The sequence below is a fragment of the Canis lupus genome, chromosome 1, assembly GCF_003254725.2.
Source record: "Canis lupus dingo isolate Sandy chromosome 1, ASM325472v2, whole genome shotgun sequence".
NCBI classification, from domain to species: Eukaryota; Metazoa; Chordata; class Mammalia; order Carnivora; family Canidae; genus Canis; species Canis lupus.
Genome location: NC_064243.1, coordinates 65,859,756 through 65,995,926, shown reverse-complemented (window position 1 = coordinate 65,995,926; position 136,171 = coordinate 65,859,756). Strand labels below are relative to the sequence as shown.

The 136,171-nt window shown below is 40.7% G+C and overlaps 1 protein-coding gene and 1 long non-coding RNA gene across 4 annotated transcripts; one reads left to right on the top strand and one right to left on the bottom strand.

The window, feature by feature from the left end:
* Nucleotides 1-15,858: 15,858 nt before the first annotated feature.
* On the bottom strand, nt 15,859-99,878 carry RSPO3 (R-spondin 3). 3 transcript variants are annotated; one of them, XM_025422960.3, is made up of 6 exons: nt 99,644-99,878; nt 67,320-67,511; nt 65,518-65,664; nt 59,496-59,693; nt 17,648-17,817; nt 15,859-16,217 (listed from the first exon to the last, which is right to left on the bottom strand). In XM_025422960.3, exons 1-6 carry the CDS (start codon nt 99,738-99,740, stop codon nt 16,182-16,184), a joined length of 840 nt encoding a protein of 279 aa, XP_025278745.1. In that variant the 5' UTR covers nt 99,741-99,878; the 3' UTR covers nt 15,859-16,181. The 3 variants fall into 3 exon arrangements, with proteins under 3 accessions (XP_025278745.1, XP_035563160.1, XP_025278747.1); XM_035707267.2 differs by lacking the exon at nt 99,644-99,878 and adding an exon at nt 93,140-93,253; XM_025422962.3 differs by lacking the exon at nt 15,859-16,217 and having other exon boundaries at nt 16,597-17,817; nt 99,644-99,876.
* Nucleotides 99,879-101,685: 1,807 nt separating this feature from the next.
* Nucleotides 101,686-116,253, top strand: LOC125755917 (uncharacterized). Its single transcript, XR_007413472.1, has 5 exons — nt 101,686-101,870; nt 105,397-105,471; nt 106,357-106,385; nt 109,444-109,496; nt 116,150-116,253. It is a non-coding gene; the product is annotated as an uncharacterized LOC125755917 (long non-coding RNA).
* The last annotated feature ends 19,918 nt before the right edge of the window (nt 116,254-136,171 follow it).

Below are 136,171 nucleotides of genomic sequence, written 5' to 3'. Positions count from 1 at the left end.
TGGTTGTGGCATTTGTTTTCAGTAGTGCTTGGCAGCCAGATACAACAGTGGAAGGGGAGTAACTGGTCGACCTAGGACCAGAGTGTTGCTAAATAGACGCAGAAGAAGAATAAAGGACAAGGATACTGACATTAAGGCAAGAGGGTTTCTCAAGTACTAAATCCTAAACTGCAGGTGGACCAGCATTGATAGTGGTCATTGGGTGCTTGCTCTTAGCAAGGAGAAATGCTGTGTGTTTTCCCTAATTTATTTCTTTATTCTTTTTTTTTTTTAAATTTTTATTTATTTATGATAGTTACAGAGAGAGAGAGAGAGAGAGGCAGAGACACAGGCAGAGGGAGAAGCAGGCTCCATGCACCGGGAGCCCGACGTGGGATTCGATCCCGGGTCTCCAGGATCGCGCCCTGGGCCAAAGGCAGGCGCCAAACCGCTGCGCCACCCAGGGATCCCTATTTCTTTATTCTTATATTGACTACGTGACATGAGTATGACTACTGTCATTTATGAATGAGGAAAACGAAGCCGAACTGGATAATTGGATGAAATCAGGAGAAGGATGAGAAATTAAGCTAAATTAAAGGACCAAGGATGGTAGTCCTTAATGAGATTGAGGAGGATCGCCTGTGGACCAACTTGTTGAGGGAGAAGAAATTTTTGGATATGGTGGAAGAGAGTGGCAATCCAGAAGAGGTACATCCAAAGCTGGAAGAATTTTGAATGTGCTTTGGTCCGGGGTGTCCGTCTAGAGGTATACGGACAACGAGGTTGAGGTGTTGGAGACATTATCCACACAGAAGACACGGTCATCCAAGACGCAGCAGAAATAGGGCTGAGGCGCTGAGCTGATGACTGGTCTGCTCCAGGCTTTGGTCAATCCTCAGTCTGAGGACTGGGGGGCACGGTGGGGGGGGGGGTCAGGAGCAGCAGCCGCCCGTGAGAGGGAAGCAGGATCCTACTAGATGTTCTGAGTTTCAACGAGAAGTTAAGCTTTAAAAACAGTAACAGAAACTTTAATTCTTCGGGCTCTTCTTCCTCCACCCACACCCGTCCCCCATCCCCGGATCCCCACCAGAATTTGTCCCTCCTGCTCTTTGATCTGTGTTACTTCAAGTCTGAGTGGAGCTTCCTGCAGTCCTCCCTTCCATCTCTCCCAGCCCCATACCCAGAATCCAACGCATTACCACACTCTCTGTAAACTGAGGCCTGCATTTCCCTGCTCTAGCTGCAGTTTGGATGCTTCTTTCAAGAGAAGGGTGGACAGGAGAGGGGGACTGGAGTTTAGGCAAACCTGTATCTTCTCCTCTCCCGGGAAAAGCCCCACCTCCTGTGCTGGGGTTCCCTGGCCTCACATTTCCCAGTAATGCTCGGGGCTGAACCTGAGCAGACTGTGGCTTGAGGGTACAGGTGAACTGTCACTTTTCAAGATTCCGAACTAAATGTTAAAGGGATTTTATTATGAACCTCTGAGAAAATGCCCACTCAGATTAGCTGGGTGCCAGGACCTGACCGTGAGGTACAAGCGACCCGCTCTTTCCACAGCCCCAAGACCCCACCGGCTCCTTGAGGCGCCTCATCAGACGCTCAGCTCCTTTTCAGCTCATCATCAAGTGAAACCTTTAGGACTTGATTCCCCCCCCACACTCCCACCGCCCCCCTCCCCAGGCCAATAGCCATTACTTCCCTTGTTCCTGTGTAGTTCCTGAAACTTTAATCTAGACAGATGCTTGCTTTTTCTTATTGATTCTATCATTTTGGTCCCAGTCTATCATCCTAGACTGTTTGGCTGTTTTCCATTTTTAATTTTTCTCATCTAAAATATCAGTTATTTCTCTCAGCACTGTCTTATTTTTTTTCTTAAAGATTTTATTTATTCATTTGAGACAGAGAGCGAGAGATTGAGCACGAGCAGGGAGGGAGTGAGCAGAAGGAGAGGGGGAGCAGAGCCCCCGCTGAGCCAGAGCCTGACAAAGGTTGCTCTGGGGCTTAAGGGGGGCTCGATCCAGGCCCCGGAGATCATGACCTGAACCAAAGGCAGGCACTTGACCAGCTGAACCACCCAGGTGCCCCATCACTGTCTTATTTTTTTTTCAAATTTAGGTAAGCGTGCTTTCTTTAGCTTCATCTAAGTCCTTGAGATGGAGTAACAGTAAAGAATCAAGGACCCCCACCTTGGTGCACCATCGGAGGACCCGCAGGCTGACTGGATAATCTGATTACTACTCCTTACGCAGAGTTGCTCAGCCAGATACACAGCCATCCCACTCTAGCTGCTTTTGTAAATTTTGTTCATAAAAAAATTCACAGAAATCCCTTATTAAATTCAAGAGATGGTCTATGAAATTTCCCTAATTTATTACTTTAAAAACTCTGAGAAAACAAAAAACCTCCTAAACCACCGCCTAAGCTGCCTCCCACCTCTTGCAACCAACCAACCAACCAACCGAATGAATAAACATGACAGGAAAGTGCAATTTTTAAAAAAGATTTTATTTATTTATTCAAGAGAGACACAGAGAGGCAGAGACACAGACAGAGGGAGAAGCAGGCTCCCTGTGGGGAGTCCGATGCGGGACTCGATCTCAGGACCCTGAGGTCAGGCTCTGAGCCCAAGGGAGATGCTCTACCGCTGAGCCCCCCAGAGACCCCGGAAAAGTGCAGTTTTTCAGGCATAGCCAGGTGTCTGAGCCTGGGGGAGATTCCAAGTGGCCTGTACAGTCTCCTTTGACAGGGACATCTAGCCTTGCTACTTTATCAATAGCTTGATACTAGTTTTAGAATTTTGTCAGATATAAATACACAAGTTTAGTGCAGTCTTCAGAATTTACCTTTGTTTCCCAGGGTAGGCCCTGTTATTTAAGAAAAGAAAAGTTTTGAAAATAAAGGAATTAAAAAAAATGAGCAGTTTGGAGTCGGTGATAAAAGGTAAATCATTGTTTAAAACAATGTACAATAGATATGAGAAAATTGCTTGATTTTCTGATCCTGTGACCAGAAGTGATTTTATGATTTAGGGTCTGATTGAAAGCAAGCATTTCTCTCTTTTATATTTAGGAGGAACTGTGAAGTTAGGAGATTTTTACTGGCTTTCTGAGTTTCTATTGGGCAGAAAACAACTTCTATATTTATCATTGGGTCTATACTATTCATATTACATTAGGTTTCTGTTTTTAGACTCAAATGAGGATGACGTCAATGACAGAGACAATTTAGCCCTATTTTTGCTGAATATGCTAAGCACAAGATGCTTCCTATCAGCAACTACATGCATTAATAAAACATCTAATTTTTAAAAGCAGAGCTGAATGTGTGCCAATACGTGAAAGATGGAGCTACAAAATATAAGAGTATAACTGTTTTCATTAAATAGGACTGCATATGGGGGGCTGCCACTACATGTATTCGTAAAAAGAAAAACAAACATAAAAAAAGAAAAAATATGCTTAATACAAAATAATATTTAGTAGACCTGAATTATTTATTGGTAAATTTTTTCTACTAGGTTGTCGTAAGTAGTTTTCTTTCTTGTCGATGATTTATCTTCATGATTCAAACACTGGCTCACAAGGTGTTTGAGGAGGAGATAGGGCATCCTTAAACTGGTGTTAGTAATATGATTATACTTCATATTTTAAACTATATTAAATATGTATTTTATGGGAGCACCTGGGTGGCTCAGTGGTTGAGCGCAGGCCTTCGGCTCAGGGCCTGATCCTGGGATTCAGAATCGAGTCCCACACTAGATCACACTTACTTTCACACTCTGTATTTTACATTTTTAAAAGGACTGTTGCACCCATTTTTCATTTTACCTGTGATTTATTTCCAGAGTAACCTATACAAAAGGGGAAATTCATAAATTGCATGTCAGTTTTGGGCAAAAAGTAGGCAATACTGCCTATTGAATAGGCAGTACTGCCTAAAAGTTGAGACGCTTAACCCCAGGGGTTAGGGAGGGAGCGATCTAGGTTGGTCCCAGCTAGAAAGGCCGGTTAGGGTGAGCCAGCCTTACTGAATGTGTTTTCATAGAGAAGGAGACAGGGGCATAAATAAAGGAGAAAGTAAAAAAAAAAAAAAAAAAAAAATTAAAAAAAAATAAATAAAAAATTGTCTTGTTGAGAATTAGGGAGCCATGCGGGCATTTGAGAGAGACCTGAAGGAGGTGTTGGGAGAGGCTGAGAGGGCGACTGCGTGGTGCGCGTCCACCCGCTTCTCGCAGCGGTTAGCGGGCCCTGGAGTTGACGGCGGGTGGCGGGGCGCAGGCTGCCCTCCTTGTCCCGCAGGCCGGGAAGTGCCTGTCCTTGGCTGCAAGGGGTTACATGCCGCAGCCCAAGGCGCCCCCCCGCAACGTGACACCCGCCCCGGGTGCCCCCCTGCGCCCCGGGCCGCGCAACTGCAGCCCCCGGCTGGCTCCCGGGCCGCGCACCTGCAGCCCCCGGCTGGCTCCCCGGGCCGCGCACCTGCAGCCCCCGTCTGGCTCCCCGGGCCGCGCACCTGCAGCCCCCGGCTGGATCCCCGGGCCGCGCATCTGCAGCCGCCGCCTCCCACCCTCTTGCCAAGGCCCGGGCCTCAAAGCTGCCCTGAACGCAGGGGACCGAGGCCGTGGCCTTGGTCGCGCAGTGGTCCCATCGCACCTGTGCCTCCCAGCGCCAGCGCCTGTGTGTCGGCGCCTCCTCGAGGCTGCGTACCTCTGTGTGTCTGTCTGTCCCGGGTCCCGCATCGCTGGTTAAACGTGGCCAGCGGGGTTCGGCCTCCGTAGCGGCCTCGTCCCTGAGCCCCCCCGGGCCCCCCCGGCCTCAGGCGGTTTGCTGGCGGGTCAGCCTTGGGTGGGAGCCCCGCGGTTCGTCCACTGTAATCAGGACCCGGCCTGGCTCTGCTCCGGGCTCGGGCTCGTCTCCACCGCCTCAGGACAGGACCCCGAGGGCGGCTGCCTCCGGGATTCCCTGGGCGGTGGCCTGGTCCCCCACACCCGCCGGAGGACACCCACCGTGGGCCGCGCCCCGGGTGACCCTCCGCGCCCTCCACGCTCCGGCGGCCCCGCGGCCCTGCGGGCTCCGGTACCTTGAGCAGAGGCTGATTTCACACCAGAAACCTGGGCCCCTGCTCGGCGGAGCTTCTCCGCATCCTCGGCCAAAGGCCACCGTCCGCGGCCCCCAGGAGGGTCCCCGAGGAGGGAGGGTCCCCGAGGAGGGAGGGTCCCCGAGGAGGGTCCCGTGGAGGATCCCCGTGGAGGGTCCCGGAGGAGGGTCCCCGAGGAGGGAGGGTCCCCGAGGAAGACCCCGAGGAGGGTCCCCGGGGGCGCCCCGCTGCCCACCCTGCAACCTTCCCGGACGCATCCCTTGTCCTCAAGATGAAGCGCAAGGCCCGTGCCCCGCAGAGGAGGCCGCTTGTCACCCGGGCTCAGCCCACACGTCTCCCAGGTGTCGCCCGGGGACGCGAAGCTGCTTGGGATCCCCCGGCAGCAGGTGCCTTGTCACCCCAGGGGTGGGGTGACACCCCAGGGGGGCCCTCCTGCGCTCCCTGAGGCCGCAAACCCCCCGCTCACCTCGTTTTCCTGGCAAAGAACTACTGGCGCGGGATCCCTGGGTGGCGCAGCGGTTTGGCGCCTGCCTTTGGCCCAGGGCGCGATCCTGGAGACCCGGGATCGAATCCCACGTCGGGCTCCCGGTGCATGGAGCCTGCTTCTCCCTCTGCCTGTGTCTCTGCCTCTCTCTCTCTCTCTGTGACTATCATAAATAAATAAATAAATAAATAAATAAATAAATAAATTAATTAATTAAAAAAAAAAAAGAACTACTGGCGCTTGAGCGTTTGGGTCACCTAGTGGGGGTGATGCATTCATTCTGTGTAGATGGTGCCACGGTTCAAAGAGCTTAGAGGACTTTTTTGAAGATTTTATTTATTTTCTTGACAGAGAGAGAGAGAGAGAGGAGAGCGCACCGGTAGGCAGAGGGCGGGGGGAGAAGCAGCCCCCCCAGCAGGGAGCCCACCTGGGGCTCGATCCCAGGACCCAGGGATCAGGACCCAAGCAGAGGGCACAGGCTTGCCCCCAGCCCCGGGCGCCCCGTACATTATGTTCCCAAGGCTGCACACTTACTCTAGGCTGGAACGAAATACTTATTGTTACTTTTATTTTGGGGCGTCTGGCGGTCCTTGGGTCTCCACCTCTACATGCCTGGAATTTTCTGAAATAACATTTCTCTTTTCAAAGCCTCCCCCCACCGTGACCCCCGGCTGCCAGACTGTGTGGGACCCATGGGCAGAATGGAAGCGGGGCCCCCTGAACCTCGGGCCAGGCGTAGGGGCCAGCACACACCCCCTCCTTGGAGGAGCCCGACAGCTGGGCTTCTCTGGTTTGGAAGATGAGAAGGACACCCCCACCGTGACCCCAGCAGGTGCCCAAGCCCAGGGAACCAAGGCGGGGTGCACGGGCCAGGTCGGGGGGCCGGGCAGCCAAGCGTGGCCGGGGCTGCCTCTTCAGCCGCAAGTCTAAGCCTCAACCTTCCCGTCTGGAAAGCGGGGGTACTCGGTGGGGTGCAGGGAGGGGATGACGGTGAGCTCCCGCTGTGTACAGCACACACCAAAGGGGCCATGGCTTCCTGTCATCACTTTGGGGGTCCCCAGGGCGGACCACTGGCGGGGGTTGCCTTAGTCACCCCATTTCATAGAATGACATCCCCCCTGGTGTGGTCACTGTGAGGAGCCAGAGAGGGGGAAAGGAGCAGCGGGAGCCAAGCCCCAGGGATCCCACTCGGCCCCCAGAAGCGCGGTGTGGCCGGCCCTCTGTGGCTCGCCCTGGGGGGCTGACAGCTGAGCTCTTTCTGTGCCTTGGGCCCACCCAGGGCCCCATCTTGAGCCAAGAGCCTGGGGGGGTGCAGCTGGCCCTGGGGCCCTCCTGACCATCCTGCTGGGTGGGCCTCCAGCACACCCTGCCGCTGACCTGCTAGCCCCCCATGGGTGCCAGGAGGAGGTAAATGCAAGCCCAGCCTCAGTCCGGCGACCCCAGCCTGCTTCCTAGCGCTCTCTCCCACTCGCTTTATCCAGCCTGTTGCAGCTTGGAGCCTGGTGCCTTTGACCTGTCTCCAACCTTTGCAAAACTGTGTCTGATAAAGACTAGAACTTAGAACATCCCTTAGCAACCGGCATCTGAGTTAATCAGAAAAAGAAAGTAAAAGAATATGTAATGAAATGTGTGTTATTTTCTTTCTTTGTTTTTTTAAAGATTTTATTTCTGTATCCATGAGAGACCCAGAGAGAGAGGCAGAGACATGGGCAGAGGGAGAAGCAGGCTCCCTGCAGGAGGGGCCCATGTGGACTTGATCCCGGAACCCTGGGATCACTCCCTGAGCTCACCCACAGAACCACCCAGGAGTTCCAGGCATAATGATTTTTTTTAGGAAGCATTACAATTTGCTCACAAATTACTCAAGTTTATCATGCTTTTGTTTCTTTGGCATTGGACGTGCAACGCTTATTGCGTCACCTACAAAAATTTTATCAGAGCCTTACAGGAAATAAGCAAAGTGACTTCTAGACAAGTGCCTAACAATCCTTAAATTTATTAGGAGAAACTCAAGGATTCATGAAATTACGTGGCACAGGAAGAGAGCCTGACCGGTTGCTATGGGGTCTCTATAAACAGCTGAACGGGGCCACCCCCCCGCCACTTGTTGGAATCATATGAGACACACACGAAGCATGATCTTTTTGCGTGTCATTGCAATGAATAACAATTAACTGTAATAATTACTATAATATTCTCTTACAATAGAAGTGTTTCATTTTCTCACTGAATTACATTGGAGGTTTGGGGTTCCCAAGGCAAAAAGATGGTAGTTTTCTTGTTTAGCAGGCCCAATTAGAGCTAAAAATAAACCATTTTCATCTTTAAATGTACTGGCTTAGTAAGTGAACACTTACTCTCTTAGTTTCAAATAGAAAACAAAAGAATCGAAGTATCACTAAGATTGGCCCAGCCTGTGAAACGATGCTATGGACAGATGGTACCACATTCTTTGGGATTTCAAATTAAAATCAGTATGTCCTTGGTTTGTGTTTGGTTAATAATGGAAAGCACTTCCTAAATAATAATTAAAAAAAAAAGAAATCCATACTTTATTATCAGAACTAAGAAAAAGTTAGCACTCTGTCTCATGTCCCCCACCCCAATCCATCCAAAGCTTTGGGTCCAGATGTTATTTTGTATTTATTTTGCAATGTTTATTATGACCGTCCAAGCCCTTTATGCTTTAAAGATACATTGGTCAGTGTATTTATAGACAGCTTCTTGAAGTGAAGAAAATTTACTGTGGGTGCGGGCGAAGCTATGCACAAGTGTGTGCGGCTGGGTTTCTCTAGCGTATTCTGTTATTTCTTTATACTTCCTGTCCTTGTGAGGACTCTTTTTGTTTCCTTTTCTTTCTTTTTCTTTTTTTTAAACTTAGAGGGTTTGACGTGATTTACCTACCCCGTGAGAAAGCTGGAGTTCCTGGAGTTATTATCTAACACAGGAAATGAAAGTCTCATGAGGTAGAATGGGTGGCGGGGCCTCCTTCCATTTGCTTACAAATCTGGCTCCTGTCAGCGGGGAGGCTGGAGACTGTACCAGGGCCTCCAGGATCCAGAAGTTGGTTGAGTTTTGGTAGAACCACTGGTGTGTTTTTAGCCAGGGTTGGTGCGGGTCTTTGGGCAAGGGGAGGGAGGGCCCCTAGGGTTTGTGCAGCCACGCTCCTTCAAGGTTGTACAGGCCCCGCGCTGGGAGACTAGAGGGTCCTCTTCCTTTTTTATTTTATTTTATTTTATTTTATTTTATTTTATTTTATTTTATTTTATTGTATTTTATTGTATTTTATTGTATTTTATTGTATTTTATTTATTTATTTTTAAAGATTTTATTTATTTATTCATGAGAGACACAGAGAGAGAGAGAGAGGCAGAGACACAGGTGGAGGGAGAAGCAGGCTCCATGCAGGGAGCTCGATGTAGGACTCGATCCTGGGTCTCCAGGATCACTCCCTGGGCCAAAGGCAGGCGCTAAACCGCTGAGCCACCCAGGGATCCCCAGTCTTCTTCCTTTATGTGTTGCAGAATAATATTAACCTGTAGCCCCAGCATGAGGAAGTTCAACGGAGTTCTCATCTTTCCCGTTGTGACTATTTCAGTACCACTTTGGTAATATTGAACAGCACTTTTTCTTCCCCCCAAATTATCCTGTAATATAAAACAGCAATTTTTTTCCCCAAAGATTGTTTTCCCTACCTCTGCTGGCAGAGTCCCTCAGAGTGTGCTCAGTCTTCCTCTGGGGAAGGCCAGGGCTGAGTGTGTGGTGGGGAGGCCGGGGCCTTGAAAAACAGGAGCTGGGAAGGCGGTAGCCAGTGAGGGCTTAGGAGGCACGGAGGACAGTTGTGCGTGAGGGCTGGTGTGGCATCTTCAGAGCCACAAGTGCAGCCCTTTGCAGTAAGATTGAAGCCTCATCGTGAAAATTAAAACGTGGGTGGAGGCGCCTGGGTGGCTCAGTAGGTTAAGTCAGGGTCTCAGGGTCCTGAGATCCAGCCCTGCTCAGAGGGGGTCGGCTTCTCAGCGTCTCTCAAATAAATAAGTAAAATCATAAATAAATAAATAAATAAATAAATAAATAAATAAATAAATAAATAAAATGGGATTCCACTTTTAATTATTTTCTTCTACGTTAGTAATGTTTTTGTTTTTGCATCTTAAGAAGGAATTTGGGAATGAATTTGTTTCCTGAAGCATTATTCCCAATTCACTTTTAACTTAGTGACTGAGTTTTGTATAGTTCTGCTGGCTAGTTCAGTGGTTCAGTCACGATTGCCTTTACAGATTAAAGATGTTTGCCTTCAAACTGATAATTTAATCACTCAATCTCTGCAAAGGGATACGTCTGTATTTTCACATTTTCTGATTCTGTTTTGGTCTCAAAACTAACACAGTTACGTAACTACAAAAGCAACCCTATGTCTTGTAATTTGTACAGACTTGAGAACATTAATATTTATTATGGACGCAAGGGTTGGTAAGGCAATTATTAGAAAACAACACAAGGCCTTTCACCTCTAAAGGCCTGATATAAAATTTTAGGAAAATATTTATGGAGCCCATACCTACGAAAATACTAAGTGTAATAATTGGGTAGCTCTTCTGGCCCCTTGAGGCACCGTCGTTGCTAATTTGCTATACAGTAAGGATGGCTGAATCTGTATTTTGATTATCTATTTATTTGATGACACCTCATTAACGGATGTTGAGACCCCAACGCCCATGGAGGTGTATTAGGAGGTGGTGTCTTTGGAAGGTGTTTAGGTCATGAAGTTGGAGCTGTCATGGATGGGATTGGTGCCCTTATAAACGAGGTTCCGGAAAGATCCCTAGCCTCTTGCACTGCGCAAGGACACAGAGAGAAGATGCCATCTATGAACCAGAAAGTGGGCCCTCACTAGGTACCAGATATGCCTGCACTTGATCTTGGACTTGCAGCCTCCAGAAGTGGTACCTATAAACTAGCCAGGCTCTGGTATTACATGGTAGGAGCCCGAACAGACAAAGGGAGGGAGTAGATCTACTGACTGGTTTTATATTCATTTCCCAAAGTGGCTTAGTTCCCAAAGTATTCAACCTGAAACAGATGATGCCTTTCCATAGCAATTTCTAAGTTTATTAATTTTTAATTATTCTTTGTCAATTTGGTCTTTATTTATGATCCAATTGACTGGTTGCTTTGGAGAATGGGACGGGTAGAGGCAAGGAAGCTCCTACTGGCCCGGAATTTCAAATTGCTTAGGATTGCAGAATGTCCATGATCCAACAATCTATTTTGAAGATTGCAGAAAGGATAATTTTCATAATAAATTTGGAAATCTGGAGACCTGGAACAGCACATTCCAATGATCTCTTCTATAAATAATACCTTTGCGAATTCGATTGGATCATATGGATATACAGATTAAGCTTTATTCTCTTGGCCCTTTCACATGTTGTATATTAAGCTATGCTTTAAATATTCCATAATCAACAAGGGGAAATCTTGGTTTACCCCAATAATTCATTTCCTCCCCTCCCTTCCTAAAACCTCCAACATTCAAAAGGAGACTAGGATGGCAATCGAGAAAACTAGAATTCACTTGCGTGAAAGTGACTCCCTTTCCTAAGTGGATTCTGCTTGTCTATGTCTTTTTGGAATCATAAAGTATTCTCACTGCTGGTTTGGATCAAGCTAAAATCTATTTTCCTGTAGTATTCGGTGTGTCCTAAAGTGAGTTGTAACCATTTTTTTTTTTTATCACAGGGAAAAAGATCAGTAGGAGCAAACTTAGTGATAGATGGGACCTGTTCTAAAAAGTCACCACATGAAGACATTTCCTTGGATGTTAAATATCAAGGGTTTTTAATTTTTTTGTTTTCCTAGTTTCCTTTTGTTTTGTTTTTATTAAAATACTGCTTTAAGAAGTGTATATAATATTCTTTCCCTTAGTTTCATATTAAGAGTAGAGGAACTTACTAAATGATTTCTTTTCCAACCTGTTCTTAGATTTATTTTTAAATCATTAGGTCATATTTTTTGTTCTCAAACCAGTCAACCAAAAAACATACATATGAAAAGTACAGGACCAAAGTAGGGAAAGAGGCCAAAGGCTAGGACAATTGACATTGCCACCAGGGAGAGCCAGTGCCTGAAGGCTAGGAGTGTGGCCTTTTTTTTTTTTTTTTTCTTCTTTTTTTCTCTTGGCTTAGCACTCTAGGGGAGAAGCAGTGAATGGTTATCACAGAGTAGCCATAGGGATGAAAGTAAGGGCCCTCATTCTTTTCACGATTAGAAATTTTTCTTTTCTTTCTTTCAAATCTTGAGACTGTCATGGCCAGACGGTTGATGGTTGACTGAGCTGTTACAGAGCGTCCTACCTCTTGGGAGGTTGGGACCAACCAAGAGTATACATGATCTGGGGGAAAGAGAGCGCCCAGAGTACCATTAAATGACTCAAAAATGTCCCTAGTCTGGGCACCACAAAACTTACAAAGTGAGGTGGTGTCTCCTGCCCCATTTTTGACGTAGCTCAGCAGTTAAAGAAAAATATACCAGAAGGAAAGGCTGCATGCCGCATTCTTATCCATGGTCACCTCAAGCATTAATGCTGTCATTAACTCCTTCTTAGGAAATATATGGATAATTTCCTCTAGGAATACAGTTTCCAGTGAAGTCCACAGTGGGAGGGATGAGGAAAAGCAATCCGTTGCTGCAGCTAGTGACTGGCTAAAGACCATAGTAGCTTATATATTTATTGTGTTTACAATTTCAAAGGACTTATACATGTATTATATTATTTTGATTTATTATAGAGGTAGATGCTTCTGTAAACTTTTTAAATGAGTTATTAAACTGGTTGAAAAAATCTATCTTCTTGCTTAAAATCTATTTGCGATGGGAATTTGATAGATCACTAGAATAGTAATTGATGTCAATAGTGTAGCTCATCAGTTGAACCTTGATTAGCAAGAAACCTTTGGTAATTACACTTATTATTCAGCTTAGCTTAATTTTTTTCTAATCCGTATTTGCCAATTCTTTATTTTTAAAAGTAAAATATCACCTCTAGTAGATGATTTAGTAGATGACATATGGGATTGCCTCAACGTGGTTTTCAGCAGCATCTTTCACTGCCTACAGCTGTAGACACAGAAGCGTAAGATAATTTCTCAAACTGTTGATATGTCAGATTCTTTTACGGTCATGTCATTCTGTCTTCTGAAATCATGTCGCCAGTTTTCCGGCCAATGAAATATTTTTACTAGTTGAGGTACTCTTACAACTATATTTTCATGACTATGAATTAAAGTTGTTACTGTTTCTTGCTGTTTTCCTTCCTTCCCTCCCTTTTTTCCTTCCTTCCTTCTTTTTTTTTTTTTTAAAACCTGTTTATATGATGGGTATGTGGATCTCTGAAATGCTTAAGAGACAGGATGGACAAGAAAAGGCGTGTAACAATTAAAATATTGATCCTGAATATGGAAGAAAGTGAGGCATTATCTGAAGGAAGCTGTTTTGGTGGCTCCAACAAGTGAGAGAAACTTGATGGTTCTTCCTGTATCATTTTAATCCTGAACAAGGACCCCAGGAAAAGGTGGTGGTGTTGGCAAACATGTTGCTTACACTGAGAGAGAGCCAAGCTGGGGCTCAGTCCACAGTCCCAAAGGGCTCTAGCACCCCAAAACGGTCCCAGGGAGCCATACCTGCTGCTCCCTTTCTGGTTAAACTTTGGTCTTTTTCTGATGCACATAATTCTCGGTTCTCCTTTATAAACATGCTTGCCTCCCCCCATCCACTCTCCCACCAGCCAGTCCGCAGGCCGTCTGGAGCTCACACACAGCTGTGTAGACACAGATGTAGGCGCGCACACACACACACACACACACACACACACACACACACACACATTCAGCTTTGAGACTTACCCTGGGTGAGGGCCTCTAGGATTTGATATCTTAGGTACTTTTTCATGAGGTACTAATTCAGATCACAGGAAAATACTTTCATACTGTGTATCACAGACATTCTTGGAATTAATAATAAATCCGATGTAAGAAAAAGGAGCATGGGCTTTGGACTCAGGCAGAGCTGAGAGGGGCCTCAAGGCTCACTGGTTGCTACTTGTGTGACTTCGGGCACTTGCCAGTGCCCCAATTTCCTCATTTTTAAAACAAAGAGATCAGTGACTCTGTTAGACTGCTTTTGGGACAATTACATGATATAACTTAGTCAAAGGGTGAGTGGCTAGCACAAAGGAGGTACAGTTTTCTTTTGTCTTGTTTCTTGTTTTCCTGATAAATTTAGAAATATAATAAAAAAGAATACATCTCGCTTGATGAGACGAAGTGCTATGCTAACAATGGGAAGTGTCTCAACTGATCTGACCACCAGCTTTATTTAATTTTATTCTTTCAGTGGAGGATAGGTTTGGCTTCCAGATGAACTCTGTATTATAAGAAGTAACAAATCAGTCTCAAAACGAGGACTCTTCTCTCCGAGTTTGCAGAGCAATGGTTGCCGTTGTTTTGAGATAGCTCCTCTGCTATTAAAATATATCAATGGGAAAGCAGGTGTGTATGTTCACTGATACAATTCATATGTGTACTTTAAAGACTGAGTAACTTCTCAGTTTTAAGTGGGTTCAAGCCAAAATTGGTGTTGGCATTTTAGTTACTTATTATTGATTTCATGTCTGTGATTCTTACCCATATACCTTGAAATTATTACATGTGTACATTTATAAGGATAGTATCATTCATCATTACTTAAGAAATAAAGTTGGTTTATATGTGTGACTTGTGAAGTTAATCACTACTTTTCAGTGATAGTTATTTGTATAGAGAATAGTTACTATTATATTGAGTGATGGGACTTTTAATTCTCCTAACAACTTTCCCAGGTAGGTGTTGCCATTTCCATTTTTGCAGATGCGGAATGAAGACCGCGCAACTGGCTCAAGGTCACACAGGGAATGACAGTTAAGTAGCAGACTGAGATGTTGACACAGACTGCCTGACTTCAGCTCTCTATAGAGAACCTCTCGCTTTCTTTGGGCTCTCCCTTTGTGAGGATATCTTGAAACCTTCCTTGCATTACTTGTATTGACATATTCCTTGTTTTCCTTCTCAGTGTTACTCGTTTCAATAGTTTAATAACCTCTCACGTGAACAGTTCGTAATTCAATGACATCAGAGTGCAATCTGTACCCTTTATGAGCCTATACATTTTCACTTTGGGGAAAGAGCAGAGTTGAGGAACCTGGAGGACACTGTCACTGGTGATGACTCATGAGGGCATCACCCCGAACTAAGAGAGGGATCCCATGCTCCCCGCCAGCGATCACCTCCAGCCCACCTCTCTCACACTGCACTTAGGAAAATGGGAGCCCAGAGCACTCAGGTGATTTGCCAGTGGTTAACATTTGGGGCTGAAACCTCACTTTGACGATGGAAGACGGACCTCCCCTCAGTCATAGAGTGGACTTTGGAGGCCAGGAGTGTGGATCAGACACAGATTGACAGTCGCTGCACTCTTGCGATTCTCTTTGAACCAAGAATTTACCAGCCATCCATTACCACCAACAGGTCACCAGATCCCAGGAACATAATCAGAGCAGAAAGTTAATGCCTTCGGTGACTGGTGGGGGAAATGTACAGAAGTTGATCGTGAGTTTCTGCTCGGGGTTGAGTAGGCTGCCAGTTTGAAGATCATACTGTTTCCATGTGCCTCAAGATCTATTACAGGTACATTTAAAATTGATGTTATCTTTGTCTTCATTTATATTTCACCCAAACTAGGAATATTAATGCTAATTTTCATTTTTTCCCCTTTGTAATAATTCTACCTTTATTTAAGTGCTACCTCAAGGGTTTAGATTATCTGCTGTTTTCTGGAGGACCTCAGGGTAAAAGTCTTGAGTCAAAACACACAGGAAGACTGATAGTCATTGCCACCACCCTTAGGTCCTGGTTAACTTGACTTTTTTTCCAGCACTGCGTTAACAGGCACAGACCTTCCTGGTAATTGCTTTTTGAAAGAATGGAGACAATGATTGACATAGAAAGAGATGAATAATTTGGCCACTTATGCTTGACTAGATAAGACTGAGGACAAAGATGAAGTCTGAAACCATCCAAAAGTTCTAGAACATGGGAATCTACTTCCACTTAATATAGTTTTGTAGAAAAAGGTTTATTTCTCCTTGGCGATATAAGTTGTGGTTGAAAATAGAATCATTTTTGTACATTGGGACTAGATCTAGTTAGTTGAAACACTCGTCTCATGCAGACTAGGAAAGAAAACACCAAAGTAAGAAACAGAAATGCATCATTCAAAAATTTTATATCTTGGAAGACAACAAGAGAAGTGGAAAACGAATTAAGCCAAGCAGTTCATGTGAACAGTACAGTTGGTGGAAAAAGAGTGACCAGAGATAGGCAGCCAGAAGCCAGACTGAGTTGCCAATTCTTCAGGAATCATCGATCGTTAGGGGGCTAGGAAGTGTAGTGGGCAGAGCAGCTGTGCGTCCTTCCATTACAACAGGAAGGCCAAGGTGTGCCACGAGATGCTGTGCCGCTTGCTCAGAGATGCCTCGTCCTGCCCCGGGCTGGCTGTGTCCTCTGTGAAACACTGGCGAGGCCTTCAGCTAGGATGACTTCAATCCCCAAAAGAGATCCACAGACTGAGAAAATATGGAGAAGAAAAGGCCAAATGTTCAAGATGCAGAGGAACTGACATACAAGGAAAGAGGATCATTTCTAAGCAAAGAAGGAGGTGCGGGGAGGGGGGGGTTGGTGGGGGGGGCAGTGAAATCATTTCGGGAGGCCTACGCATCTATAATTAGAGTTTTGTTGATTAAGAGAAAAGTTGAATAAATATCTCCTAATGTCCTCTAAGTAAATCTCTACCTACTTCCATAAAGGTGGATTCCAAAAAGCAAACACTGAGAAAGGGTAATATGTTCAGATTACACAGGCTACAGAATCCTGTTTCCTAGTTCACGAGTCTGTAAGAGTGACAATTTGCCAAAAGAACAAGCAATGAAACAAAAGGAACAAAGCTTTAAAAACTATCAACAAATATATTTATTGTGGTGGCTTTCCCCCCTACTAGATACACCTTGTTAGAAAGTAGTATCCCTTTTAGTTCCAGGTGGACCATGAAGCAGGTAATTAAAATCGTCTTTCCCTCCGAAAACACACGACCTTGCAAACATGTTCTAGTCTCCTTTGCTCTAGTTCTCGTTTTCTATGAGATCAGAATTTTCTTCTAGTAAGTATGATTTTTGCTTTTGGAAGTTATAGGTACATGTTTACAGACTTCTAGAACCCAGGGGGTAGCAGAGGCTGAACGGCACAGTGCTGACATCGACTGGAGACCTGTTCCAGGTAATCCCAACCCTTCACAGCTCTGTGAGGCCCAGAAGTCATCTCCAGCGCTACGGTGTCTTCCACACTGTGCCCTTCTCCACTCCCGGACAGGATGCTTAGCTCTGGTGTACGCCCTCACGTTTCCTGCGGAAGGACAGGGTGAGGGCGATAGAACCAATCTGAAAGCAGGTGTTCCTGCGGTGATCACTCCTAGGATTCCCAAGGCCAGGCCCTAATATCTGAGCACTCTCTAGATCTCCTGGACACAACGACACTGTTCTTTGAAAGGTGTTCCTCTTCCCTGATCTCTTATTTGCGCTGAAGGGATACTGCGTCTCTGAGTTTGCACAACTATCTTTCGCTTCTTAAAGCAGTAACTTGGAAACTTATTTTTATAGGGAAAAGATGTTGCTTCTCCAGATGTCATCGTGACGCTGTACATCTTACAGCCTATCGGTCATTATGTACAAAACTTCTCGTCTCTTAGAAATGCACAGAAGCACGTAAGAGAACCATTTGAAAACATCCCTTCTTTGAACTTTTGGCTCTTTGTTGTGAACTATGCTTGTATGAAGAGTATAGCGACTATTTGGAATGTTGTTTAGACTGAGCAGTAACTGACACGTTGTCCATTTGTGGTCCTAACGGCTAGAGCACCTGTCCTGGGCATCTGGCTGAGATAGCAGCATCTGAGTTTACAACGCTCTCATGGGACCCTCTAGTGTCCAGTGCTGACTGATACCGATTTCTGTTGTTTATCTTGGACCTTTCGCTTCTTCTGCTGCTGTTTGTCTTTGTTTTCTCGTGGTTCCGGGGTTTCTCTGCTGGGTTCCAGACCTTTGTTGTCAGGTACTGCGTCCTTACTCTCTTCCTTATTGGGTTTTTTCCTTTTCCTCTCCCTTCCTTTTTTTCCTGAAATGAAAGAAGACACCTTTTAAAAATACATTCAATCATGTTCTATTTGGTTATTCTAAGTCGTAAAAAAAAAAAAGAAAGAAAAAAAAACCGAATTAAATTTCTCTTAGGTTGCCTATCATACCCATAGGTACCAAGTACCTACTATTTAAATGGTTCACTCAGCTACTTTTCATTAAATCTGTATTACATTTCCAGAAATGTGAACGTGGAGCACAAAATATAATGAAGCAATTAATAATACAGTAGTTTTGAACAGTAGAGAGTTCTATACTTAACGTTTGGTGATTATTTTACATAATAGTTAGCCTATGAGTATTTTACATAAAGTTTTGATAAGATTTCTTGCCATGTAAGGGATTTTTGACCTGTATATTATGTTATCTGGCTCCTGTTTAAGACATGACTTCGTATTCAAAATTTCCAAGGAGCAGTTACAGATTTGCAATCTGCTGATATAACCGCATGCCATCTACAAAAAGGCAGTTGCTTTACATAACAAATATGTGAATACCAGGATAACTGTACTTTCTTTTTTTAAATTTAAAAAAAATAAAAAAAAATAGATTTTATTTATTCCTGAGACACACACACACACAGAGGCAGAGACTCAGGCAGAGGGAGAAGCAGGCTCCCTGTGGGGAGCCCGATGCGGGACTGATCACACCCTGAGCTGAAGGCAAAGGCTCAACCACTGAGCCACCCAGGCGTCCCTAACTGTACTTTATTTCAGCACAAATGTTTATATGGTGAAATTGATTTCCTCTGCAATCACATGCCGGAGCGGTGGTAACTATAACTTATCAATAACCCTACGCCGTCAGCTGTGAGGGCAGGAACATTGCATCTCTGTTACTCAAGTGCGTGAGTATTTATCGGATATATACTGGGTTCCGTGGACAACCCTCATCTTGAACTGGGTTTGAGGCATGGATTCACGTCAGGTTCACAGTACGGGGTTATTTTAAAAAGTGGAATCCACACGACTTTAAAGGATCTGATGTGGGAAGGCATACCGCAAAGTAGACTGGAGCCGGGGTGAAGAACTGAGATTCATTCTGTTGGCATCAGGAAAGTGCTAAGAGTTTTAGGGGAAGAGAGTAATTTGAGCAGAGTGCACCAGACTTGCACCAAATTGGATGGATTGTTTTCATTTACTTTTTTATTTTTCTTGTCTTGCTTCTTGTTTTCATTTATTTATAGACAGCAAATCACCTAGGTATTTTATTCTCATGTAAACATTATAACTATATAGTCAACAGTGCAAAATAATTTCTGAGGGCCTGGTTTTTGTAACATCCACCGCTATATATATATATATATATATTCCCAATGAGGAATTACTGGATTGAATCAATATCTTTAGGAAATGAAAACTAGGAACCGACTACTCCTTGATGTGGGACCAATTCTGATAATGTGCATCCCTCCCTACAGGCTGAGCCATGTAAAGTTTGAAATTAGTATCTGTCTACAAAAAATCATTTTGGACAAAGCATTTTGGAGAATTTATTTGTATGCGAGAACTGAAATATTTTCATGTCCTGAAATAGGCTGCAAATATTGAACTCAGTGGTTTGGCTTTCTGCTTCTTGAGCTCAGGTTACAGAATCGTAGGGAGCAATATTATTAATACTGCACATGTATCTCGGGCCAACAAAATCTCCTTGGATTAATGATTTTATGCCACAACTAGCTTTGTCTGAGACTATATTTATAAAACCTTCCAACTACTTTATGAAAACTTGCCTTGTTGGGCCCAACATAATGCACCTCCATATTCTGGACTCTAAAAAAGGCAGCTAACAAAAATGAGACTTCGTATCACTGTCACACAAGTATCAGTCGAATTGTTTTTGGTATGTAGAGATGAACAAAAAAATGTCAGAGCTGGCTATGATGGCTGGAGCTGAACTATTTGTACACTGGTTGACCAATTCCATTATTCTTTTCACTTGAAAGAATTTGCTGGATTGATAAAATTTCTGTGGAAGGAATCCTTTTTTTTTTTTTTTGGTTGTTGTTGTTGCTTGTTTCTTTTCTCATCCTGGCTTTAATTACAACACATTTAAAGTGTTGACTTGAACTTGATAACTGAACAGAGAAAACCGAAGGGTAAATTTACCTTCCCGAATATGCAGCGTAATTTAATTTTCATGAAACCATACAAGGTGAGAGAAAAATGCTGGTTTTCATGATATGTGCCTGGTTTTCAGAAGGACATGGCTGCAAAGGTTAGATTACATGATATTTCCATTTCAAGAAGCTTTTGGAGGTGTTCAAGTTCAACTCTAAAAAAATTGTCAGTGAAAATTATTCCAAAGTTCCATAAAAAACTACTGACCCCAAACAACATGTTATTTTTGTGGAAATTATCCAAAAGTTCAGTGTTTGACATTGTTCTCTTGATGATGGTCCAACATCTTACAGCTGTGATCTTAACCATAATATTCTGAACACATAAGGAATATATTGTTTCTTTCTTGGCCACAGATTGATTTATACGTTTTTTAGCCACACGTGACAATATACTTCAGCTTACAGTGCATTTCTGCTTATTAGCAAACTGATATGATTATTTCTTAAGACAGGCAGAAACATTTTTGGAAGTAGCATGAAACTTAGTATTATAGTTTTATTATCCAAGGAATAACTATTTGGTCTGGGCGGTGAGTGTAAGGGGAGCTCTAGTAAAGGAACAGGAAACTAGCACATTGTACATTATTGTTGCCCAACAGAGGGCTATTGCACAATAGAAAAATGGGATTATTATTTTTTACACACCATGTGTTAGTGGTTGGAAGCACTAACTACCCTTTTGCATAAATAATCTATTTTCCTCTCGTCCAAGAAATAAAATAGAAATGCAGGAGAGTGGCTGAAGCCCACTAAAAATCACGTGCGATTTGGGAAATTTTGTAAGGTTTTCATTAAAGGGGACTTCTCTCTCTATTCTGATGACTTTTTATTGCAGTGGTCAATGGTTGTTTACGCTTCTTTTGGGGAGTTTGCAAACCAAGCAAACATTACAATCTCACATACGTGTTTGTGTTTCGTCATTTGCGGGTTATGCACGCGTCCACAGGCGCACATGCACCAGAATTGGGCTGTAGAGTGTCCTCGGGATTAAAAGAATGTTCATCATCCCCCCCCCCCCATGTTCTAGGTAGGAGGGCGATGTTGGATAGAGACCATCCACGAGGAATCAAGTACGACCTGAGCCTTTCTGGTGCAATGTTTGTTGAAGATTGTTGTTTTTAGAGCCGGAAAAGCACAGTGCTCAGATTCTGGGTCTGCCACCAACCGGCTGGGTGACTCTTGGCAATTCCTTAGTATCTTGCAGGATCAGCTCCCTGATATTTTAAAATTTTAAAAACTCATTACTACTTGCTAAATGTGACGATTACATGAGATGCTTGTGAAGCACTTAGCGTGGTGCCTGGCACACATTAATCACAGGAGAAATGAAAATTAATGTTTTTAACTCATTACACAAACATGGATTAAGCTTCTACTCCATGCCAAAAAGTGTGTTACAACTTGGGGATGTAGATGAGACATGGAGACACGAGCAATAATTATAGTTACAAGCTAAGGGTGAAATGCAGAGAGGCATGTACAAGCTCCTAGTGGGAGCACAGCAAGGAAGGCATTAGCCTCTAGCAAGGCAGACTGAAAAAGGCTCCCCGGATGGGGTGATGTCTTGGAGCCTTAAAAAAACGAGTGAGCGTTTGCCAGGCCTGCGAGGGCAAAAGGGCATGTCGGGCAGGGAACAGCATGTCAGCGAAGGCACGCAAGGGTATGGTGAATCTGGGGAACTGAGAAAGTAGACTTCCTTGGTTGGATCACAGTCTAAATATAGGACATTACTCAGGGAAGCTGGAATGATATGCAGGACTCAATTGCCATGTTGGGAGTTTGTCCCGATGCTCAGTGATACTGAAAACCAGAAAAGAGCAAGTATCAGAGTCTGAGAGCAGGGCAGAGCTTGGGTGTTTCTGTGACTACTTCAGAAAAGGCCAATATGATACACCGACCTGTGACCTTATTTCCAGTTTCAGGAACACTTTTGTAGGTAATTAGAACCCATAGAGGGAGCATAGGCAGTGACAGGTATTTATTGCTGAGCCTGAACTTAAAAAAAAAAAAAAAGCTAAAATCTCCGTGCAGACCAGCCTAGCCACATACTATTTAAGATTTCACTGCAAACCAGTATCACATAATTGGACAAGTGATTGATATTTTTGAGATGCTGAAATTATTTCCTATTAATACAGAAATACATGGGCATTTATCTAAGCACCTCCTCGGGCCTTCTGCAGGCCAGGTTCCCAGGCATGGATGGCTTTGAGGAATACACATTCCTAGGCCCCACCTCCAGAGATTATGATTCAGTAGGTTACGATGGGACCAGGAACCTGTAGTCAATAAGTTCACCCCGAGTTTATTCCGATGTGCAGCCACAATTAGAAGTGATAGCTATAGACCAATAGGAGATCCAATTTCCTTAAATGTATACTCTCAACATTTATTTCAGATCACATGGTTTCTCAATAATTTCCATATATATGGAAATTAATATATCAATATACTAATTAATACATAAATAACATATAATTAATGTATCAACATGGAAATTAATATATTAATATAAAATATTAATAATATGGAAATTAATATATAAATGATATAAAATTAATATATATTAATAATATGGAAATTAGTATATTTATATATATGGTATTTTGTTGACATACTGTAGCTACTAATTTTTAAGGCAAGTTTTCTGATCAGGTGCCTGTGAAACAGACACCTAAATACGAAATGAAAATTAGTGGCAGGTTGTCTTTTTAAAATGTGTTCAAATAGAAATATTAACTAAAAGGAATAAACACGTAGAGAAGAACAAAGAGAGAAGGAAACAGTCCTGAATTATTTTTCCTAAATTATGTCTTACTTATTTAAGCTCTAAGAGAAAAATGAAAACTATAGAAAATGCTAAGTTACCTTTGAAAATGTGATAGGCTTAGAAATGAAAAAGTTGCTTCCCTAGCTAGAATCAGAGAGAGACCTTATTTGTTAGGAATTACTCAAAATGTGAATATCAGTTCTCTGAATGTTTAGGGATGTCTGCGCACGTCTTTATTTCTTGCTGAATTTCTTGCAGGACACCACTAAGGGGAGCCATTGAGCTTTCAGTAGCTCCACTTCCAAGGCCAGCTGTTATAATTTTTCTCAAAAAGCTGAAAATGAATCCCACACTCTAGACAGAGGACTACATATCACTGAATCTATAACTAAAACCAATTAAATAAATATGCCGCTAAAATATAAGATGTATTGCTAGGTCTCTTCACTGGATGTGGAATGCAGTTCAACTGGAAATGCATGGATTTATATCTTCAAAAAAGCACAAATGGTGTGAAAATGGGGTTAATTTTATGATTCATAAATCTAGAATTGACCTGATTTTTATGTATAGAGGATGAAAATTCCTATTTTTATTTCTTTTAGTTAACATATCACTGGAGAAAGTTTGCAGAGGAGGGGAAATTGCTACAGTGTAACTTCTTTAGCAGTTAGATCCCTCAGGTATGTGGATACACCTGTGATGCTTCGGAATGGGGGCCGCACTAACACAGAAAGACCCAAAGGGAAAGAGCACAGCTGGAAGTCAGAAAGGCCAAAGTCCTTTTCAGGTCTCCGACTGCCACGAAGATTTAACTTGAGAAATGCATTCAGACCTTTGGTCTTTTTTAAAAAATAAAATAGAAATACTTATCTCCTTGATATTACTCTAACCTAGGAATTTATAACAAATATAGCAAAAATATATGAAACAATGGATTTGTAAGCAGTTTTCTGTTTTCTCCAAATTGAAGTTTAAAGCTACCCAAATTATTGACCCTATAGTTTTTAATACCTGAATTAATTTAATTGCATTTCTATTTACCTTCCAAGATGCTTCTGGTTAATTATTGCTCGAAAAATAATTGGGCACAGAAGCAGTACTCTACCGAACGCTGTTAATTTGGGAAATGACCTTGAACCATTTTTGCAAAGATAGATAGTTCTGATCATCACAATATATTAGGATCGAAGCAGCATTTTCCCACCAGTTGAAGAGGACTCATGTAAGAGATGCAATGTATTTGTGTCACCTTCTTTGGGGAATTCCGAAATGAAACCGTCCTGATTGTAAGACACTGAGTGTGAATTTTAGGAGGTGACGGTGGACAAACCCATGTGTCTTAGCCTGGCACTCGGGGTCCTGGTCCCCTGTCCTGGCTCCCGCTCACTTTGTCATTCACTTCCATGGCTTCCTACTCTGCTTCCTCGCCCCCCTAGCACTCTACTCACCACCACCCACTATGCTTACTGATCCCTCAGGTCCGAGGCATTCACTACAGTGGATTCTCTAGCGTCCCTTGCTCTAACTCAGACTATGTGTTGAACTCTCTGCCCTGTGTCCCTTCTTCAGGGGCACTTTCGTCACTCTCTCCCCTTTTCCTGGATTAGATGACTTCTATTTCTAACCTCTTTGCCCAGTAAGCTCCCAACTAGTAGCCTGTTGCAGTAATCCTGGTGAGGATGACTAGGGTGGTCTGTTTCTAAAAAGAGTAAGAGTCATGGGAATTAAAGTTCAATGGACACTTGTAGGTTCCAGGCATCCTCCTCCTCCTCCTTCTCCTTCTCCTTCTCCTTCTCCTTCTCCTTCTCCTTCTCCTTCTCTTCTCCTTCTCCTTCTCCTTCTCCTTCTCCTTCTCCTCCTCCTCCTCCTCCTCCTCCTCCTCCTCCTCCTCCTCCTCCTCCTCCTTCTTCTTCTTCTTCTTCTTCTTCTTCTTCTTCTTCTTCTTCTTCTTCTTCTTCTTCTTCTCTTCCTCTTCTCCTCTTCCTTCTTCTCCTTCTCCTTCTTCTTCTTCTCCTTCTTCTTCTTCTTCTTCTTCTTCTTCTTCTTCTTTCTTCTTCTTCTTCTTCTTCTTCCTTCTTCTTCTTCTTCTTCTTCTTCTTCTTCTTCTTCTTCTTCTTCTTTTCTTCTCTTCTTCTTCCTGTTCTCCTCCTCCTTCACTCTTCCTCTTCTCCTCCTCCTCCTCCTTCTCCTTCTCCTAAGGTTTATTTGAGAGAGGGCGAGCGAGCGAGTGTGGGGAGGGGCAGGAGCACAGGAGAGGGAAAGAACGTCAAGCAGACCCAGAATGGGATGGCGGGGTTGGGGGGGGGGGGGGGGGGCCGCCCAGAAGGGGGGATGCCGGGTGGGGGGTGGGCTGGATCTCACAGCCCTGAGATGCAATCACGACCTGCACTTAAACTTGAGTCCGCAGCTCAGTGACCACAGCACCCAGGTGGCCCTGCAGCAGGTGCACTCCTAGGCGAGAGTGAGAGCCCCAGGTCTACAGGCTTCACTATAACCTTCCTCTGACCCTGGGGAAAGGGAGGCCCTTCACCCCTGTGCCCTTTGGCCCTGTCCCACCCCCAGGAGCACACCAAGAAACACGGCCTCGCTCTACTTCACCAGAAGCTACTGAGGAAAAAGAATGGGGCGAGGACAGCATGTGGGCTAACCTGACACGACCCGGAGTTTTGTAGAAATTATGGTTTAGAATAGACTTCCTTAACCTCGACATTTGGACCCATCTGGGAAGAGATGCTCTGTGTCTGCACCAGCCAGCACCTCATTCTCTCCCCTCTACTTTCCTATCGCTACTGTCTACTTAGTTTGCAATATTTCCATCCCCTTTCCAGGATATAGTATATGTGAATTTTGGACACTATTTACCTATTATCTCATTTACATGTAACTTAGAGATGTTATTTTTGCCTTTAAACTATCCCTGCTACGTTTCTGAAATCCTCATAAAAAGATCAGAGATTTTTACATTTTGTGACACGATTTTGTTACACTTTTGTTATCGAGAGAAAGAGAGAAACTGTACTGGTTTACATGTAAAAATCCCAGTGAGGCACAAAGGTATTCTTATTGTAAATCATTTCATTTTATAGCAAACATCATAGATATCAACAATGATGAATTTTTAGAACTTCTGTTTTCATAATCTGCTTCCGCATAAGAAACTCTTTTGTCAAGTCAACGACTTTCCTCACAAATTGATTATTTTCAATTTGCCTTCACAGATTTTCTTTTCCCCTCTGTTGTTTAGATCATTTCATTACACACTGAAGATTCAGTATCTGGAATTTTGAATTTTAGTTCTGTGCTGACAGAAATTTCCATGGCCCTTTCACCCGAGGTAACTCTTTTCCATCTCATTGCTTTTGCTGCCTAGACCCCAGCCTGGACTCCTTGCACTGAAGAGGGACGTTAGCTAGAATACAAAAGAAACTGTTAGAGAGGCTGGATATTGCATACCGGGCATATGAGCAGGTCTTCCTGTTGTAAATAAATCAGGGTTAAAACAATAGTTAAAAGCACGAAGGAGAAAGCACCCAAAGTTATTATTATTTTTTTACTATTTGCATTATTTACAATCTACTCATTATAAATGTAAAGAGTATCCCGTATCTTATTTTATGATATTTTAAAAACATAGCAGGGCATTACAACTGATAGAACCATTTTATTTAGGTAACTATTTTAAGTTTCGTATTCTTTTATGTAAGCTTCTTTCTCTTGAATCCACTACCTTTTGGTTAAAAGTTCATTGGACATGCATAATTTCTGTGTTTGTTTTTTCTCAGTGCAAAAATCCTTGACTTTGAAATTCTATCCACCACATTAGGTCAGATTACAAGATTCTTGGAAGCTAAATCGCACACATTAATTTATATGTTGAAAATTTTGTGGTCTAAGTATGTTTGCATAATGTGCTTTGAACTAGATCTTGGGTCTTATATAAGTGTATCTACTGGATAAGCAAGTAAACTTATTCTGATTTTCACTTGTTGTCAGTGAGTGTCCTGATAAACTTCACCTATTAAATCCAGTCAAATCGAGTACTTTTGCCATGAATTTCATGGCCAGTTTGTGAAATGAGTATCAGCTGGTCTCTCATGGAAAAAATGACTCTGCATATGATATTCTGATTGTTTTATATACTGTTTATGAACTTAAAATAGGGGGATTAATGTGTATACTGCTTTCCTTCAGAAATTTAGATAATGGTGTGGCTGGATCCACTATTTCAAACAGCACTGAAGCCTGCCTGGTTGCCCTGATGAATGTCCTCCCCGAAATTTTCGGCTTAGACCCGTCTTCTCAAACTATTAGTGACAATTTAAAAGATGAATTGATGTATTTCTCTTTTTAGTAACCACATACTCTCCTCATTGCCCATCCCAGGCTCATGCTGGCGGCTGCTATAGACCAGCAGCTTGTAACTCGAGGTACAAAATGTGTGTGTGTGTGAGTCTGTGGAATGTTTATGTCAAATATTTCTTTCACATCATCTTTAAAAAAAAATCTATTGCATTCCACCATAGCCAGAATATGGAAAGAGCCCAGATGTCCACAGATGGATGAATGGATGAAGATGTGGTGTGTGTGTATATATATTCAATGGAATATTATTCAGCCATCCAAAAGAATGAAATCTTTTTGCTATTTGCAATGATGTTGATAGAACTAGAGGATATAATGCTAAGTGAAATAAATCAGGCTGAGAAGACAAATACCGTATGATTTCACTAATATGTGGAATTGAAGAAAACAGGTGAACATAGGGGAAGGGAAGGAAAAATACAATTAAGATGAAAACAGAGAGGGAGGCAAACGTAAGAGACTCTTAACTATAGTAAACAAACTGGGGGTTGCTGGAGAGGAGGGGGGTGGAGGGATAGTGGAATGAGGTGATGGGCAGTAAGGAGGGCACGTGATGTAATGAGCACTGGGTGTTATTTGCAGCTGATGAATCATTAAATTCTACCCCTGAAACTAATAGTACATGATATGTTAATTACATTGGATTTAAATAAAAAGTTAAAGAAAAATCTATTGCAGCAATTCAAATATTTTAGAAGGCCAGTAAAATAGCCTCTTTGACAAAAAAATTTCCTATCGCACACATATTGCCAGACCTAAAGTATATAAATAGCATCATAAATAGGTCTTCTTATTAAATTATTTTAAAGCAGAGTACATAATTGTCATTCAGACTACTTCTAGAGTTATTCCTTTAAGAAGTCTGGAAACATTATTTCTTTATTTTTTTTTATTTATTTATTTTTTTACATTATTTCTTTAGTATTACATTATAATTAATTCTTTTTTCAAACTTTCATGCTCTTTGTGATAAATCAGTTTGCCTGATTGTGTCAATTTGCATTTTAAATGTGTATTCAACATATCACTAATCGACAATTAAGTTGAAACTGCTAGGTTTGAAAAATCTGGGTCCTAAATATTTTTTCCCTCGTTAATTTTATTTTCTTGCTCTAAATCTTTCTGAGTTGATAGTTCATGTTACCCCCATCTTTAAAACACATATTAAAGTAACACAATAAAGAATGCTTAAATTTGTGACTTACCCCATTCATTTACCTTAGAAAACCATAAACCTCAGTTGTATCAATATTTGATTCTGAAAGTTAATGTTTTTAAAATTTTTTTTCTGTCCTTACATATTCCTCTCAGGAGGGAGCACTGTATAATAGCAAGTTTTCATGCAGAGCTTGGAATAACATTGGTATTTGAATTTTCCCCATTTTTCTTTAGTTAGGTATATAGGTTCACAGTTCAGTCCTTCACACTTGAAATACATGCTCTGGAATTTGTTTAGTGTAAATATCCACCAAATGCCTTCCCCCCCTTCCCTTTTTTAAAGAGAATCACTAAGCCAAGAGAGCACTGTCTTCATCTTTGATGAAATATAGCTTTCCAATTAACAGGAAAGTCCTTCATTTCAAAAGCCTGAACAAAATGCTACTTGAAAATTCATTCCAGCTGGTTAAGTCGAAGAACTGAAAGAATTCCAAAGAAAGAATATTCTCTTGGCATTTATCATTTGATTTTCATTTGGATAAATTTCTGTTTGTTCCAAGAACTTGCCTCAGAATTTTGTTCTTCTGAGACAGAAAGAGAAGTGTTGATAGCCATGTTTGACTGCGCTCTACTTCTTCCCTTACTCAAATTGTCTACTTGGTTGTATTGACAGAAGGGGATGGCCTCACACTTGCTGACACATTTGCAGTGATTGATTATCCCAGAAATGTTGATATTATTCTAATCTCTTTCATCATTTTATGCACTAGTTGATTCTGATGTTGAATTCTCATTCACAGCCCACTTTTTCTTTTCTTTGAAGCTTTTTTATTGTTCTATGGGGGGAAGAAATGAAACTGTAATATGGAATCACAGAAGGAAAAACAACTACCAAGTCTCCTATTTAGCATGTGTGACTCCAGGATGTTTTTAGTAGAGATGTCACACATACTTATTTATAGCTATAATTTAATATTTTCAGCCATTTATTGATTACCTATGTAAAGTTCACTTTTTTTCAGTACATTCTCAATGTTTTCACCTTGCATCAGGTTTTAAAAAAATGCTTTTTAGTTACCGACTCTATCTCAAACTATTGATTTCTGAAATCAGTTTGGAAAACGGAAAAATCTCATTTAGCTCCTACTGTATTAAAATTTGTAATAAATAAATCTTATTCATAATGTAAATAAGATCACAAGCAGGATTTTTCACCTATGGCAGATGATGCAAACTTTAGGTACTTTTTATCCTGCTCTCTTGGTGCAAATATCTGCTCCTAATTAGAAATACTTTCCACATGCATTTTCCAAAACTAGTGAGATAGCTCCTTATAATTATGTCATCAATACTGGTTACATATACTTGAGTGGAATACACTGGTTTAATTTCTTGAAAACATTTTGGCAACTGAATGCTTGCTAACCTAGAAATATTTGGCCCTATAATTAAGCCAGATTAGTAAGATTTTACTGTATCTCATTTTATAGCTTTCACTGTACTCCTTTTATCACTGCACTGATGTGCTTTAGGGTGAGAGAAGGCACTTAGAAGGGTAGGCACATGTGCAGCAAATATGTGTGCATGTTTGTGTGTATATATAACTATATATGCACATATTTATTTTTAGGTTCCTTCCCACTGTAAATGAAAAAAGTTCCATTTTTTTCTGGTGGATTTAAAATATCAATCAAAGACTGAAAGCTTGTTTTACCATTTAATTTTCAACAAGTCTAAAAAGGAGATTCATCCTATGATGACTGTTCTTCAGAAGATTGATCCTTTAAAATTAACAGACTCTGCTAGGCTCTATGACTTTTAATATTTTCTTATCAAATGTTGTTTCCCATATGTCAAATTAACACTTACATCCTCCTTTTTTCTTCAAGAACTTTCAAAATGTTGTGAGGAAAACAGAATATGGTCCTCTAAAAAGCATCTGATTAATGCAGAAGAAGTTAAAGAATTACTTTTATTCTTTGGACACACAACCTTCTGTATGTGGACTTTCTCTCCCAACACTGACGTGATCATTGGAAGCCCAATTTCCTACTAGTTCATTTCCTAATTAGTTCATTTCCTTCCATTGTTTTGACTGGGTCCTTAAATGTACCATAATAGATTATCTACTGAATTTTTATCTATATTCTCAGGCATTTTTGTCATATGTCAAGGTGATATTGAACTATATTATTTTTTGTAATATTAGGAATATGTAGTAATAATTGCAAAAATGATGAACTTATTCTTGTAGAAATGCAACCTTAATTTTGATTCTCTGTAAAAATATTTCAAGGAAACACAATTCACAGAACAGGTTATTTTGGTGGTAAGTAGATAATATTGGGGCTTTTAGCAGTGGGTTTCTGATTCATTCATTGCATAATTTTGTACACAGAGAACCTTGAATGTATGAGACCCGCCTAACAGGTACACAGGTAAGCACTGTTACCATTGCTCCAAAGAGTGTAGTGGTTGCTCTGCCTTTTTTTTTTTTTTTAACGAGATCCTGTATGCAGTAGCTACTCAATAAATATTTGTTGAAAAACTTAAATGAAAGATAAATAATATTCTCTTTTTCCTGATTTCATGCCTATCATTTTATTTGAAGGAAAGTTGGGGAAGGACGGGTATATAGAAAGATGCTTTTGATGTTATTCTTATATCATGGCAAGCATGCCATGATTATTCAGTATTTCAATCAAACAACTTGTCTTTTTTTTTCCTTAGAGATAGAGATGGGGGTTGGTGGTGGGGAGAGGTGCAGAGGGAGAGGGAGAGAGAGAGAATCCCGAGCAGGCCCCAAGCCCAGTGCAAAGCCTCATGCGGAGCTCAATCTCTTGACCCTGAAATTATGAATCAAGTCAAAATCAAGAGTTGGATGCGAAGCCAACCGAGCCAACTAAGCACCCCTCAAACAACTTGTATTAATGAGTGCCATTTATTATTATAGAGCCAGCCAGTAAGCCACTTCTGTTTCAATATCGGCTTCTAGGGGCAACAGCCCACTCCAGAGAGCTACATTATGGTAGCAAGGAAATAATTTTGACTTATCATGTTTTAGATCATCTTTAGAACCAAATCAATGATGAATAATGAGAATATCCCTAAGGCTGCTTCAAGAAGAGACCTTAGAAGTCCAGATTGCAAAGGAGATGTAGCCTACTCTTCTACTTTGAAAAGAAATTCAAATTCTAGGACAGTTTCAGGGATTTGAGGGCCCTAAAGTTTCACTGAGGTGGGGAATGTGGGCCATCTCCCAGTCCCAAACTGGGTAGCAGTGGCCTAACAATAACTTTCTGAGAATGGAGAATAACAAGTAGTCAAGCAGAGGGAGTCAGAGGGAGGCAAAGGGGAAATGAAGGAAGTGTGGAAGGGACTTTGGATGATTGTGAAAAGTTGAAAGATGGCAAAATAGCCTTTTCTTCCTTAAATTATCTTCTATAGCAGGCTTTATTTGCTTTATTTGGTGGCATTGGGAATGTAGTCTCCTTTTAAAATAATGAAATATGATCCTGGCTCATCTTGACCCAATCTTGGGGCTTTTGAAGTGGCACTACAGTCGCAGAAGCCTGATTTTCCCCTTGATTTTGAATGACTGTGGCTTTTGTTGTAATCTATTGAATTTTGCTTTCAGTGTAATTCTACTCAAATAAAGGGCCATTGGGTAGTATGATGAAACTCCCAATTTAAGAGGGTGTAGCGAGGACAGCAAATGGTATGTGTAATGCAATTAATGGAGAGAGAAAGTCCTAGGAAAGACTTAAACAAATGAGCTAAAAATTAGAGAAACTGTGACAACTCCTGAAGGAATGAACTGTGTCTTACTCAACCTCCCTGAAAATGAGGATTTGTTTGAATATTTAAGAATTGAGTAAGATGATTTGTGAAAAAAAAAAAGGCCAACTGAAATTTTAAAAAAGTTTTAGAGAGATAAATACTTTTTGATAACCCATGTTTTTTGTATTTATTTTCTGAGCAACGTGAACCGTCTTCCTGTGTGCCAGAAGACCATATTGAGGTAGACGGGGGAACGTGTGATCGATTGTATATAAATCCCTTCTTTATCTTCAGATAGTTTTTAAGAAAAGGAGCAGTAGTCAAGAGGTGATTAAAAATACCGAGGAGCGAAAATACTTAAGGAAGACAGAAGTAGGATTGGCTGGTTTGTCTTTCTGCTATTCTGGGGGTTAGGAAGGTGGTGAATAAGAAGGAAAATTTTCTCCAATACTTTTGGGTCACCTTTAATCAAATGCACTTTAGAGCTCTGCAAACTCTGTTGGTACTTTTTAGCCGTAGCAGCCTTCCTTGAGGAGTTAAGCGCGAAGTATCTTCTGGACAGTCTTCCTTAAGTATGAATGTGTCTAGGTATGGGTGTGTGATTATGTCCAAATGGAAAGTGATACCTGTGATTTCTAAAAATCATCAAATATTTCGGGGATCATTTAGATCGTAGATGATTTTCACCATCACTTACAACACATGTTAAGTGAGCAGTTGTATTCTTTATGCGCATTTATTTGACATTTTTGGTTCATACGTGGATGTGCTTGTTAAGCATTTTGAAAATCACTCCTTGCCTACATACATCTTTCAAGACACATTTTGGAGGCTGCTTTCTCCAAGAAGTCTTCTCTAATAATTCTCTAGCAGGTACGTAGGGAAGCAGTCAAGTATGGCTTCTGTGACCTTGGACTTTGAAATTAGATCTGAGTCTGATTCTCTGTCAAACCATTTAGCAGCCATTGTCTTTTCTTGACTGATGCTACTTAAACTCTCAAGACCTTATTTTTTTAATGTATGCTTAAAAATAGGTGTGGCATTAAATTAAATTAAAAAAATCTGAAACGGATATCAGAAAATGTGCATTTTAGACTTGACTATATTACTTATCACCTATGTGACCTTAAGTGAAGTACTTTCTGTGGCTTCTTAGAAGTCAGAGTGGTCAGTCCTGTTATTCTCACTATTTGGGGTGAGTACGAGGAACAAATGATATGTAAGTACTTAGAAAGTGGAAAGAATTATGAAATTATAGCTCATAAAATAATGATGGTGATGACGGTGATTTCTGTGAAAATATGAAATAGTTGAGTGAATCAAGTCACTTTTTTGGGAAAAAAAGTCTTAATTTGACTAGGGTAAAACCTCAAGGGAATTTAATGCTTTTAAGACTTTTGGTGGAAGTCCTTAACCCACTCAAATCCAAATTGCTTTGGTAAAATTGTGAAAATCTTCCCTCTCACATCTCTCTCAAATGTGTTATTCTCTCTTTGCTCTCATTTAGTTCTAGCTTCTTATCTTCTCTAGAATATATTTTTGCAAAACTAGGGACATTGCTTTTTTTTTTCTTCCAGATGTTTTCCACCTTGCTGACAAGCTATCTTCTTATACCACAGTTTGCTGGTCTGTTTTCTCTCTCTCTCTCTCTCTTAAGCTCTCCCTAGTGCCTATACTCCCAAATTTTTTCGAGCATTTTTTCTTCCTCTAATTTGCCTCTGCTTCTACCTATCTCATGATTAGTTGGTCACATCATGCTCTTTCTTGTTTTTGTGCCTTGGATACCACTCCTCAATGAAAAGCTTCTTTTGTTAGAAAAATTCTAATTGTTCTATAAGAGCCAATAATCATTCACCTCCTTTGTTTCCAGAACATCATACCTATCTATCTATTTTGCCATTGTTTGTTTACAATCAACTATCCCATTAAATTATGAACTCTCAAATGAGTCTCATACATGTTTGTATATCTTCCTTATCATTTTCACTTCTGGCATCTAGCATGGGTCCTGGCATATAGCCGTCACTTAATACATAAAATCAATCGTAAGGATGAGTAGACAGGTTGTTCAGAGTCAGAATCATGCAGAGCAAAATGAGTGGGAGTGGTGATACTACAAGGCTTAAACTGAAGAGTTTAATGACCATTTTATTCATAAACAGTAATTTTCTAGTAGGACAAAGTGTTTTATTAGACTTACTTTTCTTTTGTCACAGTCTCTTTATGCTATTTTCAGTAAAGAAAACTTTTCTTTCTGGTGATGATGTGATCTAATAAATAAAACTGTCCTATATGAGGCAGGGCGTCATTGCATCACCCCAGCTGGGAGCAGTGAGGATACAAGACTTACTCACGGTACCACTGCATGCAGCTTTCAAATTCTGGGCTCCAGTTTGTCTTCTGATTAATATGCACAACACATGTATGCTGAGTGAGGGGTGATAGAGTTAGTCATATTTTTCTACAGTCTGTTTATGAGAAGGATTAGCTTTCCTCTTTAAATCAGTGAAAGATAGTCAGAGGGGACACATAGACAGAATAATGAAAGAACTGGGCAGACTTAGCTGAATCTGTTAACAATTTCTCATGAAGGAAATCATCACGGTTGAGTGTTCACTTCATAAAAATGAGCAATGCCAGTTAATGTTTGTCCTTGGCTTGGTGACCACTTACCAACGGTCCATTAAGAGAGTATTATGTAAATTGGGGGCCCTTCAGATTTCCAAGAAGCATGACCTATTTTACTGGAACAGCCTTGTGGTAGGCAGAATAATAGCTTTGCAAAGATGTCCGTGTCCTAATCCCGGAACCTGTGAATATGTTACTCTACATGGCAAGAGAGACTTAGGGTTGCAGATGGAATTAAGGTTGCTAATCAGCTGACTTTGAGACGGAGAGATGATCTGGGGCCACCCAGGTGGGTGCAGTCTAATTATGAGTCCTTAAAAGTGAAAGAAGAGGCAAAAGGGGGGGTCAGAGAGATGCTCTGCGAGGACTTCACCTGTCATTTTTAACTTTGAATAAGGGGTGGGGGGTGTTGACCCAAGAAATGTGGGCAGCTTTTACAAACTGGCAAAGGCAGGAAAATGGATTCTCACTTGGAGGCTCCAGAAAGAAACTGTCTTGTGGTCACCTGATTTAGCTTGATTAAGCCTGTATTGGACCTATAGTTCTGATCTATACAACTGTAAGATGATAAATTTGTGTAGTTTAAAACTCCAAATATTTGGTAAGTAACAGCAGCAATAGAAAACTATTATAGGCCCAAACTTTGTAATGGTTTTCTTATATTTAGTTCATAAATATATGCCAGGGACATTTTTGAAGACCATGATCCTACTATTCAAATGTTCTAGGTTACCTAAATGGATCATCTTGGTTATGAATAGCACCTAACTTGTCCACACAGACCATTAGAGAGCATATGTACCTTAAATTCCTCTCTGGAAACTCTGGAAAATTTGGAGAAATTGAATTTATTGATGAAAGATACAAAATAATACATTGATCAAAGGCAGTCGTGTCAAAAAGAAACATATACTGTTTTTTTTAAAATTAATACCTTCTATCCAAACCTTCTTAGAACCAAAAATGCGCTTCTCCTAAAAATTATCTGATAAATTATAAGCCAAATTGTGAAATGAGATAGGTCCTCGCCATTTTATTTTTTACGTATATGGTGAATGCACTTTCAGTGTCAATTTGTGAACAAGAGTTCCTATTAAGCAGAAATTCATCTGGACTATATCATCTGCAAGATCAGCTTTAACAGAAATGAAAGAATGTGAAAACAGGGAGATTCTTTAAGAATGAAATTATGCCTTCCTCCGTGCGCCCACACCAATGTGGTTACAGAACTTTGGGGAATTTATTCCAAAGTTTTCTGTACTTTTGCTGTTCATTGCTTCAGTTCTTCCTATCAGAACCTCCTGAGGTCAGAAAGTTTTGCCCTTTTCAGAGACTTTTTTCAGCTGGTGAAGGCTTCTGAGCTCACCAGAAATCAAAATGGGATGCTGCACTATGTCAGAACTGCATGTTTAGTCTGCCTTCCTAGAAAATAATCAAGAAAAGTTATATGTGAAAAGACACAGATGCTCCTTTCTCAGCAATATTTTCATACTTTTGAAGTATAACATGAAAAAAAATCTAGTTGAAATCTAGAAATCTAGAACAATATGCATTTTGTTTATCCACATATTTTATTGATTTCATTGATAAAATTCACAAAATATGAACATCCTTTGGAAATGAGTAAAATTATATATAATGCATGTATGTATGTATTGTTATATATAATATCTAATAGAAAGCAATAAATGTCATATCATGTGGATGATATCAGCCCAGCATGTTTTTCTTTTTTTGAAAATTTGTAAGAAACCTATATTTTACTATTAATTCTGACTTATAACTGAACATAGTTATAACATGCTTTTATTTATCAGGCTTTTAGGGAACTCTCTGAAGATCATACTTAAAACTAAGTGGCCCCTAATTTAATCATATTATTTATCTTTTATTTTTGAAATTATGTGTCAAAGTAAGACTGCTTTAAGACATACATTTTGTTAGGAGTTTAGTAATTAAGAAGGTTGTGTGTCTATCTCAGGGAAACTCAAGGAGTTGCCTGTAACATTTATAATCGTTGTTCAGCCCAAATTCTACAAAATGTCTCCACTTGTCAACTATAATATATAATCTATTGTTTAAAAATCTGTATAGTGAAATACAATCAATTAACATTTTGAAATGTGGATTTAAGGTAACTACAAAGATTCTCTCATAGTCCTGGAGGAACAGCTAAGTAGATAATTATTAATATTAAATGGATACCAGGTTCATGTCCCACTTCACGGCTATTTCAGAAATGAGTCAAAGAAAGACTGTATCCCACAGATTGTGAGATTGATACTAGTGTAATAAAATTCATTATTTTATTCTATTGTTGAAAAAACAAACAACAACAAAACCCCAATAACAAAAACAAAAAAACCACTGTTTGGCTCTCTCTGACTCCTTCCCCTGGACAGCCATTAAATAACTGGCTTTTGAGGAAAAAACAAAACACATTTGTAACAAGTCTGGCTTCTTGTGAGTCTGTTCTCCCTTAGTTTTTAAATTTCTCTTAAGTTATAAAAAGAGAGAAAATAGACACAAATCTTTTCAATTTACAATTTTAAGACTTTTTGTGTTCGTTTCAGCGTTTCAGTTTTCCACCCAGCTTTTATTACTTATTCCTAATGTTATGTGCTATAAGCCACACCTTATCAATAATTCTAATGGAACACAGAGTTAAGTTCTTGGGACAAGCACTTATTACTGCCATAGAACATTTGGGGTCAACCTCAAATCAATTCTAGATCACATTTCCATCCATATCCTCTTTTTGACAGGGTACTACTCTCTGCGGTCTTGGGACAAATATGTGGCTCCTGCCTGCATAGCCAGCTGGGTTTAAGAAAGCGGGAGAACCTCATAGCTGACAGCTACCAGCTGAGTGTGCTCCTTCTATATAGCTGAGATACAGAATTACCATTGGTGAGCATTTAGTACAATTTGATAGCTGGAAGGCTGAGAATCCACATTTGTGATATTTAAGAAGATTCTAGTCTCGTTGGCTTAGTCCCAAGAATTGGGTAACATGTTATAGTTTTTGATGATTTGTTGGTTATTTGTTATTCTTTTAAATTCCCAAGAAATGAGCAAAATATCCAGTGGGAACACTGACGTGAGCAACAGACTTAGCAGTCGCTCTTCATGAGCCTTGTCAGCCATTGCACATCCCATCAACCCCCCCCCCCCACCAAAGGCAGGCCAGTTGTGGGTCATGATTCCCCCCAGTTGGAGTAAGCTTCTACCATTTAGGAAGGACCACGTTGTAAAGAAGCCTTGACTTATAATGGAAGATTTGAGAATAGTAGTGGTTTGGTTGTGGGGGCAAGTAGTGTTTATTGAAAATAAAAATTTGCTGCCGCAGGGAATCATAGGGATTATCAAAAGTATAGTAATTTAGCTACAAGGAATTCATATTTCACAACAGGTGTCATCTTGAACTAATTCAAGATGACCTTTTACTTTTATGTGAAATCAAATAAATAATATAAACCTTGGAGTAGAATATTTCTTCTTTGAATTGTGTCTTGAGCTTTCTCATTGTCCAAAGCCTGGATTATCATAAATTTATCCTAAAATACATTCTGGTGACTCCTGAGATAAAGTGCTTTTTTTTTCCCCTTAGACAGTAAAAGACATTTTGCTCTCTTAAAAGCTTGTTTTTTTCTACCTGTGTGAGCATGTCTTGAATGGTCACGCAGGATTTTAGGACCCAAAGAAGCTGATAGGAAGAAGTAAGTATTTTAGTTCTATCCACAAAAAAGGAAATAAGTTTCTTGATACTGAGCTCCTACCCCTTTTGTTACAGGCTTGTACCTCAGCTTCCTTTTCTGCTTAGTCATTGCTTTAACTCCCACTCTGAGATTAATTGCATGACCCTTAGAGATGAATGATCTTCTACTTAATCTTAGCCCATGCAATCTGGACAACCTCAGGGTTGGTAAAGCTCCTCTTGGGTGGTTTTCATTTGTTTTCAGAACATTAAAGTATCTCATAAATCTATATTTATTATATTGGTGAGTAATCTACTATAATTAAATATGAAATGCTCAAGACAATGTTAAGGTAATACTGGGGTCACAACCCTTTTTTTCATGGCTGCAAAAATACTCTGGAATTTGCTTTTGTCTTTATGTCTGCATCTGTTTAACATTATGAAGTATCCAAGAGCATATCGTCTTCAGATGGGCACTTTATAAGTGTTTTAAAATAATAATGATGATTTTTGAGGATAAATACACAATATTTATAAGGAAACAATTTAAGATGAATTTTGGAGAGAATATGGTTAAAAATACCCTCATTCAATGTAATGTGTCCTCACTTGCCAGTATTAGACAATTTGGTGAGCTAGTCTTAAAGAATACAGTCTTTAAGGATATCTAGATTTTATGCTAGATCTACTATTAGTATTTTCAGACTGAGACTAATATGGAGCTGTAGAAATCATGCTAAGTAATAAAAACATCAGCTTAAGTTCATAAATTTGGAGTCTATGATTTAGAATAGATTGTGATGTGTGCTAAAGTTAACTTTGCAATACTGTCAGGGAGAAGAAGAGTTTGTTAGGCAATTCAATATTGAAAGTGGGGCTAGGTGGTTGAGCATCTGCTTTTGCCTCAGGTAGTGACCCCAGGGTCCTGGGATTGAGTCCCGCATCGGGCTCCCCGCACGGAGCCTGCTTCTCCTTCTGCCTGTGTTTCTGCCTCTCTGTGTCTCTCATGAATAAATAAATAAAATCTTAAAAAAATAAGTTATCAGAAAATATAAAATCTTCCAGCACTTTGTACTCATTTACAAAAATAATCAGTGTTATCAGGAAGTATTATTTGAAAACTAATTTCTAATTGCCAGCTCCAGACTAGCCATATGCAATATAAGAAAGTAATGCAGCTGAATGTATTTCAAACATATTCTTTAATTCCCATGAGCAAAGCTCTTACTTCTTCGGGTTTCTGGGATTTTCAGTATTCACCAAGATACATATCTTCCCTTGCCCTGAAAAAACTAAATAATGTGCTTTGGGACTTTGATAAAGGTCCTTCAATAAAGGGCCTTTATTTTCTAAGTTAGACAAATAAACAAAACAAAACAAATGAGGCATAGTTGAAGATAAGAAACACAGATATAGGGGTAGGACCACAAATCAATAAAGGACCACAAATCAATAATTAGTTCGTATACTTGGAAGATGTGTATATTATAAGATAAATAAATTATAGACAAAAAGACAGTGAGGTGAGCATTGATTGGTTTCAGTAAGCTGGGAAAATAACTTCATGTTGAAATGTGCTGCAAAATCTGGAGTACTAAAACATTTTAAGATTGAATAAATTTTCATGCATCCTTGATTAAAGTCAGGAATATAAATGAATGAAGCCTAAGAGTTCCTTACTCATATGATGTCATGGCCAGTTTAAAGAGTAAGATAAAGCTGCCCAAAGTTAGAAAGCTCCTCCTCAAGTCTAAACACAATTTCTGTCATATTTTTTTGCAAACTGGCCTAAGACAATTTTACTGAGCACTTCAAATGGAAACCTATAATATGCCTGAGAATAAACTAGATTGTCCAACAGGCTTTGTTAAAGAAATGTGTTGGTGATGATGCTTCCAGTTCTCTGACTCCATACCTATTATTTTAAATTACTGTGCAGCACACATATATTTAAATTTTGAGGAAAATGAAGACGAATCCCATTCTAATGGTTTTAGAGAATATGGTGGCAGTGGGGTCAACCTGAAAAGCCACAGGACATCTTCCCATAAGGACAACAGCAACAAAACAAAATCCAGCAAAGAAAAGGTTTCATGTGTATCTGTTTACCCTCATTTCTTAACATTCCACGTTTCTTTTGCTCTCTACACACCTCTTGGTCTCTTCCTGATGGAAGCATATCCACTATTCCAACACTAGGCTAAATGAAGTGTTTGTAAAAATACACAAGCAATGCCAAAATGGCAACCACCAATTTGTTCTTATTTCCATTAGGACATCCCTGAATCTGAAAATCTCTAATTATGTTTCCAGTGCTTTAGATGGCTTAATAGACCACTAGTAGGCTTTACCACATCTTAATTCTGAAAATCTGTATATAATTTAAAGGAAATATGTCCATGTGTTTCTGACTAACTTGCCATTAAGCTTGTTTTGTGAGTTCAATTTCATGTCTAAGGAATATTTAAAAGCCTCTTTAAATTTTTAAGCCTTTGCCAAGAGCAAGGTATCGCAAACACTCGCACCGTTAGAAATGAGCTGTTCTTTGACAGCCCAAAGTAAAGGCTGTAAATAGGTATTAATACTACTATTGGAGGAAAAAAGGGCTCCCATCTTTTTACAAATAGCGTACTGTGCTGTTTGCCTGCACGTGTGAGCATGCTGTACATTCATAATGCAAGAATGAAATTCTCCTTCTATTAACAGCCAGTTTCCAAAACTAAGTTACTATATTCTAGAAACAATCTTGTACCATTCCCCACGCCTCAATCTCACGTGCTTCCAGCAGATGTCTACTGCAGTTGAGAGCAGCCTGTGATTTTTCCATATAGTCATGAGGTCTCAAAGAACAAACCAAAAGTCATGCTGCATCTCCTTTATTCAAACATGCACATCATGTTCTATCTTGGAACTCTATCCACTTAGATCTTGCTTCAGGCTTGGAAGCCTCCTGGGGTGGGAACTTTGCTCCATTTCTGGCATATCCACTGATTCACACAACACTTGGGAGACCATACAGACTTTGTAAATTGAGTAAAAAATCTGAACCTTTGAAATACATTTTTTTAGTGAATTTTGTTTTATGTTTTCAATGCTATTTTAGTGTATTTGGATGGAGTATTGATTTTCATAACTTTTTAAAAAGCTAAATGAGGATCTCTATTAGAAGCCATATTTAAACATAACCCTATGAAAACTGCACAAAGCTCTTAGAGACTGAATGTTACTGACTCTATTGACTGACAGTGTCTTTGTTTAGACAACATGATGCTGCTAACATAACCATTTACTGCATTTGAATATGATGTTGACAATTTGTGAAAACCATTTGGCTTCAAAACATTAGTGTGATTTGAAGCAAAAGGGGAATCATTGGCCAATTTCCTCATTAAGTTCAAGCTTGTTCTTTGAACAACAGAATGTTTGTAAAACAGAAAGGCTTAGCAAATTTGGTAGTAGAAACAGAACATTCTTAATTTTATCAGCAACAAAATGACAAGAATAAGAAATAATAGCTAATGTCAACCACATGTGTGGTGGGTATAATTAGATAAGATCAAATAGAAATAAATGATCATATTGAACATGTGGCAGGAGTGCCGGAAAGAGACAGCATGGAACAAAGGTTGGATTAATAGACCAAAGATCCATGTCCTAATCCCGATTCACTTCTTTACTAGCTAACACTCTTCAGGTGGGTATCAACAGCTTTCACTTCAGTAACTTCTCAAGTCTGGGTTTCAGTCTTGTTGTGTCTGTCACCTACTATTTGTAATTTTAAGTCAACTACTCCTCAGGGCCTTAACTTCTTTGTTTTAAAAATGGAGTTGATAACATCAATGCAGAGACACCTGGATTATTTAAGGGATTACATAAGCTAATTATGCAAAACTGCCAAGATTTAGACAAAAAAGCAATACTAAATTGTATTGTTTCCCAATTGCTAACTGCATTGCTAAGTACAGCCCAATTGGAACGAATCTAGGTCATTGGGTTTGGTTATTGGATTTGAATAAGAACTACAATTCAAGCAAATTATTTTCCTGTCTTTTGCCTTTTTGTAACATGATTTTTTTGGTCCATTTTAATTCCCCTGGAAAGCGATTTTTACTTCTTCAAACTAGAAGTCTCATCTCTATTTTAATCATCTTATTAGGTTCCCAGAATAAGATAACTAGATATATGAACTACTGTGTCCTACTTCGTTAGCATCCAGTGAATAAATTCTCTTCCGGTTGTTATATTATTTAATAAGGCTCCATGGAATATAAGGATTTAAACTAACTCAGAATTTTGATATTACTTTTTTACAACTTCTGATTTTAAGAGCTCTACTTGTTAGACAATTTGGCTTTAGGTTGTGAGATTGATAGTTAAGAATACATTAATGATTCATAAGCCTCCTTTCCAGAGAAATGCATTTTAATTTAAAGGAATAGAGTTTCATGGCAATCCAGTGCTTAATATGCTGAATCAAAAATATTTTTGTTTCCTATGGAAATTTAGGTGTGTGCAGTTAGAAGATTCTGGATCACATGATGGTAGTTTTATTCTTTTCATTATTCTGAATATATATATATATATATATGTATATATATATATATTCAATTCCTTTGGGTCTTAAACTAACTTATTTTTTTAAGGTTTAGTATTGCACACACAATTTTAGTTAAGCAATAAACATCTGTCATCTGCCATTTATTAATATTAATTATAAATGGTCAGTGGCTCATGGGATCCAAGTACAGCAGCTGAGATTTTTCTAAATTTGACCTCCTTAGAGTTTATATAAAAAGTGTTCCTAAGCTCCTAAACTCCTAGCCAAGTTTAGGCTGATTTGCAACCTAGTATTTTAGATTATGCACTTAGCAATCAAAAAGGAGAGATAAATGACAGAAATCCTGAAAAAAAGCATTGTGCCAGGGGATTAGGTGGGACTAATAATAAGGAAAGATGTTCGAAATGATTCAAGGTCATACATTTGTTACAAGTTAAAGGTTATGTGTATCAGTGTATGTGTTAGGAATGTCTCTTTTTCCATAGTTTTGCTGTTTCTGATGACAAACATAGAAGCTGTACTTCTATAAATTAATAAAAGTGAATATAGACTTGAGGAAAAACCAAGACACAAGCAACTACAAAGCCCATCATGTTAGTACTTCCTGAAAGAGCTAGTGTTCACAGCTACTTATTTCTTGTCACCCTACAACATCCTACAGCTACAGCGCAATACACATTAAGATATGCGACATAACCCTGCATGATGCCCATTGGGAGGCACACTGACATACTTTTTCCCTTCTGATATTTAAGCAATTTTCCTAAAAAAATTCTATTTTACTCTAGTAAAGTGTCCACAACAATGTCAAGTTCAGATTTTACTTAATCCAACTGAAAAACATAAGATTTTACAAACCATCTTGTGCACTGACTTCCCGTAGAGCACTCTTGCACATGGCTATGGGTTATTAGCCTTACATCAAAATAAGCACTTTTGTGTTTTTAAATTATATTATGTTGCAGTGAAGTGCACATAAATGGATTATTTTTAACTTTCTTTTTTGATAGCTCATTGTTGGTGTATAGAGATGCAACCAAATTTTGTATAGTGATTTTGTACTCTGCTACTTTACTGAATTCATTTACTAGCTCTAATAGGTTATTATTTTTTTTTTGGTGTAGTCATTAAAATTTTCCATATATAAAATCATTTTATCCACAAATAGTGACAATTATATTTCTTCCTTTCCAATTTAGAGGCTTTTTATTTCTTTTTATTGTCTACCTGCTTTGGCAAGGACTTCCAATACTATGACAAATAAAAGTGGGGAGAGTGAGCATTTTTGTCTTATTCCTGATCTTAAAGAAAGAGTTTTCAGCTTTTCACTGTTGAGTTTAATTTTAGCCCTGGGATTGTCATAAATGGCCTTAATTATGTTGAAGTATACCCTCTATACCCACTTTGTTGAGAGGTTTTATCATAAATGGGTGTTGAATTTGTCAAATGCTTTTTCTGCATCTACTAAGATGATCATATGATTTTTATCCTTCATCTCGTTAATGCTGTTTATCACATTAATTAATTTGCAGATTTTGAACCATCCTTCATTCCCTGGGGAATTTCCTTCCTTTTAAAGGCTGAATAATAATCTATTGTAGGTGTATACACCACATTTTGTTTATCCATTCACCTGTTGATGGACAGGTGCTTCTGTCCATCAACAGGTGGACAGAAGGTTGCTTCTACCTTTTGGCTATTGTGAATAATGCTGCTATAAACATGATATATCTTTGAGATCCTATTTTCGATTATTTTGGGTATATACTTAGATGTGGAATTGGTGGATCATATGGTAATTCTATTCTTGATTTTCATGGAACCACCATGCTGTTTTCCACACTGGCTCTACCATTTTACATTTTTATCAACAGTGCACAAAGGTTCCAATTTCTCCATATCTTCATCAACAACAAGCACTTGTATTTTTATCTATTTTATATATTGGAATGTGCATAATATTTCATTAAGACAGAGGGCTTTGTTACTAAAACCCATTTTAAAACTCCTTTTTTAATCCAATCTTTTCATCTTGCAATTATCTATAAATAGCTCAGCAATCTATTACCAGGAGCAAACCAAGACTCAGTAAAATGTCCATCAAAAAGGCCATTCTTTTCCCTATGAAGTCCCTATTAGAAGCCTTTTCATTATTTTTTTTTTTGGGGGGGGGTCCCATTTGATGACCCTTCCTAGACCACATTTCCAAGAAGAACTATTAGTACAAGTTCAAGTTTAATTTCCAGAATATTTAGCTCTAAGTCACCTCAGGTAATGAAAGCAAATTCACTGAGAAAAATCTATTTCACTGAAGAGAGATTCTCTTTCCAGTTTAGCAACTAAGTAGGTGGCTTCCTTTGTTGTTTAAAAAAAAAAGGCTGATAAGAAGTGATTCAAACAAAGAGAAAGCAGGTAAAGTTAGTGCAGTGATACATTATTAAATATCTATATAGTACCATAAATTGAGTTAATAACATCAACTCAATAAGGTCACTTGGGCAAAGCCACTTACTCTCTTTAGGTCTGGATGTCATTTATTGCAAAGAGGACTGATGAACCATCCATCTCTAAAGTCTCTTGACTCTCTCATTCTGATGTTTCATATGGTACTACTACTATCCAAGAGGAATAAGATTAGTTCTAATACACATATCCTTTTAGTGACATTGCCAGGCCAAGTAAGTTTATCAGGGACATAGGGCAAGAGAGCTTATATATACGGATCACCATATGTATGCCCAAATACATGACACTAGTGTTTCTAGCACTCTGTCTCACACACAATTGCTGCCCAACAAATGTTTATTGGATAAATGCCCACACATTTAAGATTACAGTATCTAACAATTTTTTTAGAAATCAGCAACCCAGAAGGAAAAGTTGTAATTATTTAAAAGACAAGATAACAATTATAGACAGTGAAATAAATAGAATAGAAAAATACTTGCTATACACATGACAAAAGGTTAATATCCCTGCCATACAAAGAGTTCCCACAACCAATTCAGAAATTATGCAACAGAAGAATAGGCAAAGCCCATAAATAGGGGCCCTACAGAAATCCAAATAATTAATAACCATGTGATTAGCCTTACTAGTAGCCAGAAACATGGCTACAATAGAACAATAGGCTATCACTGCAAGAGTTTGAAGGACTAACAACATCCAGTTCTGGCAAAGATAATAAAAACAGGCATTTCTGATGTACTGCAAATGTGAACTGTTAAAACCTTTTTGAAAAATAATCGGGGAGGGTAAATTAATACTTAAAATGTGCACATCCTTTGATTAGCTACCCAATGTTTGGGATCCTTCATGTCAGATCTCACAATTACTGCGTGTTTACCATGCAGCAGATACAAGTCTCAGAGTTTTTTACACACCCATTAACTCCTCACTATCACACTCTCACTATAACTTTGTGATCTGGTGACTGTCATCATCCCCATTTTCCAGATGAGGGAAAGGGGGGTATACAAAGGCTAAAAAATTACCTTAAAGTTATGGAATTGGTTAAAAACACAACTGAGATTCAAAAACAGATACTGTGGTTCCAGAGCCTGTATTTTAAATACTATCATGTATCTCACCTCTTTCACCTTTGATGGAAAGTGACATTAACATTATAGAGATTTTTATTATAGTAGTAGAGCAAAAGGGAACAAACTTTACTATCTATTACACCATTATGGTAAATTCATATATATGCCATTATTTTATCTATACATAATGTAGCATGTACACCATTATTGATATAAAAAAAAACAATGCTTTTGTGAAAACTAAAAAAATCCCCCAATACACAGCAAATCCAGAATTGAACCGAGATAGGTCTGCCTTCCCGACTATTTCAATATTTTTTTACTTTGCCAAGCTGACACTGCAAATATTCAATATGATATTTTGAATTCAGTGAACATGAAAAGAAACCGTGATTCCATGAGCAGATAATTCTTGGAAAACTGAGGAAGTCTGCAGGGATGGGAGGAAAGGGTGATAAGGCAGGAGGAGGGAGACCGAAAGGCATCACACATGGTAGGAAGCCAAAGGGCTGCGGGAGAGAAATTAAATATAAGAACTCCCTTTTTCTGCCGCATTCAAAACAAAATTTGACAAATGGGACAAGTGTGAATTCACCAGAGGTTTGCCCAAGAAATAATTTAGTAAACTGTGTTTTAGCTATCGAAACAAAATTTGAAAGAAAACAAATCCCTTTATGATTTTGGAGTTAGTTGGACATGACATACATCATATCAGACGTTTGAGGTGTGTATTTCTTATTCTGAGGGGTATTTCATGACCATATATACATATTTCATATAAGTAATAGGCTATATAATTAGCATTCTACTAATTACATTATGGAAAACTAGGTTACTATTTCTGACAGGATAATAAGATTGCAATTAATTAGATATTAACTGTTGATCTTAAAAGTAAGACATATACTTTATGTCTTATTTTTGGAATTACCGATTATTCATATTTCTCAAGTGTGGGTTTAGTATGACACAATATTTTCTTGCCCCAAAATGTGGTATTATTCAAAATATCGGTGAAAAATAAGGAGCATTATGCTTCTAGACAATACATTTCATGTAATGCAAAAATAAAAGGACTCTCTTATTTAGAAGTGCACATGTCTTGCATGAAGATATAAAATGTAACTGGAGTCTGTTCAGAAACTCTTTCCTAAGTCTGATCCTTTGCAAAAATAAGAAATGCAGGCTTTTCCAGAAGAAACAACAAATAAACAAAACAACCATTTACAAGGCATATTTCTCAATTACGGCAGTCTGGGCTCACAGAGGCTAGAGTTATGACCGAGTGGTGTATACACAGTGTAAACACAAGAGTTCAGTAATTAGGTTTCAGTTAATTTTAAAGTGCCAGTGACCTGGTGCATAATCAAGCAAAGGTCATTACCCACCCTGGTATATTTCACACAGAACACCCAGCAGCTAGAAATGGAAAAGGACACATCTTTACTTAAACTTGCACAAGTCAGCCCCAGAAACCACTCATTTAAGTTGTAGCTTTTTTTTCTGTTCATTTCAGAACCACCCTACTCACATGAAACTAGAGAAATGGTTTCCAGCAAACCAGAGAAATCAGAAAAAAAAGATTAGTTAGATTAAAATTTTATTAGTATTATGCTGGACATGCCTCCCTAGTTTAAAATAGAGGGAGAAGATCTTTGGTTTTTCTTCCTTACTTAAATTCCATCCCCCCCCCCCCCATGACTAATATTGGACAGGGATTAATTACCCTGGAGAATGATATAAACTTCTCAATTTTTAAAATTTTGAATTTATTTTGCGGAAGGAGGTTTGTATCTGTTTTTTTTTTTTTTTTTTTTTTTGTCAGTCTATGTAGAACTATCACTTAAAATGGCCCACATGTCCCTTGGCTTCAAGGACGATCATGCAATTTGGGCCACTGTGGGACTCCAGTTCTCCTGCCAGTGATTGGCTCAAAAAGGTGGAATTGTGACCCAAGCAGGGTCAATTTGAGTCCTTCAGTGAGAATGGGTGAATGAACACTAAAAGGGGGAGCACACCACCCTTTTGGATTGAGAGCAGTGTGGATGTAGAATTAGGGCTGCACAGAGCCAGCTTTCCCCCTGGGTACAGAGAAGTGCTGTAGCAAGGCCAGTGAAGAGAGAGAAACAGAAGCAGGATGGGTTGAAATGATGAGAAAGAGCCGAATGATACTGTTTGAGCACTTACAGCAGGCTGTGCCTAAAGCCAGTCGTTTTCTTTTTTGCTTAAAGTAATTTGAAATCTGTCATTTTTAACCAAAATGTCCTGATAAATACAGATGGGGTAACAGTAAGCTCGGTGAAAGAAGATTTATCAATTGGGGATATATACTGATATATTGATTTTCTGTTAGAGAAATAACCACCTTTATTAGCAAATGTTTTTTGAAGAAATTGAAAGAAAGAAAAAGCATGAGGAATGGGGTACTTTACAAAAAAAAAGTAAAGGAACTGAACTGCAGATTAAATGGAAAAAGAGGGGCACCTCGGTGGCTCAATGGTTGAACATCTGCCTTTGGCTCAGGGCGTGATCCTGGATTCCGGGGATCGAGCCCCACATCGGGCTCCCTGCAGGGAGCCTACTTGTCGCTCTGCCTGTGTCTCTGCTTCTCTCTGTGTCTCTCAAGAATAAATAAATAAAATTAAAAAAAATAAGTGGAAAGAGAAATACACATGGAAGGGAGTAGAAACACAGTGGGTTAAGAGATTTTGATGACTTTGCCATTTACACCCATTTTGTACACGTTAATGATAATAGCCCACCGGTGGCAGACACTGTGCTAGATACTTCATGCTTAGATTTGTCCATCTTTAGAAATTACACCTCATCCTACCTGGGGTCTGGTTTGACAGCAATGTATAAAGATCAAACCATTTGAGTGGTGCATTTCCATTCATGATGCAATGAATCCATTCAGGATACGATATGGTTCTAATGTAAACAAGTGTGAGCATGTTTCTGTTTCAGTGATATCACAGAATTTAGTTGTGATCTGGTTGTATTTGCCGGCTCCCGAGAGGCCTGCGTCCTTTCTGCCAGGCTACAACGATCTACAAAGTAAGTCTGTAACGCTTCCACGAAAAAGTTGCTGGAGTAGAGAGAAAGAGGACAAGATAATGATCTACAGAAAGAATAATTCTTTTGTGCCTTCAACTGTTGGGAGTCTTCTCTGCCAAAGAGGTTTCAGCAACACCAGCAGTTTCAAGGAGTGGCTGTATTGGGGAGGTGGGAAGGAGGACAGAGGCATGAAAGGAGGAAGTGTGTTTTTGCTGGAGAAATGTTTATTTTGTAATTAGCAAAGGACAAGAAAACTCTTTTGGAAACTATATTTGGGGGCCCAGAATTTAAATTTATGCTGATGCTCTGTGAGTCTCTCTCCAGGGAACCCTCCTAATTGGCAGGGATCTTAGTTGGCTAAAACAGCCTGCAAATGAAGCCAAGGTCTTGGGGTCATTTCTCCAAAGGGCCCGTTAAGTCAGCTCTGTTCCATAGTCACAAGCTGTATCTTTAACCCTACTTAGCCATCTTACAAACACATATTAGCACATAAACATGGTGGTCACAGAAGAAAGACTTATACTCGCCTTGAGACCAACACAAACGTACGCAGGGATATTTCATTTTTGCCAGCACCAACGGACATCTTTGTGACTGTGTTGGCGAGCTCCAATCAAGACTGCCGCTACTGATGGAGCAAATTGCAAAGATGAAAACTCAACACAATTAAATGCGACCAATAAGCTGATCATTGGGGGTTACTACCCTTGTGGAATGAGACATCATGATGCCAACGTCTGCAGTAAGGGATCTGTGATGGGAGGGGCCTTTGCCTTTCTTGTTCAATGCTATATCCTTAGCCTAGCACACAGCTGGTGCTTCAGTAAATATTTGTTGAGTGTATGAAGGTACCTTGGCCTGGACTTCTATTTATTCTTCCTATTATTCCCATTACGAATCGGAAAGCACAACAGAATATTGTATATATAGAAACAGAAATACAACATCTCCCATATTAACCATTGTGTGTGTTTTTACAAGGGAAGAGATAATAACTTAATAAAAACAATGTTGAGTGAATGAGCCATGATACTCATGTAAGCGCAACCACGAGAAAGACCACACGGGTAGATGGCAAAAACAGTTATGGCTCTCAATCATCCCTGTGTAGGCACACCACCTTGCAAAGTAACTTTGTAGCTTCTCCCACCAAAAGGTGGAATCTGTCTTCAACTCTTGAATCAGGACTGGACTTAAGACTTGCACAGGCTAACAGCATGTGGTCAAAGTGAAACTGTGCCAGTGCTGAGCCTCATCTCGAAAAGAGTTCCTTCTACCACCCCCCCCACCGCCCGCCCACCGAACCCTGTAGATCCCCTAGCCACCTTTCGATGACAGAAACCTAGTATCATTTTCTCAGTCCTCTAACCAGCCAACCGCATGAGGGAGCCTGGCCTGAACGCACAGTGGATCTCAGCCAGAACCACCTACTCACATTTGTTGTTCAATCAACAGCTATTGTTTTAAGCCAATATGTGTTGGGGTTATTTGTTATGTGGCCAAAGCTAACTCAAACAACTTCCCCTTGTGCACAGGATCTAAACAATGGCCAGATCACTGTTTGCTTAGGGACTGAAGAATGCTTTGTATGGTACAGCTACTACTCTGTTCAATTAACTGACCAGTATGTGCTATGTTACTCATACCAATGGGTTGAAAAGCATTCGTTATTTATAAACTTCACAACAAAGAAATCCCAGAAAATAAGGCAATTGCAAGGATAATTTATTATAAAGGCTTTTCTTAGACTAGGGATGCTGAGGTATCCCTCAGCAACACAGCAGAGAAGCCTAAAAATCAATGGATCACCGTAGCAAGGAGGGGACTGCACAGATAATGCTAACATGTAAGTATTTCCCCACATGGATTCGACCAACATGGAAAAGGTCTCAAATATCTTAGCGACAAAAATAGAATGATATAAACATGGCATTCATTATAAAGAGATCATAACTTCTGGCTGAATGATAGAAATGGTATAGTGCCCAGGATTGCAAGGCATGAAATAAAAGGCTTCTCATTTTCTACAGAGATTTTCCGTTAACACCAAGAAGTTTATCAAACATGTCAGAGGCATGAAACAGAATTGTCATTTCCTTTTTTCAACATCTATCTAGGTGCTGACTACCATCCTTTTGCTTCATCAGTACAGAAGGGAGTAAACTGCATATAAAGGATCATGGCATGGTCTGCAAATCACAAACCTGGGCAGCTGAGAATCCTCACAAAGATCCTGCCATTGTAATGCCAATGTCAGAAGAAACAGTGAAAAGGGCTGGGGCATACAACAGCAGCTGTGACTTTCTTTTATCTGGTTGGATAACAAATTCTGACACTTATCCATTGACTTTACAAGCAGATTTGATGCTTCAAGGGTTCAATGGGAGTTGGTAGGAAAGAAAAAGGAATAATAAAAGTTAAGTAGTATAGCTAAGAAGCAGAAAACATAGTCAAATAAAATAAGGGAAGACGCCATGAGTGACCATGATCGAAAGGATCTGAAGATGATCTACGAATTTATGGGGGTCTTGAGAGATCAATAGTGGTGCCTCCATCCTTCAAAAACAGTAGTGCACCTGTACTAGTTTTAAGAATCTAATATTTAAATTAGGTTGAGGTATATGCAAACTGTAATCTTTCAATCAAGTAACAACCACGCTCTAGGTCTGGTTCTATACTGAACAAAATTAAGAAAGAATTTTGAAGTATTAGGTTAAACCATATAAAACTACTAATATTTGGGTCCATTTATGACCTTGAAAAGTGGCAATTTTATATGGTTCAACCTAAGAGATAGGAGAGTGTTTAGAACAAGAGATGGGTATCACCACCTAATTTGTTTCCATGAAGAGCACGGTTAGTAGTGATTAAACAACTGCAGGCTTCTCCACTGAGGACACTAAATGAAAAATGTGGCTTAGCTTTTAAGAGGAGTATGGACATTTACATTAAGAAACGTCTCTCTGAGACTGAAGGGTGTTATTTACTGTAATATACTACCTTTCTTGGAGGTTTTAAATATACTTGAATATTTTTTGTGCTGGACTATTTTAAATTAAACAATATTAATTTTTAATAAAGTTGGTTATTCCCGTTACACTGGGGAAGAAGATTTCCCCCCTCTGTTCCACCATCTTGTCCTTCTTACCAAAGATTCATACCTTTTGAGGGTTTTCATTGGTGGCAATGGTCTGCTCCAGAATTTGAACAAACAATCTATCTCAGTAGGGGCTGGGTAGGCCCCAAGAAGGGATAACAGAGAGATACAGTTGAGTTTATGGCAGGGTTTCTCATGCTTGTACTATTAGCAGATAGTTTTCTTTGTTTTTTGTGTTTGTTTGTTTGTTTTTTAAGCCGATAGTTTTTGTTGTATGCAGCTGTCCTGTGCAATGTAGTATGTTTAGCAGCATTCCTCCTGTATCTAAATGCCTGTAGTATTTTCCTTCCCCAAGTTGTGATATTCAGAAATTACCCTTGGGGAGCAAAATCACACCTGGTTGAGAACAACCCTCTCTAATGCCCTTATTATTTCTCCCCTGTATTTTCTTGAGTTTTCTCTGACCTATCTCAGAGGGCTAGTCTCTTAACTGGGTGTAGGGAAAGAGCAGAAAGCTCCCATCCTCCAGTGCTTACACAGGATGAGCGTCTGTAGGCCAGCTGGTCTTCCTCCACGAGGTGAAGGTGGGGAGAGGACATCATTTAAATACTCCAGCCAACTGGCATACTACAAATTTGAGCTAATGAATCCATCTATTTGGATTTTGATGAACTGTTCTGGGAATCTTTGCTAAATGTCTTGTTTTGAATTTGAATGAATATTTAATAGAAATCCTTCCTGTAGAAAACTGGACTTTTCTTTCCTGGAAAAGTTGTTATAAAGATTTTAGGAAGCAAACGAAAAGAGAAGCAAGCCTAGGAACAAAGCAGACTCAACATTTTTTATTTGCTTGATTTTGAAATACTGCTGTTGCTGTAACTTTAGATAGAGCGCTCATGATAAACATGATGCGTATTTATAATACTGGTATTTGAGGAAATCATTAATAACAATTATAAATTAACGTATAACACTTTTCCTTAATGGGAAACCAAGATGACTTTTACAACTTTGCTTTTAATTTGGAGAAGGCATATAAGGTGACTTATATTTAAATAATGCAATAAATCCCACACATTTCTTCCCTGGAAGTGTCTCTGGACATTTTATCTACGAGCATACCTCACTTTATTGCACCTTGCCTTATTGTGCTTCACAGATACTGTGGGGTTTTGTTTGTTTGTTTGTTTGTTTTGTTTTGTTTTATTTTTACAAATTGAACGTTTATGGGAACCCTGCATTCAGCAAGTCAACTGGCTCCATTTTCCCAACAGCAGCTGCTCACTTTGTGCCCCTGTGTCATATTTATCCCTGCAATATTTCAAACTTTTTTATTATTATTGTGTTTGTTACAGTGATGGTTGATCAGTGACCTCTGATGTTAGTATTGTAATTGTTTTGGGGCACCACATACCACGCCCACACAAGACAGCAAACTTAATCGATTTATGTGTGTGCTCAGACTGCTCCATTGGCAGGTTGTTCCCCTATCTCTTTCTCTCTTCTTGGGCCTCCTTATACCCTGAGATACAATGGTATTGAAACTAAACCAATAAATAACCCTACGATGGTCTCTAAGCTTTCAGGTGAAAGGAAGAGTCACATGTCTCTCACTTTAAATCAAAAGCCAGGTATGATTAAGCTTAGTGAGAAAAGCATTTTGAAAGATGAGATACACCGAAAGCTGGGCTTAGTGTGCCCTTTAGCCAAATTGTGCATGCAAATAAAAAGTTCTTGAAGGAAATTAAAAGTACTACTCCACTGAACAAATGAATATCAAGAGAAGCAAAACAGACTTATTGCTGACATAGAGAAAGTTTTATTGCTCTGGATGGGAAAATCAAACCAGCCACCACATCTCCGTAAGCCACAGCCTAACCTAGAGCTAGGCCCTACCTTTACTTGATTCTGTGAAGGCTGAGAGAGGGGAAGAAGCTGCAGAAGAACATTTTGAAGCCACCAGAAGTTGCTTCCTGAGGTCGACAGAAAGTAGTCTCCATAACATAAAAGTGCAAGGTGAGCAGCAGGTGCTGATGCTAAGCTGCAGCAAGTTATCCAGATGACCTAGCTAACATCATTAATGAAGGTAACTACACTAAACAAGGGATTATCAACACAGACCAAACAGCCTTATATTGGAGGACGACGGCATAGAGCTTTCCTAGTTAGAGAAGAGAAGTGAAGCCTGAACATGTGACTGAATTGTTGCAAGCTCATGATCAAACTTGGATGGATGAGGAGTTGCTTCTCACGGATGAGCAAAGAAAAGGGGTGTTTCGAGATGGAATCTACTCTTGGTAAAGGTGTTTGAAGATCGTTGACATGACAGTAAAGGATTTAGCATATGACGTAAACTTAATTGATAAAGCGGCAGCAGGGTTTGAGAGGATTGACTCCAATTCTGAAGGAATTCTATTTGTGGGTAAAATGCTATCAAACAGCATCGCAAGCTACAGAGAAATCATTTGTGAAAAGAAGAGTCAATCAATGTGGCAAACTTCATTTTTGTCTGATTTTAAGAAATTGCCACCGCCACCCCAACCTTCAGCAGCCACCACCCTGCTCAGTCAGCGGTCATCAACATCAAGGCAAGACCCTCCACCAGCAAAAAGATTACGACTCACTCATGATGATCGTTAGCATTTTTTTTTTTAGCAATAAAGTATTTTAAAATGAAGGTATGTACTTTTTTCAGACATACTATTGCACATTTAACAGTCGACAGTGTAGAGTAAACATGACTTTTTATATGCCCTGAGAAACAAAAAAATTTGACTCATTTTATTGCAATATTTGCTTTAGTATGGAGACCTAGAACCAAACCCACACAGTACCTCTGAGGTATCCCTGTATTTATATTCTAATGGTTCCCTTTCTCTTTCTGCTTGGAGGGATGCTATTTCTTCTTTAATTAAGAAAGTAGTCCCTGACCTATTTCTTCTGTGACTTTGCTCTTCTTTCTCCTTTCTATCCCAAGATCATGCACATAATTAATCGGTATCTTCTTCATGCAATTAGCTAAAGCAGTTCTTTCATTCTTTGTGAATTTCCCCAAAACCCAATATCTAGAGGAAATTCCCTTCAGTTAACCAAATGTACAAATGAGTGAGGAGCACGTTTCGAGGTCCTCCTTCCTCTGACCCCTCCCTGTACTCTGACACACATAATATCACCCTTTTGCATCAAATACAGGCATATTTCCTTGTCCTGTTTCACTTCATCTACGATGGTGTTGCCCAGTATCAAAAAGAGTCAATATAAGTTGACAACAATTGAACATGCATCTTCTCCTTGTTTACTTCCATTTCAATATTCTGTTTTAATGCACATGTCAGACTAGTCTATATGTCAGCCTTTATACTCTCTTAATTTATATGGTATATATATCTGACATTTGAGATAGATTGTTCTGCTGAGATAGGTTCAAGTTAGAAAATATTGCAAAGGTACTAATTTCTTATTAAAACTGGTAATTGAAGGAGAGGTTAAAACTGATTCGAAGGTAAGGGAAAAATTCTAGAAGATGCAAACAAATAGTACATCAGACAAAAATTTAGGGGGCTATAAAATTACATTTATATCCTCATATTCATTTACTATATTCTAAATGTGAGAAGAATGTTAGTAAAAAAAAGTGTGTGTGTATAAGATTTTGCAACCATTTTTTTTCCAGCATATATATTAAAATACATCTCACAACTTGAAGAATTCATTCTGTTCCTAAAAACTACTTCCTCTGATTCAGTTTCTTTGTGTACATTTTGGAAAGTCATTTCTGGATCTTATCATTTTTCCCTGGAGACCTTGCCTTTGGCAACTGCAACACAGCAGAAAAAAAATCCTGAACACATGCTCCATACCTTTTCCAAATATGAGTTATCTACCTCTGTCTATTGTGAGCCTCTTAGACAGGGATGATATACTTAAGTTTAAATTCAAGATTTTCAGGCTAGATTTTATTTTAAAAACCTAATCTTTTAGCTTACTCATCTAGAAATACTGAAACCATGAACCTAAAAGATCTTATTTCATGAGTCTATAAGCAGTCAGGAGCAACTTGGGTTAACAGCTATTTTAGTGGTAGAAGAAATCAAGCCTTTATCACTTCATAGTATTTATCTCCATATGTCTTCATACATATTTATAATATATATCTCAGAAACTAAATGAGAAGACTGCAGGTAACATTATTATTTTGATATGATGTTTGATATAGTGTCTTGTCCAGAGTTCATTATTACTGTTCTATTATTGGTTTCTTCGTGTTCACAAAGAATGTTTGGTTAAGTTATCATCAAGAGAAGTGAAGAAAACTATTAAGTTAGAGAAGCAAGAAATCAGGGGAGGAGTGGTTTCCTTCCTATGTTAAATTTCTGAGCCACTTGAGAAAAATTTTTGAGACGTATATAAAGATGAATAAAGATTAAATAAAAGTGCAACTAAATCGGGAATTTAATTATAAATGTGAACCACCTAAGTTTTTCTAGTTGTACGAAGTTCTCTTTGTGAATGTAAAATGTCACTGTTTCGAAGGTCGAAGAGGAGGAAAAAAGACCAAAAGAAACTTTTAGGCCAAGCTAATGTCACGGGTTATTATTTTAAACTTCTTGTGGCATTATTTATCTTATCTGTAGCCGGTTTAAAAAACTGACATTTTTATTGTTAACATTTAAGTCAGGTCCTAGAAAAATATATTAGAAGATCACATTCTCAAACGAAAAACTAGCATCATAATTTAATTTTTCTACTGGGCAAGGTTTTCTTCACTTATATTTTAAAAGTTAAATATACTGAATACTGGTTAGTAATGTAGAAACTTTGTGAAAGAATAATATGAGCAAGGACCACCTGTAAGTCATTAAATATCGAGAAAATTTAGCAAACATAAGTAAATGTACGGCTATGGGAGTCTACCAACAAGCCGAGTGATGAAATATTTGATTTCCAAATCCAACTTTTAAAATTTAAGATGTTTTAAATTAATTGGTAACAAATGCCAGAAAGACCTTTTTCACCAGCCAACTTTCATTCCTTAAACCTAATTTTAATCAAAACCTCCTACAAATTTACAAAAGCTTGAAGTTCCCTTTAAAATCATCCTTGTCTTCAAGAATTTTATCACATTAACTACTTGATTACTAATAGCAACAGCAGGCTGAATACATTCTGATAATGGCCAATTATTCTGGTAGAGGGAAAGACATTTTGCAAAGTAGCAGTGATCCAAGTTCTTTCTTAAATGAATAGTGTTCAAGTTTGCACAACACTCACCTCTCTGTTCCCACTGAATTTTGTTCGTGTATCTATAATCTCCCTTTCATATATGATGTTGTGATTATCTATTTAGACATCTCAACCATCCACTGGAACCTCATTATACCTTAAGGATAAGGATGGTACCCCTATTCAGTTGTGAATCCCCAAGATTTAGCACGGTGTGTGGCCACAGAGTAAAAATTCAATAAAAACCATGTTGAATGAATGAATAAAGCAAAGGGAGTTCAACTCCAGAGGTAGCCAAACTCCTTTCAAGCTGCAATTCATTGAGAAGATCATTTATTGGTTCAGTAAAACTACCAATAGGTTTATCCAGCTACATGCCATCTTTGTAGGTAGTGGAGTGGAGGACATTAGTGAGAAAGGTGGAAAAATTATATTTTAAAAGCCAACAACTGCAGATCTTCTAAATGGAAGCTAAATTACCCTAAAAACATCATATGGCATGGCCTATTTCTTCTTGGCAATCATAAGACTTTAGAACAGGCTCTAACACAGAGTTATTTATTATCGATCTAATAGATTATATAATCTGATAAAGTTAATGTAACATAAAACATATCTGGGGATCAAATGTCATTAATGCTTATATTATAAAATATGCCCTGGTCATCTACTTCAAATGTAAAATCAGTATTAGAAACTTCTATTAGGGCCCCTGGCTGGCTCAGTCAGTTAAGCATGCAACTCTTGGTTTCTTTTTTATTTATTTATTTATTTATTTATTTATTTATTTATTTATTTATTTATGATAGTCACTGAGAGAGAGAGAGAGAGGCAGAGACACAGGCAGAGGGAGAAGCAGGCTCCACGCACCGGGAGCCCGATGTGGGATTCGATCCCGGGACTCCAGCATCACACCCTGGGCCAAAGGCAGGCGCCAAACTGCTGCACCACCCAGGGGTCCCCAACTCTTGGTTTCAGCTCAGGTCATGATCTCACGGTCATGGGATCAAGCCTCACATCAGGCTCTGTACTCAGTACGGAGTCGGCTTCAGATTCTCTCCCCCTCCCGCTCCTGCTAACTCTCTCTCAAATAAATAAATAAATAAATAAATAAATAAATAAATAAAATCTTTAAAAAAACACTGTAGAAACACATATACATTTAAATATTTTTAGAAATACTATGTAACCCTTAAAATAAGTTTACTACAAAAGCTTACAGTCTAATTGTACTACTTTGATTTGTAGGCAACGGAAAAGAGTAAGTTTACGGCTGGTGTCTCTTCACTATGGATTTGTAGCAAATGGCATTAGACCTTGTGTTTATGAGGCTTCTCAAAAGTTTTCTAGGTACTTGAAGGGATGATAGGAAAGATAATGACCCAAAAGAAAAATATAAGCCTAAATATCTATAATTCATCCTTTTTCATCAAGATCCAATTAACACACTTCTATAGTAGTTTATAGCTTTGATATTAGACTCCGTTGTTTAAAATTGCACATTTAATATTCTGTAATTTACAACCAACATAGGCTTTGGCTGGTATACATTTTGGGGTTTTAGACATGAGCGATACTAAATGTTTCCTAAGAAATAAGTGAAATTTGCATCAAATTATGAGGATTCAAATAAGCACATTTTTCTAGTATGATTGTACCTCGTTCTCCCTTCTGACACTTCTTTCTTTGCACTGTACACTTTCTTGTCTCACTGGTGGGGGGACACAGGTTACCCTTTGCTGATGGATGCTGTGTTATTTCTCGGACCCGTGTTTCAGTCCCTCTTTTGAAACCACATGTTTTCCCCTTCTTCATGCATGGACTCCACGGACTCCATTCACTGGCCTCACAGTGCACTGAAACAGAAGAGCAGAAACAGGCTCAGCTGGCTCACAGATATATTCACGATTGCTCAATAAACAAAAAGGTTTGCTTCTATCAATATTTGCTCTAATTCCGGGAAATCCTGTAGAACAAACTTGGACAAGATGACTTCAAAAAAACAATGAGAAAGAGAAATACAGGGACATAATGTTTTCCCATTTTTAGTGTTCATCATGTCAGGTAAACTTATCCTTGCATTCAGTCTACTTTTCACTCTAGATTTATAAACCCAGGCACTAATATAATTGTAATTGGCCAGTGCTTTATAATTTCTACAAGTATTGATTGATCCTGACCATAATTTGATCTAGAATTATGCTAGAGATCAGCTTTTCAAACTAGAGCGTGCAACAGCATCACCTGGAGGGCTTGTTGAAGCACAGACCACTGGACTCCACCCTCAGAGTTTCCAATTCAGTTGTCTGGGATGGGGCCTGAGAATTTGCATTTCCAACAATACACTTTGAGAATTTCTGTGCTCGAGAATGGTTAAGCAAAAGAGGCATCCTGGTCATAGGCCTGGATTCACGGCCTTTTCCACTTCATATGCAGGTGAGGACTTAAATTTTATCATTGATTAACAGAGATGGTTCAGGCAGGGAAGTATCTATTTTAAGTGGATTCCGATTCAATTTCAGCTGATAAATTGGTTCTAGCATTAACTAGAAGGAGTGATTTCTAAGATGAACAGATGTAATTTTTCTACAGCTTCTTTTGTAGCTCTTCCCCTTTTTCTGTATGTATTAATCTCCTTTTCAACCACAGCTTTCCAAAGTCTTGTAACAGATTTCTGCACTTCTAACAAAAATAAGTATCTGCAGGATGCTATCATTCTATTCATGTTCCTGCAAACTTCCTAGTTTACACTAACTGAAACAGTTTGCAGCAATAATTCTTTAGATGATATAAGATTCTTTCCACAAAACACGTTTCCATTAACTTTTCTCTTTGCCTTCTGATTTAAAAGATTCTTATTTTATTTTATTTTTTTAAAAGGTTTTATTTATTTATTCATGAGAGACACAGAGGGAGAGAGGCAGAGACATAACACAGGCAGAGGGAGAAGCAGGCTCCAGGCAGGGAGCCTGATGTGGGACTCAATCCCAGGTCTCCAGGATCAGGCCCTGGGCTGAAGGCAGTGCTAAACCGCTGAGCCCCCCGGGCTGCCCAAGGATTCTTATTTCAGAGCAGAATGCTATCTTTTATGTAAGCTCAAAAAATAGAATCTAAGTGTTTTAGAAACCTAAATCCTTTTGCCATACATCTTTTCACATGCTTTTTACAGTTACCAACAGGTACCTGAATGCAACAGAATTAAAAACAAATGGCTGGGTAAGTGAATTTAAGTTTCTGTGAACTTAAATGAACTTTATGGAGCCACTCTTTAACCAGTTTTCATGTTCAGTTATGACACAACATTTTTAGTTAAAGAATAGAGCAATGAAGTCACTTAATGATATCAAATCTTTTGCTAGTTAAGAACAAATCTCCCATTCTGATACTAATGATACAAAAGCAATGGATCTTTAGCACAAATAAATAAAACCACCTCCAAAAAAAGCAAATGGAAAAGTAAAAATCAAAGTTTGTGAGCTACCACTTTGTCTAGTATTTGGTTAATGCCAGAACCAAGAGTTCTAAATTAGAAAAAAAAATTACATGATGTGAAAATGACCAGAACTTTGGTGCTTTTTTCACACTTGCAAAGGTGGTCTAGGCAAATGCATATTTAGACTTAAGAAAAAAAGATTTTATTTTTTAATTTATTTTAAAAATTATTTATTTATTCATGAGAGACAGAGAGAGAGAGAGGCAGAGGCAGAGGGAGAAGCAGGCTCCATGCGGGGAGCCTAATGTGGGATCACGCCCTGAGCTGAAGGCAGATGCTCAACCCCTGAGCCACCCAGGTGTCCCAGAAAAAAAGATTTTTAAGATTACAGCTATGAGTTCTTAGATGATAAATGGTTCTAAAAATATGTGTGTGTTTTTTTTTTTTGTTTTTTGTTTTTTTTTTTTTGTTTGTTTTTTTAAGAGTAGTCTCCACAACCAGTGTGGAGCCCAACGTGCGGCTTGGACTCACAACCCTGAGATCAAGATCTGGGCTAAGATCAAGAGTTGGATACTTAACTGACTGAGTCACCCAGGTGCTCCTAAAAATGAAATTCTAATGACAATCTTAGATAATTCCATTGAGGAAGAAGGAGGAAAAACATTTAAAACTGATGAGTTCAGATAGTAAAAACGCTCTAATAAGAGCAAACAGTTAAAAAGCCTTGAGGGGAAAGAATTTCTCCCAGAGAAATACTGTAGAATGAATCTAGTGTCTAAAAATATTTACGGAAAACTGGTATCTTTGGAAAACCTGAAAAGGTAACAAAATAGATGATTTAAGTTATATTCAGGCTGCTGCTGAATGATGCAGAACTGGGGCGTCATTTGGGCAAGAAGCAACTAAGAAGAAACAAAATTGCTCACTTTCTCTATTTCTTCTATTTTTTGCATGGAGGACAATATTAACACTGGAAATATTTAACTAGTCACTAATGAAGCAAGGATCTCAAAAAAGTAATTAGCTTCCTGTCCCCGGAAGTGGTCACGCTGTGGTCGGTTATCAGTCTGGAATACTATAAAGGGGGTCCTTGAATTGGGAGAGAAGCTGAACTGAATGTTCCACCAGTAATGGCCTCACAACACCATTACTCGTTAGCTCTCATTCTTGTTGATCAACTGCGCGGGTCCACTGAGAGCGTAGTGAGGGCATGTTCCTTGCTACTCCCTATTTAAAGTTTTAAAGTTGGATGCCTCCCTCTGTGGATACTTGAGTAAGACCCACTCCCCAAGAGGAGATGACATGATGATGGTGCGGGAAGGAAGCAAATATCTAGAGCATGAAGTAGAAGAACTATATTCTTCTATAAAATTGGGTTTAATGGGATGCCTGGGTGGCTCAATGGTTGAGCGTCTGCCTTTAGCTCAGGGCCTGATCCCAGATTCCCAGGATCGAGTCCCACATCGGGCTCCCTGCATGGAGCCTGCTTCTCTTCCCTCTGCCTATGACTCTGCTTCTCTCTGTGTGTCTCTCATGAATAAATAAATTTTAAAAAAATCTTTAAAAAATATTGGGTTCAATGGGCATTCATGCCAACTTTAACAGCAAACCATGAGGAGTGGATGGATATGTTGCAACGTTAAGGCTTTCACCCTCGCTCTCTATCAGGGTGGTATTTTCTCTGTTTATGACTTTTCCTCTTAATAATAATCTGAGTAAGAAACGAGTCTCACAATGCAGATTTCAGCTATAGGAGGGACACATTCTTCAGTATCTTCTGTGAGCACCAGAGAGCCAGAGTCAAGGCACTAATTATAGCACTGACAGTAAGTCACACCGTGTCCTTGGAATCATTATTTCAAGCCCTCGGTCCTAGTTTCATATCTGTTAAGGGACAAGGCTTTAATGTCCCTTTGCGATAAGCAAGCAGGTCACCATTTCTCACGACAATTCTGGGGCAAGTACCAGTCATAGCCCACTGCTTGTTGGATAGACAGCACACGATGCGAGGCATCCCTCAGGCCAAGCTACAGGGGCCAGCCCTGGACCAAAGTTGCAGGTTTGCACTATTGCTGTGTCCTAGGTCGTTGATACCTAACTGTTCAAAGAGCCACATTCGCTAAAATGGCTTTTAGGTTGCTAACCCCTACTCTAAAACATATGCATTTCTTCCCCCCCCCCCATTTTTTTTAACATACGTATTTCTTAAATTTAATTGTATTAAGAAATAGTTTTTGTTGGGACGCCTGGGGGCTCAGTGGTTGAGCATCTGCCTTCAGCTCAGGATGTGATCCCAGGAGTCCCACATCGGGGTCCCTGTGAGGAGTTTGCTTCTCCCTCTGCCTGGGTCTCTGCCTCCCTGTGTCTCTCATGGATAAATCAATAAAATCTTAAAAAAAAAATAGAAATAGTTTTTGTCTAAATAGTAGCATAACTTACCAGTAAGCTTTACTAGTTAATCTAACAGTGCCAGGTACTAAAGGGTCTCCATGAGAGAAAAGCATTAATACACTTAGGGTAAACAGCTTTTCAAGGACTGAATGCTACACTTTCAACAACTAAGGAAGTCTAAACAAGCACCCCTTTTCCTTGGTAGAGAAATACCACAAACTTTCTGCAACTCAGCCTGGATTTTTGTCCTTTAACACTCCACAGAACTGTTTCCTATTTCTTCCACAGTTTGGAACTTATTACCTTTAATCATCAGCCCTCAGGACTTATAAAGAGATGAACGTGAAGTGCTTTCTCATGTATGTTTTACCCTATTTCTAAGTTGTTTCTCTGTGTCTTTATTGACTAGAGGGAAAAAAAAGACTAAACCAAAATGAGCCATGAACTGTTTCATGCTTGCTGTTTTCCAGATGCTTCTGAAATTATCTTAAAATATCATCTATTTGATTTATTCTCCTACAGACTTTGTTTAGAAATAAGTACTTCCCGTGGACCTGAAACAGTTAAACCACCACTTTATTACTCTAGCACTTTTGATTCTAATGGACCTATCTGGGGGGACCCCAGGGGAGTCCTGGAGACTATCTTGTACTGAATCAGGAGGACATTTGTGTGCATATGCCAGTATCAGTGCAGCATCAAAGGTTCTTGTAACTCTTGCCTAGGGGATTTCGAGATTTAGTATGCTGTTTTCCCATTTGGTTCAGCATCTGCTCCCCAACTGTTCATCAAACTTGTAGCTGTAGTAGCTGCGCAACATTTAAAAGATGGAAAATAGAGCCTGACAGTGATCCGTTATTTAGACAAACAACTGGTCTCAGGGACCTCCCCTCCAGGAAATACAGCCTGCATTTAATCAGACTCTGTGACTGTGTCCTTCTGTCAGTTTGAGTGAGTCCAAAAATCCTCTCCTTGTTTCTCAATACCTGTGCAAGCAGGACGTTTCAGCAAAGGAGCGCAGGAGGAAAAAAAAAGTCAGATTTTTAACTATATCAGTTCCCGTTCTGTAGATCTGTGGCTCATCTACTGAGTGTCAAAGGGTTATATTCAGAGAATGTTTTCTCCCCTTGGAAAAACAACATTGCTCACTGCTGGACATTAGACCTAGGTGCTTTGTGAAACTCCTGTTCTAAAGTGGACATTTCGTTCAAGACCAAATATGTATTTGTGTATATGTATAGTCCCGTAGATATGTTTATAACACATAATACATATGCACATATCTGTAATGAGTCACTGCAAATAGAACTTCATTGTCTCATAAGGCTACAAACTAAATCTGCCAGGATCAGAAGAGCTGAAGCAGTTACCAAGAGTCTATAAGAAATAATGGAGCAAAAATGAGTGGGAAATATCAGAAAGGGAGACAGAACATGAGAGATTCCTAACTCTGGGAAACGAACTAGGGGTGGTGGAAGGGGATGAGGGCGGGGAGTGGGGGTGACTGGGAGATGGGCACTGAGGGGAGCACTTGACGGGATGAGCACTGGGTGTTATTCTATATGTTGGCAAATTGAACACCAATAAAAAATAAATTTATAAAAAAATTTAAAAAAATAATAAAAAAAGAAATAATGGAGCTCCTATAGGGTATTAAATTATACTGTGACACATGCTGTGTCAGGCTGTGGAAACTCCGCTAAGATGGTATCTTTGTAAGGACGGATGAAGACAGCCCCTTGGAAATAGTCCCTCACATCCTTGTGAAATGGGACTTTGAGCAGCACTTCCACGGAGACTGACATTATCGTCTGAGGTGTTTCTCCTCCCCGGTAAATTTTAGAGTTCCTTCTCACCAATACTGACGCACTCCATGGTATGGTTGTTGGCTTCCAACCCTTCTGGGCAATTGTCAAGGCACTTTCCAAGGTGTAAGTAAAATCCACTTTTACACTTTGTGCAGAAATTTTTGTTGAAACAGGTATCACAGTCAGCTTTGCATTCTGAAAGAGAAAAAAAAGAAAAGAAACACTCTTTCATTATCTTCACTTACCTGTTGCTGGTCCCAGGTCTGGATGCTTACAACGCAGGCACATGGGACTTCTGTGTCAAACACACTTAGGATTCAAAATTATTGTGCCAAGCTGGATTATGGATTCGTCCACGGTCATTTAAGTGATATACATCAGTCATTGACTTCAAAATTATCGTACTGATAGACCTATGAAAAGTTTCTTGGCCAATACATTTTCTGCCAAGAAAGTTTATAAGACCAAGTATCTATTTATATTAAATGACAGTAAAAAGTGTTTTATCGGAGCTTTAATGAAATATACCAGCTACTGCTTTTGGGTCGTTTTGGAAGTCTGTTCATTTGTCCAACAAATATTTGATTGCCCACTATATGCGTAGCACTATTCTAGACATTGATTGACAACAGTGCATAAATCCCTTTTATGGACTTCACAAAGCTTACATTTTAGGAGGGGAGACACAATAAATAATAACAACAGTGACTCTTATATGATGATTACTGTAAGTCAGGTACTTATTTTATATATTGTCACTTAAACTTTTATATATTATATATTATATTATATATTATATTATATATTTTTGATTATTTTATGATATTAAGTCACTTAAACCTCACAATAACTCAGTGAGTTAGCTCCTGCTCCTGCTCATTATAATTCCCATTTTAAAGAAACCGAGTCTCAGAAGGATTATGTAAGTAGCCTGGGACCAGAGAGTACAGTGGTTTTGGAAACCAGGCAGTCTCGTTCCAGACTGATAAGTGCTCTGGAAAGAGTAACGGTAACAACCAAAGCTGGGAGAGAGATATGGCAAATGATAGATACTGGGGAAAAGGTTGATTATGGTGAGTAAGCTGGTCACGAAATGCCTCTCTGGGAATGTGACCTATGAGCAGAATCTTAGATAAAAGAAGAGAGTCAGCCACGCACAGATGTGGGCAAAGAGCTTTCTGAATGGCCAGAACAGTCAGTGTAGAACAGTAACTGCAAAAGCCTCGAGGTGGGAGGATCTCACAAGAAGGCCAGGAGGTCAGTGCAAAGGGGCTGAGGTGCAGCCGCAGGAGAGGAGTCTGCGAGGGAGGTGGGGCCCCGGCCCATGACAGAGAAATGGTATTTCCAAATTTACGTAGTGACAGGGTACTGGGTCTCCAGTGGGGAGAGTAGACTTTCTGAGTCCAAAGGAGAGGGGCTATGTTAGTGTTTTCACACTTATTTCCAACAGATAGGTAAATGTTTCTTTTGCTGTACTAGAATCCTTCTTGAAGCAAAAATAGCTGAATTTATTCTTTAAGTCATTAAATACTTGGATCAGCTGTGATAGTAATGGGAAGTTCGGTGGCATTAACGCTTACAGTACCTTTCTATAGGTTCCATGAGTAATAACCAGGTTCTCAGTTTCCCCTTTTACAGGGAAAAACAGCAACAACACAAAAGTTGAGTGTTTTTTGTGAGAGGTGAAAATTTTCCCACTCTAAGGGCTAAGTCCAAGTATGGTTTAGCCTAATCATCAGGTAAATATCATTATTTACTTAACACTGAAAATCACAAATATGCTAGAGGCCAGGTCAAATCTGGAAAGCCCCCAAGGATGAGATAAAAACATAATTCTGTGTAGCACTTACTTGTACACTTATTTATATCTGGATATCGAGTTCCATAATATCCACTTGGACATGAAGAGAGACACACTCCAATCTGCTTCATGCCAATTCTTTCCAGAACAAAAAATAGTCTGGGCTTACATGACAAACATCCATTGTAATCTGAACACGTGGCACAGCCTCCTTGGCAGCCTTGACTGACGTTAGGATGCACTAAAGGGACAAATGTCAGAAAGGCAAAAACAAGCGTTAAATCATAAATACAGAGGTTCGAGGACATTCTCCAGGCAGGAGATATACTTTGTGTCGTTAGCTTTCAATTGGTGGTAATGGGTGAATGAGTTGGGATTTCCCCCTCTCTTTTCTATGATCTGGTATTTCCCTTTAATACAAACACATATTGTTTCTAATCTAAACGTTCTTAAAAATTTGAGACTTTGGAAACTAAGAATATACTGCCTCAAACCATTTATAGATTACATGCGTGCACGTGCACACACATATGCGTAGAGAAAATATTCTCATCACACCAGCACCGTGGAAGATTAGAGACCTGGTAACTTGTACTTATTCACTGAAATCAATGCATATTAGTTTGCTTGTCATTTAGGTGGTGGATGCTAAGCATGCATCTAATTTTTTCAAGCAAGGGTGACAACATAGAGGAAGGGTTGACTTGAGTAAGGGCACTTCCTTCTAGGAGACATTTTTTCAACTACAATCTATTAGAGAACACAAATTTACTCTTGGATCTAATGCAAATTGATTCTGAAACTATCCAGCTCCTTAGAACCTCCCCTCCCATCCTTTCTTAAAATATTTCCTCTTTCATGAGTTTTATTTTTGTCAGTCCAAATTGATTCAATGATGGAAATGTGATATTTGTCTTACCAGCGTTTCCACATGATAGTATATAGTCATTTATGATTATAATATTTATAATGTTCAATGTTTTACCTTTGGGGAGAGTTTCTTACAGTTCTTTTGTCCTCATCTTCCATTTGTTCAAGTAAAATATTTATCTGGTGAGGACATGGCACTAAAGATCCTTGCTACATATATTCCTAAGAATTCTAAGGTTTCCAAGGGTCACCAGTGTGTGTGGTGAGACTGTTCATTAACAAGTCTGAACAAATATAAACGAACACGTGGAAGATTCAAGTTTACTTAAGATCTTGACAACTTATGACTATTAACTGGTCATCAACACCTGCATATGAGCTGAGGGAAAACCATGGACTCAAGTACATCTCTCAGGTAGCTGGTGTTTGGGATATTTCTTCTCCCCATGTGTTCTGTGTCCAAATACAATATAAGTAGCTTTATTGTCCTTCTAGGAATCCAGAAAGGAAAACCTGTGACCTTTATGAGAAACAAATGTTGATGTACAGGGGTGCGAAGGCATCCCGGTGTATTTCTGACTTCTTTTGTTGATGGTGGTGGGGTTAGGCTCTGATGGGCCTTGCCATTATCAGGTCTGACTTCAGAGCACTGTTTGGGTCTTGCTAAGTTCTTTACCACAAAAACAAATCCCACCAGGCTTAGTTAAAGGGGGGTACCCATAAGCCCAATCAGCCTTACCGCAGGGGTGCAAGGGTTAGCTACAGAGAGGTCATTTGGTTGACCAGCATCCTCTGTCTAGAGGAAACCATCCCTGAATCAGCCACAGGAACCACAAGCAGCTCATTCTCATTCCAAGACGTTTTGTAAATAAACTGAGGAAATGTGTGGGGGAAGGGAGGTCTGCTTTTCCTGTACATGCTCCTCTGTGGGGTGGGGCGGACATATAAAGTGGCACAGGAGGTTTAGACATTATAGGACCTGGGAGACTTGTAAGTGAAAAACTTTCCCAAGTAACAGGGTCATTTTTCATGCCAGTAATTCAACATTAGAGACTTACGGAAAATATGTACATATTTTAAGTAGGGAAAGACCCTAAAAAGGAAAAGGATGAAGAGAGCTTCCTGTGTCCAGCATCTAGTTGGGTCCATTTTAAGAAGTGTGAGATATAGGTAAAAACCTGTGAAACCTTCTCATATAGACCTCATTTTGAAAGAAAATCACTTCGGGCCCAGGGCTGTAAGTCACTCTGAGTTTGAATAAAGATGAGTTAGACTGGACAACAACCTACCTCTATCTCTGAAATGTAGCTGCTCAAAGGAAACACAATTGTAATTTCAAGGACCTTGAAGCTTTTGTCAATTATATCTTTAAATCAGTTATGAAAATAAACAGGATTTGCATGGGTAGAGCCTCAAAAACTGATATATATTAAAATAAATTTCATTTAAAAAATGGGTTTTGAATGATTAGAAGCATCTCCAGGAAAGAGCCCCGTAAAAAGTCCCATGATTGGTAATAGTTCCTACCAAATTTATGAGATGTCCCAAAGTACCTTGCTCGATTCTTTCTCAAAAACTTGCACTGATGAAATCTAGCACAGTCAGCTTATGCCATTGTGCTACATTCTTCTTGCTTGCTTTTTTTTTTTTTTTCGTATTTTTCCTTTTTAGACACAAGTTTTTGGCAAAGTAGATTTTTGAAAAAGTAAAGAAGACATAAATGTCCTAATTGAGAATGAAAATGCCTGTTTGTTTTTAATCAAACAAAATTTTGAATGTGGGCAGGCACAAATGATGGCAAACTTTATTTTTTCAGGAAGGTTTCAGTGTTATGCTGTGAGAAGTAGGGAAAATTGCGACTATGAAGCTCAGATTCTATGATTCTAAATTTTCTTTTACAGTTGAGTAGTGATTGTTTCTTGAATGCTGTATAAGGGTCACTCAAATTATACAGTCAGTATTACACAACTAGATACAAATTTCCCAAACTTCATCTTAAGGCAAATTTTTACTTTTATATGAAAACCACAGAAAACTTTGGTCTGGATTGACTGTAACAACTCTTTCAGCCTTAGAGTCTTATGATTCTAAAGAAAGAAAATTGAATTCTACTTTTTCATGCTTCTTCTTTTCCATTCCAAAAATAGCTTCATTTTGCATTTCTAAATCACCTTCCCCCCCCAAACAATGCTTTTGGAGTATTATTTCATATGAGCAATGGAGGTGTTAGTGGTGCTGAGGTTTCATAGAATATCTAAGGTTTAAACTTAATCTTTGAAAACGAGTTGAACAAAACTAAAAGGAAACTTATGGAATGGGAGAAGATATTTGCAAGACGTATCAGCTAAAGAGCTTGTATACAAGATCTATAAAGAACTTATCAAACTCAACACCCAAAAAACAAAAAATCCAGTCAAGAAATGGGCAGAAGACATGAACGGACATTTCTCCAAAGAAGACCCACAAGTGGCCAACAGACACATGAAAAAATGATCCACATCACTCGGCATCAGGGAAATACAAATCAAAACCACAATGAGATCCCACTTCACACCAGTCAGAATGGTTAAAATTAACAAGTCAGGAAATGTTAGATGTTGGCGAGGATGCGGAGAAAGGGGAGCCCTCTTGACACTGCTGATGGGAATGCAGCCACTCTGGAATAAATACTGGGTATTTACTCCAAAGATACAAATGTATTGATCTGAAGGAGCACCTGCACCCCGATGTTCATAGCAGCAATGTCCACAATAGCCAAACTGTGGAGAGAGCCCAGATGTTCATCGACAGATGGACGGATAAAGATGTGAGATACATACATACATATATATGTGAATATTACTCAGCCACCAGAAAGGATGAATACTTACCATTTACATTGATGTGGATGGAACTGGAGGGTATTATGCTGAGCGAAATAAGTCAAGCAGAGAAAGACAACTATCATATGGTTTCACACATATGTGGAATATAAGAAACAGCACAGAGGGTCATAGGGGAAGGGAGGGAAAACTGAATGGGAAGTCATCAGAGAGGGAGGAAAACCACGAGAGACTCTTAACTATAGGAAACAAACTGAGGATCACTGGAGGGGAGATGCGTAGGGGGATGGGGTACCTGGGTGATGGGCACTAAGTAAGGCATGTGATGTGACGAGCACTGGGTGTTATGTGCAACTGATGAATTACTGAACTCTACATCTGAAACTAATGATGTACTGTATGTTAGCTAATTGAAGTTAAATTAAAAAAAAGAAAACTAGTTGAAGTAATCACTATGTAAGTAGCCATGGTGGGGCTAGAGGAGGGAACACCCCAATTATCCACAACAAGGAGACTGGCATGAGTTCAGTGCAACTGATACATAAATAGTGGTTAATGGAGATATGATGGACATAAACTGAGTGGAAGCACAGGATAGATCTAGATTATGGAACCCTTTGTGGGGTGTGCCAAGGAAATTATTCTGTAGATATAGGAGATTTTAATCTAGTGAGTGATGTGATCACATTTGTATTAGAAAGGTAATTTCTCCGGTAGTATGTAAGACACAGAAACTAGAAGACTAATCTAGTGATCAAGGTAAAGACTGATGATACCTTAAAATGTAACAAAGGCAGTGGTGAGAATGGTGGGAGTATTCCAAGGATATTAAGAGGTGGAATCAATCAAATATGGTAAGTAACAAAATGTGGACTGAACAAAAAAGAGGATGTGAATGAGATACCGCCTCACACCAGTGAGAAGGGCTAAATTAACAGGACAGGGAACAACAAATGTTGGTGAGGATGTGGAGAAGGGGAACCCTCTTGCACTGTTGGTGGGAATGTGAACTGGGGCAGCTGCTCTGGAAAACAGTGTGGAGGGTCCTCAAGAAGTTAAAAATAGAGCTACCCTACCACCCAGCAATTGGATTACTGGGTATTTATCCCAAAGATACTGATGTAGTGAAATGACTGGACACCTGCACCCCAATGTTCATAGCAGCAACATCCACAATAGCCAAACTGTGGAAGGAGCCTCCACAGTTTGGCTATGGATAGGAATGGATAAGGAAGATGTGGTCTATATATACAATGGAATATTCCTCAGCCATCAGAAAGCATGAATACCCACCATTTGCTTCAACGTGGATGGAACTAGAGGGTATTACACTGAGTGAAGTAAGTCAATTGGAGGACAATCATATGGTCTCACTCATTGGGGGAAATATAAGAAATAATGAAAGGAACTATAAGGAAAAGGAGGGGAGCTGAGTGGGAAAAATCAGAGAGGGAGACAAACCATGAGAGACTCCTAACTCTGGGAGACAAACAAAGGGTTGTGGAAGGTGGGGTGGGCGGGGGGATAGAGTGACTAGGTGACGGGCATTAAGGAGGGCATGTGATAAGATGAGCCCTAGGTGTTATACTATATGTTGGCAAATTGAATTTAAAGAAAATAAAATAAATGTAAAAAAAAAGGGATGTGAGAAAGTGTGTTTTAAGTTTCAGTCAGTGAATAAAAACGATGAGGGACTGCTAGAGGAGTAAAAGCCTTCAGTTGGAGTGCTAGGGCAAGTCCATTGAATAAAATAGTCTAAATATACAAACGTGGCTTGGGATCATTTGATTTTGCAGATTTTATGAAATATCCAGAACGTGATGCTTAATAGATGGACCTTAATATTGTAATGGTTGCCAGAGACATAAATGAGAGTCTGGCTGTAGTGCCTTAATTAGAGAAGACATCTTGAAGGGAGGAGGGGCTGAAGAACACCAGAAGAAAGAAATGCAGTCCAAAATAAGGGACATTTGGTAAGAGAAAAAGACATATTTTCCGTGATTTTTAACCATACTTTGTATTTCTACATCACTTTTGCTCTCAAAGCATGCATCTCACAGAAAGCCAAATGGACTATGGTAACTATTGTTAGTAAGGACAGAAACCTTCACAGTTACTTATTTTGGAACCTCAAACTAGGACTCAAAGAAATGCTGCTGAAACTATAAGGTAAATAGCAAATTCATGCCAAAGGTTAAAACCTAGATCTTTGATATCTAGTAACAGTCTCTTTATATAGAAGTAAGTTTTAGATGTGTAACAAGGGTAAATAGGAGTGGGAAAATGGACAGAATTCATAGGAACGTTAAATTGGGACTTTCCTTTTACAAATCTGTCAAACACATGGTAAAATTAGTGTTATCTTTCCCTAAAATTGGGAAATAAGAAAATGCCTTTTCTTAACTGGTAGGCAAAGGTGAAGTATGACGAGAGCGTATGTCCATGCACAACCGAAACCAACTTGTGGGAACTGTCGATATTCCCTGAGTAAGTGACTTCAATTTCTGTAGCTGTTGAGCCTTCCTTCTACTTCTCTATTTGCTAATCTTGGGATGCATAGCTGATGCAACCGTATATAAAGGCTATTGTCATGAGAGTTAATCCAACATTTTTTAAAAGATCTACTTCTTTATTTTAGAGAGAGCGAGTGAGCTTTGGGGGGAAGGGTAGAGAGAGAATCTCAGGCAGATCCCCTGCTTAGTGCAGAGCTGGGGGGTCGGTGCTCAACATGGGGCTCCACCCGGGGCTCAATCCCAGAACCCTGAGATTATGACCTGAGCTGAAATCAAGGGTTGGATGTTTAACCAATGGAGCCACCTTGACGCCTCTCCATTATTCTTGCTGAAACATCCAGAATATAGAGTCTTAAACGGTGGAGCACTTGGTAAATACACAATCTTTGGCTAGTTATGTTCAATGTTTACGATATAGCAAACCAACTGCAGTAGTAAAATCTAAACCCTATTACTGTAACAATTTAAGTGTAAGCTTCAAGGATTTGCCTTAGTTTAATCCCCTTCTAAAACCCAGCTGCAAATATACTCACATCTACTGTAAATTGCTGTGTGGAAGAAATCTAATATTGCACGCTGCCAACTGCCTCTGATGGTCATTTATTTGTGGGTAGAGAATTTTCAGAAGTACAAAATTCAGTAGACTTTAGGTTTATCCAAGGTTTGACTGAAGTCAAACTTACAGCATTCACAGTAAGTGCTAGCTATATGAAAGCAATGAAGTGATTTTATAATTCAGAGAACAAAAGGTAAATAAATTAACAAATTTGATAAAAGTTATTTTTAATAATAATCATTTAAACACCGGATTCTTCCTAATGCATTCTTATCTTCACAATATTCCACTGCCTGCTTTTCTCCCTGTAGTGACCTTAGGAGACAGGGTAGGAATAAGAGGCCAGTAGAATTCTATAACCAAAGCTATTTTTACATCTGTCCTTTCTTCCATGTCCTCTCCTTTTATGATGATGTTCACATTGACTGGAAGCTTCTCGAACAGGAGTTTGGTTGGTCTTCACAACATCTTTATAATTTTCTTGCTGATTCCCACCTTCTACAACAGGGCAGCTACTTATTAAATGGGTTTCGAGGAAGAGTTTTTGATTATTGAACAGTAGATATGAAAGATAAGCCATTTATTTGTGTTTTTTAAAAATAATAAAGATGCCAGGGAGGTAAATACTTAATAGAAAATATATATAATAAACTGGTTTTAAGTGGGTAGTGCCTATAAATATCTGATAAAGGAATAAAGTTTCAAATCATTTACACTGTGAAGATCTTAATTATGAAATAAAATCATTTGAAATAGTACAAGTTTTTCTAGGTGCCATTTACTTCAGTTATCCATTCACCTAAAGGAAATGTAGATTTATTTCTTGCCCAAGTAAGGACAGCACATTTCTATCACACCTTGGGTCTGTCTTGTTATGGATTCACTTTTAAGTTGAATATAGTTATCGTCTTGGAAAGAGATGCTTCACGGGTCCTCTGGAATGTTTAGCATTGTTCACTTTAAAAATCTAATGTTAAAAATTTGAATCACTTGGCAGTGTCTCTCAAATTCTATTGAATCAACCCCAGAAATATTGAGAGTCCATGTTTCTTACTTATTCATTAGTTAAAGCAGCCAAGGCGGAGGAGACAATGACTAGATCTCCACAATCGCTTGTTAGGGATAAACAGCAAAATATCAAAAGCTGTTTGAATGAATAAGACTATTAATTGGTGTACAATACTCCTTTCCATTCTCAAATGATGATATCTGGACGAGCAGGGTTCTATTGTTATCCTCCACTGGTATTTCTTTTTTTTTTTCTTTATTTTTTCCCACTGGTATTTCTGACCAATAATTTGTCTGACCAGTGACATGTTTATATACACAAACATATACAGATTTTTGGAATGCAGTATAGCCTCTGATGGTGCATACATATGTGTATATGTTGTGCATGTGTCTACGTATATGTATATATATGTAATTAGCCACGTGATGCACATACTCCATGTGGTCTTTTACTAAAATTAACGGCACAGACATGGACTGGCCCGAAGCAGTTAGGATAATACAGCCTGCCACATCTCTGCCCCAGTGAATCAACCTTGAATACTTTGAACGTTTGTGCCCCAACCAACGGGTTCACCAAATTCCTAAAGTCTCAGAAAGGAATGTATTCACCAGCTGCTGAATACAGCCCCGTTAGGGCTCCACCATTATTATGTGGGGAAACATACTGTTTTTAATGGAAACTATTTCTTTGAGAACTTGGAAAATCTTTCTCTTTCTCTTACTGAATAATAATTTCCTGAAGGGACTCTAATATTTATATTCTATAAATACTTTAAAATAAAACCACAGCAATAAAACAGGCCTAACATTAAATAGCAATTAGCTAGACTTTCCACTAAAATCAAGCCAGCTCAAAATATTATGAAAATGGCTAGCAAATGATGGCAGATATAGAATTCCTGAAATCCAAGCAATGATGAATATTTCATAGCTGGATGCCAACGTGGTGGCCAATGGCCGTGCTCTGTCTCTCCGCAGGCTGCAGAAGGAGGACTAGAAATGAAAGGCAGATGAGAGGGGGCTGAATCGGACACACGTCGTGAAGACTATGGTTAAGGTTCTCAACGCAGATTTCTGCTATCTCACTAGGTACCTAACATGATGTAGGAAATGTAGGGGGTGGACAAGACATCTAGCTCCTGATCCGATGATGTGCATCAGTTAGTAAGCAAGTAAACAATTAAATGCTTATATTCTGGGGGAGGGGGGTTGGTGTGAGTGAATAAGCAGGTAGACAAGGCAGGGAACAACTGTGGGGAGCTACTTCAAATGCAGTGGTTGGGGAAAACATCTTTTAGAATGTCAGCCTTTAGCTGAGAGCTGGAGAGTGGTTAGGAGGCAACCAAGAAAACCAAACCGAAGGGAGGAAGAGACTCCAAGGTGGAGATTTTGGGGCTACGGGAAAGACCAGGCATAAGGAGAAGCCACGGGGAATCAATGGGGCTGCAGCGCCCCGGGGAGTAAGAGGCAACTTTGGAGAAAGAGGGTAGAGCCAGAGCCTACAGAACCTTCCGGAATGCGGTAAACAGCTGGGATTATATACCAAGTGTATTTAAAGTCTGCATTGCTGAGCGTGTATCAGAATGAAAGGAAAGAACATCCTTTGCCTGACATCGTTATCCATGTCAATTTTTGTTAACTTTATGAATCGTGAAGCAGAACTAGCATCCTGTATGCCTTGAAAAGATGTTGTCTTATCAATTTTTATATTATAGGAGAATGTTCTAAGTAGCCACAAGATAGAGGTTTACATTCAGATTCTAATCTGCAAAAAGACTGTGCATCAATCTACGTGGGTTTTTTTTTTTGTTGTTGTTGTTTTTGGTTTTTGCTCTTAGAAACATTTAATTTTTCCTTTGTTTTCTTCTATCTTTTGTGATCAGTTATTTTAGTTTGCTTCAGTTTTACATTTTTGTTCTCTTTTCCTGGAGTGTGTGCGTGTGTGTGGGATAGTGGTGGTGGTAAAGAGAAACAGGAAAATTATGAAACACATAAGAGGTCATACGAACAAATAAAGAGAATAAAAATAAAACATTTTGCAATCTTGCATATAATCTTTTCTGTATTTCTCTGAATTCTTGCCATTAGTGATGCACATGGACAAAGCCTAGGTAATTTAGAGTAATTTAGAGCAACAACATTATGGTCTTTCACTTCTAATCTTCCTTTTAGGATCTCTATGCTATGTTCTTTTTTTTCCATGAAATAAATTAATAACTTGTGGGCTAATTCCAAAGTTGATTCTTCAAAAGTAGTGAAAACCATATTAGTTTTCCTGTGACCTACCAAACAGCTATAATTGATTCTGCTGTTGACACTGCAACAGAAAGCATTTGTACAACCAAAAATAGTGGTTTTTTTTTTTTTTTCCTAACCACAAGTAGAAAATCTATCATAAGGTTAATGCACCCTGCTACGGGTATAAAATGTAAGGTACTGAATCAGCATCTCCAACTGTCGCTAAGGAAGGGAAAGCTTCCCCTTTTCCAAGTGGCCATGTTCCCAAATGGAGGTGAATAGAGGACAAGAAGGAGCGGATAGGAGTAATGGAGACCCAGATTCCGTAGAGAGCCAGGACCTGTTGATGAGTTAGTGGGTGGTAATAACAGCATTTTTCATGAGACAGATCCAACAGTGTTCATCCAACAGTGGGAATCATTATGTGCTCTGGTCTGGCTGAGAACTCCATTCCCTTTTTTTTTTTTTTTTTTTAAGGAGAGAATTAATTAGAAATCAACATAAACAGAAAATGTGATAGTTTAAGGGTAATGAATCTGCATGGGTGTGATTCCATAACTACCAAGTTTGCATTCTTGAACGAAACAAACTTCAGTGTGTGCTAAAAACAAACTCTACTTTGTTATATTATGAATAAACTTGGATCTTCTTGCCACATAGCATGCTAAAGTAGCATATCTGATGGCTGAAGTCTTAGCATAAGCAAACAGCAGGCAAAAGGCTTGTGGTATTTTAACAGGCACAAGAAGATGTGCAAATAGTGGGTATACCATTAAATAAATCCAGCTTTATGTGTTCCATCTAAAATCCTGAGCAGAGAAAATAAGTGGATTTTTCTCCCAGATTCACATAATTGCTGACAGAGCAGAAGGTGCTGACATGTACCTTCATGAATTGCATGCATTTTTGTACTTAATGTGCATGGGCCACTGCATCACCATCTCATTCAGACATGGGCCCTGCACACTTCCCAGGGGAGCACAGGGACTGGGAGGTGGAAAACTGGCTTTGGATTCATATGGACTTCTGACTTTTACGAGCTGAATAACCTAAATTTATCTCTTTATCCAGCTACTCAAACTACCCAACATTCACACACTGCTAATGAGTGAGCATCTAAAGATGGATAAAACTAATAATCTGTATCAAGGAGTTTGTAACCTGGGTATTTAGATACAAGTTGCTCAACCTCTTTGAACCCAGGCTTTCTCATCTTTAACAAGGGAATATCTACTTGATCGATCCTGAGGGGGATTACAGGAGATCACATGGAAGCACCCGGCACCCTTACAGGCACTCATTACAAGTCCGTATGGGTAAGGCATTTCATTTTACCCAAGAAGTACTAACTATATAACCTTGTGCTATTTCGACTCTTATTTAAGGCAGCTGCAAAGCTTTAGTCAATAATGGCTCAAAAACCCCCATGCAAGCAAGGAGGCTGGAGAGAGTGCAGATGTTGATGCTTCTTCTACCATAGGAGATCTTGGGAAAACTGGGGAGCCAGGGACTCGCTAACGGTCATAGAAGGAGGCAGCTTTTACTATCAGATAAGAACATTCTAAGCAAGAAGTCCGCGGGGACTCCAGCCCCCCTCTGAAGACGAGGACCTGCTCAAACAGACTGCAAGAGGTAAGGCATGCCTAGAAATGATACCCAGATGGTACAGAGAACCTGGAAGTGTATGCCAGTAAGGTTCTAAACCTGTGCTCCATAGGATGCAGCTGGAGTGCTTTTTTAATAATGCGAATGCCTGGGTTTCATTCCAAAAGATTCTGACTCAGGAATGAAGAGGTGGGCCCAGGCAGTTGCATCTGTAAGGACGACTCCAGGTGAATGGGACACGGGTGACATCCATGCTCTACTTTAATATCACATCATTGCGATGTTCACAATAAGTATTTATCCCTCTTCTAGGGACTGAGAGACAAAACCTGGTCTCTGACTCTAGAAGCCTACGATGCAGTTAGTAAAAGTCTTTTTATATCTGGAGGCCCATAAATATTTAGACTAGAAATTTAGCACAAGAGAAACTACAAGGCAGGGGCAATTGCTGATGGCTGAGGTCACCTGAGGATGCCATAGAACAGTCAGGAACAGTTATGGGACTTGAATGAAAAGAAGACTTTAGACAAATAGAAAGGGAGGAAGACAATGCTAGGGACAAGAACGTTATGTATGAATACATCAAGAAGATTTGGGAGAATGGTGACTATTACCGTGGAATTTACAGGATTTTAGAGCTCTTCTTTCTCTCTTTAGTTTCAGATGAGAACACTGTGGTCCACCCAGTTAATTAGCTTCCAGCTGATAGGATCATAAACCTTTGGAAGTTTAGAGGGATTGAGTTCAAACAGCCTCCCCAGAGCAGCCCATTTAATCATGCTTAGTAAAACAAATCTTACATTTTGGGGGCAGCCAATATAATTATTTTATAACATCTCTACATACTGAACATCTTAAAACATCTCCCCATATTGAACATAAACCTGCCTGTCTTCCAGGAAGCTCTAGGACCAGAGAGCACACCCAATACATTGTCTCCTTTTTCCTCAAGATAGTTTGTTAAACAGTGCTTGGCGCTTTGGATGCGAAGACGGATAAGACCTAGAAGTTTGAAGTATGGTGAGAGACCATAAACAAAGAAAAGCCAGTGAGGTAAATATTATGTGCAAGGCCTTGGCAGAAAGGAGACAGCTAACCATCTGGAACCACCTACTTGGAAATCCTGACATCCGAGCGGGATTGTGAGAAGTATGGAGAAACTGGGTCGGGGTTTGAATTTAATCTTTTATATAACTGGAAGGAACTGTTTAGAGAGAAATCAGTGACATGATTTAATTTGGTTTTGAGCAAACACTCTGAAAACAAAAAGAAGAATTTCTGAGAAGGAGAAACTAGACGTTGAGTTAATAGAACGGTATGTTGTTCCATACCTGGCACGGCTGTTAGCTGAATTAGAAGCGCATTAATGGGAGTAAGGAAAAAAGAGGACATGGATTTTTAAGTTATTTCCGAAGAAGAATGGGCAAGGTTGACAGGATTTGACAATTTTAAATGGGTAAATGAAAAAAAAAACCAAAAAAGTGGTAAATGAAGGAATAATATATGTTGATTTGGGGGTTTCTAACTGGGGAGACCGGGAACAAAATGATATAATTAATTGAGATATAGAGATCCAGAAATATCCAAGTAGAAAGACAGGTGACTGAGGGAGGGAGAAAAGCAGGTAAAAAATGATTTTATTGAGGTCCTGGGGGCTTGGGCTGGTCTTATTCTTCCTTTGTATCCCAAACAGATAGCCCAGGTCTAGGCATATTGATGAGTTCATGATAAATCATAAAGAACAAACAAATCCCATTTTACATATATATATATAAAAAACCCTCCAAAATCAAGAACTGAGACTGATGGAATGTTGATGCCTTCCCAAGGAAGGATCACCCAGCCTTAGTGGCACTCTTCAGAGGTTTTTTGATTTCACTAAAACATGAAATTTAGGAGAGAAATAAAGGGGAGCAAAAGTTAAGACCGAACACGAGGAGCGTGTGCAGCAGGCTACACGGCTTTACCGTGGAGATGAGAAGGCAGCATTGCGGTTCTGAAAGGGGATGGAATTCTAGGAAACGCTCATGCGTTATGGGAGTTCAGGAAGCAAAGCTGGGGGATCCTAACCTAGCATCTCAACCATCACACCTGAGCATGCACGAACTCAGGTGTGGAATCTGAGAGCCTTCCAAGGCCAGAGAGAGCCAGGATGCCGGAGCTAAGCTTGGCTTCTTACAGCATCATTACCCGATTACATTTTCCAGAGCTTGAGATCCTTCTCTGATGTTCAGTTCTGGTGGTAGTTGCTGTGGGGGCAGAACTCGGAAAGGGAGTCCTGAATGCTGCCCCGAGTAGGAGCAAAGACACCTGCCAGTTTTTCCTCTGGTTTTCTGCCTTCCTCACTGGCTAAAACACATTCTCCTTTGCCGCATGCTTCATTGTAAATAATCATTCTACGTGGAGACTCCAGAGCCAAAGAGAGACCTAACACGGCTCACCTTGCATCAGACCCCCAAGAGCTTTGGACCCTGGCTCCCCAGAAGGTGCACTCATCAATATTTATTAGGGAGCTGATTCCAGAGTTCTGATTCATTACCTCTGTATCTAACAAAAATACTAATTATAGACAGTGAAACAGCAAAATGGGAAAGGTCTTTTCTCATAATCATTCACAGGACATTATGGTGATGGTACCCCCCCTCCCTGGCCTCCCCCACCGCCTTATCCGCGGTTTTGCTTTCCACTGTTTCGGTTACCTGCGGAAACCAGGCTTGGGGAGCAGATGGCCCTTCCTCTGACAGTGTCCAAGGTCAATAGTACCCTAATGCTTATGTCACTTGCCTCATTTCATCTCATCACGTGGCATTTTGTCATCTCACATCGTCACAAGAAGGGGAGTGTGGTACAGTGAGACATTCTGAGTGAGCGAGCGAGCACATTTACATACCTTTTATTACAGTACGTCGTTATAAAGGTTCTACTTTATTATTAGTGATTATTAACTTCTTACTGTGCCTGATGCATAAACTGAACTTTATCATAAGTGTGTATGTGTAGAAAAGAAACAGTGTATATAGGGTTTGGTGCTATCTCCGGATTCAGGCATCTTCTCGGGGGTCCTTGGAATGTGTCCCCTGCAGATGAGGAGGGACGACGGCCTAGCACTACGAATCACTATTTTTAGTTTCTTTTAGTTTATAAAGACTATTAGGGGAGCCATGGGCTTAGAATTTTATTCTTAGATTTGAAAGTAGTTTTGTTCAGTCTTTAAAATGGCTTATTGAGCAGTCTTTTTTACTCAGCATCCCTTATTGCCCCCTGAATGGGGCTCACAGACGGGTATTTAGAGGGAAAGACCTTAATGATCCACCAATTCACCTTGTCAGCCAGGAAGAACAATCTAATCCATAATAGAGATTCCCCCTAATTTATATGCCTTTATTGTCAAACCCAAAGAAATTATACTAGAAGTATAAATAAAATCTAAAAAAATGAAAAAATAAAATAACAAACCAATTACACATACTCTCATCAAGTACACTTGTCAGTTTTCTCATCAAATGTATTTTTTTAAAGCTTTTATTTATTTATTTATTCACGAGAGAGCCAGAGAGAGAGGCAGAGACACAGGCAGAGGGAGAAGCAGGCTCCCTGCAGGGAGCCCAATGTGGGACTCGATCCCAGGACCCCGGGGTCACGGCCTGAGCCGAGGGCAGACACTCCACCGCTGAGCCACCCAGGCGCCCCTGGTTTGTTGTTTTAAATTGTGCCCTATCATGAGTCATGTTAGACTGGGGCAACAGGTTATAGTAACTTTTTAGATTTGGATCTCATGGAGTAAGGAAATAAAGAGATTGTGAAATAAGTGTTGCTCCAGCGAGCAGATAATTCTCTTTGAAATGACCTTTAACTAAACAAATAAGAATCACGTTGCCAGAAGATCCACAGAAGACTTCTCTGGAAGGCCATCCTTGGCACCTATCTGCTGGGTGGCCTTTGGTGTTGTAGAATGGCCACAGGAGCTGTTTCTACTCGAGGGTTCACTACCAAGTGACTTCAAGCAGTTGACCTACTTCTCGGGACTCTTTTATTTTTTTCCCCCTCTTAAGTAATATGGGGAGATTAGGCTGGCATAGGCCACTCCCCAAAACCTTCCTGCTACTAAAAGGTGTTGCATACCTAATCCACACGTGCTCTTGCTCTAATCCCGTCTATCGCCGTAAAGGGCCCCATCCAGGTGCCAAAGCCAGGAATCTAAGAGTCCCACTCGCCCCCCCCCATCACCACCACTCTTCCCCACAGATTCTGCATCCTAAACTAAGAGAGCCCCCATCACTCCACTTCCCCGGGACTACTGCTACCAGGCGGCAGTCAGAGCGAGCTTCTAGGAACAATAGTTCAGATCTTATCAGGCCCCTGCTCTCCAAACAGCTGAAAGGCTTCTCCGTGGTGCTCTTGCCCAGGAACCGCCTGTGTCGCTCAGCTCATTCTCTCTCGGCCTCACTTCTGGTCTAAGGGGCCACGAGGAGGACCGTCTCGGCTGCGGAGAGAACCTCCCCCCACTGCCACCTCCTCCAGCATTCTCTTCTTGATGAAAAGCAGAGTGGGACGGGACAGCTGTGCGCTAAGTCAGAGGGTCTGGGTATACTCTCTCCCCTACCATTGCGGGCTGTCACTCCGGGCAGTTGCTTCGTGGTTTTGAGCCTCAGTTTCTTCACTTACAAAATAGATAAAATGCATCGTGAGGTTGTTGTGAGGTTTACAAGAGATGATATACATAAAATGTATATGTGCCTTTCTTTACTCAAAAGCTTTCACAAGTTAGTAACAACATACTGAAAAGAATTGCATCGTGCCCTTTGCAAGGCTCTGCATCGTGGCACCCGACATCATGAAAGCTGTCAACCGGTGTCAGGAAAGCTCATCAGGAGACTTACGTAAGAAATCCAAATAACACATTGATATGTGTTTGCCAACGTGGTGCTTTAAGTCGATCGGATGGTATGTCGCATGGGGTGGTCAAGGGGTTACCATAAAAGGTTTGAAAAGAATGCCTCCGTGAGATGGACAAAAATGCACTATTTTTAAACTCATGGCATTTTAATATTTGTTTGGTAAAAGTAATTCCAGTTAGTGAACTAGCGTGAAAGTTCAACTATAGAAATTAGTCAATGTGCCGAAAAGGGAAATTTGCTCAGCCAAACTACGTCCTTTCATTACAAGCTTTACCTAACAATGCCAACTACGTTTACAGTACGCATAGCATACTTCCTATGATTGTCAAAGACGTCATGCTAAACGATGACTCTTATTCATTGGTCATAAATTTTCAGACAAGATAATACTGGGAGGCCCAATAAATTCCAGTGTTTTCAGTTGATCTTCCTTCCACCTTCCTGCTTCGTCCTCACATGCTGTTCGATAGCCTTGTTTTCCAGAGAAAAATCTGAATGTGCATTGGCTAGCTCGTTTGTAAACTATCTCATTAATTTCCAATTCTCTTTAAACAAACCTTAAAAAGAAATGTTCTGCAGCTTAGAAAGAGTATCTAACAGCTCTGATTTACCTTTAGCCGGAAAATGTTTAATTCTAGGTTCCTAGGTTCTTTCTTTAACCACCGGGACATGCCACAAAAGCAGGTTTAATGTGTGCTTTGCTCACTTTTGTAATTTTAGCATGTGCTAAATGTTCAATAAATCACTGCCACATGAATGGATTTATGCTGTTTTAGTTAGGGCTAAGTTTAATTTCAATTTTTCCTCATATTTTTCTTCCGATAGAATTTCTTTTTTCACCTGTTAGCTTAAAAAAAAAACATATGGTCTAACAAACTCCGTGAAAGTATAAAAAGAAACTCGTGCTTTTGAACTGCAGCCCTAACTCCACATTCCTGAAGTTGTGACTGACAACTCTCTAAGGAAAAGGAAGAGCTCTTTGATTTTCCTGTTGGGGGGACTCTGAGATCAGTCTCTTGCTTTCAGATAAGTCAAAGATTACGAGTCCCATTTTATAAGGGGTGCAACACAATCGCAGACTAAAACAATGGTTTATCTAGATTATAGGGCGGAATACGATTAGAAATCAACCCACTTGCCCTCTAACATGGGATTTCTTGAACTGCAGTCCAAAATCCAGAAGATATAGATCCAAAAAAGACGATTAGAAAGATGTTATTCTTCTACAATAAAGTTTATGAAATTTCCATTTCCTCTTCCTTAAACTTATTTTATTTTTCTTTGCTACATTGTGGACAAATTTGGGATTCAAGTGGGACTCAACTGAAGACTCAGCAGTGAAGGACTGTCATTATACATTCAAAGCAAAATAAGGAAAAGTGAAATCCCACTGTAGATATTTTAATAGCATTATTTACACAGCATCTTTTTTTCTACAGTGCTTTTATACAGAAGGGGAAAATCCTTATGTAAAAAAAAAAAATCCTACTCCTATAAAGAAAACAAACTGCATATACCACTAAGAAATCTGAGATAGTGACACCAATAAAGAAAGTGAATTAAAATTCAAAGCTTTTTAGATTTTAGTGTAGGTCCTAAATCATCAAAGGCAGAAACTAACAATAACTAAAGGATATACACCTTTTCTAGTCAAGTATACTAATCGTTAATAGTGGAGAATTCATTTGAAATTCAGTCAGTGAAGCCTCTGATGCTTTAAATTACTTAGCTGTGTCATCCCCTAGTACATACATAATAAATATTTGAAAATCTCATGCAGATAAGAAGATGCAGAAGTGGAACATGGGGGCGCTTCGGCCCCTTGGGGCTAGGGTATCACGCTATCTTAACAAGTGATATTTGATGTAAGCACCAGAGCCCAGCCGTTATCCCTTTTAATAGTCTTTAAATAATAATATAGAAACCGGAGCTTATGTAAAGCAGGGTCTCAGATATATTACTTTATTTGGGAGGGAGCATGGACACACAGGTAAAAACTGCTCTTGAACATGTTGATGAAGAGATCTGTAATCGCCATCCTCCTCCATCTTTTTTAAACCACTGGAACACCAGTAGCAAATCTTCATTATTTTCAACTAAAATTAACTCATTTCTCCTACATTCTGTGCAAATTGAACCATGTCTCTATGGCGATAATTTAAAATAATATTTTGCAGGTCACCTTAGGTACAGTTGAACGTAATTCCTCTTTTGATTCTTTTACCCTTAGTCTTTTCCAGTGTATTGGAATCTGTGCATCAGATAGCATAAGGCCTGCCCTTGCAAACATTAATAAGACCTATCCTTTAGGAACAGTTACTTACACTTTGTTTAATCTCTAATGGAAAGGATTTCTCTAAATATTTACACCAGAACAGTTGTCAGAATGAATCCTGCAAAATTGCTGGCATACTCCCAGGAGCAGGGAACTGGCATGGGGGAGGGGAGACTCCTGGTCCCTGGTCGTATAATTTTAAGCAGTCCTAGAATTTCAGGGAGCTGCTTGCTGGAGTCTGAAGGGTTTGTATTAACAAAAAGGTACTTCAGTGTGTAGACCAATTCAAGTAAAGTATCTCAACAGCCACTTTCATTTATTGCTCTTGTAAAAATGACTCTCCGTTTGCTTCAGGTTTAAACTAAAGGAATTATTTAGGTTTCAGAGACCCGGTAAATAAATTGTGTATGAGAAAAGAAACTTGTACAAGAGGTGTGAAGAAACACCAGACTTACTCTGCGCGAGGCTCCCAAGGTGCTTAATAGAAATGACTTGTTGCTTCCATGAATTGCTGAGTGAGAGTTAGCATGCAAGACTTAAACAGGAGAGACCCGAAATCTGCCAAGATAAATGCAGCAGTGTTTTATAAATTAACTCAGCTGTCTGTGTGTTTGTTTTTTCTTTGGAAGATTCTAAAATTAAGACTGTTCGACTCATCTTAGCATTGGTTTAGAATTTGGAGAGTATTTGAGGAAGTGATTTGGGGCTAGGAAGGGTAGAGAAAATATCCTGCACTGGAAAATGTTGGCAATTTTCTTTGGAAATGTGTTCTTACCTAAAGAAAAGTAGCCCTTTTGCCTCTCAACCTGCTAATTAAATAGTTTGGTTAAACACTATCAAATAAAGTTTTCTGGGATTATAAACTCTCCATTTATAGTACGGGCAATATATTAAGTTCAGAGACAGTTTTTAATGAATTTCTGGAAAGCTGGTCAGATGTCCACATGGGTGCTGAAAATGGCAGTGGTAGCCTGAAATGGTTGGGAGCTCCTTTTTTCTGGAAGTCTCCTTTACTCTGTTAGAAATTAAACTTTGAGGGGGATCCCTGCATGGCTCAGCAGTTTAGTGCCTGCCTTCGGCCCAGGGCATGACCCTGGGGTCTCGAGATCGAGTCCCACACCAGGCTCCCTGCATGGAGCCTGCTTCTCCCTTTGCCTGTGTCTCTGCCTCTCTCTCTGTCTCTCATGAATAAATAAAATCTTAAAAAAAAAAAAGAAATTAAACTTTGAGGTATGGAGACATAATGCTCACAGGTCTGAAAACACACATGAATCAGGACTGGGTCCCGGAAGCTCAGTGCTGGGTGAAAAGGCACATGCTATTGATTATGGATACTGGGGTCAAGTATGCATCTCCACCATCCTGCCGGGGTAACTGGGTTCCGAGGGAATTCCACTGATCTATGTTAAAAGCTTAGGTCTACATCAAGCTCTGGACTAGAAAGCTGGGCGGATGTCTTGGAAATGTGGTATAGGAAAGAGAGATCGCCCCTTCTTTGTGGAAAGGGCTAAAAGTTACCTTAAGAGTTGGCTTGAGGATGGCATGAAGTGAGGAGGGCGGGGAATGGAGGGAGGAGCGGCTAAGGATGCCACCTGTGGCCTTTTTTTCTTATTGCCAAACAGCAGTGAAGGCCCCTTAGGACTTAGATCAACAAACTGGTCATAAATTGGAAAAACAACACTGAAGTCTACAAAAAACCAAATCTTCAGCAGCTCAATGTGGCCAAGCAGCATTTGTCTGTATCTTTTCTATTTTGTGGCAGAAAGGACATGCCACCAAAACATAGAGACTCAAGGAAATAAAGGTCATAGTTTTGCTGCTAGGTTTCCAAAACTAAATTCTTCTATTCTTAGATTAGCTCATCATCAAACTCAAGACCAAAGAAAATCAGGTATACGGTGCCACTAACTCGGTAATACCGTGTTGCCTGCAGGTCATGGTAACTCTGCAGTGTGCACAGCGCAGGAGGTCAGGGCGATTGGCCAAACGTTACCCTGGGCTCAACTGCCAGAGGAGGATGGCCAGGAAAGGGCTCTGCCTGTCTGCCTCTCTGTGGATTTAAAATAAGCAATACCACCCAGCCACATGTTTGAACAAAAGGAGCTACTAGTACAAAGTCATAGGGGTATCGAAATATACCAAAATTATTCTAAATTATAAAGGAATGTGAAACTTACCACATTTAAGGACCCTGAACAGTGGGAAACTCTGTATCTTCGTACAATTAAAGATCCATCACATGAGGCAGACAGTGTATCCTTTCTGGATATTTGAGGCAATGCCAATAGTTTCAAAGGTGGACTTTCCCTTAGATTATGAAGCACAAATATATTTGTGCTCTGTGAATATTTTCCTATAAAAAGGCTTAACAGTCTTCTGACATCTAACATACTCAAAGTTTAAAATTAGAGCTCCACTTATTGATAACTTCTCTTTAGATACAGCATCATATTTCCTTTTTAAGGTTTTATTTATCTGAGAGAGAGAGAGAGAGAGAGAGAGAGAACAGAGGGAGAAGCAGGCTCCTCACCAAGCAGGGAGCCCAAAGTAGGGCTCGATCCCAGGACCCCGGGATCATGCCCGGAGCTGAAGGCAGTCACTTACCTGACTGAGCCACCCGGGCGCCCCTATAGCATCGTATTTCTATTTTTTTTTTTAATTTTTTTTTTTTAATTTATTTATGATAGGCACACAGTGAGAGAGAGAGAGGCAGAGACACAGGCAGAGGGAGAAGCAGGCTCCATGCACCGGGAGCCCGACGTGGGATTCGATCCCGGGTCTCCAGGATCGCGCCCTGGGTCAAAGGCAGGCGCCAAACCGCTGCGCCACCCAGGGATCCCAGCATCGTATTTCTAAATAGTTTTCTTTCCAGTACAAGAAATTCTGAGTGTACCCTCGGCCCTGTCCTCGCTCCGGAGGTTTTAGATCCCTTGTCCTGGAAATGCACTACAATTTTCTTATTTCCAAATGTTACTTCAGTAATATCATACTTAAATTGAATTTAGGATGTTTGCAAGGATCTCTTCCCTTCCCCTACTAATCAGACACCTCTTTTACAAAGCCTTAGACCAAATTCCTTAGGTTCTTTTTATCTACTGAGGAAGGGAGGAGGAGACTCTGCAGTGAAGACAGCAGGAGTACTGTGCGCATTCGCACCCCCGCAGGCAAAGTGGTTTATAAGATGATGGTGACAACTGTGCATACTTCTATCTCTTGCATGTTTAGGGTGAATAATCTATTGAAGAAAAAAAATTGGTGGAAAAGCATTGTTTTCTGGTGGCTCTCCTGCTCTCTGTAACTCCGGATTACTCCCAATCCTCAGGGACAAGTAACTAGGTCTGACCACGGAGCAATGGCTCAAGCGTGCTGTGATGACCCTCCTCCCAAGGAGCCTGGCTTTCCTCAGTCTAATTACTTTTGGCAATTGTGGTTATTGGGATTTGGCCTAGTGACTCACTAGAACCCAAATTCTCCCAAGGAGCCCCCTTAACAAGCAGAATTAAGTCTGACAGGAAGCCCAGACTTCCACTTCGCTTTTACATGGAGATTTCCCTGGTTTATGACAAGGCTTGAAAATCCTTCATGGACTAGAAAAGAATAATAATAAGTGAGATGGAATGAAGATAACCACCCAAGGAAGAGCACATTAGGAGAGAAGTAAAAGCAGTAAGTTCATGAGCAAACCACCTACCACCGAAAGCCATTAAGATGGAGTTAAAACTCTGCTATTTATAGTAGTTTTACTGATCAACAGTAGTCAATTTGAAGTTAGTCAGGAATTGTAGAAACTATAAAAGAATGTTTATTTCTTGTTAGGCAGTTTTCTAACCACTACGTGTTTTCTAGAAACAAAGCGTACTCTAGGGCACAGTCCCAATCATCTGGTAAGACATGGAAACACTTGTTTATCATTAAGCAGCTTTGAGAAAAAATCTGGGGTATGGCTGGTCCCCCATCTTCTGTCCGTCCCTGCCTCGCCCCCCACGGAGGGGCCCAGCGGGGAGCACACTCACCTGGGGTCGCAGCTCGCCCACCAGCCCCCTGTCCCGCCAAGTCCTACCAAGGTGGTGTCTGGGAAACTCAGTGGCATTTCTCCCTGTGCGCACTCGCTCTCTTTGCTTAGACTCTCTGGCTGAGAAGATTCTCTATCAGATGCTCTCGTTGGCTCTAGTCGGTGCCACAAGTTCAAGACCACTCCGTGGATAACCAAGATGGGTCTCATCTCTTATCACACCCCACACAGGTCCGTTTTGTCTGCCTCACCCCCACGAAGCTGGCCCTGTTTTTTCACAATTGCTTGGCTGTCATAGTTATTCTTAATTAAGGGTCCAATAGTAGTTCTCAGTCTCGGGTGCAAATTACTTGGGACAACCTCTGCAAATACAGATCTCCAGGCCCCACCGCCTAGAGATTGTTTCATTTGGTCGAGGATGGAGTCTGGCCTTTTTTTTTTTTTTTTTTTTAAGATCTCCAGGTGATTCCAATTTGAAATCAGGGTTGAAAAATCACTGTACCAAGGCCCATAAAGCAAGAATTTGGAGTGGAGATTACCGTTAATACTCACGGCAAAAGTAATACAGATAGCAGATTTTATGAAGCACCATAAAGATGACTTTTCTGGAAAACAAAAACTAGCCAGTGAAGTATCTGTTGTGGTTGTAAATTACATAGAAGGATTTTGATATTTAACTGCAAAATTATAGACTTTGCCATATCCTCATGCCTAAGTTAATCTTCTCCTGGATATGCACATGGTAGATGAGAAGAATAATCTTAGAGTACTTCACATAAAATGTGCCATCCTATTGCTTCTAAGGGAAAAACAATCTGCAACTTTTTATGTTTAAAAACCGTCAACAAGGTGAGTTTAAGGAAAGAGAGAGAAGAGGAAGGAGGAAGAAAGAGAAGTGGGAGAAAGTCCTAGAAAACCAGAAGCAACCTCAATAGTAAATGTTTGGGAAACATTTGTAGCTGTTCAACAAGTAGGAAGAAAGAATGAGCGAGGAGAGAGTAAGGGAAAGAAAAGTTGAGGTGGGTCTGAGGAGCTGCACCTACGACTGCCGCCAGGTACCAATCCCAGTAGTTGAGGGGACGTGAAGAAATCCGAGAAGGACACAGGCTTTGGAGCCCAACATGGGCTGAAGTCCCAGGCCCGCCACAGCTTTGTCAAGTGATGGCAGGTGACAAACACGGGACTATCGGCACCTTCCTTACAGGGCAAATATGAGGACTAGATGAGATAACATTTGCAAAACCATCAAGTACAGGATCTGGAACTCACAGGTGGTTAAAACACGGCAGCTGTTTACATAATAATCAAGTATCTCAACATTCACTTTACCAAATAAATACAAATGTGTAGTAAAATAACATATATATGATATGTTATATATATATGATATATGATATATAACATATATATTTTATATATATATATATTGCACCCCTGTAGGCAAAGTGGTTTATAAGATTTATATATATATTTATATTTAATATATTTAAATATATTTAAATATATGTAAATATAACGGCTCTGACAACCATGAAACTCCAGTTTGCCAGGAGGCATTGGTACATGCTCCGGCATAACATTTTTGTCTCTTTCTTATCAGCAAAATGTGACTGAGCCTTGCCTCTCCTTCCATGACAGCCTTTGTCAAGATGACTGTGTTCGTACCTGTGAGGTCACTTTGTATAAGAAAAGAATGTCACCACGAGAAACAAGCTGTTCTTTTTCTTACCAACTTATCAAGCATATGTTAAAAAAACAGTGTTCTAAAATAAGCATCTCACAAATTCTGTTATTTTATATTGTGTGGTGGTGGTTTGTATTATGTGGTTATAAAATGGGGGCTGCTTTACCACTTACTCTCAGGAATGTGCTTTGTATTGGGGTATAATTATAAATATGCTTACCAGCTAGTTTTCTGAGGACAGTTTTTGGGAGTGAATACAGTGCACTGCATTATTGCCTGTTCATTCGAGAAAGATGTTTTAAGGTAACCGAATCTCATCCCATGCCCACGCCGAGGGCTCGGCGGAGAACTGGGAGAAGAGACTCTCTAGAAGAGGTTACCTGCTTCTGATGCAGAAGGCCTCATCTGAATTGGAAGAGAAAGAGGGGGTGGGGCTGGATAACTAAGTCAGTGGGGATGTTTCAGAGATGATCCACACATTGTACGGACCGACTGGATTCCTTCAAGTTCCAACCCATCCTCAGAACCTCTTATTTTAAGAGAGCACACTTTGGGGAGAAATCTGCTTGGAAGGGGATTGCCACCGTTATGAGTCGATGGCAGATCCAGATGGAATGCTTTTTTAAAAAGAGCATTCTTACAGCTTAAGGGAACGCATCTTTCATTATCACAACATTTTTCACTTTTCCTATGATCTATGGCAAAGTAATACAGTCCCACGGGTGAGGAGATTTCTAAGTGCGATTGTCAGTGGCATGATTTGGCAACTTAAAGTTGAATCTCAGTGACCGCTGTCTCATATAATACAAAGAGTATTATAAAAATGAGAGGCTTCAGTTGAGAATGATATATTAGATAACAGGCAAAGTACATCAATGTAATTACTCTTATTTTAATTTCTTATTACTCTTATTTTGTTACTGCCAATAAAGATCTCGATGTCAGCTATGAGAACACTTTTAATAGCAATAAATACGGCACCACTAGATCTTAGCTCATGCGTTCAACTATCCCCTTTCTCTGACTCCAAAATACTTCTCTTCAGCCCCGACACTCTGAGGCTTTGATTCTGAGCTACTACTTGCTCTACTGGCCCTCAAAGTAAAGACAGCTCAAAAATAAATAAATAAATAAATAAGCTTCCTACCAAATCTGCTTCTCTTCCTTTCCTGTCTTTTCATTTATCTCCACTGCTTTTCCATTCACCCAGATCTGAGTCCTTACACTACGAAGCCTGGTGCCAAATACGTCCCTCCCTCTCTTTTCCCTTCGTGTCCAATTAGTTGCCAAGACCTATACGTTCGATCCATATAAATTATCGGCTTTATACATTCCCTTACAGTCAGTCACCACTATCCTGACACGGGGCCTTATTATCTTACACGTGGGCCATGGCAGTTGCTGCCTCGACTCCAGGACAGGCCACTCCTGACAGCTTGTCACGGGAGGGGAGTTCTTCAGCATCTCTCCAGCCAGATTCCAAGCCAGCTCCCTGTGACTCCAAGCCCTGGGACAAGACAGATCTACTGAAAACCTGAGTACGCTGAGCGATGCTATGGCTATGGTGTCTGGGCACTAGATACTGCGAAGAGTGAGAAATGGTATAACTAATTCCATCTCTACTTTGATAAGGCGCTTATTAAGTACTCTTTAACCACATTTCCTTATAATAAGGGGATATTTATATTTGTTTGCACTTCCAGTCTTCATCGCCTAAACTTGGTTGAAAAAGACAGCCAAGTTTAGAAGAGCTGTTTAACTGTGAGTATTTACGTCACAGCCACGGTTTATGTTCTCAGACCAAAAAGATGATAAGTTGAAGAGACTATAGCAATCGCTTAGCTATAACTTGTTGATCAACCACCTTACTTCACAGATGAGGAATTGCAATCTTAAGCGGTGTAAAGGGACTTGCCTGGATTATTCAAATATTAGCAGGTGTGCTGGATCTAGAACCCAGATCCTCTACTTCTCAGTCTACTTCTCTCCAGCAGACACTGGGGATTCTCTCAATGGCATCGTAGGTCCCAGTCTCTGGCATGAACTTAGGATGCTTGCTACTCATTGTTTCCTAAAGGTCAGATACCACCCTGATAAGGTACTGTTTCGAAGACTGGATTAGATTCTTGCAGAAGGCATGATGACAGTTAAGAGCTATTAAATATACATTTAATTGGGCAATCATATTTTTTAGTATTACTGAGTTTTCTCTGTGAAACTTCCAGAAAAAAATGTAGGGACAGCAGATGGTAACTAGGTCCTTTGCCAAGATTACAAATAAAGCAGAAATCCTCTTATCAGACAAGAGGCACCTGTAACCATATCTTTTAAAACGAATTTTTGAGATTATCCAAACTTTTCAAATGTGAAGAAAAAATGTAGGCATTTTGCTTCAAAGTTTCATGCTGTTGAAAACTCTTCAGAGCAGAAAATAGGATTGTATAGCCCTCAATGACTTTTAGACAGTAAGCATTCTCAGCACCCCCATAGTCCTTGAGAATGGAACATTCCATTCTTTTCAGTATTGCTGGATAAGTACTTTAAGCAGAATTCTAGTAATATTCCTGAAGGGAAAGATCTGATGGGCAGGATTAAATAGAAAAAAAATGTCCAGTAAATTTTTACAGACATATATTTTACACTTTTTTATAGTTTGTTAAGGTAGAGTCGCAAAGCATTTCAAACTTACTGGGTTGTCCAACCGATGGTAAATTCAAGATAATCCAATCATTTTAAATCTGAAGAAAACATTCACAATTGAGAAAGCAACCCACATTTTCCCTCAAAATCAAAAGCAAGGTAGAGAAATCTATGTGATTTATGATGCAACACTTCTCAAATGATCATTCTCGAAAGCATGCCAGTGTTCAATGCACTGTTCAGAGAAGAAATAGTTCTAACCAAGTAAAACACGTAATTTCAACACACTGTCTTGCATGATCCTTACCATGCTCTCAGAACTGAATGATGTTTTCCTAATGGTAACCAAAGTTGATTCTTAACATTTCTTGAAATATAATACCCACTCTGATGGCATTTCAAGAATTCACTACTTGGAAAAGGATTTTTTGGGGGGTGGGATAAGCGGATAGCGGGGAAGTAGGAAGAAAGGTTAGGACAACATCCAAAATGAAACATTCAGATAAAGCGGGGAAAGATGATTTAAGAAATTACTCTATGTAGAAAAGTCTTATTTTTTGATACTTTGTTCTTATAATTGCAGAGGGACCATTTGGTCTTGACTCTACTTAGGGTTCTGACAACTCCACTCAATATACCACCAACATTACATAGAATTTAAAAGAACTGCATTAAAAAAAAAGATTAAATGCAATTGGAGAATATTTTCAGGTATTTAGTAGTAATCTGGAGATCTCTGTCCAGATTTAAATAGTCTAAAATAATCAGATGACTAATAAATTTGTTTTGTAGTACTGCGGCATGTATGGTTTTCCCATAACTTGAAAGTCAAATGTAACTACATGTTGTAATTTCCACACATTGCTTTCCGGGGACCTAATTTGTAGAATATTAAATTCTGGGTAAATACTTAATGAAACAATGAGTTAGCAAAAGTTATCTGCTTAGAAACTGAAATACTGTTCATTTTTCATGCTTAGAGGAACAACGAAATGTTGACATTAAGTCAATTTCACACTCATTCTTATATTCTCAATTACTTTACATGGAAAAACTGGGGATTAAAAAGACAATATTTAAGAATCATCATCCTTAATGTTCTAAGTAAAATCCTTCTACTGAAGCAATAAATAATTAAAATAGTATGACAAAAGGATATTTTAAGAAAGAACTCTGATAGTATAATAATTATAGTTCTAATATTATAATATATATTAAAATTTACAAAAATGAAGTTTTGTTTTTTTTTTGCTTTTTTTTTTTAGATGTTGCCATTACAGCCTGAGAGTTTAAATTTGTGACTTTGATTCATGTAGATATCACATGATACGTTGCAGGATGTTTTCTCCAAAAAATTTTACTGTGTCTCCTATGTATTAAACAACGTCTCTTTCAAAAACAAAGTAGACTGGTAACTGAAGTAGACAAGTGAGAAAACGCATTGTAGCCAATATCCAAACCATACTTCCATTCAAAATTAATATTACAACATGCATGGTCAAATGAAAGATTTTTCTAGCCTATAGTTAACTTGTTATTTACCAGAATTAGCAGTATTATTACCAAGAGTGTATCAGAATCTCAAAGAATGGCTCAAAATCTGAAATAAGGTCATGGGCAATGACCAACAATATATTCCGATAAGATGGTTTTATCTTATTACCACTATTTCCCTTGTATTCTTACTCCTTTATTTCAGATATTTATGAAGGATTTTTAGAAGCTTTACAGATTATGCAATCAGAGCTTTGTAATTATTATGCACGCAATAGCTTTTCAAAACTCGCGTGTATCTAGAATCCAGACAATTAAAATCAAATTAATAGATGGCATCAAATAAAAAGGATACTACAAAGGCATCTGACGTTTCTAACAGTAATCTTCTGGAGTAATATGATCCTATAATGTCTTCTGAATAACCAAGCAATGTTATTATATTTAGCAAGCTTCGCTACTGCTCTTCATTATTACTGTTATTACTAGATATTGAATTCTTTGACATTGGTCGCTAATGTATAATAACATAAATAGCAGTTCAAAAATTTCCAGTCAACCAGAAGAGCTTATTCTCCAAACAAAGTGGATAAATGAGAGTCTGGAGACCATCACATTTATTACTTAACATACCTGGCATCCTCTCTGTGACATAGACCACCAGGTAGTGAAAAAGCAGGAGATCAGCTCTACCCACCAGCTGTACGGCTTTGTAGAAGTTACTTAGCCTCTGTTTCTCAGACTCTTTCTCTGTAAAATGGGACTCTTAATACCTACACTTCAAGTTACTATTTAGGGGTCTGAGTGTATCACTCACGTGAAAATGCAGTGCAATAGTGAGGTTTTGTGCTTATTATCATCATGGCAAGTATGACCTTTACTTTCATTAGCAGATAGCGTGGAATTCCAAACCTGACCGTACTAAGTTGCAAGGATGGAGCTGGAATTGGGGGTTCTTGATTCAACACGGTACTTAAAACCAAATCTTGCCTCTGAAAACACTGCTGGTTGGGGAATCTTGAATAAGCGTTGCGTTTCATTTTTTATCGTAAACAAATTCAAGTTAGTCACCTCTAGGAGCTGTATATGAATCCAAATAGGTAAAAAAAAGTTATTGTGTATTTACTCACTGATGACTCCAGAGATATTTTTTAAGGCACAAAATTTATGTTTAATAGGCTCTTTTTGGGACACCTGGATGGCTCAGCCATTGAGCGTCTGCCTTTGGCTCAGGTCAGATCCTGGGGTCGTGGGATCGAGTCCCACGTCGGGCTTCCTGCAGGGAGCCTGCTTCTCCCTCTGCCTGTGTCTCTGCCCCCCCCCCCCCTCGGTCTCATGAATAAATAAAATCTTTTTAAAAAAACGCTCCTTCTCCTATAAGAACACTAGTTTTCACAAAGTACGGACAAAAGGTACAGCAGGAAAGCCGGAGAATACTAATGTGGCTTTATCTGCTACATCCGAGTATTAGCCATGGTTGCTTAGACTTGACAATACTGAACACTACAAACAAATGTCTTTTTTTTTTCTTGGCAAGAAACTTTTGCACTAAAACATTCAAGAGACCACTTTCAAAACACTTGGAAAAAAACAGCTCTTAACACCTCAACTTCCACCTCTGGTATTTTTAGAGAAGATTTTTTAAAAGTCTAGGAAAGTGAAGCTATTTAACCACAGGCCCAAAGGGATAATACTCTTAAAGCTTCATGTTAGTTGTTTTTTTTTTTTTTTTTTTTAGGAAAAAGTAATGGCTTTTTATTTATTTATTTATTTTTTCGAAAATACCTTTGACCTTATCTTTCATCAAAATTCGTTTTCCCAGACCGTATTGGAGGAAAACGTTCTTACACGTTGAAGAAATTTCCAAAGAAACGAGTATGTGCACACTGCAATTCGGCCCCGGGTTTCTGGACATTGAACACCCTTCCCTGTGCCCCCCCCCCACCCCCCCTTTCTCCAGGAGCCACACTGCACCTGCCAAGGGCCTGGTCGGTCTCCTCCGAGGACGCAAGGGGTCGCCCCTCTCCCAGGAGTTCACCGGCCGACCCGGCCTCGGAGGCCGACCGCAGGGCGCGGCCGCAGCATCCCGGGCAGGGGAGCTCTCCCGGCCCCTGTCCCGCGCTCACCCGCTGCGCCTCCGACTCGGCCTGGAGGCGACGGCGGCAGGTCCAGAGGCGGCTCGTCCCGAGGAGGGTCCCCGCCCGGGGCCGGCGGGAGCCGAGGCACCGCCAGCTCGCCCTCCCGGGGGGCCTCCTTCAGAAACGGGGCCCCGCACTGCGATCGGAAGCGCCCCTGTCTACACTGGCGGCCCCGGGGTCCCGGCGGGGAGAAGGGGATGGCGCGCGGGGCAGCGCGGGGCAGCAGGCGCCTGGGGCCGGCGAAGGGGGGCGGGGGCCCCGGGGCGCGGCTGAGCGAAGGGGGACGCCGGGGAACCGAGGCCGCAAACCCCTCCGGGCCCCCCGCCCCTCGCTGCGCGGCCCCGGGGCGCAGGCGAACCGGCCCGCGTTCGCCCGAGGCCGGCGACACTCGGGGAGCCTTCGGGGCCCCTCGCGTCCGGGGCGCAGACGGCGGCGGCGGGGCGTCCCCAGCCCTCCGGCCCGTGCCCCGCGCCCGGCGGCGGGGGTGGCAGGGGCGTCGTCCTGGGCGCCCAGCGAGCTCCGGGCGGGCTCCTCCCGCCCCGGTCCCGCAGCCTGCAGCGCGCCCTCCGCGGGCACCAGGTCCCCGGGGGTCAGGACGCGGCGCCCTCCGCGGGCACCAGGTCCCCGGGGGTCAGGACGCGGCGCCCTCCGCGGGCACCAGGTCCCCGGGGGTCAGGACGCGGCGCCCTCCGCGGGCACCAGGTCCCCGGGGGTCAGGACGCGGCGCCCTCCGCGGGCACCAGGTCCCCGGGGGTCAGGACGCGGCGCCCTCCGCGGGCACCAGGTCCCCGGGGGTCAGGACGCGGCGCCCTCCGCGGGCACCAGGTTCCCGGCGGGCAGGACGTGGCGCCCTCCGCGCGCCCAGCTCCCGTGCCGGGCACCCCGAGCGCGGCGGAGGGAGCGCGGGCGCCGGATCCCGGACGACCTGTCGCGCGGCCCCACCGGGAGCGGCGGGCGGACGCGGGCGGCCCGGGAGGCGCGCCCCGAGCTTGGTGGGGAAGCGCACCGTCCGCGCGCGTCCGCCCCGCGGGGCCCCTCGGAGGAGCCCAACGCCGGCCGGCCCCGCGCTCCGCGTGCCGGGCAAGGGCGTGGGCGGGCAGCCGCGTCCCGGGCAGTCCCCAGGCGCTCGCGGCGCTGCAGCCGCCCAGCCGGGGCGCCCCGCCCGTCCTCTCGCGCCCCCCGCGCCCCCCGCGCGTCCGCCGGCTCCCGGGCTGCTCGCCCCCCGAGCTCGGTCTCCGCGCGCCTCCCCCGGCGCGGACTCGGCGGCTCGGCAACCCGCGGTCCCCACCCCCGGCCCCGGGGGCGCGCAGACACCTCGAGCCCGTCTAGCGAACGCACGCGGCTTCCCCTAGAACCCGGAGCAGCGAGGGGCGGCAGCCAGGTTCGCGCCCGCGGGGATGCGGCGGAGGCGAGGGAGCCCCGAGGGGGGCGAGGAGCCCGGAGGGGGGCGAGGGCACCCGGAGGGGGATGAGGGAGCCTGGAGGGGGCGAGGAGCCCGAAGGCGGATGAGGGAGCCCCGAGGGGGGCGAGGGAGCCCCGAGGGGCCGAGGGCACGGGGCCGCCCGACAGGTGGACGCGGCGGGGGAGCCCTGGCGCACGAAGCCCGGCACTTACTTCTTCGCTGGCGCCTTCCCCGGGAGGCGTTTTGGCTGCCGATGTATTCCATAAAGTTCAAAATGATAAAAAACCAAGAAATGAGTCGCAAGTGCATAGTAACCCAGTAGCGGTTCCCGTCCCTTCCTCCTGCTTCTGTTAACCGTAGCAGCAAGCGTCTGGGACCGGGGCAGGCGCTGGGGCTCGGGGCGCGCGAGCCCGCGGCGGACGACCTGGCCCCGGGCTCCGAGGGGCGCGCCGGGCGGCCACCCGAGCGGGGCGGGCGGGGACGCCCACTACTGGACGTGCCAGCTGCCCGAGCCCGGCGCCGCGGCGGCTCCGCGAGGGTGGCTGTCGGCACCGCGAGCGGCGCGGGCTCCCCGGGCAGCGAGCGGCCTCGCCGGGGCGGCCGCAGGTAGCATGGTGCGCGGCGGCGGCGGGTCCGGGTCCGGGCGGCGGGTCCGGGCTCAGAGGCGGCGGCGGCTGCGGCGACAGCGGCGGGGGCCCGCGGATCGCAGCGCAGGGGGCGCCGAGGGCAGCGCGGCCATGGCCCAGGGGCGGCGGACAGACCCCGAGCTGCTTCTGCCGTCCGCGAGCAGGAGCCGCTCCAGTGGAGGCGGGCGGGCGGGCGGCGGGGAGGGAGGGAGGGAGGGGGAGGGGAGGGGAGGGAGGGAGGGAGGGGAGGGGAGGGGAGGGGGTGGCTGCGGGGGGCGGGAGCTCGGGGGCGGGGAAGGAAACCGCCGCAGCAACAACCCCGAGCGACCTCAATAACTTTCAATTTCAAGAGGGAAAAAAGGGAGCTGGAAAAGTACAGGCGCTGCGATTTGGCAGAGGGACGGGAAGAGGCGCCTGAGGGGTCCCGGGTCTGCGGCGGAGCATCTCCGGGCACCACGCGGGGCGCGGGGGCCGCGGGCGGGGGCGGCGGGGCCCGCGCGCTGAGCGGGGTCCCCCGGGGGCGCCCCCGAGCTGGGGTCCGCGGCCGCCGAGAGCGCGCTCCCCCCTCCCCCCGCGGGCTGTCCGAGCCCCCGCTCCCCGCGCCGCCCCCGGCGTCCCCCGCGCTGCCCCCCGCGTCGCCCCAAGTCCCCAGCGCACCCCGCACACCCCGCGGCCCTGCGCCCCCGCCTGTCCAGAGCCCGCGCCCCCGCGCCCCCAGCTCCCCGACTCCCGCGCCCCCCCAGCTCCCCGCGCCCCCCGGCTGTCCAGGCCCCGCGCCCCCCGACCCCCGCGCCCCTGGGCTGTCCAGGCCCCGCGTCCCCCGCGCCCCCTGACCCACGCGCCTCTGGGCTGTCCAGGCCCTGCGCCCCCCGCCTCCCGTAACCCCCGGCTGTCCAGGCCCCCCGACCCCCGAGCCCCCAGGCTGTCCAGGTCCCGCGCCCTCCGCGCCCCCTTTGCCCCCCGCCTCCCCTGCCTCCCGCGTCCTCGGGCTGTCCAGGCCCCGCGCCCCCCGCGCCCCCCGCTCCCCCCGGCTCCCGTGCCCCCGGCTGTCTAGGACCCCCCACCTCCCGCGCCCCCAGGCTGTCCAGGCCCCGCTCCCCCGAGACCCTGGCTGTCCAGGACCCCCCACCCCCGAGCCCCCGACTGTCCAGGACCCCCCACCCCCGAGCCCCCGGCTGTCCAGGCACCCCGACCCCCGAGCACCCCGGCTGTCCAGGCGCCCCGACCCCCGAGCCCCCGGCTGTCTAGGACCCCCCACCTCCCACGCCCCCAGGCTGTCCAGGACCCCCCACCCCCGAGCCCCCGGCTGTCTAGGACCCCCCACCTCCCACGCCCCCAGGCTGTCCAGGACCCCCCACCTCCCGCGCCCCCAGGCTGTCCAGGACCCCCCACCCCCGAGCCCCCGGCTGTCCAGGCCCCGCGCCCCCCGCAGCGCAGCTGGGCAGTCGGCACCGCGGCGGGGGCTGCGGGGCGCGCGTCTGCGACTGCTTTCCGGGGTTCGCCGCCCCCCCCGCGCCCCGCCGCCCCGCCGCCCAGCCTGCAGGCTCCCAGGGGAGGGGCTCTCCCGAGGACCCGGGGGCGCGGACGGCCACCTGGCCCGAGCGGGGCCCCGCGGCGGCGCGCGGGACGGTGCCTGCGGCGGTTGGGCGGCGCCTCGGCGGCGGCCCGGAGAGTCCCCGCAGCCCTCCCGCCGCCCCGGCCCGGCCCGGCCCCCCGGCTGGCGCGCCTCCCCGCGCCCCCGTCCCCCGATCTGGAAAAGCCCGGTGTGCGGCGGCGGTTCTCGTCCGCGCCAGCGAGACTGACCCTTGCGAAGGTTTCTCCCAGGCTTGGGGGGTGCGGGCGCGGAGGGTCCCCCTTCCTGCGGGGCCCCTGGCAGCGGGAACCAGGGTCGGCGGGTCCACCCAGGGGTGGGGGGGGGTGCCCTGCACTTCTGAGCGGGGCGCCCTGGCTGCTCCCAGGTGAGCGTCCCACCTCTTCCTTCCAGTAGCACAAGCCGATGAGCTTCCAGAAGCTCCTGAAGTACCACTTGGGAGTCCTAAGCCCCCGGAGTGATTTTAGTGGAAGCTAGTCGGGAGCCGTATTTAACAGTATCCGAAGGACTATCCTTTGTAGCTGTACAGTTTTACACCAGCCCTGAGAGGTCACGCTGAAAAAGTCCCTGATTCATAAACACCTTGCTAATTCTTAGGCTCAAATAATTTAGGTTTAGAAGATAGCCAGAGCCTTGCTGGAGAGCAAGCGAGAGTGGACTTTCTCCCTCTTCCCTCCATCTATGATCCCTGAACTGGGTCGCCTCCTGTGTACGTGTTTATACATGGAAATACATGGAAGGGATAAAAAGGTCATCGCTCCTACCCATCCCATTTTTTTTTTTTTTTTTTTGCAAGCTCGCAGTGCTTCAAATTGTTGTATTTCTCTGAGGTCTTCAGGGGTATAGTTGTTACACATCCCAGAAGAGAGGACTGAGGAGAGGAGATGGCCTGGAAGCAAAAGGAGAGGAGCATGAACTACACATTCTTGTAAAAGCGCTAAAAAATTAGAATCTGAGAGGCTGGCCTTTCCATGCTAATTCCTTAATTAAATGTTATTAATTGCTTTGCATGCCTGTATTGGAATTTTGAAGGTAGGAGTAGTTTTCTATCGATTTTATATTATGGGAAAGACAACAACCCCATCAGGGTTGTGACTTTTGGCTTATTTTTAAGAATTCCCATTCACAATTCTTTCTCTGCGGTAGAATGGTATTTTCTGTACATTGTGTGCGCACACACACACCATCTTTATCTGTTGCATAATGTCCAGTTGCAAATGACTGAGTTTATCACTTTGAACCAGAAAAGTTACAGATAACAGGACAATTCCAATAATGATTATCCAAAAAAGAAGCTACTCTATTTTTCTGTGCCCGTCCCAGTCAGCTTTGCTTTCCTTCTTACTTAATACCTCAGATCCTGAATATCTGCACCATAAAATGTGGGGGATTTAAAGGCTGTGGGAGGCTCCCTTTGAAAAGGACTCCAGAGACTGCCTTTCTAATCCGGGATACTTGAGCCGGATGGGATGAGATTGCAAAAGGGATGTAAAAAAAGCAATTTGGTGAACGACTTCAGGGGGGAATAAACACGAAGAAAGACATTTACTTTTCACTCTGTATTGTGCAGACATATGTTAGTTTGGATGAGAATAGGAATGACAGTGTAAATAAATAAACAAGCAGAGCGAGAAGCTGCAAGTCTTGAGCCATCCCAGGAAAGGAGCCCTGGATGCAGGGTGCAGGAGAGGCTTGTCAAGGAATAAGCACTGTTCTGAGGAAACATAAGGAAAACATTAAATAAATGGAGAGTGTATTCTTTCTCTCTTGACGCTATGCTTTAGAATAACTTTTTCCTGATCCATGTTACCATACTATTAAATGTGTGTTTACTCGCCTGCCTGAGTCCTCCGGTCCCTCCACTGCCCTAGCAGCTTATGGAAAGCATGCCGCAGCCTATTTTGTGCAACATGGTACCTTTTTTTTTTTTTTTTTAAATCAATAAAACAACGCTCCTAGAAGCCTGTGGCTGCCAGAGGATTCCAAGGCCCAAGCCTAAAGCAAGTCAAAAACCATAGGCTCAGCATAGAAGTCAACATTTGCTTGTTGTTTTTCTCCAGAAAACATTAAAGGCCCAGGGAGTTTGGATAACCAGGAATTTAAGAGAGTCGAGCCAGGAGAAGAGAATAGTTTTGGATAAAGATGGGGGGGGGTGTGTGTGTGAGCACATCCAGAGGAGTCACTGCAACCTCTCCTCTGCCCCGTGCCACCTCCCCCACCAGGCAGCGACAACAGTTACAAGTTATTTTCGTCCGCTGCAGGAGTGGCACTTTAAGGAAAGAAAATGATTGTCATATTGTTGAATCCGTGCTCAAATATGCGAAAGGGGGTGTGCTCCAGAACGAGAGAGCAAGCCCAATAGCTTGGAATGGGCTAGAACTAGTAGTGATGAGAGATCCTTGGCAAAGTTGGGGCTGACATCAGTCATTCTACCACAGAGCTAACATGCAGATCCTGAAAACGCTCAGCTCTCTAGTTACTCAGATCTGGAGGCATCTGAGCAAGTCAAACGGGGTATTGCCGGTGGGGTCTGGGCAACTGACGCAGCTAGAAGTCATCCTCGAAATACAGAGCAGACGGCAGTGTTGAGAAGCCGTGGAAGTTAGCAGATGAAGGAGAGCTGCTATTTTTAGAGTGAGAAATAAAGGAGACAGAATTATTATAGCAATTTTAAAAAAAATGATTAGATGGTTATATAGCATTAAGAAAATGAGAAAGTCAAGACCCGTGATGGATTACTTTCTGTCAACAAGAAAGAATGTTCTTCCTCCCAGATGAAGTTATGGGACACTTAGAAAATTGTGGCGAGCACTGTCTGCCGTGCCTATTTTTAAAGACTTCTTTCTTTCGCAAGTAAGCTAACGCTGGGCTCATTTAAAAGTGAATATCTGGTATTATTTACTATAAAGGATTTAATGCCTCAGGAATTTTTTTATTATTATAGAGTTTTAATATAAAGAGCCTATGTGTTGCGGTAAGAAGGGCTAACTAGACTGGCAAGCTGGGGATCAAGGTGAAGTTCCTGTTCTGTCTTTGTCATTGCGTTTCGGATTTCTTCATCTGGAAAATGAGAACATACAACTAAATGGTCTCCCAAAAGCCTTTTAGCTCTGAAGATAAGGGCCATATATCCAAAAAAGAAAGGCAGACTTGTAATTGCAAATGTCAATGCCATTTCTAGCTATGTGACATCACAGCGTTCACCTACAGAATTGTGTTTAATTGGATAGGCCCAGATTTAGAAATCTTCTCACAGACTTGTTGATTTCTGGAAAGGCCTAACCCAAGAGAATCCTAGATGCCTCCGGCCTGGCAAAAATATACCCAGCACCAATTCAATCTTTCTAGTTGTCTCTACACTTTGAGACAAGGAGGAACAGTCTTTGGACCTCAGATTGTGGGAAGATGCCTGGAGTGGGTAGGGAGAAAGACTTTGAGCTAGCTGCAGATACCACAACATCTCAGCTGTTTTCAGGAATCCCAGGCGGGGAAGGAACAGGGGTTTCATTGAAGGAAGACTTTCCCTTTTATTTTGTGTTATTCCTTCCTTTTTTTCCATCCGTATCTTTGGATGAGGATTTACATCCATGTCTCTCTTGTCCTAGGAAACTCTGGAGAAAGTCAACAGTTTAAGTGGCTGTGGTCACAGCTCTAGGTCGAGGGTTAATATCAAAGACCTGAAAGCATTATAAGATGGAGAGGGCAAGGCTAGGTGAGGGATAATTTTAATGAGCATCTTTTTTTATAGTTGTTTTTGCGTGTGTTATCTGCAAGACAGCCTCAAAACACTTGCTTCATAGAGGAGACCCCTGAAGCCAGTGAGGTAATGTCACTTAGCTAACCTTATGTAGAAACGATCCTGGTTATTTTATTTTACCCTGATACCTATTTTCTCTGTCCTCCCTGGCCCCACGGTGTTGACTTCTATGGACCAGTCATCAGAGCCTCCTTCTTCTGCTTTCTGGTTGGGTTCAGTCAATGGGGACCCCAGTGGGTGCATGCAAGGAAAGAGTGATTCTCTTCCCTTCCTGCTTTGGCATCATTCTGGAAACTGATGCATCCCTCAGCTTTGTCCAGAAGCCCTATTCCCTGGCTCCAGCTCTCAACCGGGTTTCAATAACACCTACCTATAACATCTACTTGCCCTGCCTCTTTTAGGCCTAGGACTAGAAATGACTTCCCACTCTTCCTAGTCCTTAGGTTTCTCAACATCTCCTGTCATACCCCTTAACTCTGCACTAGTATAAATAGTCCTTTTGTAAAAGTACTTTTTGAAAATCCTTGCTAGGTCTTTAAGGGACACATAAGTATCAAAGCTGGGGCTTGAAACCAGATTGTCTGATTTAAAACCAGTGATTCCCCCCCCGCTCCCCGCCATGTTATCTGGCCTTTCCAGAGAATGCACCCTGATTAATACTGAGTTTGAGTGAAAGGGAGGAGGATCAAGGGAGGCTTCTCAAGTAAGGAAGACTGCATACAACAGACATCAGAGTAAGGTCATGGGCTAAACCGGAGTGAATTACTAGAATCAGAATGGCAAGGAGCAGAGCAAAGTTCATGTTCAGCTTTGTAGCCAGGCATTAGAAATAAGGTGATAAACAGGAAAAGAAGGAGCAAGACAGGACATGGCATCAGTAAAAGATGGCATTGACTGTAAGGCTATTTTGACTAAGTCATTTCTTATTTATTTATTTTTTTCCCCCGCCAGATCTGAAACCAGCCTTGAACAATCCATAGGTAAGTAAGGGTAGCTTATTGGAAAGGGTGGTAGAGGGTAGCAGCTGAAGGTAAACCAATCGTACGTGCGTTCAGGCTAGACAAAGAAGCAGAGTTGTATTTAAGGTCCTTAAGTCAAGGATATTGAAGGGATGACTTGATGGTTTGTGTTGGTGTTCTGGTTAAAAGGGATGTTATGGTTTATGACGGAATTAAAATGGCACGTAGAGGCATACGTGGACATGCTCAAAAACAGGCTTTGGGAAACCCATCTTTAGAGCAGCCATATTAAAAAATATGGATAACTACCTATCATGTCTGGTTTACATTTGTTACTACTGATGTGTTTGGGTAGTCGCTTTTGGTCAGTTGATTACTCTTACTTCAGCGCTCACCGACCATGTGGCAAACACCATGCTAGCTTCGAGAGATACAAAACTTATGAAGACCAGGGCCTTGCCCTCAAGTAGCAGACCCTCAGTGAGGGAGGCAGGAACATAAACCATTGAGGCTTTGGTGAGACAACTGCTGTGTGATAAAGGCTCTGTGGCGTGCTGTGGGGAGAGGAAAGAGAGACGATGCTTGGGGTGGGGGTAGAGATAAGCCCTGTGTCCAAGACGTACGGCATGTAAAGGACTTGATGGTGAGTCTCAATGTGGATGAGGGAAGATTTCTTCCTTTGCTTTAGACTGGTACTTACTCAGAGGTGGAGGCATAAGCTCTTCTTCTGTCTTGTTCTGTGGAGGTCAGTGGTCACAGCTGGCTGCCTGCTTGCTGGGGAGGCAGCCATGCTCCGGGAGTGGTATCAGGCCTCCTCCTCCCCCAGCAATTCACTGTGGCTCAGCATTGACCATGTGGGAGTGTTGTTAATGGCTGATACCTGCGAGGAGGTCTGTGTAGGTTAATTATTTGACTAGTTTACTGTAGATACACTGTGGGTAGATTCTTCTCATGTGAGAAAAATGACACTTCGTTTCTCCTCTTTCCTACAAGTGTTGGAGAGTAGTTAGGGTAACCAACAAAGAAATGAGGGCCAGCCTTCCTAGGTGTCTGGCTGCTTTTATTCTCCTACCCCAGCACCGTGCTTCACCATTCCCCACACATTCTAGAATTCCTTTGCAACTTGTTCTCCCTGTTTCCGCCCCCCCCCCCCCTTACCCAGAAGTCTTCTGCCGAGCCTCATCCATCTGACCATCTGGTCCTCTCTCCACATTAGAAGATCTCTATTCTGAAACCTAGCCTTAGCTCACATAGTAGTGCTAAAGGGCTGGCTTAGCCCTGCCCTTCTTTCTTCTTTTCTTCCATATAATTCTTTCTTTCTAGAAACATATTCTGGTTTCACATTGGCCTGTGGGGTATGCCGCAGACGTAAGGAGTTAGAACCATTATGAGGAATAGAGGGGGTTCTTCTCAAGGGCTGATGCTCCTGACATTCACATGCTAACCGGCTTGCCATGTTTTCCAGTTGCCTCAGCGAGGAGACATGTTCTGCAAGAAACGGAAGGAAAACAAAGCACCTTCCTCCTAGGGAGATTGTGTTCTGTTACATGTTGCTGTAACCATCCCTAAAACGTCATGTCTGAAATTATGGACTATTCACGGCTTCTCACAATTTTGTGAATTGACTGATTCTCCTGCTGGTCTCCCTGCCTATGCACAGACACTTCCTTCATATACTGTATCCAGCTGTCGGGTCACTGGGTTGGCCTCATCTGAGATGCTAGAGAACGTAGGCCTCCCTCCTCCTGTGGTTTTTCATCCTCTGAGCATGGAGCTCTTTGGGCTCTAGATACATAAAAAGGGGAAGCTGCAAGCCCTTTGGAAGCCCTCCAGTGTCATTTTCCACTACATTTTGTTGGTCAAACAAGTTACAGGTCTGGCCCACATTTCACGCTTTACCCGATAGACTCCATCTTTAATATGAGAATTATTTGCTGTTTTTAACCCATCACAGAGCTCATGAATGGGTTACTGATCCTTGTATAAAGTCAAGTTTTCCAACACCTTGGCAGGTCAGAAAACTGACCCTGAATCGAAATAAGAAAGCAAAATGAGGTTTACCCTACTCCCCCTCTGTAAAGGCTGTTCTGGTTCTAGATTAGTTGCTTTCTCTGGATTAAATTTAAATTCTGGTCTGGAGACCTCAAACTATCAAATCAGTTCAAAGTTCCAGACTAGTTTGTGTTAAAAGTTTTGGCCTTAAGTCCATTAATAGAGAGTTGTTATGGTTTGGAACTCACAGAAAAAAAAAAATTGCTGGGCATTCTGATTGTGGGGGGAGTCCTAAGGATGACTTTATGTAGCGGTGACTTCAGCCTGGTATTTTCCTTCCTTTCTTTCTTGTCTCAGAAGCTAAGGTAGCATTACTTAAAATTTACGAATGCAACATAGAAGTCTCCTCAATAAAAAGAGCACTGTGTAAATGCTTTCTTGTCAGGAGGCCTCTCTTTTGTCTACTAACATTGACTGAAGACTTAGCATTTTAGTGCATGGGAATGTGAAGTCACGATCATTAAATTCCATATTTCTAAGATTTAATGAAATAGATACATTCATTTTGCGCTACAAAATAGAGACCCCTTCAGGGTTTTAGAAAAGGAGGCAAGTAAACTAATGGGTTTACTCCTTCACTGTTAATTGATTCTCTGACTTACTTAGGAATGATGCACTGATTTTGCATGACTTTATGGTGAATTTTCATTCTTTTTAATCATAAAGATCAATACTTTTTCAGTGACATTATAAATTACATAAAATATGGTCTTTCACATTTTTGTTAAAGATACATAACATAGTATGATAGACATTGAAGGCTAGTCTAACTTCTATTAGGTGAGTAATAACTTGAGGATATTTCCCCCAAATAATGATACTTATACCTATGGCTTGCTCTCCTCTGTGTATATTCATATGTATACATATTTTTCATCTATTTGTTCTCATTGATGAAATTATGCTCATCCTCATGTACACCACTTGACATCATCACAATTAGAAATTTATTTTAAGTGCCAATATTCTCAAGAAAAGTTCAGAACTAGTGAATTATTTTAATTTGACTGTTTTTTCTTTGTAACAGATCTCTGACAAGGCAAGGGGAGAAGGCCCGACCCGTGCAAGGCATTATGAAATGTGAGTATTGGGGAGATTTGTATCTAATAAGGATGCTTACTGGTTATGAGAGGTGAAAAGAGAGGGCAGACACAGAAAAAAGCAGTGGCAAAAGGGAGGCATGAGTGTTTCAAGGATGAACTTAGTTTTCTAGGGATGGCCCAATAAAGCATTCATAAAAATTTAGATTAGACACTTTACTGCAGTCTCTTTAACGGAGGAGGAGATTGTGTTAGAATATAAAATGGATTGCTCTAAAAACATTTAAAATTCATGTCCTATAACACAGGAAAATTATCCAGAACGTACACTACAGATCAAAAGAACATGAGTACAAATGCAAATCAGAACCATGATGAGTTATCTTCTCACGCCCGTCAGAATTACTAGTATCGAAAAGATAAGAAATAACAAGTGTTTGCAAGGATGTGGAGAAAAGGGAAGCCTTGTGCACTGTTGATGTACAAACTTTCAGTTATAAAATACGTACCTTATGGAAATGAAAAGTACAGTCTAGGGAATGAATATAGTCAATAGTAGTATGATAACTCTGTACGGAAGTCCAAACAGAGAGTTTCATAGTAAGAAATCAGTCCCTAAACGATTTCCTTATCAGAAGGAAGTGGGAGTGGAGATCAAATTTGATCTTTTACAAAGACAACAATCAAATTAAAATAATTCACTAGTTCTGAACTTTCTTGAGAATATTGGCACTTAAAATAATTTTCTAATTGTGATGATGTCAAGTGGTGTACATGAGGATGTGCACAGTTTCATCAATGAGAACAAATAGATGAAAAATATATACACACACTCATATACACCGAGGAGAGCAGGCCAGAGGTATAAGTGTCATTATTTGGGGGAAGTATCCTCAAGTTATTACTTACCTGTTAGAAGTTAGACTGGCCTTCAATGTCTATCATACTATGGATCTTTAACAAAAACGTGAAAGACCATGCGAAAGACCAAGGGAGGGAGAGTCGGACAAAGCAATCACAGTCCCGTCTCTTAGTGACGGTCGGTCGTTCCTGTTCCTGTTCATGGAGTAGGGGTAGACCTGTCATGAACACCTAGGACCTGGTGTCAAACGTCCACAAGGAATTTAGAATCGAAGGTCAGAGGAGGAGCAGAACTCCTCCCCGTGCTGGTGGGACCTAATCTAACAATCCAAGGACAGATTTGCTTGGGGGGCAAGGACATCTCCTGCAGCACTCAAGAGTGGCTGAAAAGTGGCCGATAGGGGTTTCTCCCTGACGTGGCCTTGTGCGGTAGCCAGCAGGCCGGTCAGCCAAGTGAGGCATAGATTGCATATGTTGAAAGAAATGAGAGCAGACGTGATGATACTAAGTCACTTGAAGCTAAAGGTCTTGAGAGTCAGGGTCAGGGTTACCAAGTGCTGCGACCATCCTGTAAAACTAAACCTTCGTCAGATGAGGCCCCCGCGGCCTACGGTGAACAGAACCTCTGGCTCCCTGGACCCTCCTGGGACATGTTACAGGAGCGAGGAACACGCTCTGTAGTTATTGGGCTTCTGCAGTTGTCTTCAAGTCAGATTCTGGTACTTTCCCTCAACCTAGGCCCTTGCCTAAGTAAACCAAAATGAGTGTGCAGAAGGTGAGTGAATAATGGAATGAAAATAGACAATTTGCATGAAGATAACAAAGAGGGAAGTAAATGGGTAATTTGCAGGCTGAGATTCAATAGGTCTGTACAGATAACAGGCGGGATTGAAAGATGGAATATCTGAATCCCCTGGAATAATATGTATTTTCTGTTATTGAACGAATTGATATGTAAAAGTCAAATTCAGGGGCGGCTTTTATTTTATGTACATTGTTAAGGAATGGTTATCTTTAATACCAACTTGAAATACGGGTATTTTAGAGAACTTGAAGGGTTTGGCAGCTAACTTAATCCTTCATAGTTGGCAAATGTCCCATTCTGGGACCCCAGGTCCCTCCGTCTGAAATGCGTAGTATTGGTGTAATCTCAGTACTCTGAATCCCCAGGTGCTAAGGGGCTTAGGGCCCTTTACACCCAGGGCTCTGTGCTGTGACCGTCTGTCAGGGGAGTTGGAGTACCATAGGGAAACCTGTTTGCTGCTTGAACTTGAGGTAGGAGAACCTCTAAAGCATCTTCGAGAGAGGAAAATGTATCGTGTTTTTAAAGACCTTGGGGGAAGGAGTTCCCAGTAGTCTTTGCAGGCTTTTAAAGATGCAGAATGAATTTTATTTCCCACAGATACAAGCTATGTTAGCATAAAGTTTCTGTACTGAATTGAAATTTTTTTTTAAGGACTTACTTAGAGTGGGGGTTGGGGGTAGAGGGAAAATCTCAAGTGGACTGCTGGCTGAGGCGATGGGGCTCATCTCACGACCCTAAGATGAGCTGAAATCAAGAGTTTGATGCTCAACTGCTGAACCACCCAGGTGTCCCAAACATCTGATTTTTAATGGAAGTTTCACTTTAATTTGGCTTGCAAAGGGGCACCTGGGTGGCTCAGCGGTTGAGCATCTGCCTTCAGCTCAAGGTGTGACCCCGGGGTACCGGGATCAAGGACCACATGGGGCTCCCTGCATGGAGCCTGCTTGTCCCTCTGCCTGTGTCTCTGCCTCTCTCTCAGTGTCTCTCATGAATAAATAAATGAAATGTTTAAAAATACATATAATTTGGCTTGCAAAGTTCATGGAATTCTAGAACTGTAAGGACCCTTAGAGATCATCTAATATATATATATATATATATATATATATATATATATATATATATATACAAGGAAACTGAGACCCAGTTTAAGTGGCTTGCCCAAAGCCATAGTACCAGAGCTGGGATTGAAACCCACTTCTTTTCATTAGTAGGATACTTTTGACCTTACCAGCGTTCTGAATGCTGTTTCATCACTCATGCTGTGCTATTTTAAACAATTCATATCCTTTTGTTTCGTATCAATGGAGTTTGAGAACAGCTCATTCATTCACTAGTTCATTCACTCACTCACATTCATTCAGTATTCCTTTAGTACCTTCTTTGGGCATTGACCTTGATCATGATTATCATTGTCAAACGAAGAGCTTCACAGCATTTAAAATAATTATGAATTCATTCATATCCTTGGGTCAAACACTTTAATTTTTGTGCTTTTTAATAATTCTTCATTGATATTGATATATTTGCATATGTAAAGTGTAGGGTCAGGTGAATCTGAGTATACTTGAAGGAAGTTTTATTTTGTTCTATTTTTCAAAAGACTTTATTTATTCATGAGAGACACACAGAGAGAGGCAGAGACACAGGCAGAGGGAGAAGCAGCAGGCTCCCTACGGGGAGCCCGATGCGGGACTCAATCCCAAGACCCCGGGATCATGCCCTGGGCCAAGGGTAGATGCTCAAACGCTGAGCCACCCAGGCATCCCTTGAAGGAAGTTTTAAAATTTCTGCATTTACTCTTGGAACTGAAGCCCATCTTTGTTTTTATAATAGAGAACTCCAACATGAATTTGCTGTACAAGTGGCCCTATTTTAATTTTTTCAGTCATACTTAAGGAAAAAATTATAACCTGCTCACATAAATAAGGCAGTATGTTTATTTCACGGATTAGGCTAACTTGTACTTTTGAAATTTATTCATTTATTTTCAAATTAATGCAATGAATAAAAATCACTTAGACTCTGCTTCCAGACTGTTAATTAGTGAGAGTACTAGCTGCCTATTGGGTGGCAATAACTGTAAATTTATTAAATGTCGTGAGAGTAACGCTGAAGAAATGAAGGGCATAGGTCTCCAGAAACTCATAATTTAGTCAAGGGGAATACCCAAAGAAATATATGAAAAATGAAGATTCTATATTACATATACTTTCTTATCCCTAGAAAAAGATTACTCTTTAGTCTACAGATAATTGAGCAGTTCAGTCAAGGTATCAGTCTTTGAAGACTTGAGTGAAAGCCAGACTTTGAAGCAAATCTGAGGGAGATACAGGGAAAGGACAGTACATGTGTCAAAATTATTACTGTTCAAAGGAAAGATTTGGGCTCAAATTCTCTCCTCCTTCTTGAGACCAGTTGCATGACCCACTCTGTGCATATGCCCCTCACAATGTTCAGATTCCTACTCAGCAGCAATTTCTGGGAGCTCATATGCCGGGCTCTGCGTCAGGCACTACAGTACGTTGTGACATTCATTCACCTAATAATTCTCCCATCTAGGCGGGTTGGCACGTTATTCTCAATCTTCTCTTCCATGCCATTCACTTTACTCACTACTGGAATCCAAAATATAGAAATAATGTGTGTGGGAGAAGGAAAGGGAAGGTAAGTGAGCGGGTGCAAGCTCTAGCTCTGGCTCCAGTCCCAAAGATACCAGTTAATAGTCCTGGCTACTCACATGTGGTCCACAGACCAGCACACAGGCAGCACCTTGTTAGAAATGCTTAATCTGGGGTGCCTGGGTGGCTCAGGCAGTTCAGTGTCTGTCTTCGTTTCAGGTCATGGTCCTGGGGTCCTGGGGTTGAGCCCAATGTCAGGCTCTTTGTTCAGCTGGGAACCTGCTCCTCCCTCTCCCTCTGCTTGCCGCCACCCCCCCCACTTGTGCGCGCTCTCTCTCTCTCTCTCTCAAATAAATAAATAAAATCTTTAAAAAAAATTCAAAATCTGAGGTCCCACCTTAGACTTGGATAACAATCTACTGAATCATTTTAACCATTTCCCAGGTGATTTGTAGGCACGTTAAAGCTTGAGAAGCTGCTTCATGATAAAATCATTGGGGAGGGATTTTGAAAGTACTGATGAATGGGCTCTGTTTCAACACAATTAAAATCTCTGGTGCATTGGGGGCATCTGTATGATTTAAATACTAATCGAAGGTTTTAATGTGCTGTGCTCTTTCCCAAATATGCCTAAAGATAAGAATTGCCTAGAGCCCTTATTAACAAAATAGATTCCAGAGCGTAGGTCTAGGACCTACTGAATCAGAAATCATTATTTTCGGTGTATTGACTAAGCAACCCAGGTGACATTTATTAACAAGGAAGTCTGGGAAACATTGGTAATCTCACGACGTTCCATTCCTTTTATCTGCTAGCCTTGTGGGAGATCATTTTTGTCTCAGACTCCCCTCTATCCTTTTGCCAGGTGACGAGAGGGAATGGGCTCACAAAGCAGGGAGGTCAGCACAGAAAGGAGAGAATGTGGGATGAGATTTCAAAATATCTGATAGGGTGAGAGCAGAGGTGGAGGTGGGACTCCAATGAGGCATCCCTTTATCTTTATCAAGAGCCACTGCTGCTCCTACATCAGTGAATGATTCTCAACACCTCTAAGTCTCTTTGTCTGGGAAAGGGCTGGTGCTGAAAGGGAACATCTCAGACAAGATAACCGCAGTTTTTATGGGAAGAGGGAGAGTAACTCAGAATGGTTAACTTGACTCTGGAGTCTTAGAACTCACTATAAAGGGAAGGGTAGGTACCTTCAGTACTATCCTTACTATCCAAAGCTCTCCTTTGGATTCCTTTTACTCTTATTTAAGCCCCAGATTGAGGAATACTGATTTCAAGAATGCGTGGTCTCTTTATTAATAAATGTGACACAAAGGGAAATAACCCATTTCTATCATCGGTGTGAGTAACACATTCAGTATATCCGCCATCTTGACATAAAACACCAGGTTGGTTTGACATGTTTCTTTTTCATAAAATCGTTGGTTGTCATTTAAGATCTTGCACTGATTTATAGAATTATTTATATTTCTATTTGTTATATTTTGTAATAGGAAAATACTCTGCATTTCCAGTATCTATATAGAGAAAGTGTGTGGAGCATTTTTCGAGATGTTATAGATGAAACAAAGAAATGAGGGGATATAGACCCTATCTCTGAAGGGCTTAAAACTTACTGGGGTGGGTAATTTACTGGCGTGGGTGTCAGAACCAGTATACTTAAAAAATAAACAACGGTGAAGCAGAGCACAGATTGAAAGCCAAATGGGAGATTCAGACAGCACGTGCAAAAGAGGTTGAGTGCTGTTAGGCCTGCCTGTGGGTATTCGTGCCTTGGGCTCTCCCTCTCAAAGATGCCCTTGTTAACCAGGAGACTATATTCTGTTTCACCATCCATTCTCACTTATAACTGTAACAGTTATTTAGCTTCTCTGAATATTAGTTAGCTGAATGCAAATGCTTCCTGGATTTCCCCCTGGTGCTAAGCTTAAAGGTATTTCAGAGACACAATGAGTTATCTTATCAAGCTTGAATATCTAGGGAAGTTACAAGACCCTTAGATAATTAGCCTTTGTAATATGCTCACAAACTGGACATTTGGCAGATAACTATTGTCCTGCCTTCTCATTCTAGCAAAGGGTTGTGATTTCCCAACAAAGGCAGAGGAGTTGCAAAACAGCAGGACTTTGCTACAGTTAGTAATTAATGAGGTGCTAAAAGTGCCAGAGCAGAGGCTCCCAGACACAGTGTGTGACTCAAAGGGATAAGAAGCACCCAGAATTTCAAACAAGAGTGTCACTTAAATAAACAGAAAGTCAAGAGAGTCTAGTCTGTGGAATGGGAAATGGTCTATTGACATCAGGAGTCATCCTACAACTGTGTAATACAATATAATAAGGATTAGTCATTACATTTTGCAACTTGTGAAAAACTGGAATTTTTTTCTCATTCCTGCAGAAACTGAGCAATTATCTGCTTTGCAGTATTCAAGGAAGTCATAATGAACTCTTAATGCCCCATCGTGTTCAAATAAATAACCAGACTGTTACAGGTTCCCACCAGCATGACTTTCATCTGCCTCTTTAATGTATATTAATCAATCAAGTTAATTATTAATATTAGTAGACAAGCCAAAGCACTTTACTAATCAACTAATAGCTGGGGACCCAAGGCCTAATGAGAGCTTTCTCTACTGGGAGGAACGTTACTTAGAAAGAATGACATAAGGGGTAATTTTGGATCATGAGTGTTGCCTAAAATGGGAATGTGTTTTCTGGCAGAGTGGAATTTCTGCATAAATTCGGGTAAATGTTAGGTATCTTCAAATTAAGATTTTATAGTTTCTTCTCCCATGCTATATTCAAGTTTCTTTAAATGCACCATTTAAATTTGGGAGCGGTAGGTAGTAAAATAATGCTATAATAGGGTCCACCAACATAATCTAGCAGAAGCTCATTAAACAGAGCTCACTAATATGCATATATATCCATAACTGTATCTATATATAAAGTATATATAGATGTGTGTGTGTTTTATATATATATAACACACACCTATATATGTTTTATGTGTGTTCCTCCAGAATGGGAAAGGACAAAAAAGATCAGATGTAATTTGATTATCCTAGCATGGATGTTATTCCTACAAGGGATTTCATAAATCCTTCTATTATTATTGATGTATTGCACTTAATACTTCAGTGACATTGAGAAAATGTTTATGTTGAATACGTCTACCTTAGACTGAGAATGCAAAACAAGTGAAAGAAATCTCTTATATGTATTTAAGGATTATGATTTTAGGAGAATTAAGCAAGTTCTTGAGTTTCTTTTTTGCCATACGGAGCTGGTACATTCATATCCTGCCATAAAAGAACTTAGGACATTTTCATGTTTACAAATGAATGTATGTACTAGGGGTGGTGGAAGGGGAGGTGGGCGGGGGGTGGGGGTGACTGGGTGACGGGCACTGAGGGGGGCACTTGATGGGATGAGCACTGGGTGTTACTCTGTATGTTGGCAAATTGAACACCAATAAAAAAGTAATTAAAAAAAATAAATGAATGTATGTGTTTTATATATGTGAAAAACTGAGTCTCGTTGAATTTGGGTAATGAACTTTTGTTGAAATTATAAGAAGAAAAAATGTTTTACAACATGTTTAGTTGATTTGATGGCACTTATTAAATTCTAGCCCATAAAACACACCCGCACACACACACACACACACACACACACACAACCTGCCCCATACTAAAGGTCTTACTGTGAATTTGAGATTTTAAGACTTTAAATCACTGAGCCAATATTCAATGATGTACTTTAGAGATCTCTGGTCCCAGTATCAGTAGGTGAATGAGTTAGAGATATAAAGCTGTAGTTTACTCAGCAGAAACATTTTAGCTTCATTCATTAAGAAAACTGAATTGTTTCTGCTTTTTTTTCTTTTAAAGAAAACTTGTAGATTTTGTGTGTGTGTGTGTGTGGGGGAGTATTGTATCATGAAATTGCCATGTTTTAAAATGTGTATTGAAAAAGAATTCACTGGATCAAGTCTTTTCCTTCAACATACTCTAGAGGGAGTCAAATCTAAGAAAGTTATGTTTAATGCATTTCAACTGCTATTGGTTCGTTTTAGAAATTTTCTTGGTGACAATGTTGTTTTGACCTTCTTAGTTAAGCTGTAGTCTAGGAGTTAGAACCTGTGAGCTAACAAGGCCAAACATTTATGGCCTGGGGAAAATCCTTCCTCCTGAACTGAATGATAAACTCCACACTACGAGTCTCAATGCTGCCATTAATTAGCTTTATGAACGTGCAAATGCCATTTATCCTCTTTGAAATTCAATATTTCAATTCCTCTACAATGAAGGGTTGAGTTAGAAGGTCTCAGATGTAAATGCAATGATATTATTCCAACAGAAGACAGTTTATGGTTTGTATAAAAGCATGCCTTGAAAATCTGAGTATGAGCCAGTAGATCCTAAAATCATGGAAGTCTAGCATTTTGTTCTTAATATACTGAACTTATACACTAAACATACACAGTGAGACTGCATGCTCTGCCCCCAAATATTTCTTGGGCTTTTTCATGTTTGCTCCTTGTATTTCATTATTTCTTTCACTTAGAATTCCTTCAGTTTTTATCTATAATTATAGAAATCCTACATGTTCTTCAGGGCTCTACTCAACTGGTATGTGCTCCATGAAAGACACCTTGCCTCCCCCGCACCATGTGAGTGGTTTCTGCTCCCTCTGAAGGGTCCTGGCATTTTGCTTTAATATTTAACTTTTCTTTTGACATCCTCTGTGCTATATTTGGTTTTTCTGGACACAACTTAGCTCTTCAACAAATCTTCAAGATCTCTAAGTGTCTGGATCAAATGGTCTAAACTTTACATTTTTCATTTTAAGCAACATGGCTTGCATATAGGAGATACTCAACAAAAATGTGCTGACGAATGAATAAAAGAAAGCTATTGAAAAAGAATAGCCAGTGTTTGAGAACTTATGTAAGGAGACATGGAGTCTATTTTAGTGCCACTAATTGCAGTTCCTCAGGCTTCATACTTGAATGGTGAGACAGCTCCTGTGTTTATCAGGAAATTAGTTTTAAGGACATTTGCTCTTTAGGAATTGAGGGAGGAAAAAAGATTTTATATTTCTTTTGTACTTTACATGTTTATAAGAAATCATACAGCCTCAGTTTTGGTGTGTGGCAACTGTAAGCCGGTATTTACTCAAAGCAGATTTTGAGTGAATGTTCTTAAGATTTGCATAACATTTTCACAGTCAGTCCCCTGTAAGTGTAGCCTTTGGAGACCAGGAATAGCTAGCATTTTTCTCATCAAGTACCAGTTTATTTCCTTATTTCAATAGGATCAAATCTCCAAATAGAGCTGACATAGAATTAGAAATTCTTATATTTAGTATAAGATGTCTTTTAGGATTTTGTTTCATGCTTTCTTAGTTATTGTAAATTTGATTTCTATTATTGTGCCTTTTTTCTATCTTCCTACTCCCATTCCTACATTTTGTTTCTTCTTTGTAGCCCACAACTACAACAAAGCATTTGTAGACGAGGTGCCTAATACATACTTTATTTGCTTTGATTCTCACTGTTCCTTTTTCTTAACCAGAGTATGAAAAGTTCAGGGAAAAAAGTGAAATATATATATATACACACACATATATATATATATATATATATACTTACAGTAAATATATATTTACTATATTTACAATAAACATATTTTTTCACGAGGAAAAATGAAATACATATATACATACATATAAATACATACATATATATATATTTACTTACAGTTACCTACACTCTCAGTGGTCTTTTTTATTTTTTATTATTTATTTATTTATTTTTAAATTTTTATTTATTTATGATAGTCACACACAGAGAGAGAGAGAGGCAGAGACACAGGCAGAAGGAGAAGCAGGCTCCATGCACCAGGAGCCCGATGTGGGACTCGATCCCGGGTCTCCAGTATCGCGCCCTGGGCCAAAGGCAGGCGCCAAACTGCTGCGCTACCCAGGGATCCCTCAGTGGTCTTTTTTATTAACAGCTTTTCATTCTATATTTAACTTTTCTGTATTTCTTTTTCAAGGGGCTGGCATTCTTTTCCTTTTGGGTGTTAGCTTACACTGCAGGATCTGCCTCCCCTTGGCAATTGCAAAGGCATAAATTCCTGATGATAAAATATCAAGGAGGTAGGGTTGAAATTTTTGGGCAGGAAGTCCTTGTGCATCATCATGTCCTTCATGTTATCATGCCATGAACATGTGTGGTTTCACCAGTAGGTATGGGCAGAGTGTTCTTTCTCCCAGCGATGTTGAATCTCTTCGACTTAATTGCGGCTTCACCTCTCAGCTCTGCTCAGGCCTGGAGGCAGAGCTCTTGCCAGGTTGCTTAATTTTTCTCTCCCCTGCCCCTCTGTGCCTTTCTGGGCTGCTATGATGACTAGGGTAAGAATGCTTTATCCATATCCAAAAATATATCTGAAAATAGAATCTTATGTTAGTGGTTATGTAGCAGAGTAGGGTCACTGACCAACCACAGAGTCAGAAGTGTCAAACAGATGGATATTAAAGGGCAAAGAGAAATACAATGTTAGAGGGGGAATAGATTCCATTGCAAGGATGACCTCGGGTGGGAGCCTATGGCAGCCCGGATTTTAGTGCTTTCCCTCAGATCTATGATCTGTTCAACTGCTTTTTTGGGGTTGCATCGGACTGAGTAGTGTGGAACGTGTAATATCTAACAGAAGCATAGACGGCAGACAATTTGAAATAATCTCCCCGCTTAATTTCTAAGTCTTCATTGTACAATGAAGATGTTCCCGTATGAAATCAAACTACCAATATGACAGAAAAAAAACATTTGTACTTTTTACAAGAAAACTCTGAGCAGAATTTTATAATAGAGATAAATAGCATCATCCATGATTTTAGAGTCTCTGTATCTTTGGCAAGTCTTTTCACAGTTTGAGGTGTACCTGTAAACTACAGAGGAAGGGGGCGCCCGGGGGGGCTCGGTTGGTTGAAAGTCTGCCTTTGGCTCAGGTCATGATCCAGGGTCCTGGGATCGAGCCTTGCATCGGGCTCCCTGCTCAGCAGGAGAGTCTGCTTCCCCCTTGCCCTCTGCCCCCACCCCTGCTTGTGCACGCGTGCACGCACTCTCTCTCAAGTAGGTAAGTAAAATCTTACAAAGAAAATTACAGAGGAATGTTTGAGCACCAAAGCCGGCGTGCTCTTACGGCGTGGTTGGTATCATTCTTTTGTCTTGGCTTCAGAACTGACTTCAGTCTCAGGCTGGCTCCTTGTGCTACTGATGGTGATGTAAGTGGTGGTGAAGCAGGGCCTATCTATGGCTCATATTAATAGACTAGACTGAAATCCTATCATAGAATTGATCTACTGTCAGTATTTCAGGATTTTAGATTGTGTCTTCATTGTGTTTTCTTCTTTCTTCAGTTTCTTTATTTCCCTTAATAGAGAAGGTAAAAATATATTAATTGCTTGTATCTGTTTAGCTACTCATTTTTAATTCTATAACTAGCATATTTACACCATTTAATATAGCAACGGTGGAATTAAGCATGCATGTGCCTTCCTGCATTCACATGGCTCCACCTGCCTCCTGGGGTCTTGGACGCTGGTTCATGGGAGATCTCCATCACCCTGGGGAGTCACCTCACTCTCGAATACCACTTGCTGGGTCAGGTTCCTGTGGCAGGAAGTCGGACTCCCTGATCAGGGGAGACCTGTGGCAGCATCTAAAACCAGGCTCAACTCAACGAAGTACGTGACAAATCTGTCTCTTCCCCTTGGTTCTTCATTCAGATGAGCACTGAATGTTGCACATGAGATGTGCCTCTTTCCCAAAGATTCTTCAGATGCAATGAGTAACATGACCTAGAAGTTCAAGGGAGTTAACCTGTGAGAAAAAGTTGACCATGGAGGAATAGGGGAGAGAGAGCGGATTCTCTAGCCCACTCCCTATCCCACCCCCAGTTGTTCCAAGGTGCAGAGGTTCCACGTGGCTTGCCAGGACGTGTCCCCAGCTCTGCTTTCCCCTGAAGCTGTGCCAGCTTCTTACTGCCCCATGTTGTTTCTGCTTTCCTTGCTTCCCTGCCTCATTTTCTGGATTTTCTCACTCCTGCAGCCACTGACTGCACTCTTCCCCCCAGTCAGGCATTAAGATCCAAGCTTTATCTTAGCCTCTGTGTTGTAGGAAACCTGGGCTTTGACAGATATATTTTTATTTTAGAATAAATCCCATAGGGAGTTATAAAATGTAGGAATAAAAAGAATAATTCTCATTCTTTCTCCATTTTTCCAGATTTGTAATAGACACGTTCATCTATTTAGGGCAGATAATAATGTGTATCTTTTTGTTTTGTGTAGTTTCTTTTACAAATGGAATAATCTTGTATGTATTTTCCTGAGATTTGAGTCATTCATAAAACTATGAATTTTGGACAGTGTTCTATGCCAGTATATGGTGTTCATACTCTTATTTTTATATTTGTAAAAGATTTATTTATTTATTTTGAAAGAGAGATATATCAAGAGTGAGCAACCATGAGTGGGGGGAGAGGAGGAGAGTAGAGAGGGGGACAGAGAGAGAGTCCTCAAGCTGATTCCCCACGCAGCAGAGCCAGATTCTGGGCTTGATCTCACGAACCTGAGATAATGACCTGAGCCAAAACCAAGAGTTGACACTCAACCAACTGTGCCACCCAGGTGTCCCCAGTCTCATTCTTTTAAACACAGTATTACATAGCAAGGATGTACCATATTGATTTAACCCATTCCCTTCTTCACTCACATTCACGTTTCCGATTTTTGCAATAAATATTTTGGAAGTGCTTCTGAATAGAGAAATGCTATAAGATTGTTGGACGTGAGCATTATGCACACTGCAAATTTTACCAGTCACCCCAAAGGCCTACATCTTTCATCATCTGTACCCATTTCTACTGTGCTCAATTTCACTCAATAGCAGTGGATGATATAAATCTGTATGCCATGCCCATATGTGAAAGAACATTTCATTGTTATTCTAATTTATATTTCCTTAATTAGGATGACAAATAATTTTTCATATTACCTAGCCACAAAAATTTCTTCTACTGAAAAAGCCTGTTCTTACTCTTTCACCATGGTATCTGTTGGGCCCACATGTCAGATGAGCTCTATAGGAATATTTTACTTTCTTTAGCCCTTTCTGCTACTGAGGTACTGATTTTTTAAAAAGTATTGACTTTATACAAGATTATTATTAGCAAATAAGTATTTTCCTTGTGGGTTCTCATTAGGTTTTACTATCAAGTATTTCAGTTTGACTCTATGCTTCATAGAATTCAGCACTTAATCATCATTTTTAATATTATTATGGCCTATTAAGTTCCTAATTTGTATTAATCTGTTTCCAAAAGCATTTTTTAATTTTAACTTTCATTATTCTTATGGCATAAGCAATTGCATACTACAAAAATGGAAATTAAAAAAACCCCTGGGATCCCTGGGTGGCGCAGCGGTTTGGCGCCTGCCTTTGGTCCAGGGCGCGATCCTGGAGACCTGGGATCGAATCCCACGTCGGGCTCCCGGTGCATGGAGCCTGCTTCTCCCTCTGCCTGTGTCTCTGCCTCTCTCTCTCTCTCTGTGACTATCATAAATAAATAAAAATTAAAAAAAAAACCCTTCATACATGATAACATTTTGCCATAAAGGTTTTTAGATATTTTCTATGAATATATTTGCAAAGATACACATTTTTTAAAAAAAAAGCCTTCATAATGCCTATTGTTTTATAACTTAATCTTCTCACTTAAAGGTGTAATGCAAATATTTCTTGAGTATGTCTGTTTTTCTCGTAAGTTTGTGAGGGAGGGATGTTTCTGAATATTTGAATATCTTCAGTTGCATTCATAGATGAAAAACAACTTGGCTGAATATTAAATTATCGGGACAAAAAGTTTTCTCTCAACTCTTTTTGCCAATTATTGTTACGGGGGGGAAAAGCTATGTCGGCTATTTTTCTTTATAGTCATCACGTAAAATTTTTGCCTAGGCTATTTTTACCTTTATGGCTAATAAATCCATAATGTAACTTTCCAAATCCTTTATCAATTAAGTTCTCTTTTTGATTATTTCTTTTCTTCTAGATATCCTTTTTGAGAGATATTATAGCATAGTGACTAATAGCCAACTTTGATGTCAGATGGTTTTAGTTGTAATTTCTTACTAGCTTTGTGACCTTGGGCTGGTTATTTTTCCCAGTTTCTATATCTATAAATAAATATGAGGATGGAGTATTGGGAGAATTGAATGGGTAAAATGCAGGTAAAGTATTTTAAAAGATGCTTTGTAAGTGTTAGCTATTGTTGCATACTTAGATTTTATTTTTATCTTGCCTACATATCCATAATTTAGGTTTTTTTCTTTTTCCACAGTATTTTGGGGTATTTCAAGCTCATCCACTATATCACTGGTTTCATTTCTCACAGTGTTGATATCATCACTTATGTCTTTCAGTGTAGGTTATAAATCTGTTCTCGCATTTTAGCTTGAGAAAACAATCCTTTTTTATCGCACCTATACTTTTGATTTGTGATTCTGCTGGTGTTTGGCTTTCTCTGCTATATCTTAATGTTCTGACTTCATGTGTCCGAATTAAAATACCAAATATACACATACTAAATTATTTATTTCAAAGTTCTCTTTCTTCCATTGGACCTTACATTTGGTGTTACCTTTCTCAGGTGCCATTCCTTCTTTTTCCAGAAGTCCAGCTTCCTTTCTTTATTTTTATTTTCCGATTTATTTACTCTCGCTATTTGTCAACACACTGGGTGTGTGCCTTGCCCTTTGGCTTCAGAGCTTGTTTACTTTAGTGATGGTTAAATCTACTTTCCAGGTTTATACCTATAGTGGCTGATTTGTCCATAGAATCTGTTCTCAGTTTTTACTACCAGCAACTCTTTATCAAGTGTCACTATTTAAGATGTGAACTATCTTTTCATTCCATATCCATTCATTCCATGCCATTTTGATCACATACGTACATTAAAAAGACTGCAATCTTCAATATACCCTGCTTCCACACATCTTTTCTCTACCTATACCTGTAAGAAGTAGATTTTCTAGAAATAAATGTGCCATTACTATTGTGCCCACACTTTATTCCCTACCTGGTTTCCTAGAGTTTGTAGGATTAAACTAGATGTAGAAAAGGAGGTCTAAATGGTAGGTTGGAAAGTGGAAGTGGGAAAAAGCCATCTATCTGCTTTGAGAACCTGCCCCCGTGACTAGGGAGGTATTCCTTCTGGAGAGTACACTTCTGATCCAATGAGTTAGGATGAATTAGTTTCTTACCTGAGCACCTACTACATCACTTGATACATGGTAAATACAAATGTATATTACTTCCTCTTGTTTAGGGTGGGCAGTGCCACTGACTTTGCATTTAGTGAGGATTCTTTCTAAATGCTTCCTAAATTCTGGCATTCGTTTACAGTCAGTCTTAATTTCCAGTGTTATGTCATCTTTTCCTTTCTTTTAGATGATGAACAGTGAGATTTATCAGAAATTTTCAGCCTTTTCACACTGAATTATGTATGTATATTTTAGAAATAATGCTCTGGTGTCAGATAGGGAGTAAAGTTGAGGAAACAAGAGTAGTTCGTAGGCTACATTCATGATTTTAAGCCCAAATGAAAAAGACTTGAACATTAGAGGATTAAAGAAGTAAAACTGAAAAGATATTTGGGTAGTACAATGACAATGGCTAGCAATCAGTTATTTGTGGTGTCTGGGGAGATTGGTGAGTAAGAAGAGGCTGACAGTGGGTGACAGATTCTGACTTGCACTATTGATTCAGAAACAGTACAGACGGGAGTAGGTTGCAGGGCAGGAGATTAAAAAATTTAGTTTTTGACATGTTAAGCATATGAAGTCTGTTGAATGTCCGCTTGGAGATATTCAGAAGGAAGTTATAATTGTGGATCTGAAGTTAAGGAGATCAGTCAGGACAGGGTTTGCAAGTTACCAGCATATGGAAATAGGATTAGAGTGAATGAATGCTGTATGCAAGGATGCAGATGATAGAGAAAAGCAGGAGACTACGGGCAGGGAGATAAGTTAGAGTGTTCAGGCATCCAAGAAAGAAATTATTACTGATTTCTCCAGAACAGTAACAAAGTAAATAGAGGGAAGGATCAAATTTCAGAAAACGTACTTTGCACAATTAAGAACAAGGTAGAGAAGGAAGAAATCATCTGTTTGGGCTGTGGCAAGTGCAACAGAGCACAGAGCCTAAGGAAAGAAGTGAAGATTTGGAATCTCCATCATGAGAGAATAGGAGGCAGGGATAAAGACCAGGGTCAAAGAAATGTTGCAAGCCCCACTGAGGCCAGAAACCAGAAATCTGTAGGGGTCACAATTTTCACAATTAGTGATTTTCTCCTTGTCTCTTGGTTGTTAAGAAGGAAGAAGGTGGATTTGTTACATTGGTAAAAGTTTGAGGACTTTCTAAATAGGCATTATAGAAGGACTAGGGACCATGAACTGGCAAAAACATAATTAATATATGAAGCTACAGGGGTACAAGTTGTGTACAGAAGCAACTGAAACGATGTATGTTGGAGGTAGAGGGAGGTAGTTAATATTCTAGAAGAGAGAAGATAGGTAAAGGGACCAGAGACCTAATTTGGTTGAAGACTGTGTGTCTTAGTTTTTGTGAAAGAAGCTTGGAGGAGGTTAAAGTTGCAGGGAATGATGAAAATTAGATATTTGTATTTAGAGTTCATTTACTCATTTTCTTTCCATCTAGGGCAATGCCAGATATTAAGTGCTGACCATACATGAATGAATGTAAGGTAGTTTTACTGTCTGAAGCAAAGAACAATAGGATAGTGGTACATTTCTGGATGTGATTTTTCCACTTTTGTCCACGTGACCTAGGATCACCTATCTAGATCTATGCAGATATCTTAGCTGCAGTTTGTCTATGGCCTGATATGTCAATGTAATAATTATCCTGTGTGCAGTGACAGAGGTGGCTGTCCTAGGGATGAACCCCAACAAGAAATAAATCAGATGAGTGCCTGATGCTGTTTGGTAGTGGTAGGAAGAGTCTTCAACATCTATATCATCTACCTTGACCATGCTATCTGAAACTTTTCTTGGGTTAGTTTCCCTGGATTCACTTTCTCAGAAAGACAAACCTTATGATGGCAGTTAATTCACAAGATGAGAGTAACTCAGCAGCACCTTTATACAGTTAGGAAGGAGTGACCAAGTCAAAGTGCTTGATGCGTGACTGGAGAATGAAAATTATAATGGTTTTAGAAAAATCATAATTTATTATTGCTACTATTTTTAATATAGCCTTTTTATATTTCTAGTACCTTACAGTTTAATAAAAATAAATTACAAGAATGAGTCTAGACACTTGTAATTTGGCTCCATTCAACTTTGTAAAAGTATAGTAACATTTATATATCTAAATATACGTAAATACATTTTATATAAATATAATATTTATAAACATTTTTATTTTGATAGGTCATATCATTTAATAAATGTAGTAAGTTAAACCAACTAACAACCTAAATATTTTTGTTGGAGTGGCAATTTAAGTATGCTTCTATGATGGTCTGTTTCCAAAGATAACTGCCTACTTTAAGTTCCTTTAGGGCAGGGATTTTGCTTTATTCATTATCTGGTACTCTGTGGTGAATAAAATGCTTTAAATATAGTAGGTGATCAATGGCTTTTATTGCATGCATAGCAGAGAGTGAAAAAATTATATACTAAAAGGAAAACTGGTTTAAAATGTAAATTCTAGGGGCGCCTGGATGGCTCAGTTGGTTAAGCCTCCAACTCTTGATTTCGGCTCAGGTCATGATCTCAGGGTCATGAGATCGAGCCCTATGGCTGGCTCCTCCCTCAGCAGGGAGACTGCTTCACTCCTTCTCCCTCTCCCCGCTCTCACTGCTCTCTCTCTCAAATAAATAAATAAATAGTAAAAAAATTAAATTCTAGGGGAAAATTTCCATTGATAGAAAGAAGAATCCTGCTTATTAGCCAGGGCCCTATCATGCAGTCTTGAAGAAAATGAAAGCTGTGAGTTCCAATATATAATTATTGAAATAAACATTTCATCTTTTTTTGTGACACCAACTAAGGAAGCACATAAATTTAGTCTTGGCCAATTTGGTGTGGCCAGAAAGATAGCTTGATTGTTAACCTGGATTAGTTGGGATGGACACACTATTCCCCATCATCTCTGAAGCCTCCCTCCTTTTGTCCGTGCTCAGTCTTTCTGGCGATACTGACTTTGCTTTTGAGTAGGAGGACTTGTTAGACCACAGACTTCCAGACTCAATTTTTGTATATCCTGATGAAAATTCTCAGATTTCTCTCCTGAATGTAAACAGATGTGTGATGTGTTTAAATTGAGACTTACTGAGTGTTGGCAAAGATTTGCTCAAGTGAATAGTGTGGTGCATTTGTATTGATGGAGTTGTTTGGAACATTAAAGTGATAAGGCCCAGTAATCTAAATTTGGGATGTACTGGCATGTCTGCCTCAGGCCACAATCTGCTCTGTCCCTTCTGGATTTCTTTGGAGTTTACTGACCTTCTTGCCTAGTTGCCTGACATTCAACTTAGATCCCTACATTTTGTTGTTTCTTTCACATTTGCACATTGTGACCCTTCACCCTCTCCACTTGCATCTTTCTCCAACTATATTCCAGGGTGACCACCCCAATCTAGATACAATACTAATAACGTTTAAAAACAAATGTGATGCTCTTGTCCGGGCTTCCAACATGCCATCCAGACTGAGGAAGAGCCGGAAACTTTGGGGCCATGTGAGCCATAGCCACAGCCACATTGGCAAGAACTGGAAGCACCCAGGGCGATGGGGTAATGCTGGTGGCATGCATCACCACAGGACCAACTTTGACAAATATCACTCAGGTTACTTTGCAAAAGCTGGTGTGAGGCATGACCACTTCAGGAGGAACTGGAGCTTCTTGCTCAACTCTCAACCTTGATAAACTGTGAACCTTGGTCAGTGAGCTGACCCAGGTAAATGCTGCTGAATCAAGACTAGAGCTGCTCCTGTCTTAGATGTGATACCATCGAGCTACCACAAGGTTTAGGGAACAGGAAAGCTCCCCAAACAGCCTGTCGTCCTGAAAGCTAAATTCTTCAGTAGGAGAGCTAAGGAAACTAAGGATCTATGTGTGGGGTGGATAGAGCTGTGTCCTGGTGCCTTGAAGCCACATGAAGGGATGTTCATTAAATGCTAACAAGTGCTTAAAAAAAAAAAAAGAATTAAAAAAATTCCAAGGGACCTCTATCAAGAGTACCATGTAGATATGGTGGGCATTTCCCAGAGTTTTTAACAAAAGGCTTATAAAAAAGAAAAAACAAAAAACCAAAAAAAAAAAAAAAAAAAGGTCAAAATATTGACCTAGACAAATATAGATATGATAACTGAAAAACAATAGGTTGATATAATTTAATTATAAACTGCTATTATTTGAGACTTGCAAACAACTCCCCTGAGGAAGTAAATAAAAACTAAGTGCAAATTGAAGTAGAAATCAAGAATAACCGAAGTTATTGAGTTTGAGGCTGAAAATCAGATGGGAAAATTCATAGGATTTCTAACCCCAGGTTTTATCTCCCAAGAGGAAATCTTGTTTATGTTAGAGATAATGTGCTCAATATATATATTTAAGTATGAATGGGTTTTGACTTAGTAGTAATGCATAAGCTTCGAAGTACAGTTGAGTAAAAGTCAGTATTTTTGGTGTCTAAAATATATCAAACATCACATAAAGTACATGTAGTGGTTTGTATAAATTTTTTAAGTTTTCCCAAGCCTGTGGTGAAGGATCACTTCTCACTAGAGGTAGTTAACAGAGGCAGGTCTCTCTTAGGCTGGCTCTTTTATAAGCAAGTTATTTTATTTTATTTTATTTTTTTATTTTTTATTTTTTTTTAAGCAAGTTATTTTAAATTATTTTTATTCTCTTTGAGATTGTATACTCCTTGCAAGCTAACAAGTTAGCCTGTCACAGTTACATAGATGTGGGCAGAAGATACGAGACTCCTGGTTCAGAGACAAAAGATCTTATCCGCAGTATCAATTGCCAGAGTATCAACATTTTCTTGTGCTGGTTCCCCACACCCCAGTTCGCACAAGACAGTGCAAGGATTAGGTAATAGCTGTCCCTGTAGTAGCTGGTTTTAAACCAGAGGTGTCTCAAGATAGGGAACCTGAATCTTTTATAACAGATGTATCTATTCTTGTCTTTTACTCTGCTTTTTATTATACAACACAGTAGGCAAACCTGCCCTTTTGCTTTGGGAAATATGGTCTTCATCTCTCAAGGCTCTTTGTTTTACAAACACCATTCAAAAGATACTCTAGAAAAATAATAGAAAATGCCTCTGTGCTCAAGATGTGGAAAAATGGAAGAGACTCATGAACTGTCCCTCAAATCAAAATTTGACAAAGATGGGCCTCTTCTCTAGATATCCTACGTTTAAATTATTGAAGGGTCTGAGAAGCCTTTTCCTTTTATTCTCCCAGAACGATGGTACTAAGGTGAACTCCGACCATCCAGAACATCTTAAGAGGATTAGACATTTGTGTCTTCTCTACTGGATAACTACAGTGGCAGACATACAGCCTAAGGCTGTTAGCGGACTAATCTACCTACCATTCAATATATATATATTAAAACAAAAGGCGGGGGAGGGGGTTTCTGGGAGCCTTGCTTCACTTATTCACAGCCAAGATAGCAATGTCATAAATATTTCACTACATCCTACCTTCCACTCTGATTTCTGACCAGTTCATGATCCCTTTAGCTACTGACTTTTTGCCTTCTTTCCTGCTTGTGTCACTACAGTTGTTTCTTGAGTCTTCTGTTTAATAATATTCATTTGGTAGTGACTGGTAATCCCCGTGCTAATACTAGTGTTTGCTCCTTGGCTTACATCTGTTGTCCAGTGCTCTGCAAAACAAATCTGATCCAGCTAGGCCTCCTGGATTCTATCTCGTGCCTGAGAACTGGTCCACACGGTTAAGTCCACACCCAGTTTTCACCAGCTTTTATGAAAAGAAGCCAGGCTCTGCCCAAAGTATGAACACCTTCTGTAAGATCTCCACCAGATGGCCATCAAGCTTTTACTTGATTTGAATCTTCTGGGTGGTTAGTACAGTCAAAAGAATCAAATGGTGACATACATTTGGGAGTTATAGTTTAAAAAACAATTCAATAAAGATCCAGAGCTTGGATTTAAAACCTATTTCGATGTGGACCAGATATTTATATGCATTAAAGAGAATAGATTATTTTCATAAGACATGTAGAATTATCCAATCCTGATTGCTCTAAATATGATCCAGGACCTAGGAAATACAGACTGTGACAGGGTTTTTCCTGATTGAGATGGATTTTTTGTAAGAAAAGACCTCCACAGATATTTGAAAATATGTGACTTTGAATATAATACATATCACTTCACCTCCCCATACAAAAGTTTGTGATCTATAAGCATGGGGAAAACAGTGTGAGGACTGACATGAATGTCAATATTATTAACAATATAGACTTTATCAAGCTATACATGTCTTTGTTCTGTCTTTCCTTATGGTCTTGACCTTCTGTTCTACTCACAATTTCCTTATTTTAATTTTTTGATACTGCAATTTTTCCGTGTTATTTTACACATTCTTCCAAGTTGTGAATTAAAGTAGATATGAACATATACATAACATCTTCATTGATTTTGTTTCTGTTTGTTTAATTTCCTTGGATTGGAATACTTTGAAATAAAACATGGCTTTATCTATATGTGCTGTACACTCTAGATTCTTTTACTCTCCCCTCAGAGTGCAAGAAGAGTGTATTGTACTTAGAAATACTACACACTCCTCAGTTTGGCAACATACACACTCCTAAGGATTGTTTGGAAATCAGAAAGCCATAGAATTTCAGAAAATATCAAAGCTTTACAAATTAGAAATAAACATTTTTTTTTCTGAACAAAGGAGAAAACTGAGCTCTTGAGGAGTAAAAAAACCTAATACAATCAAGCTTAATACAACTGTATATTTAGTTAATAACAAAGCCAAGGATCTTGATTCAAGTCTCCCTATATCAAATTCAATATTTTTTTCCATATAATATACTGCTGTGATTATTTTATCTGGATACTGAAAAGTGAATTAGAATTGAGGAATTAAAAAATGAAATCCAATGCTACCTAACAAAAGACAAGATAATACTCTTAGGGAATGCGGAGCTAATGCGTACTGAATTATTTGGGGGAAATTGAACTTATAGCCAGTATGTAAAGACAGGTCACCAGGTTAAAGAGTGAGTCACAGATCTTTAAAATGCTGGGTATTTTGTGACCAATAGCATTTGAAGTCATAAAAATCAGATAAAGATAATCAAATCTCATACCACAGCACATAAATTGATTGCTCCAGGGATCCAGTGCCTCCTTCTCTTCCTCCCTCCCTCTCCCTTATGAAGTAATTTCTTGGCCCTTAGAACTGTTTTCAGGATTTATTCAAAGTGTAGCTGCCAGAGTCCCATCCCATTTGGCAGAAGGAAGGGAACAAAGCCCCCAACAACTGCACTGTTTTCTACAAAGAACTTGACTCCCACTGTCTCTTCATTTCTTGGCTTTGGGCAATGACAGATTGCAGAATCAGATGTTGCACAGAAGTCTTGATAACAACTTAGAAAGATGACCATTGCTTGCTTGCTCTGTCAGGTTTCTTTCTTTCTTTCTTTCTTTCTTTCTTTCTTTCTTTCTTTCTTTCTTTCTTTCTTCTTTCTTTCTTTCTTTCTTTCTTTCTTTCTTTCTTTCTTTCTTTCTTTTTTTTTTTTTCTGGAAAGTTTACTACGTCTTCTTCTAAGTACTGGAGGAAGATTCTCAGCTCTATCTTCACAGGTACCTAATTCTCTCTGGCAGCAGCGCAACTACTGACCCTCCAGAAAACCAAATGGATATTTCTGTAGGCCTACTGACTTATTTCACAAGATGCTAGTGCATTTCAGTTACTCTAAGAACTGACTTGGCAACTCTTTTGTACTTGAACCTGATCTGAAAATATTTCTAAAATCTAAAATAAATCCAAAATTGTTTTATCTTGTAAGTAATCAAGCTGAGGGGAGTGTGCTTTCTACGGCAGGAAGAGCACATATGCCCTCGAAGACAGAATTTGTGGATTTGAGTAGACAGGCTCAGCTGCTTACCGACTGGGTCGCCCCAAGTAAGTCACTCCTTAGCTCTACTCTTCTCATCTACAAAACGAGATAATAGTACCTTGTCTTTCGACTGCATAGCAATGTGTGAGAAGCACACAGGAACATGTGAGTGGAGGCTTTTCTAAAAACTGTACAGCATTGTGCCAATGGGTTATCATTCTTACCAGGAGAAGGCTGTGGGAGGATTAGAGAACCGTTGTGCCACGGACAGCCAGGCTGATAAAAAGTCTCAACTTCAGTTTATTTTCAAATGATTGTGTATTTAATCATATCAGCTCTGTAAGAGGGCTGATTGCCCTTGTGATGAAGAATTACTATTGCCGTTTCATCAGGGCATTCATCCTAATTCACTGTGGGAAGAGCAAGGTGGCAAAAAGTACATATATGGTGATGTTTATGAAAACTGACTTCCCATTGTTGAGAGAGGTACCCAGGAAGAAGGCATCCTTCAAACCCTACTCATGTGCAATATCATGAACTTACAATTCTGTGCAGTCCCTTGAAACTAAAGTGAAAGAATACTGAAATAGTGCATGTGAGACCTAGGTCTGAGTTTTGCCTCTGACTAGCCCTGAATAACAAGGCTGCTGCTGCTGCTGATAGCAGTAATAATAATAAATTTTACTGAGAAGTTAGTCTAGGTCAGGTACTGTGCTAAGTACTGTGTATACATTCAATTAATCATCTCAACTACTGTACCACGTAGGTACTGTAATTATCCCCATGTTACAGATGAGTTGACTGAGAATCAGGGAATCACACAGAAGCCATTGTTTTTAAAGGCCAAAATTTAGTCTTAATAATCTCATTTCAAAGCCCAGGTGTTTAAATGAATACCTTATTGCCTTAGTGTTTCTGTAGCTTGGCTATTTCGTCTGTAAAAATGCAAGGATTAGGGTAGATTCTCATGAAACTTCTCCCAACTCCGTAATTTTGTAGATATCATTTATTATTAAAATTTTGTTGCAGGATACAGATTCCTAAAGCACATTTTGGGTATTTTATAACCCTGGAGTAAAAAAAAAAAGGAAGCAATGTCACCTGAATTTCCCAACATATGTTTACGACCATTTGAATCATTTCTCATTTAATGTCCAGCTCTGCTAGTCCTTTTTCACAGAATAAGGAATTTTTTTTCAAAGTTAAATATGATGTATTTATTAAATTAAGGATATATTTTTAAATTAAAGAAGTGTGAAGATGAGGCGTTCAGGAGAAAGTAAAAGAAACTGGAAGGTCAGGCCCTGGGAATACCGGTCAAAAGGCCCCATTTTATTTTTTTAAGATTTATTTACTTATTTGAGAGAGAGAGAGAGAGAAAGAAAGAGAGAATGCGTGTCAGAAAGAGGCAGAAGGAGAAGGAGCGAGAATCTTAAGCAGAATCCTGTTCTGAGCACAGAGCCTGACTTGGGGCTGGATCCCACAACTCTGAGATCTCCATCTAAGCCAAAACCAAGAGTGGGACACTTAACTGGCTGCACCATCCAGGCGCCCCCAAAGGGCCCATTTAAAATCCCTACTTCACCAGCAATGAATGAACACGGTGAGTAGTCCACTGGTATAGTTATATAATGGAGATACAGAAAATATTAGAGTTAGAAGGGGTTTTAGAGAATATCCAATACCATAATTTTATTTTAAGGAAAGAGTGAAATAGAGAAAGATCAAGACTTTAGAGTCTGGCCTATAGACATTTAAATCTTTATATTTGCCACTTACTAGGTATTTGGCTTTTGACAGATTATTTAACTTCTGTGAGGCTCTTCAAAGAATGAGAATAGTACTCTCTAGCAGCTAGGATAATGTTGAATGTCTAATAAGCATTCTATAAAAATTAGCTCTCCTCCCACTTAAATATCTGATCCTCTGTACAAGAGTCCCATGTTCCACTTCACCAAGCTCCCCTGTCCTCTGACCTCCACAATCAGCAATGGTCCCTGGGCCCATTGTAGATTTGTCCCAGTCTGCTAAAGAGGGTTGCAGTGCCTGGCTTGTTTCTTCTTCAAATGCCTATACCCATCTTGAGGTGGGTGCCAGAGAAAAGAAGAGGGAACTTTTATATTAAAAAGAAAAAATTGATCTTATCTTTTGATCCCTCTTGGGAACTTCTTTCTTTAATTTCCTGTTTTCCCTGATCCTATCTTTGTCTACAAACACACTGAACAACACTGCAATTTGTTGTCCCAATACTTCTAAAGATTCACTCAAGGGCTTTCTTTTTATTAATTATGAACATTTTAATAATTTCAGTATTATAAAAATTTTTTACTTACTAAAATAACTGAAATAGTAGTAATCGTTACTTATTGTTCCTTGTTTCTCATTTTTCATTTGTTTTCCTTGTTTCTCATATTTCACTTGTTTTGTAAGCATTTTTATTCTTATCAACTCCCTATGCCATTTCTGTCTCATACAAATAAATCCCAGTTTCTCTGCATTTCCTTTATGAACTCCATACTTATGACATCAGTATTTTTACTCAAACTTTATATTTATTTATCCAAGTATCTCAATGTCATTAAAACAAACTTATTATTTTGCCGATTCTCTTTGTTCCCTGCCTCTTTGGCTCTCTACTCCCTTAAATTTACTTACTTACATTTATTTATTTACTTATTTATTTATTTTTGAGGATCATTGACATATAATATTGCATTAGTTTCAGGCATACAACATATTGATTCAACCAGTTTATGTGTTAGCCATGCCACCACAATTGTAGCTACCATCTGTCACCACACAACACACAACACCTTTTACTTTTCATCCCACTGACTCATTCATTCCAAACTGGAAGCCTGTAGTTCCCACTCTCCTTCACCTATTTTGCCCAATGTGCCCCCCCCCCAAACCCTGGCAACCATCAGTCTGTTCTCTGTATTAATAGGTCTGATTCTGCTTTTTATTTGTTTATTCATTTGTTTTGTGTTTTAGATTTCACATATAAGTGAAATCATATGATATTTGTCTTTCTCTGACTTCTTTCACTTAGTATGTTACCCTCTAAGTCCATACATGTTGTCACAAATGGCAAGATCTCATTCTTTTTTATGGCTAAGTAATAGTCACATATATATGTCACATATATATATATATAGAGTAATTTTGATTTGTATTCAAAGAAATTACTGTCTATGTTATCTTCTAGGA

Excerpts from the sequence above, each read along its gene's own strand:
- RSPO3 (XM_025422960.3), bottom strand. The coding sequence starts at position 99,740 with ATGCACTTGCGACTCATTTCTTGGTTTTTTATCATTTTGAACTTTATG. Across the intron at positions 67,512-99,643 it reads GGGAAGGCGCCAGCGAAGAA|TGCATCCTAACGTCAGTCAA; the intron begins GTAAGTGCCGGG and ends TTGTCCCTTTAG. Across the intron at positions 17,818-59,495 it reads GTGTCAGAAGGGAGAACGAG|GAAAAAAAGGAAGGGAGAGG; the intron begins GTACAATCATAC and ends CTTTCATTTCAG.